Here is a 144,179-nt window from a genome sequence, read left to right as displayed (position 1 = left end):
ACTTGTCCTGCAATGTGATAGGGGCTCCTTATCCGGGGGACAAGGATGTGTCCAATATTTGGGGTGAACCACGACTATACCTGCGTCCATGGATTAGAGAAACAGCTGGTAGCGGAGGGTTATCCTTGGCCAGGGAGATGCCTTATCCGTGAAGTCTTGAATTCATGGACGAGCCTTTGGCCTTTGTGGTTGGGCCTCATCGGCAGACATTCCTAAAGCTAGTAGAAGACAGTTTCCAGTAGGTTTCCTGCTGGGCCTCGGGACAAGAAATCTAAGCCCGTTAGGTTTCTTGTTCTCCAAGAACTACGTTGGCTTGATTCCCTATAAATAGGGATACGCATGCAAACTGTAAGGGATCAGAAATGAGAGCGCAAAGGAGCCACCACTAACCCTAAGCAATCTCATCCACCAATAATCATCACCACCAAACACTATTCATAAAATCCAATGATTACTGTTCACAATTTCCGATGAAGAACCATCGTCACAGATCTTATTTCCGGCTACAAATCTCAAACTTTATTGCTACCAAATTCCTCCGTCAATAAATTGGCACTAGAAGGAGGGTCCTAATCAAGATCTGCATCTAGGAGGAAAGATGTCTCAATATCGTGATGGAAGTTTTTATGATGGAAGTTCTGAAGAGGAGTCTGATCATGGCTATGACCGCCATGAGCCTTATGTTCCGCCTACGACTGATCGCCCCACTCCAGTTGTTGGGGGTCAACCGCCTGTTCTGATCAGTAACGCTGATTTGCTGGGACAACTATACCGCATGGGAGATGCTCTGAATGGATTCGACTCAAGGCTAAGCACCGTGGAGCGGCGCAAGACCAGAAGGGGACTTCGTCACAATCTTTGTGCCCACGCACCAGGTAAAGCTCCCATGAATGAGAGAGATGCATTGTCCGGTCACGGTCGAACTGAAGGCGGGCATATACCGATAACCCCGCGATGTCTGAATTACTCTAACGATGTAACCCCGATCGTTGAACTTGTTGATGAAGATACTAATGGATGAGAGGTGCTACAGACAGATAACCGGGTAATCACTCACACACACCGGTCCGGGCGTACTCTTGAGTAACGTCGGCAAGCAGAATCCATGCCGGTAAATGTGTAACGAGGTTTCGATGCTTTGAAGGATCGCTTGGGGATCCGCTTGGGAGATGATGATCGAAGGATGTTATTGCTGGAATGGCATAGAGAGGCTGATCGCGGAGATGTGATGCCCCGTGGTACAATGCGTGTGCCCCTAAATCCCCATGAGAATCAGGAGCGGCATTGGGATCATGAGAGAGCTCCTCCTCGCGGATCGATGGAACGGTATGGTCGAGGATACAGAAGTGACCGTTGGACAAGACCCCAGTGTAGGGGAAGAGGCAGAGGCTGAGGTAGATACTTAGACGGGTACCGCCGCGACAACTATCGTGGCTACAGGGATACTCGCACATACAACCGAGCTGAAAGAGATAACGACACAGATAATGACAATCATATGGATATTCATAATTATGATCGCGAGACGCCTCAGGGCCGCGGCCGAGGTCAAGGAGAAAATCCGGAAGGAGATCAAGGGCGAAACCAAGAGGTGGTAGTGGTACCTGGAGGAAGACAAACTGATGCCCAAAACACTTATCAACAAGAGGCACCACCGGGTGGAAATCAAGTAGTGCTACCTCCACCTCAACCCTACGAGGATTATTCGGAAACCGTGTTCCATTCGTTTCAACTATAATTCACTTCCGCACGACCCCGAATGGACGCGAATGCAATTTCATAAATCCATAGGGACAAATTATGAAAAGAAATCCAAAAAATGGGCCACCTCAATTTTTGCTCCGTACCTCGTGTACAACCCCCTACGAGGATTATTCGGAAACCGAGTTCCATTCGTTTCAGCTCCGATTCACTTCCGGACGACCCCGAATGGATGCGAATACAATTTCATAAATCCCTAGGGACAAATTATGAAAAGAAATTGACAAAAAACGGCCGCCTCATTTTTTGCTCCATACCTCGTGTACTACCTCCTACGAGGATTATTCGGAAACTGAGTTCCATTCGTTTCAGCTCCGATTCACTTCCGCACGACCCCGAATGGACGCGAATGCAATTTCATAAATCCATAGGGACAAATTATGAAAAGAAATCGAAAAAACGGCCCGCCTTAATTTTTGATCCATACCTCGGGTACTACCCCTACGAGGATTATTCGGAAACCGAGTTCCATTCGTTTCATCTCCGATTCACTTCCGAACGACCCCGAATGGACGCGAATGCAATTTCATAAATCCATAGGGACAAATTATGAAAAGGAATCCAAAAAACAGGCAACCTCAATTTTTGCTCCGTACCTCGTGTACAACCCCCTACGAGGATTATTCGGAAACCGAGTTCCATTCGTTTCAGCTCCGATTCACTTCCGGACGACCCCGAATGGACGCGAATACAATTTCATAAATCCATAGGGACAAATTATGAAAAGAAATTAAAAAAAAGACCGCCTCATTTATTGCTCAATACCTCGTGTACTACTCCCTACGAGGATTACTCGGAAACCGAGTTCCATTCGTTCCAGCTCCGATTCACTTCCGCACGACCCCGAATGGACGCGAATGCAATTTAATAAATCCATAGGGACAAATTATGAAAAGAAATCGAAAAAACGGGCCGCTTCAATTTTTGCTCCATACCTCGTGTACAACCCCCTACGAGGATTATTAGGAAACCGAGTTTCATTCGTTTCAGCTCTGATTCATTTCCGGACGACCCCGAATGGACGCGGATGCAATTTCATAAATCCATTGGGACAAATTATGAAAAGAAATCCAAAAAATAGGCCGCCTCAATTTTTGCTGCATACTTCGTGTACTACCCCCTACGAGAATTATTCGGGAACCGAGTTCCATTCGTTTCAACTCCGATTCACTTCTGGACGACCCCGAATAGACGCGAATGCAATTTCATAAATCCATAGGGACAAATTATGAAAAGAAATCGAAAAAACGGCCTGCCTCATTTTTTGTTCCATACCTCGTGTACTACCCTTACGAGGTATATTTGGAAACCGAGTTCCATTCGTTTCAGCTCCGATTCACTTCCGGACGACCCCGAATGGACGCGAATGCAATTTCATAAATCCATAGGGACAAATTATGAAAAGAAATCGAAAAAATGGTCCGCCTCAATTTTTGATCCATACCTCGTGTACTACCCCCTACGAGGATTATTCGGAAATCGAGTTCCATTCGTTTCAGCACCGATTCACTTCTGGAAGACCCCAAATGGACGCAAATGCAATTTCATAAATTCATAGGGACAAATTATGAAAACAAATCTGAAAAACAGGCCACTTCAATTTTTGCTACATACCTCGTGTACAACCCCCTACGAGGATTATTCGGAAACCGAGTTCCATTCGTTTCATCTCCGATTCACTTCAGGACGACCCCGAATGGACGCGAATGCAATTTCATAAATCCATAGGGACAAATTATGAAAAGGAATCTGAAAAACTAGCCGCCTCGATTTTTGCTCCAAACCTCGTGTACAACCCCCTACGAGGATTATTCGAAAATCAAGTTCCATTCGTTTCAGCTCCGATTCACTTCCGGACAACCCCAAATGGACGCGAATACAATTTCATAAATCCATAGGGGAAAATTATGAAAAGAAATTGAAAAATAACGGCCGCCTCATTTTTTCCTCCATACCTCGTGTACTACCTTCTACGAGGATTATTCGGAAACCGAGTTCCATTCGTTTCAGCTCCAATTCACTTCCGCACGACCCCGAATGAACGCGAATGCAATTTCATAAATCCATAGGGACAAATTATGAAAAGAAATCGAAAAAATGGCCTGCCTCATTTTTTTATTCCGTACCTCGTCTACTACCCCTACGAGGTATATTTGGAAACCGAGTTCCATTCGTTTCAGCTCCGATTCACATCCGGACGACCCCGAATGGACGCGAATGCAATTTCATAAATCCTTAGGGACAAATTATGAAAAGAAATCGAAAAAATAGTCTGCCTCAATTTTTGATCCATACCTCGTGTACTACCCCCTACGAGGATTATTCGGAAACCGAGTTCCATTCGTTTCAACACCGATTCACTTCCGGAAGACCCCAAATGGACGCGAATGCAATTTCATAAATCCATAGGGATAAATTATGAAAAGAAATCCAAAAAACGGGTCGCCTCAATTTTTTCTATATACCTCGTGTACAACCCCTACGAGGATTATTCGGAAATCGAGTTACATTCGTTTCATCTCCGATTCACTTCCGGACGACCCCGAATGGATGCGAATACAATTTCATAAATCCCTAGGGACAAATTATGAAAAGAAATTGACAAAAACGGCCGCCTCATTTTTTGCTCCATACCTCGTGTACTACCTCCTACGAGGATTATTCGGAAACTGAGTTCCATTCGTTTCAGCTCCGATTCACTTCCGCACGACCCCGAATGGACGCGAATACAATTTTATAAATCCATAGGGACAAATTATGAAAAGAAATCGAAAAAACGGCCCGCCTTAATTTTTGATCCATACCTCGGGTACTACCCCCTACGAGGATTATTCGGAAACCGAGTTCCATTCGTTTCATCTCCGATTCACTTCCGAACGACCCCGAATGGACGCGAATGCAATTTCATAAATCCATAGGGACAAATTATGAAAAGGAATCCAAAAAACAGGCCACCTCAATTTTTGCTCCAAACCTCGTGTACTACCCCCTACGAGGATTATTCGAAAATCAAGTTCCATTCGTTTCAGCTCCGATTCACTTTCGGACGACCCCAAATGGACGCGAATGCAATTTCATAAATCCACAGGGACAAATTATGAAAAGAAATTGAAAAAAACGGCCGCCTCATTTTTTGCTCCATACCTCGTGTACTACCTCCTACGAGGATTATTTGGAAACCGAGTTCCATTCGTTTCAGCTCCGATTCACTTCCGCACGACCCCGAATGGACGCGAATCCAATTTCATAAATCCGTAGGGACAAATTATGAAAAGAAATCGAAAAAATGGCCTGCCTTATTTTTTGTTCCATACCTTGTGTACTACCCCTACGAGATATATTTGGAAACCGAGTTCCATTCATTTCAGCTCCGATTCAATTCTGGACGACCCCGAATGGACGCGAATGCAATTTCATAAATCCATAGGGACAAATTATGAAAAGAAATCGAAAAAATGGTCTGCCTCAATTTTTGATCCATACCTCGTGTACTACCCCCTACGAGGATTATTCGGAAACCAAGTTCCATTCGTTTCAGCACTGATTCACTTCCGGAAGACCCCAAATGGACGTGAATGCAATTTCCTAAATCCATAGGGACAAATTATGAAAAGAAATCCAAAAAATGAGCCGCCTCAATTTTTGCTACATACCTCGTGTACAACCCCTACGAGGATTATTTGGAAACCGAGTTCCATTCGTTTCATCTCCGATTAACTTCCTGACGGCCCCGAATGGACGCGAATGCAATTTCATAAATCCATAGGGATAAATTATGAAAAGAAATCCAAAAAACTGGCCGCCTCAATTTTTGCTCCAAACCTCGTGTACTACCCCCTACGAGGATTATTAGGAAATCAAGTGTCATTCGTTTCTGCTCCGATTCACTTCCGGACGACCGCAAATGGACGCGAATGAAATTTCATAAATCCAGAGGGACAAATTATGAAAAGAAATTAAAAAAAAACGGCCGCCTCATTTTTTGCTCCATACCTCGTGTACTACCTCCTACGAGGATTATTCGGAAACCAAGTTCCATTCGTTTCTGCTCCGATTCACTTTTGCACGACCACGAATGGACGCGAATGCAATTTCATAAATCCATAGGGACAAATTATGAAAAGAAATTGAAAAAACGGCCTGCCTCAATTTTTGATCCATACCTCGTGTACTACCCCCTACAAGGATTATTCGGAAACCGAGTTCCATTCGTTTCAGCTCTGATTGACTTCCGCACGACCCCGAATGGACGCGAATGCAATTTCATAAATCCATAGGGACAAATTATGAAAAGAAATCCAAAAAACGGGCCACCTCAATTTTTACTCTGTACCTCTTGTACAACCCCCTACGAGGATTATTCGGAAATCAAGTTCCATTCGTTTCAGCTCTGATTGACTTCCGCACGACCCCGAATGGACGCGAATGCAATTTCATAAATCCATAGGGACAAATTATGAAAAAAAATCCAAAAAACGGGCCGCCTCAATTTTGCTCCGTACATCCTGTACAACCCCTACGAGGATTATTCAGAAACCGAGTTCCATTCGTTTTAGCTCTGATTCACTTCCGGACGACCCCGAATGGACGCGAATGCAATTTCATAAATTTATAGGGACAAATTATGAAAAGAAATTGACAAAAAGGCCGCCTCATTTTTTGCTCAATACCACGTGTAATACTCCCTACGAGGATTATTCGGAAACCGAGTTTCATTCGTCTCAGCTCCGATTCACTTCCGCACGACCCCGAATGGACTCGAATGTAATTTCATAAATCCATAGGGACAAATTATGAAAAGAAATTGAAAAAATGGGCCGCTTCAATTTCTGCACCATACCTCGTGTACAACCCCCTACGAGGACTATTCGGAAACCGAGTTCCATTCGTTTCATCTCCGATTCACTTCCGAACGACCCCGAATGGACGCGAATGCAATTTCATAAATCCATAGGGACAAATTATGAAAATGAATCCAAAAAACGGGTCGCCTCAATTTTTGCTCCAAACCTCGTGTACTACCCCCTACGAAGATTATTCGGAAATCAAGTTCCATTCGTTCCAGCTCCGATTCACTTCCGGACAACCCCAAATGGACGCGAATACAATTTCATAAATCCGTAGGGGAAAATTATGAAAAGAAATTGAAAAAAAAACGGTCGCCTCATTTTTTGCTCCATATCTCGTGTACTACCTCCTACGAGGACTATTCGGAAACCGAGTTCCATTCGTTTCAGCTCCGATTCACTTCCGCACGACCCCGAATGGACGCGAATGCAATTTCTTAAATCCATAGGGACAAATTATGAAAAGAAATCGAAAAAATGGTCTGCCTCATTTTTTTGTTCCATACCTCGTGTATTACCCCTACGAGGTATATTTGGAAACCGAGTTCCATTCATTTCAGCTCCGATTCACATCCGGACGACCCCGAATGGACGCGAATGCAATTTCATAAATCCATAGGGACAAATTATGAAATGAAATCAAAAAAATGGTCCGCCTCAATTTTTGATCCATACCTCGTGTACTACCCCCTACGAGGATTATTCGGAAACCGAGTTCCATTCGTTTCAGCACCGATTCACTTCCGGAAGACCGCAAATGGATGCGAATGCAATTTCATAAATCCATAGGGACAAATTATAAAAAGAATTCCAAAAAATGGGTCGCCTCAATTTTTCGCTACATACCTCGTGTACAACCCCCAACGAGGATTATTCGGAAACCGAGTTACATTCGTTTCATCTCCGATTCACTTCCGGATGACCCCGAATGGATGCGAATACAATTTCATAAATCCATAGGGACAGATTATGAAAAGAAATAGAAAAAAATGGCCGCCTAATTTTTTGCTCCATACCTCGTGTACTACCCCCTACGAGGATTATTCGGAAACCGAGTTTCATTCGTTTCAGCTCTGATTCACTTCCGCACGACCCCGAATGGACGCGAATGCAATTTAATAAATCCATAGGGACAAATTATGAAAAGAAATCGAAAAAACGGGCCGCTTCAATTTTTGCTCCATACCTCGTGTACAACCCCCTACGAGGATTATTAGGAAACCGAGTTTCATTCGTTTCAGCTCTGATTCATTTCCGGACGACCCCGAATGGACGCGGATGCAATTTCATAAATCCATTGGGACAAATTATGAAAAGAAATCCAAAAAATGGGCCGCCTCAATTTTTGCTGCATACTTCGTGTACTACCCCCTACTAGAATTATTCGGGAACCGAGTTCCATTCGTTTCACCTCCGATTCACTTCTGGACGACCCCGAATAGACGCGAATGCAATTTCATAAATCCATAGGGACAAATTATGAAAAGAAATCGAAAAAACGGCCTGCCTCATTTTTTGTTCCATACCTCGTGCACTACCCCTACGAGATATATTTGGAAACCGAGTTCCATTCGTTTCAGCTCCGATTCACTTCGGGACGACCCCGAATGGACGCGAATGCAATTTCATAAATCCATAGGGACAAATTATGAAAAGAAATCAAAAAAATGGTCTGCCTCAATTTTTGATCCATACCTCGTGTACCCCTACGAGGATTATTCGGAAACCGAGTTCCATTCGTTTCAGCACCGATTCACTTCCGGAAGACCCCAAATGGACGCGGATGCAGTTTCATAAATCCATAGGGACAAATTATGAAAAGAAATCCAAAAAATGGGCTGCTTCAATTTTTGCTACATACCTCGTGTACAACCCCTACGAGGATTATTTGGAAACCGAGTTCTATTCGTTTCATCTCCGATTCACTTCGAGACGGCCCCGCTTGGACACGAATGCAATTTCATAAATCCATAGGGACAAATTATGAAAAGAAATCCAAAAAAAGGGCCGCCTCAATTTTTGCTCCAAACATCGTGTACTACCCCCTACGAGGATTATTCGGAAATCAAGTTCCATTCGTTTCAGCTTTGATTCACTTCCGGACGACCCCAAATGGATGCGAATGCAATTTCATAAATCCCGAGGGACAAATTATGAAAAGAAATTGAAAAAAACGGCTGCCTCATTTTTTGCTCCATACCTCGTGTACTACCTCCTACGAGGATTATTCGGAAACCGAGTTCCATTCGTTTCAGCTCCGATTCACTTTTGCACGACCACGAATGGACGCGAATGCAATTTCATAAATCCATAGGGACAAATTATGAAAAGAAATCGAAAAAACGGCCCGCCTCAATTTTTGATCCATACCTCGTGTACTACCCCCTACAAGGATTATTCGGAAACTGAGTTCCATTCGTTTCAGCTCTGATTCACTTCCGCACGACCCCGAATGGACGCGAATGCAATTTCATAAATCCATAGGGACAAATTATGAAAAGAAATCCAAAAAACAGGCCGCCTCAATTTTGCTCCGTACATCGTGTACTACCCACTACGAGGATTATTCGGAAACCGAGTTCCATTCGTTTCAGCTCTGATTCACTTCCGGACGACCCCGAATGAACACGAATGCAATTTCATAAATTTATAGGAACAAATAATGAAAAGAAATTGAAAAAAAGGCCGCCTCATTTTTTGCTCAATACCACGTGTAGTACTCTCTACGAGGATTATTCGGAAACCGAGTTCCATTCGTTTCAGCTCCGATTCACTTCCGCACGACCCCGAATGGACGCGAATGTAATATCAAAAATCCATAGGGACAAATTATGAAAAGAAATCGAAAAAATGGGCCGCTTCAATTTTTGCTCCATACCTCGTGTACAACCCCCTACGAGGATTATTTGGAAAGCGAGTTCCATTCGTTTCATCTCCGATTCACTTCCGGACGACCCAAATGGACGCGAATGCAATTTCATAAATCCATAGGGACAAATTATGAAAAGGAATCCAAAAAATGGGCCGTCTCAATTTTGCTCCAAATCTCGTGTACTACCCCCTACGAAGATTATTCGGAAATCAAGTTCCATTCGTTTCAGCTCCGATTCACTTCCCGACAACCCCAAATGGACGCGAATACAATTTCATATATCCATAGGGGCAAATTATGAAAAGAAATTGAAAAATACGGCCGCCTCATTTTTTGCTCCATACGTCGTGTACTACCTCCTACGAGGATTATTCGAAAACCGAGTTCCATTCGTTTCAGCTCCGATTCACTTCCGCACGACCCCGAATGGACGCGAATGCAATTTCATAAATCCATAGGGACAAATTATGAAAAGAAATCGAAAAAACGGTCTGCCTCATATTTTTGTTCCATACCTCGTGTACTACCCCTACGAGGTATATTTGGAAACCGAGTTCCATTCGTTTCAGCTCCGATTCACATCCGGACGACCCCGAATGGACGCGAATGCAATTTTATAAATCCATTGGGACAAATTATGAAAAGAAATCAAAAAAATGGCCCGCCTCAATATTTTATCCATACCTCGTGTACTACCCCCTACGAGGATTATTCGGAAATCGAGTTCCATTCGTTTCAGCTCCGGTTCACTTCCGGACGACCCCGAATGGACCCGAATGCAATTTCATAAATCCATTGGGACAAATTATGAAAAGAAATCCAAAAAATGGGCCGCCTCAATTTTTTCTACATACCTCGTGTACTACCCCCTACGAGGATTATTCGGGAACCGAGTTCCATTCGTTTCAGCTCCGATTCACTTCCGGACGACCCCGAATGGACGCGAATGCAATTTCATAAATCCATAGGGACAAATTATAAAAATAAATTGAAAAAATGGTCTGCCTCATTTTTTTGTTCCGTACCTCGTGTACTACCCCTACGAGGTATATTTGGAAACCGAGTTCCATTCGTTTCAGCTCCGATTCACATCCGGACGACCCCGAATGGACGCGAATGCAATTTCATAAATCCATAGGGACAAATTATGAAAAGAAATCGAAAAAATGGCCCGCCTCAATTTTTAATCCATACCTCGTGTACTACCCCCTACGAGGATTATTCGGAAACCGAGTTCCATTCGTTTCAACACCGATTCACTTCCGGAAGACCCCAAATGGACGCGAATGCAATTTCATAAATCCATATGGACAAATTATGAAAAGATATCCAAAAAACGGGCCGCCTCAATTTTTGCTCCAAACCTCCTGTACTACCCCCTACGAGGACTATTCGGAAATCAAGTTTCATTCGTTTCAGCTCTGATTCACTTCCGGACGACCCCAAATGGACGCGAATGTAATTTCATAAATCCATAGGGACAAATTATGAAAAGAAATTAAAAAAAACGGCCGCCTCATTTTTTGCTCTATACCTCGTGTACTACCTTCTACGAGGATTATTCGGAAACCGAATTCTTATTCGTTTTAACTCCGATTCACTTCCGCACGACCCCGAATGGACGCGAATGCAATATCATAAATCCAAAGTAATTCCTTCTAGTGTAAATTCTGATGCAAAGTCTGATATAAAGTCTAATAAAAAGTATGTTAGCATAAACTCTGAAACTAAATCCGCTGCAAATGCTAATAAACTTAAAAAGGCTAAAGGATCCAAGCAAGTCTGGGTCCTTAAATCTAACCAATAGTTGTCTTTGTGATTACAGGCAAACAGGAAAAACATCCTAGTTCTGGATAGTGGATGTTCAGAACATATGACTGGAAATAAAGCCCTGCTATCAAACTTTATGGAGAAAGCTTGCCCTGGAGTTTCTCATGGAGATGGCAACATGGGAAAGACTCTGGGATATGGTAATATCAATCTTGGGAATGTCATAATTGGATCAGTAGCTCTTGTCTCAGGACTTAAATACAACCTGCTAAGTGTGAGTCAAATCCGTGACAGAGGTTATCATGTGGATTTCATTGAAGAACACTATGAATTTGTAAGTAATTCTACAGGCAAAGTGGTTCTGAAAGGTTACAGATGTGGTAACATATATGATGCCAGACTTTCAACAAATTCTGATGGTTCTACAATCTGTCTGTTAAGCAGAGCATCAATTGAAGAAAGCTGGAATTGGCACAAGAGACTCTCTCATTTAAATTTTAACAACATAAATGAGCTAGTAAAGAAAGATCTTGTGAGAGGACTGCCAAAATCAATATTTGCTCCTGATGGCCTTTGTGACTCATGTCAAAAGGCAAAATAAAGAAAATCTTCATTCAAGAGCAAAACTGAATCCTCAATTCTTGAGCCTTATCACTTACTGCATGTTGATCTATTTTGTCCAGTCAATGTCATGTCCATTGTAAAGAAAAAATATGTTATGGTTATAGTGGATGAGTTCATAAGATACATTTAGGTGTATTTCTTGCACAAGAAGAATGAAACTGCATCTACTCTAACTGATCATGTCAGACAGCTGGATAAGTTGGTCAAAGATTCTGTTAAAATAATAAGAAGTGATAATGGCACTTAGTTCAAGAATTCAATCATGGAAGAGTTCTGCAAAGAGCATGGAATAAAGCAGGAATTTTCTGCACCTAGAACTCCACAGCAGAATGGAGTTGTAGAAAGAAAGAACATGACTTTTATTGAAGCTACACAAACTATGCTTGATAAAGCAAAGCTACCAACCTATTTTTGGGCTGAAGCTGTACAGACTGCTTATTTTACACAGAATGCTACACTCATAAACAAGCATGGAAAACGCCATATGAGATGGTGAAGAAAAAGAAGCCAAATCTGAAATACTTTCATGTATTTGGATGCAAGTATTTTGTTCTTAAGACTCATCATGAACAGCTGTCAAAATTTGATCTAAAAGCTGATGAAGGAATTTTTGTTGGATATCCACTTTCCACAAAAGTCTTCAGAGTCCACAATTTAAGAACAAGGGTTGTCATGGAATCTATCAATGTATCTTTTAATGATAAAAAGATTACCGGACTTGAAGATTTCAATGATCATGATCAGCTGAGATTTGAAAATGAAGATATAAATTCTGATTCTGTAAATTCTGATGACCTAAATCCTGATCATGTAAGTTCTGACGGGTTAAATTCTGATGTCATTGAAACTGTGGTAATTGCTCCAAAGGCAAATGCACCTATTCAGGGGGAGCAAGCTAATGATCCTACCACATCTCAAGACTCTCAAGAAGCATCAGAACCAGTCACTGGCTCTTCAAGTTCTGATTCATCAAGTTCTGATGAGCCAAATTCTGAAAATTTTGGAAACTCTGATTCTTCAATTCCTGAAGGATCCAACTCAAATTCTGGAATCTCAGAGAGCATAACTTCAGGGGGAGCATCAGAAAATGCTGATGGAGACAGCATGGATCATGGGGGAGGATCCAGTTCTAGAGATCAACTTCCATCTGCAAGGAAGTGGACTAAATCACATACACCTGACTTAATAATTGGAGATCCTGAAGTAGATGTCAGAACTAGAACAGCAACAATAAATGAATGTATCTATCATTCCTTTATATCTCAGACTGAACCAAAGAAAGTGGAAGAAGCTCTTCAAGATGCTGATTGGGTGCAAGCAATGCAGGAAGAGTTAAATGAATTTGAAAGTAATAAAGTCTGGACCCTAGTGCTAAGACCAAAGAACATATCAATTATTGGCACAAAATGGGTGTTCAGAAACAAAACTGATAGTTATGGCATAAATACAAGAAACAAAGCAAGGCTGGTTGCTAAAGGTTACTCTCAACATGAGGGTATTGACTATGATGAAACATTTGCTCCAGTTGCTAGATTGGAAGCCATAAGAATCTTTTTGGCTTATGCTGCTCACAAGAAGTTCAAAGTCTTTCAAATGGATGTGAAAAGTGTATTTCTCAATGGAGAATTGGAAGAAGAGGTATATGTTGAACAACCTCCAGGATTTGTAGATCCAAAATTTCCTAATCATGTCTACAGACTTGATAAAGCAATTTATGGCCTTAAGCAAGCTCCAAAAGCATGGTATGGGACTTTAGCTCAATTTCTTCTGGAAAGTGGACTTACCAGAGGCACAATTGATAAAACTCTGTTCTACCTCAACCATGGAAAGGACTTACTTTTGGTACAAATATATGTTGATGATATCATCTTTGGTTCTACAAATTCCAAACTCTGTGAAAGGTTTGCAAAGCTAATGCAGTCAAGATATCAAATGAGTATGATGGGAGAACTTAGCTATTTCCTGGGACTTCAAGTCAAGCAAACTGAAGAAGGTACTTTCATAAATCAATCCAAGTACACCAGAAATTTACTCAAGAAGTTTGGAATACAAGACAGTTCAACTACATCAACTCCCATGGCCACTGCCACCAAGTTAGATAAAGATACTGGAGCATCAGTAGATATTACTAACTACAGAGGTATGATTGGCTCTTTACTCTATCTAACTGCAAGTAGACCTGATATCATGTATGCTACCTGTTTTTGTGCAAGATTTCAGGCTGATCCAAGAGAACCTCATCTAATAGTTGTGAAAAGAATTTTCAAGTACCTCAAGGGTACAGCTGATCTAGGATTGTGGTATCCTAGGGAATCATATTTTAAGCTAATAGGTTACTCAGATGCAGATTTTACAGGATGCAAAATAGACAGGAAAAACACTAGTGGAAGCTGCCAATTTCTTGGAGACAAATTGGTTTCTTGGTTTAGCAAGAAACAAAAATCAATTTCAACATCAACTGCAGAAGCAGAATATATTGCTGCAGGAAGCTGTTGTGCATAGATTCTTTGGATGAAGAATCGGTTACTGGACTATGGGTTAGAATTTTCTAAAATACCCATTTACTGTGATAATCAAAATGTTATTGCTATGACAGGTAATCCAGTTCAACACTCAATGACAAAGCACATCAGTATTAGGTACCATTTCATAAGGGAACATGTGATGGAAGGTACAGTGGAATTGCATTTTGTTCCAACAGATCAACAACTAGAAAATATCTTCACAAAACCACTATGTGAAGCTACTTTTACAAGACTGGTAAATGAACTTGGAATGATTTCAGGTTCTTTCTCAAAATCTGCTTAGTTTTTGTTCTCATGCATCAGACTTTATGATCAGTATTTACAGATTGTCTTATATCAATGTAATATGTGCTTAAATTGTAATATATTAAGCACTGCTTGTTCCTGATATGATTCTATAAACTCTGAAAGTGTTTTGATTGTTATGTGATTATTCAATCCAATTAGGATTATCTTGTTAGATGTTGACTTAGTAGTACTTAACAAACTATGTATCCCATGTTTATAGTTGTTTATGTGGAAATCAATAACAAAAGCAAATTCTGATTTTAATCTTAGTCAAATTTACTTTGTGTATCTTATTACTAAGTCACAAACTAGATTATTGCTTCTTATCTGTTAAATTCTGATGTCAGTAAATCTTAAGGATGAACTACATGCTTGATAAGCCTCACTTATTTGAAGAAAACAAAAGAAAAGAAAAATTGAAATCAGGTACTCCTTTGAGATCTAGAGTAAATATGTGAAAGGGAAGATCCAAGTGCATTGCTGGTATTAAGTAATATGCATTAGAAAAGCAAATTAATTTTTCTTGGTGACTTTTCACATTCTCTGATTACTGGAAAAATACTCTGATAACAGCATAAATTTTGGATGGCAGTTGTAACTCATTTACACTGAGAAGCCACTGTCTAAAGAATTTCAAAAGATGCATAAAATGTGCACAAACAGTTGAGGTGGATACTTGCATAAATTTATTCTATAGTAGACTTCAAAATTAAAGACAGATTTTAAGCACTTTTCTTAGTTATGCCTTATTTCTAAGATATATTGAAGTTTATCAGACTTTAATCTTTATCTGATCATTTTCAAATGTATACACTCTCACTCCATATGAATGATGAAAATTACTGTGGTGATTAAGTTGTTTCTGACAAACAGTTAAGTATTATTTGCATAAATTCTGAGGACAAGTCTTGATGAAAGTTCTGATGATTAAACTCTGAAGAAACCAGTCAGTATCTGTGTGAAGAATCACAGAAATAGTCATTCACTTTTTGAGTACAGAAGCCATGTTCTGATGACCGTTAAATTCTGATAGTAGTCAAGTTCAGATGCAAATCCTGATGCAAACTCTGATGCTTACGTGTCACATTTTAATTACTTGACTTATTTTAATATTTACTGTAACGGTTATATTTTGTCAGAAAATAATTAAGTGAGATAAAAACAGTAAAAATCATTTGGTTTATGGGTTGCGTGTTTGATTTGAAAACAACATGTGAGCAATAATTACTGCACATTTCCCGTGCCCACTAACCACTGTTTTGACTATTTACTGCGTGACAGGTGTCAAATGTCTGTGTTACTTCCAAAAAGAGCCGTTGAGTGGAAAGAGTATAAATATTAGAGTTAAAAGATTTCACAATATTTTACCTACTCTTACTTTATCTATTATTTCTTTTACTCTCTCTCTCTCTCTCTCTCTCTCTCTCTCTCTCTTTTTCTCTCTATTTTCTGACGGACTCTCTTACATGCATTTTATCAAACACCTTTCGTACGCACAACTTCTCACTTAATTTCTTACAGAAAAGGCACCCAAGGACATCATCTTAAATAGATCCAAGTTCGTCCCCAATAAGTACATGGCTATTCTCAACAAGGATGATGCTCCATCAGATCTTAATTTTATTCAAGATTTTCTAGCTAATAGTGAGATTGGGTTCATGCCATTAGTAACTATCACTGCTAAGAAAATCAAAGACTTTGTCTTTAATTTTATTGTGTGCAGATTCAGGATTCCATACAAGCTTGTTTCTGAAAATGGGAAACAGTTTGATAGCAAAGAGTTGCAAAAGGTTTGTGAGGATTTGAAAATCAAGAAGGAGTTCATGGTGGTATATCATTCGCAAAGTAATGGACAAACTGAAGTTGTCAATAAGATCATAAAACATACTCTCAAGACCAAACTGGAGGAACGCAAAGGGAATTGGCATGAAGAACTCCTGAGGGTCTTATGGTCTTACAATACGACTCCAAGATCCACTATGGGAGAATGTCCCTTTATGCTTACTTATGGATATGAGGCTATGGTTCCCGTGAAAGTTGGTTCGGGATCACTTCACAAGGATTATTATGCAAAAGAAGACGCAAAGGTTAATCAGAGGCTTCACTTGGATCTCTCGGAGGAAGCAAGGGAAAACTCTCAGCTGAAGCTTGCGGCGTATTAACAACGTGCAGCAAGGTATTACAACAAGAAGGTAAAAGGGAAACAGTTGAAAGTTGGGGATTTAGTGCTCAGGATAGTGATTCCAAATACAAAGAATCCTCATCATGGAGTGTTTGGAGCCAATTGGGAAGGACCATACAAGATTAAATCAATGATGTGGAAATGAACTTATCATCTGAAGACTTTGAGGGAAAGCTTGTTCCACGAGCATGGAATGCGGAACACCTTCAAAAGTATTATCAGTAAAGTGCGTTTACGGCCCCTTACCTATTATTATTTATATTTATAGTTGATTTAAATAGGGCTATGCCTGGATAGTAGACTAGAAGCAATAAATTTCCCCTAGCCTAGGGTGGTAGTGCATGTATTGCTCTTCCAGAACTAGTTGAAGGATCATATTTCCAAATAATTTCCCTACAGAACATAGTAGCCATGGGACCGGTGTAATTTCAACACTGGAGTGCATTATTTATAAAGACTTTAAAAAAATTCTCACTTGTTGTTGATTTTTACTTTTTCACTTCTGTGCATGTGTATATAATTAAGGATTTATATCAACACGAGAACAAATGTGTCCCGCAAAGGGTTTACATAGTCAAGTGCAGAATAGTGGAAAAAAATATCCAAGTAACCTGTTAAATTTCATATAGGTTCATGACGCGTCCTAAATGGAAGACATGCCCTTGTCCTCACAATGAAACAAAGTGAGATGAATTTTAACAAATACTTGGGATTACTTTATAGTGGTATATCTTTTGCAAGGATGAAAATGCATGTTAGCTACAGGGCGCGCCCTCATGACATACTACTTGACTTGAGTATTGAAACAATCATGTTGAACATGGAGAAAATATGTAAAAATTTCAACATAATGGGATAAGGATATTTCCTATGTAGACGCGTCCTTCTATGATATAAAATCAGTAATACATGGGAAATAATATAAGTCAATTCACGTTAATATTTCTATCATAAGAGAAGGGCCCTCTAGTGTGAAGGTACGCCCAACTTTTTGATATGCACTTATGCAAGAATACAATAAAAATAGCTAAAGATATGGAAAATGAAACCATCATACACAAAATAATCTAAGGCACAAGGCCTTGAAGAAGTTATCATCCAAAACATCCATAATAGTTTACAACTTTGCAAGGCTTGAAGGGACATGCACCCATGATTGTTCATAATATAAAAGCTAGAGATGAAGACGCATCCTAAGATGGGGACACATCCTGATCTTTGCCTTGGATACCATCCTTATTGCTATCTTTGGGTGGATACTGAGGGGGTTGAGTTTGAAGTGGTGAAGGAGGTGGATACGCATCCTCTTCCACCAAACCTAGAACAATCCTCTTATCTTTAATGGAGTCTGCAGCTTTCACCCTAACGTCACCCACCCATTTCGGGGTCTCTTCATCAAACTTTAGGAATGTATACTCTAGATCATTGACAATAAAACCAGAGCACCATTCCTCAAACCCAGCTGTAAATCCAGCTTGATGAACCAGATTTTTCTATGCCTTCAAATCATGCACTGTATCATCATTGAGGACATCCAAATCCATCTGTATGGTGGAGTTTAAGGAAACAACTTGATCCATAGACTTTTCCATGGTAGCCACTTGGCCCTCTAGACGCGCCTTCTTAGAGTTCAAGCTGAGGATCTCGGTATCTTTCTCCTTAGTGAGGAGTGTGATATGTTTCTCCAAAGACTTGATCATCTCTTCAGCATTACTCTTGTCATTCTCAGTAATGCTAAGATGCACCCTCATCCTGGCAGCCATGTTTGCATTCTGATTTGTATGGAAGTGGCGCTCAGCTACAACCCTCATTATGGCTTTCTCTGTTTGCTCTTCATTCTTAAACTTCCACTCGTTCACTTCCTCTTCAGTGAAGAAACCAGATGAAGACGCGCCCAAATACCTGTAAACAAGAGAATGTTCATCAGGTATGGTCTTTTGGCGCTTTATGGGCGCACCCTCATCATCGGGGATATCTAGCACAGTTATGTCGATGGTGACTGTAGGAGGAGGAGTTGGAGTTTCTGTAGCCATAGCTTCCTTAATTTGAGCATCCTTTTTGGTAGGTGCAGACTTGCTTCTTCCAATTTTCTGCTTTCTAGAAGCATCAATGGCAAATTCCTTGGGAAGAGAAGTCATTTTTGAAAAAGAAACATTAGGAACGTTAGACTCAGACACGTGTTACATGGAAGACGTATTCACCATACAGAAAGAAAATTAATGTTGAACAGAACAAACATAAGTAAAATGACAACTTATGACGCGCCCTATGGATTTATGATATTGCATTTGCGTTCATTTGGGGTCATCGGGAAGTGAATCTGCGTTGAAACGAATGGAACTGGGTTTCCAAATAATCCTCGTAGGGGGTAGTACACGAGGTATGGAGCAAAAATTCAGGCGGCCCATTTTTTGGATATCTTTTTATAATTTGTTCCTATGGATTTATGATATTGCATTCTCGTTCATTTGGGGTCGTCGGGAAGTAAATCGGAGTTGAAATGAATGGAATTTGGTTTCCCAATATTCCTCGTAGGGGGTAGTACACGAGGTATGGAACGAAAATTGAGGCGGCCCATTTTTTGGATATCTTTTCATGATTTGTCTCTATTGATTTATGATATTTCATTTGAGGTCGTCGGGAAGTGAATCTGAGTTGAAACGAATGGAACTTGGTTTCCGAATAATCCTCGTAGGGGGTAGTACACGAGGTATGGAGCGAAAATTGAGGCGGCCCATTTTTTGGATATCTTTTCATAATTTGTCCTTATGGATTTATAATATTGCATCCGCGTTCATTTGGGGTCGTCCGGAAGTGAATCAGAGTTTAAACGAATGGAACTTGGTTTAATAATCCTCGTATGGGGTAGCACATGAGGTATGGAGCGAAAATTGAGGCAGCCCGTTTTTTGGATTACTTTTCATAATTTGTCCCTATAGATTTATGATATTGCATTCGCGTTCATTTGGGGTCGTCGGGAAGTGAATCGGAGTTGAAACGAATGGAACTTGATTTCCCAATATTCCTCGTAGGGGGTAGTACACGAGCTATGGAGCGAAAATTGAGGCTGCCCGTTTTTTGGATATATTTTCATAATTTATCCCTATGGATTTATGAAATTGTATTCGCGTTCATTTGGGGTCGTCTGGAAGTGAATCGGAGCTGAAAAGAATTGAACCCGGTTTTCGAATAATCCTCGTAAAGGGTAGTACACGAGGTATGGAGCGAAAATTGAGGCAGCCCGTTTTTTGGATATCTTTTCATAATTTGTCCCTATGGATTTATGATATTGCATTCGCGTTCATTTGTGGTCTTCCGGAAGTGAATCATAGTTGAAACGAATGGAACTCGATTTCCGAATAATCCTAGTAGGGGGTAGTACACGAGGTATGGAGCGAAAATTGAGGCACCACATTTTTTGGATATCTTTTCATAATTTGTCCCTTTGAGTTTATGATATTGGCTTCACGTTCATTTGGGGTCGTGGGGAAGTTAATCGGAGTTAAAACGAATGAAACTTGGTTTCCCAATATTCCTCGTAGGGGTAGTACACGATGTATGGAGCGAAAATTGAGGCGGCCAATTTTTTGGATATCTTTTTATAATTTGTCCCTATAGATTTATATTATTGCATTCGCGTTCATTTTGGGTTGTCTTGAAGTGAATCGGAGCTGAAAAGAATGGAACCCGGTTTCCAAATAATCCTTGTTGGTGGTAGTACACGAGGTATGCAGCGAAAATTGAGGCGGACCATAATTTGTACCTATGGGTTTATGATATTGGCTTCACGTTCATTTGGGGTCGTCGGGAAGTTAATCGGAGTTGAAACGAATGAAACTTGGTTTCCCAATATTCCTCGTAGGGGGTAGTACACGAGGTATGGAGCGAAAATTGAGGCGGCCCATTTTTTAGATATATTTTCATAATTTATCCCTATGGATTTATGATATTACATTCACGTTCATTTGGGGTCCTCTGGATGTGAATCAGAGCTGAAAAAAATGGAACCTGGTTTCCAAATAATCCTTGTAGATGGTAGTACACGAGGTATGGAGCGAAAATTGAGGCGACCCATTTTTTGGATATCTTTTCATAATTTGTCCCTATGGATTTATGAAATTACATTGGCGTTCATTTCGGGTCGTCCGGAAGTGAATCGGAGTTGAAACGAATGACATTTGGTTTCCCAATATTCATCGTAGAAGGTAGTACTCGAGGTATGGAGCGAAAATTGAGGCGGCCCCTTTTTTGGATATCTCTTTATGATTTGTCCTTATGGATTTATGATATTGCATTGACGTTCAATTGGGGTCGTCGGGAAGTGAATTGGAGTTGAAAGGAAAGAAATATGGTTTCACAATATTCCTCGTAGGGGGTAGTACATGAGGTATGGAGCGAAAATTGAGGCGGCCCATTTTTTGGATAAATTTCCATAATTTGTCCCTATGGATTTATGATATTGCATTCGAGTTCATTTGGGGTCGTCTGGAAGTGAATCGGAGCTGAAAAGAATGGAACCCGGTTTCCAAATAATCATTGTAAGTACACGAGGTATGGAGCGAAAATTGAGGTGGCCCGTTTTTTGGATATCTTTTCATAATTTGTCCCTATGGATTTATGGTATTGCATTCGCATTCATTTGGGGTCATCCGGAAATGAATTGGAGTTTAAACGAATGGAACTTGGTTTCTGAATAATCCTCGTAGGGGGTAGCACGTGAGGTATGGAGCGAAAGTTGAGGCGGCCCATTTTTTGGATTACTTTTCATAATTTGTCCCTATGGATTTATGATATTGCATTCGCGTTAATTTGGGGTCGTCGGGAAGTGAATCGGAGTTGAAACGAATGGAACTTGGTTTCCCAATAATCCTCGTAGGGGGTAGTACACGAGCTACGGAGAAAATATTGAGGCTGCCCATTTTTTGGATATATTTTCATTATTTGTCCCTATGGATTTATAAAATTGTATTCGCGTTCATTTGGGGTCGTCTGGAAGTGAATCGGATCGGAAAAGAATGGAACCCGGTTTCCGAATAATCCTCGTAAGGGGTAGTAAACGAGGTATGGAGCGAAAATTGAGGTGGCGCGTTTTTTGGATATCTTTTCATAATTTGTCCCTATGGATTTATGATATTGCATTCGCGTTCATTTGGGGTCGTCTGGATGTGAATCGGAGCTGAAAAGAATGGAACCTGGTTTCCAAATAATCCTTGTAGATGGTAGTACACGAGGTCTGGAGCGAAAATTGAGGCGGCCCATTTTTTAGATATATTTTCATAATTTGTCCCTATGGATTTATGATATTGCATTCGCGTTCATTTGGGGTCGTCTGGATGTGAATCGGAGCTGAAAAGAATGGAACCTGATTTCCAAATAATCCTTGTAGATGGTAGTACACGAGGTATGCAGCGAAAATTGAGGCGGCCCATTTTTTGGATATTTTTTCATAATTTGTCCCTATGGATTTATGATATTACATTCACGTTTATTTGGGGTCGTCTGGATGTGAATCGGAGCTAAAAAGAATGGAACCTGGTTTTCAAATAATCCTTGTAGATGGTAGTACACGAGGTATGGAGCGAAAATTGAGGTGGCCCATTTTTCGGATATCTTTTCATAATTTGTCCCTATGGATTTATGAAATTGCATTCGCGTTTATTTCGGGTCGTCCGGATGTGAATCGGAGTTGAAACGAATGAAATTTGGTTTCCCAATATTCATCATAGAAGGTAGTACTCGAGGTATGGAACGAAAATTGAGGCAGCCCCTTTTTTGGATATCTTTTTATGATTTGTCTCTATGGATTTATGATATTGCATTGGCATTCAATTGGGGTGGTCGGGAAGTGAATTGAAGTTGAAACGAAAGAAATTTGGTTTCACAATATTCCTCGTAGGGGGACACGAGGTATGGAGCAAAAATTGAGGCAACCCGTTTTTGGATATCTTTCCATAATTTGTCATTATGGATTTATGATATTGCATTCGAGTTCTTTTGGGGTCGTCTGGAAGTGAATCGGAGCTGAAAAAAATGGAACCCGGTTTCAAAATAATCATTATAAGTACACGAGGTATGGAGCGAAAATTGAGGCGGCCCGTTTTTTGGATATCTTTTCATAATTTGTCCCTATGTATTTATGGTATTGCATTCGCATTTATTTGGGGTCGTCCGGAAATGAATCGGAGTTTAAACGAATGGAACTTGGTTTCTGAATAATCCTCGTAGGGGGTAGAACGTGAGGTATGGAGCGAAAGTTGAGGCGGCCCGTTTTTTGGATTACTTTTCATAATTTGCCCCTATGGATTTATGATATTGCATTCGCGTTAATTTGGGGTCGTCGGGAAGTGAATCGGAGTTGAAACGAATGGAACTTGGTTTCCCAATAATCCTCGTAGGGGGTAGTACACGAGCTACGAAGCAAAAATTGAGGCTGCCCATTTTTTGGATAGATTTTCATAATTTGTCCCTATGGATTTATGAAATTGCATTCGCGTTCATTTAGGGTCGTCTGGAAGTGAATTGGATCGGAAAAGAATGGAACCCGGTTTTCGAATAATCCTCGTAAGGGGTAGTAAATGAGGTATGGAGCGAAAATTGAGGTGGCCCATTTTTTGGATATCTTTTCATAATTTGTCCCTATGGATTTATGATATTGCATTCGCGTTCATTTGAAGTCGTCTGGATGTGAATCGGGGCTGAAAAGAATGGAACCTGGTTTCCAAATAATCCTTGTAGATGGTAGTACACGAGGTATGGAGCGAAAATTGAGGCGGCCCATTTTTTGGATATATTTTCATAATTTGTCCCTATAGATTTATGATATAGCATTCGCGTTCATTTGGGGTCGTCTGGATGTGAATCCGAGCTGAAAAGAATGGAACCTGGTTTCCAAATAATCCTTGTAGATGGTAGTACACGAGGTATGGAGCGAAAATCGAGGAGGCCCATTTTTTGGATATTTTTTCATAATTTGTCCCTATGGATTTATGATATTACATTCACGTTCATTTGGGGTCGTCTGGATGTGAATCGGAGCTAAAAAGAATGGAACCTGGTTTTCAAATAATCCTTGTAGATGGTAGTACACGAGGTATGGAGCGAAAATTGAGGTGGCCCATTTTTTGGATATCTTTTCATAATTTTTCCCTATGGATTTATGAAATTGCATTCGCGTTCATTTGGGGTCGTCCGGATGTGAATCAGAGTTGAAACGAATGAAATTTGGTTTCCCAATATTCATCATAGAAGGTAGAACTCGAGGTATGGAGCGAAAATTGAGGCGGCCCCTTTTTTGGATATCTTTTTATGATTTGTCTCTATGGATTTATGATATTGCATTCGCATTCAATTGGGGTCGTCGGGAAGTGAATTGGAGTTGAAACAAAAGAAATTTGGTTTCACAATATTCCTCGTAGGGGGACACGAGGTATGGAGCAAAAATTGAGGCAACCCATTTTTGGATATCTTTTCATAATTTGTCCCTATGGATTTATGATATTGCATTCGAGTTCATTTGGGGTCGTCTGGAAGTGAATCGGAGCTAAAAAGAATGGAACCCGGTTTCCAAATAATCATTGTAAGTACACGAGGTATGGAGCGAAAATTGAGGCGGCCCGTTTTTTGAATATCTTTTCATAATTCATCCCAATGGATTTATGTTATTGCATTCGCATTCATTTGGGGTCGTCCGGAAATGAATCGGAGTTTAAACGAATGGAACTTGGTTTCTGAATAATCCTCGTAGGGGGTAGCACGTGAGGTATGGAGCGAAAGTTGAGGCGGCCCGTTTTTTGGATTACTTTTCATAATTTATCCCTATTGATTTATGATATTGCATTCGCGTTCATTTGGGGTCGTCGGGAAGTGAATCGGAGTTGAAACGAATGGAACTTGGTTTCCCAATAATCCTCGTAGGGGGTAGTACACGAGCTACGGAGCAAAAATTGAGGCTGCCCATTTTTTGGATATATTTTATTAATTTTTCCCTATGGATTTATGAAATTGCATTCGCGTTCATTTGGGGTCGTCTGGAAGTGAATCGGATCGGAAAAGAATGGAACCCGGTTTCCGAATAATCCTCGTAAGGGGTAGTAAACGAGGTATGGAGCGAAAATTGAGGTGGCCCGTTTTTTGGATATCTTTTCATAATTTGTCCCTATGGATTTATGATATTACATTCGCGTTCATTTGGGGTCGTCTGGATGTGAATCGGAGCTTAAAAGAATGGAACCTGGTTTCCAAATAATCCTTGTAGATGGTAGTACACGAGGTATGGAGCGAAAATTGAGGCGGCCCATTTTTTGGATATATTTTCATAATTTGTCCCTATGGATTTATGATATTGCATTCGCGTTCATTTGGGGTCGTCTGGATGTGAATCGGAGTTGAAAAGAATGGAACCTGGTTTCCAAATAATCCTTGTAGATGGTAGTACACGAGGTATGCAGCGAAAATTGAGGCGGCCCATTTTTTGGATATTTTTTCATAATTTGTCCCTATGGATTTATGATATTACATTCACGTTCATTTGGGGTCGTTTGGATGTGAATCGGAGCTAAAAAGAATGGAACCTGGTTTTCAAATAATCCTTGTAGATGTTAGTACACGAGATATGGAGCGAAAATTGAGGCGGCCCATTTTTTGGATATCTTTTCATAATTTGTCCCTATGGATTTATGAAATTGCATTCGCGTTCATTTGGGGTCGTCCGGATGTGAATCGGAGTTGAAATGAATGAAATTTGGTTTCCCAATATTCATCATTGAAGGTAGTACTCGGGGTATGGAGCGAAAATTGAGGCGTCCCCTTTTTTGGATATCTTGTTATGATTTGTCTCTATGGATTTATGATACTGCATTCGCATTCAATTGGGGTCGTCGGGAAGTGAATTGGAGTTGAAACGAAAGAAATTTGGTTTCACAATATTCCTCGTAGGGGGACACGAGGTATGGAGCAAAAATTGAGGTGGCCCGTTTTTGGATATCTTTCCATAATTTGTCCCTATAGATTTATGATATTGCATTCTAGTTCATTTGGGGTCGTCTGGAAGTGAATCGGAGCTGAAAAGAATGGAACCCGGTTTCCAAATAATCATTGTAGGTGGTAGTACACGAGGTATGGAGCGAAAATTGAGGCGGCCCATTTTTTGGATATCTTTTCATAATTTGTCCATATGGATTTATGATATTGCATTCGAGTTCATTTGGGGTCGTCTGGAAGTGAATCGGAGCTGAAAAAAATGGAACCCGGTTTCCAAATAATCATTGTAAGTACACGAGGTATGGAGCAAAAATTGAGGCGGCCCGTTTTTTGGATATCTTTTCATAATTTGTCCCTATGGATTTATGGTATTGCATTCGCGTTTATTTCGGGTCGTCCGGATGTGAATCGGAGTTGAAACGAATGAAATTTGGTTTCCCAATATTCATCATAGAAGGTAGTACTCGAGGTATGGAACGAAAATTGAGGCAGCCCCTTTTTTGGATATCTTTTTATGATTTGTCTCTATGGATTTATGATATTGCATTGGCATTCAATTGGGGTCGTCGGGAAGTGAATTGAAGTTGAAACGAAAGAAATTTGGTTTCACAATATTCCTCGTAGGGGGACACGAGGTATGGAGCAAAAATTGAGGCAACCCGTTTTTGGATATCTTTCCATAATTTGTCATTATGGATTTATGATATTGCATTCGAGTTCTTTTGGGGTCGTCTGGAAGTGAATCGGAGCTGAAAAAAATGGAACCCGGTTTCAAAATAATCATTATAAGTACACGAGGTATGGAGCGAAAATTGAGGCGGCCCGTTTTTTGGATATCTTTTCATAATTTGTCCCTATGGATTTATGGTATTGCATTCGCATTCATTTGGGGTCGTCCGGAAATGAATCGGAGTTTAAACGAATGGAACTTGGTTTCTGAATAATCCTCGTAGGGGGTAGAACGTGAGGTATGGAGCGAAAGTTGAGGCGGCCCGTTTTTTGGATTACTTTTCATAATTTGTCCCTATGGATTTATGATATTGCATTCGCGTTCATTTGGGGTCGTCGGGAAGTGAATCGGAGTTGAAACGAATGGAACTTGATTTCCCAATAATCCTCGTAGGGGGTAGTACACGAGCTACGGAGCAAAAATTGATGCTGCCCATTTTTTGGATATATTTTCATAATTTGTCCCTATGGATTTATGAAATTGCATTCGCGTTCATTTAGGGTCGTCTGTAAGTGAATTGGATCGGAAAAGAATGGAACCCGGTTTCCGAAAAATCCTCGTAAGGGGTAGTAAACGAGGTATGGAGCGAAAATTGAGGTGGCCCATTTTTTGGATATCTTTTCATAATTTGTCCCTATGGATTTATGATATTGCATTCGCGTTCATTTGAAGTCGTCTGGATGTGAATCGGGGCTGAAAAGAATGGAACCTGGTTTCCAAATAATCCTTGTAGATGGTAGTACACGAGGTATGGAGCGAAAATTGAGGCGGCCCATTTTTTGGATATATTTTCATAATTTGTCCCTATGGATTTATGATATAGCATTCGCGTTCATTTGGGGTCGTCTGGATGTGAATCCGAGCTGAAAAGAATGGAACCTGCTTTCCAAATAATCCTTGTAGATGGTAGTACACGAGGTATGGAGCGAAAATCGAGGAGGCCCATTTTTTGGATATTTTTTCATAATTTGTCCCTATGGATTTATGATATTACATTCACGTTCATTTGGGGTCGTCTGGATGTGAATCGGAGCTAAAAATAATGGAACCTGGTTTCCAAATAAACCTTGTAGATGGTAGTACACGAGGTATGGAGCGAAAATTGAGGTGGCCCATTTTTTGGATATCTTTTCATAATTTGTCCCTATGGATTTATGAAATTGCATTCGCGTTCATTTGGGGTCGTCCGAATGTGAATCAGAGTTGAAATGAATGAAATTTGGTTTCCCAATATTCATCATCGAAGGTAGAACTCGAGGTATGGAGCGAAAATTGAGGCGGCCCCTTTTTTGGATATCTTTTTATGATTTGTCTCTATGGATTTATGATATTGCATTCGCATTCAATTGGGGTCGTTGGGAAGTAAATTGGAGTTGAAACGAAAGAAATTTGGTTTCACAATATTCCTCGTAGGGGGACACGAGGTATGGAGCAAAAATTGAGATGACCCATTTTTGGATATCTTTTCATAATTTGTCCCTATGGATTTATGATATTGCATTCGAGTTCATTTGGGGTCGTCTGGAAGTGAATCGGAGCTAAAAAGAAAGGAACCCGGTTTCCAAATAATCATTGTAAGTACACGAGGTATGGAGCGAAAATTGAGGGGGCCTGTTTTTTGAATATCTTTTCATAATTTATCCCTATGGATTTATGTTATTGCATTCGCACTCATTTGGGGTCGTCCGGAAATGAATCGGAGTTTAAATGAATGGAACTTGGTTTCTGAATAATCCTCGTAGGGGGTAGCACGCGAGGTATGGAGCGAAAGTTGAGGCGGCCCGTTTTTTGGATTACTTTTCATAATTTGTCCCTATTGATTTATGATATTGCATTCGCGTTCATTTGGGGTCGGTGGGAAGTGAATCGGAGTTGAAACAAATGGAACTTGGTTTCCCAATAATTCTCGTAGGGGGTAGTACACGAGCTACGGAGCAAAAATTGAGGCTGCCCATTTTTTGGATATATTTTCATAATTTTTACCTATGGATTTATGATATTGCATTCGCGTTCATTTGGGGTCTTCTGGATGTGAATCGGAGCTTAAAAGAATGGAACCTGGTTTCCAAATAATCCTTGTAGATGGTAGTACACGAGGTATGGAGCGAAAATTGAGGCGGCCCATTTTTTGGATATATTTTCATAATTTGTCCCTATAGATTTATGATATTGCATTCGCGTTCATTTGGGGTTGTCTGGATGTGAATCGGAGTTGAAAAGAATGGAACCTGGTTTCCAAATAATCCTTGTAGATGGTAGTACACGAGGTATGCAGCGAAAATTGAGGCGGCCCATTTTTTGGATATTTTTTCATAATTTGTCCCTATGAATTTATGATATTACATTCACGTTCATTTGGGGTCGTCTGGATGTGAATCGGAGCTAAAAAGAATGGAACCTGGTTTTCAAATAATCCTTGTAGATGGTAGTACACGAGGTATGGAGCGAAAATTGAGGCGGCCCATTTTTTGGATATCTTTTCATAATTTGTCCCTATGGATTTATGAAATTGCATTCGCGTTCATTTGGGGTCGTCCGGATGTGAATCGGAGTTGAAACGAATGAAATTTGGTTTCCCAATATTCATCATAGAAGGTAGTACTCGAGGTATGGAGCGAAAATTGAGGCGTCCCCTTTTTTGGATATCTTGTTATGATTTGTCTCTATGGATTTATGATATTGCATTCGCATTCAATTGGGGTCGTCGGGAAGTGAATTGGAGTTGAAACGAATGAAATTTGGTTTCACAATATTCCTCGTAGGGGGACACGAGGTATGGAGCAAAAATTGAGGCGGCCCGTTTTTGGATATCTTTCCATAATTTGTCCCTATAGATTTATGATATTGCATTCGAGTTCATTTGGGGTCGTCTGGAAGTGAATCGGAGCTGAAAAGAATGGAACCCGGTTTCCAAATAATCATTGTAGGTGGTAGTACACGAGGTATGGAGCGAAAATTGAGGCGGCCCATTTTTTGGATATCTTTTCATAATTTGTCCATGTGGATTTATGATATTGCATTCGCGTTCATTTGGGGTCGTCCGGAAATGAATCGGAGTTTAAACGAATGGAACTTGGTTTCTGAATAATCCTCGATGGGGGTAGCACATGAGGTATGGAGCGAAAGTTGATGCGGCCCATTTTTTGGATTACTTTTCATAAATTGTCCTTATGGATTTATGATATTGCATTCGCGTTCATTTGGGGTCGTCGGGAAGTGAATCGGAGTTGAAACGAATGGAACTTGGTTTCCTAATAATCCTCGTAGGGGGTAGTACACGAGCTACGGAGCAAAAATTGAGGCTGCCCATTTTTTGGATATATTTTCATAATTTGTCCCTATGGATTTATGAAATTGCATTCGCGTTCATTTGGGGTCGTCTGGAAGTGAATCGGATCGGAAAAGAATGGAACCCGGTTTCCGAATAATCCTTGTAAGGGGTAGTAAACGAGGTATGGAGCCAAAATTGAGGTGGCCCGTTTTTTGGATATCTTTTCATAATTTGTCCCTATGGATTAATGATATTGCATTCGCGTTCATTTGGGGTCGTCCGGATGTGAATCGGAGTTGAAACGAATGGAACTCGATTTCCGAATAATCCTCGTAGGGGGTAGTACACGAGGTTTGGAGCAAAAATTGAGGCGCCCCTTTTTTGGAGATCTTTTCATAATTTGTCCCTATGGGTTTATGATATTGGCTTCACGTTCATTTGGGGTCATCGTGAAGTTAATCGGAGTTGAAACGAATCGAACTTAGTTTCCCAATATTCTTCGTAGGGGGTAGTACACGAGGTATGGAGCGAAAATTGAGGCGGCCCAGTTTTTGGATATTTTTTCATAATTTGTCCCTATGGATTTATGATATTGCATTCACGTTCATTTGGGGTCGTCTGGATGTGAATCGGAGCTGAAAAGAATGGAACCTGGTTTCCAAATAATCCTTGTGGATGGTAGTACACGATTTATGGAGCAAAAATTGAGGCGACCCATTTTTTGGATATTTTTTCATAATTTGTCCCTATGGATTTATGAAATTGCATTCGCGTTCATTTTGGGTCGTCCGGAAGTGAATCGGAGTTGAAACAAATGAAATTTGGTTTCTCAATATTCCTCGAAGGAGGTAGTACTCGAGGTATGGAGCGAAAATTGAGGCGGCCCCTTTTTGGATATCTTTTTATGATTTGTCCCTATGGATTTATGATATTGCATTTGCGTTCATTTGGGGTCATCGGGAAGTGAATTGGAATTGAAACGAATGAAATTTGGTTTCCCAATATTCCTCGTAGGGGGTAGTACACAAGGTATGGAGCGAAAATTGAGGTGTCCCGTTTTGTGGATATGTTTTCATAATTTGTCCCTATGGGTTTATGATATTGGCTTCATGTTCATTTGGGGTCCTCGGGAAGTTAATCGAAGTTGAAAGGAATGGAACTTGGTTTCCCAATATTCCTCGTAGGGGAAGTACACAAGGTATGGAGCGAAAATTGAGGCAGCCCATTTTTGGATATCTTTTCATAATTTGTCCCTATGCATTTATGATATTGCATTCGCGTTCCTTTGGGGTCGTCTGGAAGTGAATCGGAGCTGAAAAGAATGGAACCTGGTTTCCAAATAATCCTTGTAGGTGGTAGTACACGAGGTATGGATTGAAAATTGAGGCGGCCCATTTTTTGGATATCTTTTCATAATTTGTCCCTATGTATTTATGAAATTGCATTCGCTTTCATTTGGGGTCGTCCGGAAGTGAATCGGAGTTGAAACGAATGAAATTTGGTTTCCCAATATTCCCCGTAGGGGATAGTACTCGAGGTATGGAGCGAAAATTGAGGCGGCCCGTTTTTCGGATATCTTTTTATGATTTATCCCAAAGGATTTATGATATTGCTTTCGCGTTCAATTAGGGTCGTCGGGAAGTGAATTGGAGTTGAAACGAATGAAATTTGGTTTCCCAATATTCCTCGTAGGGGGTAGTACACGAGGTATGGAGCGAAAATTGAGGCGGCCCGTTTTTTGGATATCTTTCCATAATTTGTCCCTTTGGATTTATGATATTACATTCACGTTTATTTGGGGTCGTCGGGAAGTGAATCAGAGTTGAAACGTATGGAATTTGTTTTCCCAATATTCCTTGTAGGGGGTAGTACACGAAGTATGGAGCGAAAATTGAGGCGGCCCGTTTTTTGGATATCTTTTCATGATTTGTCCCTATGGATTTAGGATATTGCATTTGCGTTCAATGGGGGTCGTCGGGAAGTGAATCTGTGTTAAAACGAATGGAACTGGGTTTCCGAATAATCCTCGTAGAGGGTAGTACACGAGGTATGGAGCAAAAATTTAGGCAGCCCATTTTTGGGATATCTTTCCATAATTTTTCCCTATGGATTTATGATATTGCATTCGCGTTCATTTGGGGTCGTCGGGAAGTGAACCGGAGTTGAAACAAATGGAATATGGTTTCCCAATATTCCTCGTAGGGGGTACCACACGAGGTATGGAGCGAAAATTGAGGCGGCCTGTTTTTTGGATATCTTTTCATAATTTTTCCCTATGGATTTATGATATTGCATTCACGTTCATTTGGGGTCATCCGGTAGTGAATCGGAGTTGAAACGAATGGAACATGGTTTCTAAAAAATCCTCGTAGGGGGTAGTACACGAGTTATGGAGCGAAAATTGAGCCGACCCATTTTTTGGATATCTTTTCATAATTTGTCCCTATGGATTTATTATATAGCATTCGCGTTCATTTGGGGTCGTCCGGAAGTGAGTCGGAGTTGAAACAAATGGAACTCGGTTTCCGAATAATCCTCGTAAGGGGTAGTACACGAGGTATGGAACGAAAATTGAGGGGCCCATTTTTTGGATATCTTTTCATGATTTGTCCCTATGGATTTATGATATTGCATTTGCGTTCATTTAGGGTCGTCGGGAAGTGAATCGGAGTTGAAACGAATGGAATTTGGTTTCCCAATATTCCTCGTAGGGGGTAGTACTCGAGGTATGGAGCGAAAATTGAGGCGTCCTATTTTTTGGCTATCTTTTCATGATTTGTCTCTATGGATTTATGATATTGCATTCACGTTCATTTGGGGTCGTCCGGAAGTGAATCGGAGTTGAAATGAATGCAACTCGATTTCCGAATAATCCTCGTAAGGGGTAGTACACGAGGTATGGAACGAAAATTGAGGGGTCCCCTTTTTTGGATATCTTTTCATGATTTTTCCCTATGGATTTTTGATATTGCATTTGCTTTCATTTAGGGTCATCGGGAAGTGAATCTGAGTTGAAACGAATGGAACTTGGTTTCCGAATAATCCTCGTAGGAGGTAGTACACGAGGTATGGAGCGAAAATTGAGCCGGGCCATTTTTTGGATATCTTTTCATAATTTGTCCTTATGGATTTATGATATTACAATCGCGTTCATTTGGGGTCTTCTGGAAGTGAATCAGAGCTGAAAAGAATGGAACCCGGTTTACAAATAATCCTTGTAGGTGGGAGTACAAGATGTATGGAGCGAAAATTGAGGTGGCCCGTTTTTTGGATATCTTTTCATAATTTGTCCCTATGGATTTATGATTTTGCATTCGCGTTCATTTAGGATCGTCCGGAAGTGAATCTGAGTTGAAACGAATGGAACTCGGTTTCCGAATAATCCTCAAAGGGGGTAGTACACGAGGTATGGAGCGAAAATTGAGGCGGCCCGTTTTTTGAATATCTTTTCATAATTTGTCCCTATGGATTTAGGATATTACAATAACGTTCATTTGGGGTCGTCGGGAAGTGAATCAGAGTTGAAACGAATGGAATTTGGTTTCCGAATAATCCTCATAGGGGGTAGTACACGAGGTATGGAGCGAAAATTGAGGCGGCCCATTTTTTGGATATCTTTTCATAATTTGTCCCTATGCATTTATGATATTGCATTTGCGTTCATTTGGGGTCGTCGGGAAGTGAATCGGAGTTGAAACGAATGGAACTTGATTTCCCAATAATCCTCGTAGGGGGTAGTACACGAGCTACGGAGCAAAAATTGATGCTGCCCATTTTTTGGATATATTTTCATAATTTGTCCCTATGGATTTATGATATTGCATTCACGTTAATTTTGGGTCATCCGGGAATGAATCGGAGTTGAAATGAATGAAACTTGATTTCTGAATAATCCTCGTAGGGGGTAGTGCATGAGGTATGGAGCGAAAATTGAGGCGGCCAATTTTTTGGACTACTTGTCATAATTTTTCCCTATGGATTTATGATATTACATTCGCGTTCATTTGGGGTCGTCGAGAAGTGAATCGGAGTTGAAACGAATGGAACTTGGTTTCCCAATATTCCTCGTAGGGGTTAGTACACGAGCTACGGAGCAAAAATTTAGGTTGCCCGTTTTTTGGATATATTTTCATAATTTGTCCCTATGGATTTATGAAATTGCATTCGCGTTCATTTGGGGTCGTCTAGAAGTGTATCAGAGCTGAAAAGAATGGAACCCGATTTCCGAATAATCCTAGTAAGGGATAGTATACGAGATATGGAGCGAAAATTGAGGCGGCCCGTTTTTTGGATATCTTTTCATAATTTGTCCCTATGGATTTATGATATTGCATTCGCGTTCATTTTGAGTCGTCCGGAAGTGAATCCGAGTTGAAACGAATGGAACTCGGTTTCCGAATAATCCTCGTAGGGGGTAGTACACGAGGTGTGGAGCGAAAATTGAGGCACCATGTTTTTTGGATATATTTTCATAATTTTTCCCTACGGAGTTATGATATTGCATTTGCGTTAATTTGGGGTCGTCGGGAAGTGAATCGGAGTTGAAACGAATGGAACTTGGTTTCCCAATATTCCTCGTAGGGGGTAGTACTCGAGGTATGGAGCGAAAATTGAGATGACCTATTTTTTGGATATCTTTTCATGATTTGTCCCTATGGATTTATGATATTTCATTCACGTTCATTTGGGGTCGTTCGGAAGTGAATCGGAGTTGAAACGAATGGAATTCGGTTTCCGAATAATCCTCGTTGGGGGTAGTACACGAGGTATGGAGCAAAAATTGAGGGGCCCGGTTTTTGGATATTTTTTCATGATTTGTCCCTATGGATTTATGATATTGCATTTGCGTTCATTTAGGGTCGTCGGGAAGTGAATCGGAGTTGAAACGAATGGATTTTGGTTTCCCAATATTCGTCATAGGGGGTAGTACACGAGGTATGGAGCAAAAATTGAGGCGGCCCCTTTTTTGGATATCTTTTCAGGATTTTATTTCGTATGTAGTTGGAATTTATTTCATATGTCGTTGGATTTTATTTCGTATGTGGTTGGTTTTTATTTGGTGGATTTTTTTGGATTTTGGTGGTTATTGTTAGATTGTTGTGGATTTTGGTGGATTATTGTGAATTTGGTGGATTGTTACGAAATTGGATTTTTGTTGTGAATTTGGATATGGTTGGGTTGCATGCAGGTTGGAATCTGATTTTGGTGTTTTTTGGTTTAAATTTGCAGGCTGGATTATGCTCTATTTTTAGGCTGCAAAAATAAATTCCAGACCCCAACCGCGGAAAATTTCCGCGGTCCCTCTCCAGCCCAACCGCGGAAAATTTCTGCGGTCCATGTGTTTGGTTTTTTGCCCCAAAAATAGAGCAGAAAATAGAGTAAGGTAAGTAACCTTCTATTGAATTTTTTTAATTTTTGGAAGTTGATCCTAAACTAACTTCCAAAAATCGAAACCACTCTCAAAAGTCTTAAAATATGGTAATGTGTGATTTTCAGAAAAAAAAATTATTTTTTTTTCTATTTTTACAGTAATTTGAAAATTCCTTAAAAAGTCAACAAAAGTCAACATTTATTCCAATTGTTAAAAATAAACTTTTTAATACATTTCATAACAATTTCTAATGTATACTTCGACTTGTAAATTTTAATTTTCAATTCAAATTTATAGGTAAACTTTCAATCTCAAATTTTATACTTTAATTCATAGAAAAGCTATAATTGCCTCTCAAATTCAATGAAAATTATAAAATACATAGGTTTGAATGAAAATTACACGATCAATACAATCCACTAAATTTTACAAAATGTATTGATCCTAACCAAAAATACCTAATATATTAGAAAGACCACCGGATAACCGGTGTTGAGCAAGTCCTTGCGTAGTATCTATGAAGCATGCAATATGGTAGAGAACAAGTACACAACCATCACGGATATGCCTTTTCGTAAGTTTCCACGGGTAAGGTTTGGAGTCGTTCCAAATGGTAACGGAAATCGTATTCGACCCATCGTAGAGACGAAATCTTGCAAAACATGTCCTGTGTTCCCTCTCCATCCCTCCCGTTAGGTGTGAAACCCAACCCTTCACATATTCGATGCGCATTTTGTCCATATTACAACCCTCACGAGGCCTCAAGTTTACCATATCGGCAATCCGATCACATTTAACAAGCTTACCGCCATTCCATCCGGATTTTTTCCATTTTCCATCGGGCGTGTTGTTGCCCAAATTCAAGATCGGAAGGAAGTACGGATCTGGATGAGAGTTCACCAATCTCCAAAGTTCTGTACCCTCCATCCAATTGCATGCCTCGATCCAATTTTTGGCCCTATAAGCTTCCTCATCGGGTGGGTACAAGTCTGTTTCCTCTTCCTCCACATGGGGCGGCTCGTCATTGTCCACAAGGGGCATCAACTCAGCACATGCATCTTCCATCTCACTAAAGGTTGGTGAGATCACATTTTCCTCGTCATTGTCCTCATATTACGAGTCGCTTGGTAGGGAGTCCGAGAATATGTTGCTAACATGGGAAACCGAATCACAACTATGATCAGAGTTGTTGTCACCACTATACTCGCTAGTCATGTTACCTATCACAATAAAACACAATTATAGGATAATAATTGGCAATTATATGACAATAAAACATAACAAAAAAGAAAGCAATGTTAAACACTTAAAATTCAAATCCATTAAAAGATTACAACATTCGGTTATAAAATGCTACACTCCTAATTATATTGCGATTCTTGAATATTTTTAAGATCTTCTAGTCTACTAGCACGCTTTCTTTTATCATGGCCTTCCATTTGACAATAAGTGCACTTTCTTGGCGGCTTCACCTTTTTACCAATCGATTTTATGGGACTTTTGAAACAAACGTCCTTTTTCCTCCCTTTAGTTTGGGACATAATAGGGTCAAGAATTGGTTCTTCATGAGCACTTGCATTTGGAGCATGCGAATTCCATCAACGCTCATTCTTTCGAGAATTGGTATTTCTCGATTCATCACTCCAACGGAATAATTATACCGTTCCTTGGATGCAATGCTACTTTGACAAAAACTCATGGTTAACATTGTCATGCTATTAAATCGATCGGTTGAGGTCATCTCATGACTTTGTCCAACATCCAAATTATAAGGCAATACACCATCAACTCTATTGGCATGCATTGTCCACCTCCGGTTTATGTTAATACGGGGGAATTTCCGAAACCCGTTTCTTAGTGAAGACCGCCAATAGGTGTCTACAAGGTAGCCCCGAATGTTCAAGCATTCTACACGTACACATTCCCAAAGACCTTGCTTTCTCGAATGCCACAAAATAAACATTTCTTCTCATAGGCTCGGACATGGGCCTATAACAACTATAGTACGTATAAACATCCCCCATTCCCTCCCCTTCTTTACTAGCTCGTCGGTCTTTTTCAACAAAGTATTTTGAAGACTCAACCAATTCATCTTGAAATCTTCTAAACATTTCCTTAGTGTAGATACAAGAAGCATGATACTCCAATGTGGTATGCAATTTCATGGGACGTTTTAGATTAATGGTGACATAATCTTCTTCCTTCTCCCTCATGAATTGCCTTGCCAATGCTTTTTGGGTATTTTCAATGAATTCCTTCAAACCCGTTGCCGAACTCACATACTTATCAAAAAAGAATTCATCCCCTCACTCCTCGATGTACTATTTTGAAATGCCGAAAATGTGTTTCTAGTATATGCAGGAATCCACTTGCGCTTCAACTCATATAACCCATTTAACCATTTATGTGATACTTTTCCACAAACGACGCCCATCTAGCCTCAAAAACACATTCGGTGAGAGATTTATAAATGCAATGGTTGAAGTACGTCTTGAATTCCAAAAAAGCTGAATAATAATGAGCTAATTTCTCGGGGAATTTTTGACTAATATGCCAAGAACACAATAAATGGGTAGTATTCGGGAGTACAACCGCAATAGCGCTTACCATGGCTTGATCTTGATCCGTGATTATAGTCAATGGAGGATTATTCCCCACACCTTCAAGCCAAGTACGAAGAATCCACTCAAAAGTTGATGTGTGTTCATCCCGCATCAATGCAAACCCGAAAATTACCGATTGATAATGATGATTGACTCCGGTAAATGGGACAAATGGCATTGCATATCTATTTGTCCGATAAGTGGTATTAAAAGCCATAACATCGCCAAAATTTTGGTAAGCCATTATACATCTCGGATCAATCCATACTAGACACTTCAAGCGATTCTCTTCATCGACTTCGGTCCTAATAAAATATTTAGAACCACTTTCTTCATTCAACCTATGAAACAAGTCCAACCCCGCTTGGGCGTCACTAATCTCAAACCTTTTCTTCCTCTCGTCTCTTAACACATTCCTAACATGTTGAACATTGAAACCAACTTTTTCATTACCTCCATGAATTTTACCAATCCCATTCATCACTTGACAATTACGAACCCTTGAACCATAAAGCGTTTTAATCAAACTATGGGTCGCGGTGTTGATATGTCTTTCTCGTTGTACCAAATTCATCTTACTAGGGGAAACAAGACCGTGGTTGTGTACCAATTCAAGGCTAGTTACCTCCCAGTGATGTTTTTTCTTTTGATAATTGACATACATCCTCACCTTGCACTCACTTTTAGGAAGAACCTCTCTACGCCGTTTATTTTGACTACTCTCGGCGACAAAACTTTTTTCATAAAGCCTACAAACATATAAACGACCATATATCTCGTTGTCTTTATTACGATGGCTAGCTTGAATTTTAATAGCAAATTCATTTCGTAAAGCATAAGCCCTAAAAAAATGACCAGCCTCATCCACACTTTAAAAATTTTGATTCAAATATGGAACTCCCCCCCCATCAACATTTTCATACAAATTTGCATCCTCTACATTATCATCTTCATCTTCATCCTCACCCTCAACATTATCACTATCATTTTCAACCTCATTTTCATCTTCAATATCAACCAAATCGTCATCTAAATTAATAAATTCCTCATTAATATCTACAAAATCATCATCTTCAACATATACAGGGGTTTTAGGTTCTTCACTAGTATTTAAATCATCAAGATGTAAACTATGATCATTAGCCTCTTTTTTTTTCATTTTCACGTTTATGACGAAATATACGAGCAAATAATTTATCCGCCATGAAAATATGAAATTTAAGATAAGAAATATATCTTGAATTGACAAAACTACTTGAATTTCTTGATAAAAATGCCCAAAAATCGCCTAATATGTAAACTTGGAGAGTAGGTTTTTTTGGAAATTTTTATGTTTTGTGTGGTGAAATGAGGAGCTACTGGATGTTGGGGATAAGGGAGCAGTACCCAACCGCGGAAATTTTCTGCAAAGAATTTTTTTGATGGTTTTTAAGGGTTTGAACTTTTAAAATTTGTAGATTATTTGCTCTCAATGACATATTTCATGGCTGGTACTTATACAACAGCGACTCTTCTTCAGTTTTAATAAAAGTAATAATAAACATTTAAGCTGATAGATAGTTGAACTTTTTTCGTCCAAAACAATTTAAGATTTAAGGTACAACAGGTTGGAGGTCTCATTTTAGCAAAATTCACTTACTCTATATCTCCCATGTCATTTCGCTACTGTATTCTCTCCTATTTGATGAACTCTCTTTACTGTCCTATTCCTTAGAAAGAACATTAAAGAGCTATAAGCAGATTATGGAGGTTGAGTCTTACATATTAAAAAGAACATGTAACTCCATGTATAAACCAAAACTTAGAGAGAAATGATCCAAAAGAAAGAGGAAAACTACATAGTTAAGTGTAAAATAAGAGCTGCATGTTTGTAATACTCACTTGAATACCACAAGGACAAGAGAAATAACTCACTGCCATCTTGAATATGAATTTATGTCTGTAACCTTATGGTTGTTCTATAACCATTTTCCAACCCAAGCACCAATATGTGGGTGCTCATAATCGCAGTTCTTGAACTTGAGTTATAAAAAATGCCTTGCATAACTTTAACAGCTTATGAAGAGATATCAACACAATGAAGATGAAGTTATATATATGATGAAAGTTTTTTAACCATTTTGCTCATTTTTCTAGTACTAATTTAATAGGAAGATACAAGATGTAGTCATGTCAACTAAGTATAGCCTAAAAAAATCATCAAACAGGCTTTCAAAGTAAGTCGTACCAAAGATAAATGTAATATTAACTTTGGTATTGCTAACAACAGAGTCACAAATTAAATGTTAGCGGGATCCAAAATAGAACAAATATAATTTATACAGATACTTTGTCACATATGCTTCACGAATTGTGAAACCACTAGCAGCCATAACAATCTTTAGAGTGAGAGTATGTGAAAATAAGCACAAACCTAGCGACAAATATTTGGTCAGAGCCTTGAGCAAGCATGTGAAAATTGCAACAACCACAGAAAGTACGACACACCTCGGGATAAAAAGACTGCGAAAATAAGGGCAAAATGGACATGATAGATGATAAAAAAGGGTGAGATTAATGCAAATAATTCAAACTTGGTGTACAAGCTATAGTTAAGGACGTGAGCCAACATAGAAAAATGAAAACCTTTTAAAAATGAAGCTGCAAATAGGGCAGATTCTTAGACCGAATCCAAAAGAATGAGAGAGTGGAAGATAAGGCTGCTACTTGCAACTAGGCGCATTGGCATCTCATGAACCTTCAAAAATAGTGAATATGAAAAGCAATTGTTTTTAGAAAGTTAAGTAATTTTGGAATAGTTACCATTTGTGATAAATTAAAGCAAAGGTGCATAACTATATTCTTTATTTTTTGCGATTTTGTTAGCAAGTACATTGATGTTTTTTAATTCCACGCATCTCTTTATAAGAATGATAGTCTTGATATTTGAAGGGAATAAGTAATATAATCATGAGAAACAAAGTTATTACTTATGTTAACTGAATATAATATACAATAATGATATACTTTAAACCGCAGTGACACACCATATAGTTATAATCTAAGAATTATATCTAAAAACAGCGAACATGTGAAAAGAACTAACCTTCTTCTATTTGCCCGGATGACAAGCTATGTTTGACTGAGACCACTTCCTCTGTGCACACTATGACAATTAAAACATATTAAGCATTTACACTTTCATAAAACAATAGTTACAAGTTGCATCGTCAATATGTAAGATTAATTCTTTTTTAACCTTATAAAGTTCACGTCACAAGTACTCTCTCTAAGAAGTTTGACGGCACTTTTTATCAGATTAGAGATTAGTAACCAACACAAGTGACATCCATAGATGTCATGATCCGCACTATCAAGCTTTCCCAAGAGGATTGTGTTTAGTTGTATGAAGGTTTGAAAGCTCGTATGTCATTTTCTATGCTTTGTGTGCGAATAAGACAAAGAGTGCATCTCAACCTTGTCCCCCTCAAATGTACTTACAAATGCAAAACATGAATTGTTTGGATAGTTCGGTGGTAGACATTTTTTTTAATTTTGCAGTAATCTGTGTCAATAACCCAGGCCACTTAAGCAATATATATATATATATATACTGTAAAACAGATACAATAGAGTAAATATATTACACATTCCCTCCTGGCATGAACACAAGAAGTATTATGTGAGAAATACACGACAACTGATTTGTTTCCCTCCTTTAAAAAAGATAAAAGAAAACTGATTTGTTTACAATAATTGCTTGTACGTACCTAAAACTAAAGCTAGCGTATTAGTATTCGCAAAATTTGTTGGCTGAAGTTTTGTGCAAACGAAAAGTCATTTTAGCTTGGGTTCAACTCTTGGTTACGTATTTTTCTTTGTTTTACACTTTTTTAACAGTATTTCTTAGTGTTCCTTTTTTTAGTCTTTTAATTTTATGATTTTGAAAGTAATAAACCCTCATAACCATTATTCTAATATATTTAGAAGTTAGTAATAATGTAACATGAGCTTTATTAAGATTTTTATTTGCATTTTAATCTATTTTATAATAAGAATATTTTATTTTTAAAAGTAGAATATAAAACTGGGCCCATATTTTTGGTTATGCCATCGTCACTGCTCACAAAAAAATCTATGAATATATATGAAGATCCTGCATCTCTCTTTTAACAGTATATTTATGAAAAATAAGCTTCTGAAATCTTAACATGATAATTAGTTATAGCTAATAGGGTGCTAAATGTTTAGTTTCTTACCTACTTGTCATCATCACAAACCAAAGGAGGTTGAGGAGGCCTTAGCATCTCATGTTCATCCTTCAAGTTTAACAATGTAACATGAGCTTTATTAAGATTTTTATTTGCTTTTTAATCTATTTTATAATAAGATTTTTTTATTTTTAAAATTTGAATATAATACCGGGCCCATATTTTTGGTTATGCCATCGTCACTGCTCACAAAAAAACCTATGAAGATATATGAAGATCCTGCATCTCTCTTCTAACAATATATTTATGAAAAATAAGCTTCTGAAATCTTACCATGATAATTAGTTATAGCTATTAAGGTGCTAAATGTTTAGTTTCTTACCTGCTTGTCATCATCACAAACCAAAAGAGGTTGAGGAGGCCTTAGCATCTCATGTTCATCCTTCAAGTTTCAAAATATGCATATATAAATACACAAAAAGAAGGGCAAAAGTATACTAGAATTACTAAAAACTCCTAGAATTGTATTTTACAAATTGGGAGAAATAAAAAACGAGTTTACAGAATATAGTACTAATTCGATAATACAATTCTTTATGAGCTTCGTAAAATGCAACATGTGTGCTTCAACAAATAGCGTCGGTTATGTGACATAGTCAACATTAACTTGAATTGATGGACAAATATAACTCCTATTTAACAAAAACCTCGAGGGACTACTTCCGCATTTCATTAGACAATTCTCTCTTTCGTTCAATTTTATAACGGTTCACACCACGGAATAAAAGATTATATGAACATCCCACGAGTTATTATATATGAAGTCTCATTAACAACCTTGAAAGATTCTGGAATTTGTCATCAATCGGAACTTGGTTAAGGCCTTCATGATGACAAGACTAAAGATTCCTAACTAATTATACATAATCTTCTATTGTCAGAAGAGATAATAGGTGAGCAGTAGTCTGAGCATGGAAGAAGTCTCATTAAAACATTGCAATGAGTACACTTCTGATAAATTAAACCCTATTCAAAGATTGGTAAACTACTTTGCAATCCTTCGTGAGTGAATTGACCTAAAAATAGGAGTGACAATACAAAAATGATGTTGCTGGAGTTTGAAAAAGCTATAAAAATGGTGTCCAAGGCAAAAAGAATCCATATAATTGATCTTGACACAAAGCATATATTAATTAGTAAAATGAAACCAGGTAGTGAAGCGTGTGCTAAAAATTATGTCAAAACATGGAACTCCGGTAACTTTAATTTAAAAAGTATATAGAAAGCAAAATATATAGAGACTCTTACCAGCAGTTGATTTATCAGAACTTAGTTAAGGCCTTGAGAATGACAATGCTGAATTTAGAGTTAGAGAACACTCCCAATTATAGTTAATCATCATGGAGAATAATATCAATTACATGAGTTCTTAAAAAAAAGGCTTGTACTATAAAAAATTTCAGTGAGGCATAGACTCAAACAGATTGTGAACAATTATAAAAATGAATACAATATAAAATAGTGTGTCATGTGCTACTGGTTTAAATATAAATAAATACCTTGGAAAATAACAAAAATATGCAATGAGCAAACTCATATATATATATATATACATACTAAGGAGTTGCAAACGAAGCATACTTGGCTGCTTCCTTCGGAAGTGCTATAACACAAAAAAATCAAAGACAGGAATAGGTGTTTCACCAATTCTTCATCAAACTAACTAATAAAAAAATCATTAATACCAAAACTCAGTGGGGATAAAAGTATCACAAACTCAGAAAAGTAGCGTAATATATGCACTATATAATCGAGACCATACAATGATCACAAATGCGCCAGGAAGAAGAGAGGGTGGCAAAGAACCAAGAGGGAGCGAGAAGGGTAGAACACGGGGAGATGAAACGCGAAAAGCAGAGGAAGAGTTGCAGATACAATATACGCATATATCTGGATAGAGCTTACGTTATTTTTAAGAATTGAAGTGGCAGTAACATGGCATAGTACGTGGCGCTGACCTGGAATAAATTGGTTCCCCAAAAACTGCTTGTTGCAGTATTATAAGCTACTTATACTCAATACTATGAAACTCTATTCCAAATTATATTTCATGACTGCACTAAAAAAATTATTTGTACATTTATGAAACTCCATTCTGTACATATTAAGATTGGTAAAAAAATATATGAATAAGGTCAAACAACCATTGGACTATTTTCCATATCAATTTTGTGTTTCATTTTAACCCCACTTTGTATCTTTTCTATTCTATTTTTCGGTCAACAATCATTAAAATTGACCAAATTTCTTCGATTAACAGACTCCACAAGTATATATTCATGAAAATGAAATGCGAAATGCAGAGGAAGAGTTGCAGATACAATATACGCATATATCTGGATAGAGCTTACGTTATTTTTAAAAATTGAAGTGGCAGTGACATGGCATAGTACGTGGCGCTGACCTGGAATAAATTGGTTCCCCAAAAACTGCTTGTTGCAGTATTATAAAGATAATAGATTTCAATATAATTTAAAAGGCTAACTGTTGAGCAAATTAATTTTATAAAACCTGCTGTATGGGCCAAAATATTTGTTTTCATACTTAATTTATGAGTCAATTTATTAGCCTTCAAACCTAACTCTTGACTCTGCAGCTAATTTATTAGCTTTTAAATCTAACTTTTGAGCTAATTTATTTATTTTCGAATACATCTCCTAAATCTGGAATAAATGTATAATTAGTTTGTGAACCTATTTAGAGTTATATATAAAAATATCAATATTAAAGGGGACCGGCGATTACTAGCGATTCCGGCTTCAAAATGCCGTCACATGAAACTTAATTCACACTAAGCTATGAGGCCATTTAACCTTATGTTAAAACTCATTAACTAGGTATATAAATCTTTTTTATTATTATTATAATTTTTTCTGTACAAATGTAAAATGACAAACTTACTTGTTTATTTATTAAAATTTAAAAAATATGTTATTTGTAAAATTGAAGCTGTATCGAGGCATTTACATGCACACTCATTACCAATATGCCACTTATTCATATTAATTCTAAAAAAATGTACTTAACATGAGTGCATGTGTGTCGTGAACCTTTTACTTCTTATGAAAGGATAAATGCACTCTTGTACTTGTTAAATTTTAAAAATATATTATTATAAGAATTGAACATAGGTGTTGCTATTAACATGCACACATTATGCAATTTACCCATTGAGAATTAATATGTCTGTGTAAGTGCGTCACATGAGTGGATCAAATAATATTTTTCTTATTGGGATTTGTAAATTAACATTTTTCCTGTCATGTATAGATATTATACAAATTTATTAATAGGTCGTGTTCCAGTGAGAATTTGTTAAAATGAGAATCGTGAGAACTGGTTATTTCTGTACTTGAAAGTCGTGATTTTTTGAAAAGTTGAAATTTCGAACGATAAATTGGTGATTTTGTGCAAACAAAAAATTTTGAGTTTTGCAAAATCACCAATTTTCACTAAAAATATCACCCGTTTTCACAGTTTTCATTTTACGAAGTTCTCATTTGAGCAAAAACCTTTATTAATAAACCAAAAATAAAAAGCGATATAATTATGTGTTATACAAAAATATTCTAGAAAGTGACATGTGTGTCTCGCGGTTTATTATTTTTTTTATAATAAAATACAAAACATCTTTGTTCTACTCAAGATTCTTTGTTTCTTGAATTCCGTACATAAATTAGTTTCATCCTCCATGTCAATAAATGGCGAGCCCTCTGAGACATAGGGCTGTAGCGCTCCCCTGCCTCAGATTTGTAAACTCGTTTAGTTGGGTTTGATTCAGATCGTTTAATAAAATGAACCGAGTTCAGGTAAAAATTTCGGCCTGTTTAAGTTAATCAGGAGCTCAGTATTCCCAAAAATTGATTGCACCCGAATCAATTGCACATAAGTCAAAACTCGCGAGTTCGGCTTGACTCGACTCGAACTCAAAACTCGAGAGCTCGTTTACAAAACAATTGTAAAAAACTAAATTAGTTCATATATATACAACCAATTTTTTTTTGATTTTTGAAAATTTAAGAATATTATAGATTAAATATATTTTAACATCTATATAGTTAGATCATCGAGAAATATTTTTGAAAAATAGAAACATTAGTATGGGATAAAGAACTAGTTACAAGTATTGGAGAATATAATAGTGATCTACTATAATCTCCAACCAAATTAACCTTTGGTTCGAATTACACTCAACTTGAAACTCCGGTCGCGCGGCCCGAGTACAATATTAGTGAGACGTGTGTAACAACATATTGAATAATTTACTATATTATAATTTTAATTTGGAATAATCATTTTGATAGCAACATGCATTTATATGATATCTTCAATCTAAGTAAAACAAATGATGTAACTTATCAATAATCTAGATATGAAGTTTCACTTCCTGACGGAAAAAAATAAGTTTCACGTTTGTTCCAGAAAAAAGCACATCCCCCTTCGGTCAAGATTTTTTGCATGGGTGTTTGGCCTCCTCATTGAATTTATTGTGTTTGTAGTATCCTCAATGTGGGCGATCACTTTGTACGTAGGAACAAAGTACTTTTTGTTAGGAGCAAACACACACATATTCGAGATTCAATTCTATCAATACAAAATACACACACAACAATATATTTGACGTGGAAAACCCACGTTCCAATTTGTATTATTAATCAAAACAATTATCAATAATACATCAATACATAACACCTCAATGATGTCCCAAACTGATACTTGAGTCAACCAATCTCAAGCGTCTCCCGCATGATACTTAAGATGACTACATCTCTTAAGCATACATCAAAACAATTACATGACTATGTGTCCGTTTGGGATATTTTAAAATAAGTAACTTATAATTTAAACTGAATAAGTGACTAATAAGTGATAAATTGATAAATGTTTATAAGTTATACAAGTGATTAGATAATTTAACTTATAAGTCAGTTTTTTTATTTAAATGAACTAAAATAAATAATTTTTAAATATAAATATCTTAATTCTTATATTTTAAATTATATTAACATTTATAATTTTTTAATTCAAAACTAAAATTGATAAAAAACAAAAAACAAAAAATAAGTCGGAAAAAAAGTACGTCGTTACTAACATTCAACTTATCAGCTTATAAGTTATAAATTCAACTTATAAGTTGGGTCGACAAACACCCTCAATAAACAAACACCCTCAATAAGCTGTTGCATGCTTATAAGTCAATAAGCCGACTTATCAGATTTGCCAAATAGGCTCTATGTATATATAGCCATCACAAACTTAGCCAACAAGACATACCTAATCTGATTATAATAATAATAATTATCTACCCATACAATTATTACCCAATCTCAATATGATAATAATTTTAAACACATACAATTATTATCCAATCCAATTATGTCTTGTATCATCAAGCTCATACCATATATTGGATTTAAACCCAACACTTTTCAGTCGGCCGGCCTAATGGATACTATATAAATATAAAACTTAGCCGCATTGCTAGCCTATACTTTACTACAAAAATTTATCTCGCGTGAAACGAGCGAATATTCATAATTCATAATTAATTATGAAGTAATAGAATCAAACTGAAACAAAGTTCTCAACATTGTATAATAGTGCAATCATATTCGATCCCCCATGTTGAATAGTTTAAAGTGTACTCATGTAGTACTACAATTACAAAGCGTGCAAAAGAAACGTTACATTGTAAATTCAAATGATAATTTTCTTTTCTAAAATTGTCATCTTTTACTCACGGGTCCTGTTCTCTGACAAACGTGTTTCAGGGAACGCTTAGCCAACACATCACTACCTGACCATTGGATGAGCAATCCAATGACCAGGATTTAAAAAAATTGATTCTTTCTGCGCATAATATCCGCGGAAAGAGTTTTTTGTTCAGTCTTTTCACGCAAAATATATGCGAAACGTGTAATGACAAAAATGTCCTTAAATCTCTTCCGCATTTGTTTTTCGCAGACGTCTTAAGAATGAATTTAACCCGATTTTGAACCCTTTTTCAATAATTGTTGTAAAATTGAAAACAAACTCGATTAGGCTGCGATTAAGGCGATTTTTGGTGCGATTGCTTGGTGATTACATAGGAGAAGCAGTGTTGCATCGATTCCCCACATTTATCTGCATACATGTGCGTTGTTTAACCCGATTCAGTGTTCATTCGATTTCAATTAGGTCTAAATCAAGTTTCTAGGGTTATGGTTATGTTTCTACTTCAAATTGGTGGCAATTCGTGGTGGTTTATGCTTATATGGGTGGTTATGTGTAGCTTACACATATGTTTTTGGATTATACATATGTTATTATGACTTGCAATTTTTTTCCCTGTTTATAAACTTAGTAGGGAATTTGGTCATGATTTGTGTATGAACTGATTACGCACGAACTTGTGTACGAATTATGTTCGAATTTGTGTGAATTATACACCCCGAAAGTCAAATTTCTGATTATGCACTCGTTTGTGTCGAATTTCTGATAAGACATGTGTTTTTGTCTATTGTAATGGTTAGTGTTGATTTCCTAGTAAACGTTAAGTGATATATGTATGTTTTGGTTCGTAAGGATGTTGGTTGTTTGTGTATGGTTGTTAAAATAAGCCGAATAAAAGCATGTTGAATGTGTAGTCTCTAATATTTGTGTACATATGAATTGATGTGAACCACTTTGTTAACAATTTTTTTCATGTTTATTGTTTCAGGATGAATAACGTATTGCTGGGTCCCGTTAGTCATACCGTTATTTTTTATAATGAGTATCATGCAAGTTTGGATGTTTGGGAGGGACGTGAACAGGGTTCTTTTGAAGTGCTATTTTGGGAACATGAGCATGCGTCTATGAGTTTTGTCTGATGTTTAGAAGGAGCTACTGCATAACACTGAATTTGGTATGTTTGCCAATCAGGGTGTGGTGTTGCAAAATGATGCGAGGCTCGTCACAATACTTGTTGAAATCACCTTTAAATTCATCCTTTGTAAAATAGATTTAAAGCTTTTCGAGAAATTTGTTACTAATGTGTCAAGAACACCACAAATATGTGGTGTTCGGTAGTTGAGATTGAATTGCCCCGCCATGACTTGATCCTGATCGGTGATAATAGCCAAGAGTTCTTTCCCTTCAATGGCATCTAACCAAGTACCCAAAACCCACTTAGATGTAGTCTTCAATTTATCACGCATTAGTGAAAATTCAAAAATAACCGATTGGTACTGATGGTTGACCCCGATGAAAGGCACAGAAGGCATAACATACCTATTTGTTTAATATGTTGTATCGAACGTAACCACATCACCAAATTTTTTGTAGGGCAACAATGACCGATGATCAACCCATAGCAGACAATTCAATCTTCCTTCTTCATCAATTAGAGTCCTAATTAAAAAAATTCCACCACTTTCCTCTTCTAACCGATGTAACAAATACAATCCCGCTTGAGCATCATTCACACTCAAATTGTCCTTCCTAAAATCACGCACCACATTTCTCAAATGTGGGCATCAAAACCTACTTGCTCCACTCCTTCATGCAATTTTCCAAAGATATTCATTTGTTGTCTAGGTTGGATACTCGAAACATGAAAGCTCTTGATTAAATTCCTTTGGGCAACAGTTACATGTCTCTCCCTTCTAATCAAGCTCATCTTAGATGGTGACACAACATCGTGATTGTGTTTTAACTCCAAAGACATTATCTCCCAATGGCTTGTATTTCTTCTATTACCCACATAAATCATAAATTCGCATCCACTCCTAGGAAGTTTATCCCTGTGTATTTTCTTCTTTGTACTACTAGTACTTCCAATCAAAATTTCATCATCCTCAACGGGTTCTTTATCACGATCTTCTCCCTCCAATTATAAACATATGTACGGGCATATATTGATTTGTCCTTAACTCACCTTTGTGTGTTTTGAATCTCAATTGCAAAGCCATTTTTAAAGCGTACGCCCTAATTACATTCTTCGCGGCTACTAAATTAGGAAACTTTTATTCAAGAACGGAATTACAATATTTTTTATTCTTCAAAAACACTGTTATCCTTTTTTTCACTACTATCATGCATAAAGTCACTCTCTCGTGCAAATCTTCATTTAAAAACACATTTTCATTACCATCTTCAACAAAATTCACATACTCTACATTATCATTACACAAGCAACTACCACTACTAATATCAACATAATTATTTACTACATTATAAACTTCTTTATCACTTTTTTTCAAAACTTTTCCACCTAAAAATCTAACAAACATCTTATCCTAAATAAAACAACAAATAAGTAAAAAATGAAGCTTGTCCAATGTAACGAATAAACAAGAATGAACAAATGCAATAAAACTCTCAATTTAGCTCTTCAATTTCGTTCAAAAGGCACAAAAGGTAAAGTGTAATCGTCCAGAAAACACAACACGATTGTCACGAAACGTGCCCCGTTAGGCCATCAGCCATCTTATATCTAATGGCTTACTCCCGAGTTTTTTAATGGGAAGGAAGTAAGTGATTAGGAGGTAAAGTACTTTCATCCCATTTTTGGAGTGAAAGTTTTGGAATGAAAAATTGTCAAATTTGCATTTCTTAACACTTGATTTCGCTTCTTTTAAAAATTCGGGAGCACAATTACGGAGGAAGTGAAACTACTTTAGTTACCCTGTTTTCCTTCCTTTTTAAAATTCAGGAGCAGGTCTCGGGCTTTCTCCGATCCTGCCTGACTTTACGTCAAGTTAAGGCCCATTTAACATCACCTCCCCTCTTTTCTTTTCTCCCTTTCACTCACTCATAAACCCTAAAATCTAAAACCCTAAAAAGCAAATACATACAACATACACGCAATTGAAATGGGCAAGAAGCGAAAGCACGTTGAGACTGTACCAGAAATTCACAAAGAACAGCAAGTAGAACAACAAGTTGTCGAAGATCGAACTAAATACGATAATCAAACTCACTCCGGGCCCACTTTTAGGAACAAAGAGAAGGTCTTGGTCACGTGTTCTCGTCGCATTAATTTTAGGTAATATTTTAATTAATTGATTTTTTCTTGTACTTTTAGTGATTTTAATTTGGTTACAATTGTTTTGTTTAGGTATAGGCATTTGATGTTGAATTTAGTGTCATTGTTGCCGCATTGTAAGAAAGAGAACAAAGTCGAATCGAAAGCGGCGCTTAATGAGCTTGTCGAGCTTAGAAGCTGTTCTTCTTGTCTCTTTTTCGAGGTTTGTGTTGGAATTTGTTGATAAGTTATTTAGGAGTTGAGTTTATGGTTTACTTTTGTGGTTATGTTTTGTATGGTTAATTTCAGTCCCGTAAAGAAACAGACCTTTATCTTTGGATGGCAAAGTGTCCTACCGGTCCATCTGTCAAGTTCTTGGTTAATGCAGGTGATTTTTGTTTTAATTGTTTAATGGTGTATTGTAATTTGGTTAATTTTTCAAATGTCTCGCTTATTCCAGTTCGATGTATCATGCCGGACACCCAAATTTTTTTGGTCACATGCTAAACAGGAGATGTGTTAAACTCCATTAAGTTCTTAGAAATGGGCTTGGTGCTCCTAAGTACTCATATAATTCCCCTAAGGACGTACTTAGGGGCATTTTTCTCTTTAAAAATTCCACGCTGAAATAAAAGTTTTTTGCTAAATGATATTATGTGGACTTGCCTGGCTCTTGACGTAGACTACTGATATGGCAATGTGATATATGCTTTTAAAAGAAAAGAAAATAAAATGAAAAATATAACAAGTGAAGGGCCAATATTTATACTTACTTACCTGGACTCTTCATTTTGCTTCGAGTACCCGTGTCGGACACTCGACACTCGGACATGGGTATGGACACTTGTACACTTAGTTTAGGCCAAAAATATGTAAATTTTTCAGAATATTGCCGAGTCCGACACTTGGATACGAACCCGTGTCCGACACCCATACCCGAGTCCGGGTAACATAGTATTTATATATACAACCGGACATATATACTACATACGAACAAAATACAAGTCAATTGACACTTGTCCTCATCCGAGCCCATTCCCCTCCTCATCCGAGCTCGTTCCCCACATAAATAGTAACGGTGGGACTCCGGGAGGAATTTAACAGTTGTTGACACGCTAGTCTTAGGGAGATAAATTGAAGATGTTAGTTGAAATGAGGGTTGAAATTGATTGAAAACCCCGATATAATGAAGATATAAATAAGCAGGTCGAGTCTGAGTTGGAATTCTTCATCAACACAACTAACCATTAGAATGACACTATTTTCCATTTGTCAACTTTTAAAAACTTAACGGAGTGCACATGTATTATGTTGACTGTTGAGTGTTTCAGTAGAGACCAAAAAATTCTTGGTGACCAGCATGATACATCGGACTGAAATAAGTGAGCCATTTGATGAACTTTTTTGTGATTCTTTAAAAACTGCATTTTGTAGTATGTTTGTTTTTTGGTTTTCATACCCGTAAGTTTTATCTAATTATTGAAATCTTATGTTTTTATTTTAGTTCATACCATGGAAGAATTGAAACTTACTGGGAATCATCTCAATAATTCGCGCCCTCTTTTGACCTTTTCGTCAAGTTTTGGTAAAGATACCCACTGGAAACTATTAAAGGAGATGATCACACAGGTACACATAGTCCATTTCCCTATATATAGAGTTAATGTGTGTTCTGTCCTGTTTATATGATACTGTAATTGATGATGTATTATGGATCAGAACCCTTTTTTCCAATCTTTTTCCGTGTTCATTTAGAATTTTATTGTGTATGTGTGTCAGTGTGTGTATTTATACACATACTGAATATTGTACATGGTGTGGTATAATTTGGATCTTACTAAAATAGCAAAATACGATCTTAAAAGTGTTTGTTGGTTGCAAAACTAAATTTTCAGTCAAACAGTAATATTTCATGGTTGAGAGGCAAGTGCTTCATTTATGTTAGTACAATTTTGAGCAGGTATAGACACAGTGCTGCGAGGTTGAAATCCACATCTATTGTGGCATATTTCGCTTTAGGAATTCCTGTTTGCAGTATAAAATGCAATGCGGCAGTGTCTAACCTTGGTGTCACTATTGTATGTTGTGAATATTGTGCTTTCAAAGTATAAATGGACAAAACTTTTAGTTTTTTTGTTGTAATTGTTTATGATTTCGGAAGTAGTAATTATTTATGATTTCGGAAGTAATAATTATATAGATATTAATTCTAAGCGGATCTTCAATGATAGACTAGGTATTTAGGCTCTTTACCAAGCTATACTGATTTTATTTTTTTATAATTGTCTCCCCTTCCTTTTTTGCAGATTTTTGGAACTCCCAAGGATCAAAGAAGAACCACGCCGTACTATGACCATGTATTTGCTTTTTCAATTGTTGACGACCGCATCTGGTTCCGAAATTATCAGGTTGGTATTAGAAAAACACAGTTATCCAATTTAAAATGAACCGGAGACGTTCTTGTTTTTTTCACATGACCAGAAAATAATTGGCCTCTGGATTAATTTCCAAGTGTATCTGTATTTGTGAAGTGAAAATGCTTATTCCCAAGTATTTTAATGGTTTAGTTTTGGTTGTGGAAGCCTAATGGTATCTTTCCATTAGCAGTCTAGATTTTGAGCTCGAAACATTGCTGTAAAGGCAAATGTTATTGGGTTGCCTAGGCAAATGTTATTGGGTTGCCTAGAAAGACGGAACTAAGTTAATCTCTGGCAGACAATAGTACAATATATGTAGTAAAATGTATAAAGAAACTTTAATAAGGTTATGCGCATAATCATATTGCTACTGCATAAGTGTTTTTAACCTACTGTTGCATTCATCTTGTGCATCAACCTCTTTCAGCTTTTCTATAAGATTCTTTTTTTAGTTTACTGAATTTGGATAGGTTTGTGTAAAGGACTAAAGTTTATATATAGCTATGCATCTCTTGCACCTCGATGTATTAAAACTTATCAATAATAATGTAAGAGAAGGTTGTTCTTGTCTGTGCAAAGTTGTCCTTTTATTTGATACTTTTATTTGTCATACCTTTGACTTAATTAGCATATTTCAAGCTTTACAATGTTCTAAGCCTTCATGCAATATCTTTTTGTAACTATAGTTTGAGTAAAACTACAAAATTGAAATCTTATTAAAAAAATTATCGTTCAGTAACTAATTCACAAACCTAGAAGTACCCTAATGAGTTGCGGAGGAAGCAGAGTATTATACTATTTAAGAATTGATATTATTATCCTGCAAAAGCTGGTGCACAGTGAATTGGTATCTCGATTAAATCGTTACCCATTAATTATATATATCTTATATGGTTTCATTATATGTTTTTTTAATTGAATCAGATATCTTGCCCTCGTACTGAAGCCGAGACGATAGACCAAGAGGGTCTCAAGAAAATGACCCTTGTTGAGGTAAACAGCCACTACATATGCACACGTTTATCCTAGCCAGTATATATTCAAAATTATACTGTATTAATTTATAATTATATACAAGGACAGGTTGGTCCAAGATTTTGTCTAAATCCAATCAAGATATTTGGTGGAAGTTTTGGAGGCCAGACACTCTACGAAAATCCATTTTATGTTTCACCAAACCAGGTTAGAAAATGTTGTAGTTTTTTTAAAATTTTCATCTCTTTAGTTCTCAGTACAGGTTCACAAGGGTGGGTTCGGGAGCCAGAGTTTTAATTTCTTTGGCATCATCAGTTAATTATATCTGTCTAAGATTTAACTTATTCATTTAAGTTAAGGTAGCTTAAACCAGAATCGCTTGACTAATATACCGATGAATGCGTTTCTAAGATAATCCCCATTTCCTTGTTTATTCATTCATTTACACCAGTACATCTTCATAATTTTGACCCACTGTACATTGCATTATCTTCTGTTTCAGATTCGTTCGTCGGATAAAAAGCAAAAGGCAGGTAAGTATACAAAGAAAGTGAAAGCTAAGATAAGGAAGAAGATGCAGGAGTTGTCGAAACCATTGGAGGAAGATGAATTTGCGGATACGTGGGAGGATTAATGAATAGCTTGAGCTAAGATATCGGGGTTTATCACCCTAAACCTTTTGAAGTTAATTTCTCTTTTGATCTATCGTTGTCTAAATATTCATTAGTTCAGGTTCTCACCTTACCTTTTCCTGTATGTACTATACCTGATAATGATTTATAAATTAAAACTCTAAATTAGCCAGTCTTTGATTCACTTTACTGATGATCCACTGCTTCAATTACACTACTTTACTGAAAATCTTTCATAGAACTAAGGGTGTGTTTGGTTGATGATTAATATGTCCGGTTAACGGAAATTGAAACCTTAAACCCAAGTGATAGTGTTTGGATTACTAATTTAGTGGTGGATTACTAATTTGTGGGTAAATCAAACCCATCATACCCCTTCGATTTTCATTACATTCCCATTAACCCCCATTACCGATTCCCTTTACCGATTCCCTTTCCCATGAGACATCCAAACACCTCCTAAATCAAGTAGCTTGTAATCAACATGTAATTATTCAAATTAGTAGATATTATTTAGGTACATAACTCTTGCAGGAGTACAAGACTAAGGGTACAAATAACTCTTGCAGGAGTACAAGACTAAGGGTACAAATAGAAAAAAACAACTAAAAGATGAAAAACCACTAGAATGCTGTTAAACATTTAGGTAGTTGAGATGAAGATTAGTCTTTTAATAGGAAGTATCCCATTCAGTCCAGTTGCTTTGACTCCCCACACGAGGAATGCTGTTAACCCTGGAGTACACATCTAGCTTGAAGTTAGCACCACACATGACTCCTTCACTATCAACCCTAGGCATTGCTCTCATCTTGTTCATTGGGTGCTCGAAATTCATCAGCCCCCCCTCACTGTGAAACATACACCCTTTCGGAAATGGAGCAAATGATTTTGCACATCCTGCTTTTATCACCTCCAAATCGTCAGATATCACCACAGATCCATCCGCAGCAATTCCCCAGTATAGCTTCACTCCACCATCCGAGCCCTGCGTTTAAGACCAATAGGGCGTTTGAAAACTTGCATTTCATTTTAAATGACATGATTTGAGTTATCATTTCAAATTCTCATGTTTATACTAATATTTGATCAAATCCAGAACTTCAAATAAAATCCAATTTCCCAAACGGTCAATAATTTCTCACAAATTCACTATTGTATACATACAACATTCTATAATTCTATCAGATAATTGCTAGGTTAATGCTACCACTAACTTACCAGTGCAGTAAACACTTTACCAGCTTTGCTGTCATAGACAACAAAAGCAAAACTCCCTTCCATGTCTTTGATAACTTGATCTGCCGGATAAGGACCGCGGTCACGAAGCGTCCGGTAAGCCTCAATCACAAACATGGCCTCATTGGAACCCTTAGACAGACCATATTGCTTAATTTGGGAGCATAGGTTGTTCAAGCTCCCCAAGAAGAGACAGTAAATATCATCAAACCCACAAAACAACCTGACAAGTACACAAAACACAATCATAAACAGGGGAGGGGAGGATCTAGTAAGGGATCTAGTATGGGACATGGGGACACAGAGATCTAGTAAGGGGCATGGGGGACACGTAAGGAAGTTGGTTTGTTGATGGAAACAATTACCTCTGATGACGGAGCATGGTGACATGATCAGGCTTAACATAAGCAAGAACAGCAGATTGAGCAAAAGTCATGGAAAAAGTGTTGGTAGGATGAACAGACAGGAATTCTTGGAGAGTCTCCTCGGGGGTCTTTGGCAGATTAGAACCATGTTTATGAGAAGCTGGACTGTTAAGCTCCTCTGGTGGATGAGCAAACGCCTTGTGAAATATAGCCAACATTGTATCCCTGTAGTAGGAGTAGCTGGTTGTTGATAATTCAAGAGATTCAGAGTGAAAGCAATAATGTAGGAATATGGAGAAGGTGATTCTTACTTATATTATTAATTAAAAGTTGTGGGTCCCAACAACTGAGAAATCTGGTGCAGGATGGCAGGGCAATTTTATCTTTATTCATAATCATAGCACGTGATGATGACGGCAATGGTGAAATGGATAAGCTTTCTTTATTTCTCGTACTTCGATAAATCCTGTGAGTAGGGACGGATCCGGTAAATCAAATTTCAGAGGTTGTCGCTCTCTTTCCTAGATTTTTTACGTACTTTTTCTCATATTTGGCACGTATTATTTAAAAAATCATATTTTACGTATGTCAAATACTTGGTAATCCTAACTCAATATAAAAAATCATTGGGACGGACAAAGTAATAAATTTTGATATTTTTTAATTATGAGGAATACTTTCATATACGTCAAAAAGACTCAATAATTTTATTGATAAAAAAATATTATGAAGAATACTTTCATATATGTCAAAAAAACTCAATAATTTTACTGATAAAAAAATATTAAATTTTGTTTTAAGAAAAATACGTCTTCTTGGTGCATCTTACCGGATCCCTTGTGAGGAGCAATTTTACTAATTTATAGTGAGTGAGATAATTTAATTTAATAAATTATAATATATGGTCTTATTTAAAATCCTCAACTGCTTATTCTTTTTTTTACTAAAGTTATCAAAAATCACTAGTCTAATATTTCAGGCTTTAGAATTTATGTTTTTAAAAAAATAGATTGATTTGATCTACAATACATGATGATAAATGAAAATTTGAGAAAATGATTGATATGTTATTGATTTGCTAATAAATTTAGTTAATAAATTAATAACTCATATTTCAAGTATAATAGTTTATTAACTTCTTTTTATTTTTCAACTTTAAACTAATTAATATCAACTTTTAATTATTTCGACCGATTAATTTTATCTCACATTAATTTCAACTTATTCTTTTAAACTGATTTTTTTAGCCGAGAGAGGACCCACCGGTCCACCAATTTTTAGAATATTGATTACTACTTTACTTTTTTTGTCTAGTATTATTTGACTCCGTTTACAATTGTTTTTCTCACCAAAATAATGTTTAAAATATATGCATTTGTTTATATTATCTTTATTTATACCTTGTTTTTTACCCAAAAAAAGATTTCATACTGAATTTTCATTTTTTAAGGGAAAATAAACTCATTAGTTCTTAAAATATCCCGATTTTTTAGTTAGAGTCCTTAAACAAAAAGCCACCTATCTTAAAACATTTAACTTTTTATTTTTCTAATTTTAATCATTCTGTTAAGATCCTAACAAACGTCGGTTTACTTTAGTTATCTTTATCATCCTTTTTTTTTCTTTTTAGTAAATAAAATTTTAACATTTATTATTGTACTGTCACCCTTGTAGCAGTACAAACACAAGGTAATATCTAGAAAATGGAAATCTAGTATTTGTGTAAAAAATTGGCATCTTATTCAGATAGATAATTCACTAAAATAAGGAACAATAAAAATATAAAAATTTAGAAAATAAGGACATTGTATCAGATGCAACAAACATGTCCCTGTAAATAAAATTGATAAAAAAAATGCATAAATTTTTTAACTTACACATTAAAGTGCTACTAATTAGATGACTTATTTTACACCATCTTTCCTATAAACTTGAACTTGAAGATGGGTGACTTGCATTTTCATTTACTAGTCTTTGTTGGACTTTAATATTACATTCTCCTATTCATCAATAAAATTAGTATAGGCATAAAAACCCATTACATTCTCCCTTTTCATCAATGTAAGCAAATGTCGTATGACATTAACATTTGTAAACTGATTAGGTTATTTCATTATTCTGAATTCCTGCTAAAATTTGTGGCAATCATTGTGTGTCTTTCTGATCTGTAGTTCAATAATATTAATTTGTTTATCTTCTAAATTTCTTGATGAGTTCCCATAGAAGAAGATGATCATATATAAATGTAATATGATATCATAACCACCGAAGCCAATCAAGATTTATGTTAGGAAATGAAAACTTTGAATTTTGTTTTACACATGTTCTTGATGTGATTTCCTAAAGAGTGCATTTGGAAACTTTCATTTCATTTCAAATAAGGAATTTCAAATGACAGGATTTTAGTTGTCATTTCAAATTCTCATGTTTCTAATAATATGTGAATGTTCTGGATTTCAAATGAAATCCAAATCTAAATTCCCAAACAACTTATTTGATCAAATCCAGTTTACCAAACGGGCCAAAAAGTAATTGTTGGAGATTGATCGAGAATTTAAACTTTAATATTTGGATTTAAGTAATTTTTTTAGTGTAATTCATATAGAATAGAATTTGAGAGTGTGTATAGTTATGTGACAACGCCAAATCTCATGTAGAGTTCGCGTTGGACTATTAGATATATAGTACCAATGAGTAAGTTAAGAACCAATGAGTAAGTTAAGATAAGCGTACTAATTTGAGATCAATGTAATGTGCTGGGTAAACTCGTGGAAGCTGTTGATATCCATTGTGAAATCTTTTAAGGCTATTACGAATTGGTGACAATATAGGGTATCGATAATCTTATAACGTGGAGAAGAAGAGTTTGAAAGTGGAGGATGAGCCATTGGAAGAGTTGACAAGGGGGCAGTTTTAAAAACTTGGTAATATCTTCTCTATTTATAAATTATTTTGATATTGCTCGAAAGGAGGTATATGTTATATGATATATTTCCTTTCTTTTGAAAAAAATATTGTATTTTGACTCTTGTGTCCGATCTTGTTTATTGCCAGAGGTTGTCATGAATCCTACTTTCTGGTTTTGATAGTTCTGTCAAGTTCTGATATTTGAACATCCACTTTTCTTTTATGGCAGATTGTTTTATTGGTGATGTAGTAACACTTGCTCATTCTGTGCAGTAATTTCTTATTTGACTATTAATTGTCCCTCTGTTATAACATCTTTGGAATTTAATGCAATTTTAATACAAAGTGTGCATCAAAGAATCATTTGTTAGAAATCGTACAACATTCATCTGATTTTGTCTTTCTGTCATATTTTTCTACTCCAACTGAGACGAACAATCCTATTAATAGGGGACACCAGGACTCTCTGTCTGTGTGATAAAAGTTAAATGGGATGCCATCACTGGTGTGTTGTGTTACAATGAAGGTTGATCTCCTTTTATTGTAAACGTCGGGTTCTTTTCATCATATTGATCTCTCAGTTATTCTTGGGAAAATCAAATGATACGTCCCTCAACTATTCAAGTTTTATGCGATAGGTCCCTGAACAAAAGATTCCGCAAATCGGCTCCTTTAACTTTCAATTTTTTTTGGATCAGGTCTTTCCGTTAAAAAATTCTGACGCCGTCGGAATCTTGCTGACGTGGTAGTTAACTTTAAAACTTCGTTAGCTGACGTGTAAATTGACAGAAAAACGTAATTAAATAAAAATACTAGCTCATATATAGACGTTAACAGAATCCACTATCTATATACATACACATAACATATATCTATTTATCGGGTTAGAGTTTATCTATGAAATTGAAGGAAAATCATTGATATCTATGCAAGTATACACACGAAGTGTGTATCTATGAAATCAGTAACATGCCCTGTATGAAGTGTTTTTCCAATTTATGTTATGAACCCTAATCCAAAATATAGAGATAGTTGTGTGTGTATATATGGATTTAAACTTTGTTAGCGGCTCTTTTCTGATTTATTTTCTTTTTATTTTCGTTTTTTAACTCTTTGTGTTCGTGTGTACAAATAAGCTGATGACATGTCAAAAAGGGAATGCCACATCAGCTCAATTCTGATAGATTCTGACGTCTGTCAGAATCTACTTAACGGTAGGACTGGATTTAAACAATTGGAAATATTTAAGGACCCGGTTTGCGGAATCTTTTGTTCAGGGATCTATCGAATAAAACCGGAATAGTTCAGGGACTTATCAATTTATTTTCCCGTTATTCTTTTATTCAAACAATGTTCGGTCAAAGATTCATATTTTGGTAACCACAAATGTAGGACATTTTTTTTATATGAAATATGTTCCATTGGGGATTCCACGATTTCTACCTAAAGGAGATAGTGATGCGACACGAGATTTTCAACATCAGTTCTATCTAACCGAGATCCTCGTTTCAATTTAAAATTTTGTTTGAGATTTCAGAAAAATGGTGTATGCAGTATTGGAAGATGGCAAGAAGAACCGTGGTGTCTTCTTCGGCTGATTCCGAGGACGAAATCCTTATAAGGCATGCTTTCCTCATCGCTGTACTTACTACTCTCTTCGATACTTTCATCAATACAATCATCAATACAATCATCATCATCAATACTATAATTGTATTCCTCAGTCTCAGATGCATGATCAATACATATATTAATAGATCCACTGTGTAATGTATATGTGCACATATCTGAGACACAATTATCTGTCCATAAAATTTTACAACCCCCTCATCAAACAATGCACCACACTTATATCAATGAATTTTAAAATCTTTGTACCCTAACTCATTATTTACGTATTTCTCAAACAAAGAAAGGGAAATAATACTTAAATTATGATTATAAGTATACTCAATTTTACTTCCCTTACAATATTTTATTTCATTTTTTTCTTCAAACTTGCCACCATGATATCTGCATAAATGACCTAAACCAAAAGATTAGGAAAAATGAATTAAAGATGAAAGAACATAAATAACATTGTTTAAAACATACAAAGTGTTTAAAATTTTATCAAAATGATTGGAGCAAAATTCTAGTTATTTATTTGTTTGAAGAGTTTTTAATCATTATAAATACATGTGTAAAAAAAAATGAACAGTTGTAGTCTAAACACATAAATTACAAAATATACATTTAGCTGGATATTAACCGAATTACCTAAATTAGAAAATTAGGAAGTTAAATTACCTAAGAAAGAGGTTTTTTTTTCAAGGATTTGAACAAAAAAACCCTAATAATTTAAGGATTGATGAATTTATTTTCCCTTTTTTAAATATAAACGTAAGGTTTTTCTGGTGTTTTCATTGTTATCGACGCATATGTACAACAACATTTTTTAATCTTACATGACACGAATTAGTTAGTAGAAAAGTTAATAAATAAATAAATAATAATTAAGTATGTAAACAAATTATGAATAACGTAAAAATATTATTTCTTTCACAATTTGTTTAACTCACTTTTCTCACAATTTTAATACACATGCAATACGTAATTGTAAGTAATATTTTTATAAGTTCTTTTGTTTTATGTAAGAACGCAAATTACTTTTTAATCACAAATAATTAAAAAATATTAATAAAAATATTGAAATACGTGTTTTTGAATAAGTCAAAGTCTCAAATTATTACCCAAAATGAATTTCAAATATCATAGTGTTGTGACATAATGTTGTGACATGAGTGAGCTATAAATTAATTAATAATTGGACCCCGTGATCACATAATTCCGCTAATAAAAATATCTCAAATTATCAAATCACTATATTATGCTAAATTTTGATATCTAATTTAATAATTCTCTAGCAATGTTCTTTTTTTTTTAATTAATTATACTTGCACACGGACCAAGGTTTACACGTGTCAAATATGTATAGCTGAGGTGTCATTTTGTCACAAGGTGTCGGGGTTGCCTCTTTCCTCCTCCAAATTGTCCAAATTGTCTGCTCGAAGCCTCCCGAAACTGGTGATAATAATAATATTGTGTTCAATATCTTATCATTTTTATTCATTATTGTGTTACAAACAATACATATTCACGCCCCAAGATGTAGTTATTATCTTACAACAAGTATATCCATCCTTTGTGCATGTTTTACACTTGAAGTTCATCTGTTCTTTCTTGTTTTCTAAAACACAAAAGTTATTTTGTGACTCTAAATCTAAATGCAACAATGTATAAATGCCAAAATGTATTTCCATGGTTACTTTTAAACCCACGGAATAGTACGCCATAAAAATTTAATCCGTGAGCAGTGTTTTAAAATACGGGGAATCGATATTATATAATAAATCTTACGTGGTTATGAAATACTAATTGAATATATTTAAAAATATATAATAATATTTAATTTATGAAGCTTTATTATTTATTTTAAAAAATAGGCCCTGATTAATCGAATTCTATCAAATTAGTCGAGAACCGTACAAGAATTAATCGAATAACTAATCGATAAAATCGGTAATTTTTAGAACCACGACAGAAACAAATACACTGTGGAGTTAGAGAGCCCACAGATAACAGGAGATCTAACGGCCTCTTTCGTTGCAAGTTGGCAAATACCAATTGCTTGTAATCTTCCTGTTTTGGTCCCAAATAAATACCATCCTTATGTCCCTTTCACAAACAGGACGATTTATGATTTACTCTGCACTTTCAGTTGATCACAAGTCACAACTTTAAACAAATTTGAGAGAGTCTACATACTCGCATAGTTACAGGTCACACATCATAAACACAATTGAACAAGGTTGGAAACTTGACATTTGTGTTGCGATGCTAGTTTTAGTTTTACATTACTCCAAACTGACGTAATAATTATGTAACATAAGTGCAGAACAGCATTAAAAGATTTTAACTATCAAAGACTTGTCAAGAACTCAACCTTCGGATTGTGAACGTATGACATTTTCTAGATATTTCACTGAAAGTTTACTGGTAGAAGCCAGAAGGTATGACAGAAGCAAACATATGCATGTAGGCATCAACAGTGGTATATCTGCTAATCTAAAACAAAAGAAAATGTAGCACATATACAAGAAACACATATTCACCATAATAAAAAACTCAAAGCACGCCGTAAGGCAACTAAGAAATCAGGGCAGCACTCTCACATATTGAGATCAAAAATTGTAACACTGGATTTCTTTTTATCTCTTGTAATCAAGAAAGTTAAAGTTTATCCAAATTCAACTTTTTTTTTGCTCAGCATCTAAATTGAACTTTAACTGCTTGGTATCAAGAAACATCCCAAGCAGCAAAACAAACAGACTAAACATCTGATCTAGCAAATTTTAGGTTTTAATGACGGATGAGCTTTTTGTGTTGCCTAATCTCGGTCCTAGATTCTTTATTATTATTTTTTAATTTTTTACGAGGTAGATGTATACTTTGCATAGGGGAGGAGAGTGAGAGATCGAACCCATGACCTTTCTCATAGGTGAACCACCTTACAACTAGGTCGAACCGGTTCTGGACTTGGTTCAGACATTGAATCACGGTCTTATGCTCTTAGCTATAACAATGATAAAGAATGTAGATGGAATGGTAAAGTTAGTTAATTTTGAACAAAATTGTTATTGCGCTAAGATGCCTGGATCAAATTTCTATCCAACTTTGAAATATATAACCCAGATGTATTATCTAATTAGCAAAAAAAAAACACAAAGTATGAGACCACTTAGCAGAACATTGTAATGACTAACTGATAATTGTGAGATGACTAAATAAGAATGACAGTTAGCCCTGGAATTCCAGCAACAAGTCAGATTAGCAAAACCCATATCACTGACAGAAGCAACGTTATGAACTTACGATTCCTCCATACACAATCAAAACGGGCTAGGCCATCCCAGCTACAGTACCCACCCCATCATATCCGATATTGGATGTGGTGTATAAACCAAGCCTGCATCCTAGGCCAGATATCTCTAAATATTAACATCAATAACAAATATTTACTGTAAAACTGAACAAAGAACAATCAACAATAGACAACAGAAAGTACACATAATTATGTACAAACATATATCTTTTACACCTTCAGGGTCTTCCTTGAGGATTTAACATCTTCCAATCCCTAAGGTCTAAACAAGATATCCATAATAGACACTCATTACTAGTACTGCAAGCATAAACCCAAATAGTTCTCTCAACGCATGTTTAATGATTATAATCCAGTTCCTCTACAAGCACAAAGAAAAAATCGAAGATTACCTAACCTTCATGACCGATGAACATGTGCGATAGACCTGTAACTGGATTCATCAATTAACATGTCCTCACAAGTGCTCACTCCACCCAACTCCTACCATACAGAAAGGACACATCTGATTCAATAGATTAAATGAGGCTTGAAAGGAGGTTAAATCAAAATAGACATCATTGACAACAAATATGAATGACTCTGCTGGAAAGAACTGCAATTTGCAATAGCTGTGATACCACAGTTCAGTCATTTTTGCACAATCAAGCTAAAAGAAGTCTCTTAAGTTTCCATTCATACTTACACAGATAATAGGGTAGTTCCTATCACTTTAATCATCTATTGAGAGACAAATATTGGATAGTCAGATCCAATTTTTAGAATTGTATGATGGTCTAGGGCAATCCAATGACAAGACACATCTAGCATTAACAAGCTCGAATTGACTACTCTTCTTACCATTTTGGCAAACCTGGTTTAGGATTAAGCCAGTAACGTAGTTCTGATTCAAAAAGGTTACAATTTGCAAGTTTGTGACCGCGTAAAAAACATTCTCCTCGTCATTGAAGGCAATTATTAGAGAAAACACACACACACACACATACACACACACACACACACTAAGAAAATTTTCCAATTTCAGAAATGAAAACTTTATTAATAGAGACGACAGTGAGAATTGTAGATGCATGGTAACGCATGCAAAGAGACGATGGTGAGAATGGTAGATGCATTGTAAAGCATGCATTTAAAATAAAAAGATGGTAAAGGAAATTGTCCACTCCATAATCTATATGTTAAAGTTTATTATTAATTAACTTAACCAGTTAGTAGTAAGAATTTAAATTTAAGAAGATTAAGATTATGATCTAATCATTACTCCGACAAAAGGGCTAGCTGTCAGAGTAACAACGATCTGGATTTGTATTTTGCAACTTATTCTGAAAGTATCTACGCGTTTAAACTCTAAATAATTCAATTAACAAGAGAGGCATCTATTTCTCTCTTCTGTCTCTTTATTTTAAAATATGCAGAGCGAAGAAAAATGGGATTAAAGTTTAAAATATGCGAGGCTTAAAAAATAGTCAACAAAACGATTTTAAACTAAAATTAACTCTATAACGAGAATGATTACACACTATCATAATGTTCAACATTCAAGTTTTATAAGAGAGAGACTTGTTGTGTACCCCCTTCAAAAGAGACAGCTGTATTAATTATAGAAAGATTAGATGTGTGAAACTACTTCCAAATCAAGCACAGAGATGTTGTATATGCGCTTACTTGGGTAAGATTGCAACTTCTCGACTCCTGAAGCACCTTATGGAAAGAGCATTTATCAATTTGGACCCAAAAGGGGATTTTTGGAAATCCAAGTAGGATATGCAGTCAAAGAAGATTCATGATGCAACAAAATTCACCTTAACTGGTCAAGTAACTGGTAACAGTAGAATTAACCACTTCAGTTGCCCAAGATGACCACGTCTTAAAGGGCCAAAATCAAGAAAAAATAGTGGTTGGAATCATTAAGTAATCTCCTTTCTCAAGCCAAGTATTTTCTCTGTTTCTTCATCTCTGTCAACGTTATCATACTTCATGCTTTCTATAATTTCATCCACTCCTTTACCACCTCTTACATTTGCTTTAAGCAGCGTATGGTACATTTCTTGGTTAACAGCAATAACAGACCTTAATGAATTTACAAAAGCTTCTACCTCTGCAATCTCGCCCTTTTCACCGAGCCAATGCAGTATGCTTGAAATCAGTTTAGGTTTCGGTCTCCAACCTGGACTTCCTTCTGCAACTGCCAGGGCTTCCTTCATGCACTCAAATGCCTTTTCCATATTCTCTACCTCCATGTATCCAAATGAAATAATAGCCCAAGAGTTTGGTATTGGTGTCTTACCCGTTTTAATAATGTTCTTCAATGTAGTTTCAGCTTTTTCTATCAATCCCTTTGAACATAACCCAATAAGGAGAACATTTGGGACACGGAAATCAAAAGTCTGGCATGACGATTCCCATTCCTTGAGCACCATTTCGCTTTCCTCGAGTTCCCCAAGTTTCCCCAACATACCTAGCATTGTTATATAATCTCTGTTAACTTGCTTCCTACAAACAATTTTCTGAAGGCCCCACAATCTCATTACCTCATTTTTGTTACCAAGATTCCCATAATGCGAAATCAAGTGATTGTAACCAAGAGCATCTTTATTTAGCTTTGCTTCCAGTTTCTTCAGAACAACAAGTGCTTTCTCCTTTAGATCCGCTCTAATAAAATGATTAACTGCTGTAGAATATGTGGTCCAGTCCATATTGATATGAGTCTGGCATTCCATTTCTTCTAGAAGCTTTTCCATACTGTCATAATCACCTCTTTCACCATAGGAGTTGATGCAGATTCTGTAGCTAAAGTTATTAGGAGAGATACCATTTTTCTTCATCTCTGTCAACACATCCGGGATCTTTTCGGGTTGACCAGTGCGGGAATAGAGACACATAATGTTATTGTAAACAAGAGGCGAAGATGCACATCCCGTCTCCTTCATTTTCTGCATATGCAATAGCGATTTATCAACGAGTCCTTCTCGAACATAACAGTTCAGTAGAGCACCATATGTCTTCTCATCTTTTTCTTTTTCACTCAATTTATTGAAGTAGCTCTCTGCAGCATCAAGTCCCCGGACAACACCAATGAGATCCAATTGCACAGCAAGATTTCCAGATGAAACTCGGCATAAATTGCTGGTACTGACCCACTCACAAAGCTGTTCCAAAAAAGTCCATACAGGCAGATATTAATTAAAGAACGAGCAGCCAATTTCATTCAAAATATAGGCAGAGCTTCACAAATTGTGAAACAGAAGAAAACTACAAACATTATGTCCTTAAGAGAGAAGAACTTTTTTGTTCAATCAGAGCAATATAGCTGCACTGTATTACATAAGCCTCAATCATACAGCTTATCAGCTTGTGTATATCATCCTGCACGATGCGCAGCCCTTTTACCTAACTTTCTTGACACACAATTTCGATATTCATATTGAAAGTCATTAAAAACTTGCTCAAAGTGTAGTACTTTGGTCATTTTTACGAATTCGAAAAAACTTTTATGTACTTCTTACTCTTTAGATTTTAGCAAGAATGATGTATTTTACACTGACAGTAATTTTATTTGTATAATTTATTAAGTCCTAAGAAACCACTATGAATTCGTAAACTCATGACCCGATAAATTAATTACTTACCGGAAATTACTAAACCAACAAAATGTACTAATTTAATCGAACTTACTAATCAATCGAGTAATAACTCATGAATTCCTAGAAAACCACTAATATTAATTAATCGAATTTATTAACGAATCAAGTACTAATTCATCAAGATGCACTATATCATGAGCTAAAACACATTAAGATACACAAATAAGACCTCAATACATAGAAATGGAGCTGAAACTTGCCCTGACAATCATGTTGTGCATTTTAGGGTATAACCGTACATTTGTTAAGTCCTAGGAAACTTGACCCGAGAAATTAACTACTTATCGGAAATTACTAACTAATCAAATTTAAATTGACCAACAAAATGTTTAACTTATTTAATCGAACTCATTAATGAATCGAGCAATAACCTAATCAACTCCTAGAAAATCACAATTAATTCTACCCTCATGACCTGAGAAATTAGTTAATTACTATTAATTAATTAATCGAATTAATTAACGAATCGAGTACTAATTCATCAAGATTCACTATATCATGAACTAAAACACATCAAGATACACAAATAAAACCTCAATAAATATAACTGGAGCTTGGAAACAAAACCTGGAGGGCGTGAGAGTATCGTTTACGAGCTCGAAGTTCGCGAACAAATCGTTGAAAATCAGGCTCTTTAAGCGTGTTCCCCTCAGTAATCCACTGATCAAGAACTGGAATAATGGTAGCTTTCGGGTCTCTGAGAGTACTGATTCTCTCAAACAGCCTGCTGTTGTTATTATTCACTTTTGATTGAGTTAGACTGCTATAGCTTCTTCTCAACAAATTGCAAGTTAGCCTGCTAGTGCCCATTTCAGTTTTGATTGATTGAATTGCTGTTGAAATGGTGGCTCTGTTTTGTAGGGGTTTAGGGTTTTAGAGTATACGCCTGAGCCAATATTCCAACATTGTCTCGTATTCTGAGTTCGACCGGAGAATTATTTAGAATAGATATACTAGTGTCCGTTTTTTTCAATGTTATTTCAACTTCCATAATTTATTTTTAAATTTTTCTATTAAAATTCAAATATCAAATATTTATTTAGAAAAAAAAAATTTAAAAACTATTTACGAAACTATTCTTTAGAGAAAATTTTGAAGTTATAAGCTTTGTGAAAATAAAATCAAAAAGCAAATAATTTTCTCTTAAATTTATTTTAAATAAAATATGAAATTCATATAATAATTAAAAGGAAATTAAAATTTATCGGTCCATGCCAAGACATGACAATACAGTACATGAGAGAAATTAAACAGAAGTAACAAAGCAATATCAGGGAACATATCAGCTCTCTGATTATACAAAATCCGGCATTTCAACGAGATTAATCAGTTGTCGAGGTTCCGGTTATTGCAGGTGGGACAAACTGCTCGCAGCCCTCGACTCCTATTTCAGTGAATGCATCGACAAGCCTTTTAATGAAGGGATGCAAAGTTTTCCTAAAATAAGCTGAGCAGCTCTTGTCACCTACATCAACATCTTGAACACCTCCTCGGACACACCCGATCTGAGCTCCTTCTGTGTATGCTTTACAAGCCACTAGAATATCTGTAGCGCGTTTGAAGAAGTGCCCTACCACGAAATCCTCAAAATGCTACAACAAGAATGAATTAAGTTGTGTTAAAATGAAATTATTTGCAACTATATGATGTATTTTCCAAGGGATAAAGATGAGATTCTCGTTTCATACCATCGGTTGGTTCTGCAAAATAAACAACATTGTTTGCAAAGATTTTATGAAAGTCTCCCCGTTGTATCCATGCGAGAACCATTCCCATACTGGTTTACCGCTCAAAGACTGTAATCCACCTTCGTTAAAGTAGGGTTTTGCATTCAGGATTAGTCCTTGTATGGAAACAAGAACTTGAAGCATAGTTGACTTATTCGGTATCCACATCTCCTCAGGCCTTCCCTGCCAAGTGTTAAGAAGAGTGAAGCGTAATTCTCCAGTAGGGGACAGATTCGGGTTGACCTTATGACCTCCTGAGTGATAGTAAACTTGCTGGAAAAAAGTAGTTTCTTGGTGATCAGGCCAATGCAAGCAGAATCTACTTATAAATTTACGTGTAGGTGATACAAGTAACAAATGCATACCGGTGGCACATAAGGATAATGATCAGGGAAGTACACATCAAAGAAGAACAGGCCATCGTGATAAGGAGTCCCCTCTAGTCCAACAATCACAGCTCTCAGAAGATCCATTCTAGGCTCGTATGCCCTCACGAGTATGGTATCTAAAAGGCAAGCACGGAGCCAAATATATTTGTAAATCAAAATGGTCCATTCCATATCAAATGTACATGCTTCTATTAGAAAGGTATAAGAAAGACATTTGAAATTCATAAAAACTAACCAGGTAAGTCCTTCTCCAGGATCTTCCATTCCTCTTGAATTCTTTTTGACCAGTTCTTTGATGGCTGTGATTAGAATAGATATATTGAAATGAAACTTTTTTATATAAAATGATAATTAAGTAACTCTCAACACCTTTACCTTGTTTGCTGAAGTTCCATTACTCACGTAATGATGATCCGAAGGGTCTTGAACAATATCAAATTTCTTAAATAGTTCCAGTTTCTTGAGAATCTCACTGCTGTCAGCATTGGACTCATCGACAGATAACGCTTTAGAAGCATTATGCACACCAGAACCTGACGGGAAATCATTACAAGGGATATGTGAGAATTGACTAGTGCCCCCAGAAGAAGTAGCTTTATCATAGAAGACCCCCATGCTCATACTTGGAGCATTAGCAAATGAATGTGGTATGCCACTACCATGGCTGGATTCAAGTGGTGGATTTTCAGACTGATCATCATCCGAATCAATGACAATTATTTCCTGATTTGCAACCTGCAGTAAATTCGGTTCTTAGTAATTCCATCTGCATAGTAAAAATACGCATAGATTCATTTAACTTCATGAATTTTTACGAGTCACATATTGTGAGAATGCGTGTTTATTTAAAAACATTCCAATTATAAGTACAATTTATGTTTAATAAATTTCGGGCCATGCATATATTTGCACCGCTTTAAATCAATTTTGCATACTTCCCCCCTCCTCCGAATACTCACCCCAGTCGAGTGAAGGTTGAGGTCCCTGGACCCGTGTTCATCGACAGATAAGGCTTTAGAAGCATCATGCACACGAGAACCTGATGGGAAATAATTACAAGGAAGATGTGAGAATAGACTAGTGCCCCCAGAAGAAGTAGCTCCATTATAGAAGACCCCCATGCTCATACTTTGAGCATCAGCAGCAGACCAAAATGGATATGGCATGCCACTACCATGGCTGGGTTCTAGTGGTGGAATTGATGTCTTTGTGGTCGCAAGACTACTTATATTTTGCACAGTTTGATTATCAGCTTCATCATCCGGATCAATGACAACTATTTCCTGATTTGCGACCTGCAGTAAATTCGGTTCTTAGTAATTCCATTTACAGAGTAAAAATAAGGGCAGATTCGTTTAAGTTCATGAATTGTTACGAGACACATATTGTGATAATGCGTGTTTATTTAAAAACATTCTAGTTATAAGTATAATTTATGTCTAATAAATTTCGCGCCATGCACAAATATGCACCGTTTTTAATCAGTTTTGTATACTCCCCCTCCTCGAACACTCATCGTTTTTAATCAGTTTTGCATACTCCTCTCTCCGAAGGTTGAGGTCCCCGGTCCTCCTAATTTGATCGACAATTTTAAACTTTACTAGCAATAAAATTCGTGATTTTTCAAGCGTCAAAATCATGTTAATTACATGAGTTTTCAAAAAAGAAAACCAGGTGATTAGATAATAGATATTTTAATGGTCACAAGTTAACTATTTATTCTATTAAGTCTAAAAAAATGTAACCAATAAAAATTCTTAATCTTAATTCTTTGTTGTAAAATTTTAAACAATTTTATATTACGAATGTAGGTAATTGTATATCGGGGCTATACAAATATAAACAACCTTAAATAAATATTTGAAACAAGCCGAAACCCACATGAATTTTAAATACATAACTTCACACATAACTTAAAGAATAATGCTAAAAACACAAAAAATGGTATAAAACATTGTTATAAAATGATGTGTTATGATGTGTCACTTTAAAATAATTTAATTGATATTTTTGATGTAGATGCAAGGGGTCCATTTTAATCTAGCCAATAAAAATTTGACATTTGGTATTTTGTAACTTTTTTGGCAATCAATTTGGTACTCCTAACATTTTCCTAACTTAAATGCACATTCTCACACACAACCACACCTAATTTGCTCCATTTTTAAATTAATTTTTCTGTCATTCAACGAGTTTTTTTATAAAATATGACTTCACTATATTTTTGTACATCCTTAAACAATCAACATGCATACCATATGTGCTATATTCCTGCGATAAATCACTAATTATACTTACGAGAATCAGTAAAATTTAGGGAGTTGATTCCAATTTAGTGATTTTGTTAAGTGTAAATAGTGATTTATCGCCTAAATATAGCAAATATTCAATGACATTAGATCTACCTAATCTAATAGGCCCCCCTTAATCACCCCACCCAACTACTCTACACCCTTCCACACCCAATTTCAGCTTTTCCCCTCTGTTTTTAATTTGATTTTTCCCGTGAAACAGTAAGTTTTTTTAAAAATCTGATTTCACTAAATTTTTTTACATCTCTCAACGATCGATTTGCATACCATATGTGTTATATTTCGAATTAGTTTTTTTTTAAAAAAATTATTTGGTTTCTAGTTTCTATTCTAAATTGGTTTCTATTGGAGTAACCCTATATATATATATATATATGGGGTCGCGCTCTAATAATAACGTCTTAAAATGAGAATCGTGAGAACTTGTGAGTTATGTAGTTGAAATTGGTGATTTTTTGAAAAGTTGAAATTTTGAATTGGGTAAATTGGTGTCTTTCTGCAAACCAAAAATTTTAAATTTCATAAAATCACCAAATTTGTCTACGAAAATCACCGGTTCTCACTGTTCTCATTTTAAGAAATTCTCATTTAAGCAAAGTTATATATATATATATATATGCGCATATATGTTCATGAAAGTGAATAACATTCTAATTGAAAATATATACACAATATAATAATTAATTTCATGATTAACAAAAAGTATCAAAGAATTTACCTCCTTCTTTTTAAGAATTTTGGACTTCAAATTCTTATAAGCACTAGAAGAAATTTCTATGACATCATCTGAACTTTCCTCAGATAAAACTCTTTTCCTACAAAAAAAATTAATCGAACAAAATCAAACACACTATAACACACATGTTAATATATTTCATAGATATCCCTCATAAAAAAGATATCCTTTACACAATCAAAATATGCATAGAATTCGAGATAAAACGTACTTGGAATTATTTGATGGATCATTTGGGATCGAAGATGAAGAGTTCATCTTTCGGCGATAAATTTGGTATTATATCTGATTAGAGCTAATAGAATTATTTAGAGCATATTGCTTTAAATTTATTATTATTGATATGAGAATTGATCAATATTATAAAAGAAATGAAGATGCATGTATTTAATTGTGCATTTATGATGGATATTATAAAATACTATCATAGACTTTTTGGTATCTATCTGGATTTTATAAAATATTGTTGTAGTTTTTTCTCTTAACCTACATATTTCGTCTAGATTTAAGACGTTACAAAAATTAGCGTACTTACATTTACGTATTATATGTCTGGCCATCATATTTCATTTAATTACAAAAATATCATTTTCAATGGTTCCATCCTTCGATATTGAAGACTTGGACATTATCAGGATTTAAAAAAAATATTATCACAAATTATAATTTATCTGGTAAGTTAAAAAGGAATTGAAGATGCAGTATCTAATGTGGATTACAGAAGAAATGAAGATGCAGGTCTAATACGCATTTGTGATGGATTTTATAAAATATTATCGTATTATTTTTCTTAATCTAAATATCTCACCTAGATGTAACTACATAGATTATATAAGTAGGGACGTTATAAAAAATTAGCATTCTTATTTTAATGTAACATATAACCATCATGTTTTAATTAATTATGAAAATACAATGTTGTTTGTTTCAAAACATCGAATTTGATGTCTTAAAAATAGGATAATCAAATAATTGAACCTTGGATGAGGGAGGATGTGAAATATTTTAGACAACTTATGATTATATTTGTTAGTGTGATAAGTCCCATGCTAATGTTGGGAACTTTAGTGTCTTGCTTCTTCTTTTTTTGCGTACAATTCTGAATTTATTCTCTATGAATGTTTATCTTTTACTCAATACTTAAACATTTAAGTTTAAAATTTTAGACCAATGGTTATGAAAAAGTACTGCATTATAGTGAGTTATTAAACATCACCTTTTTTAGATCAAAAAATATATTTATTAACTAAATCATATTTCACAAAATCGACATAGATACATTCATAACTCATCAATAGCGGACATCTAATCATTGAGTGAGCAACTGGATTACCTCTTCTCTTTACATGTGTGAAAAAACACTAAATTTGGAGCTAAAAACTTGCAAATCTTCAACTAATAAATATGTTGGAGCATGCCCACACCTACCATTATTGAAAAGTTTCACAACCTCAAGCGCATCACATTCCATCTGTATGTGATGTTACCCTAATCTCTCCGCAACAATCAGACCAAATCTTGTAGCTGCCATTTCTGCCAGTTTTGCTCCCCAATTTTATTTTTGTAATTTGGTACAACCGCTAACACCACTTGATCAATACTCTCTCTTCAAATAACACCAAGGTCTACCAATCCACCCTCTAATATAATAGCATCAGTGTTAAACTTTTTTTAATATTCTGAGAGGGTGGTTGCCACAAAAAACAAGAGTTACAAGGATATGTTTTACGATCATAATTAATAATTACGAAATATCACTTAAAAACAAGAGTTATAAGGAAAGTTGATAAAAAATAATTAATGAAATGATAAGTTTCAGAGTATTGTTAATTTTTATTAGGATTACTTTAAAATAAAGAATACTTTAACCGTAATATCAACAACATCATTTTCTCATAAATTTTATAGTTATTATAATGTTATTGGGTTAGCAGTTTTGATTATCAAATTAATAAGAAAAACAAAATTAATTTTTTGCTTATATATTGTGATATTAAAAATATTATATATTGAAAAAGAAATGAAGATGCATGTAACAATATGTATTTGATGTATCTTATAAACTATTATTATGGATTCAGAGGTAATCAATGTGTATTTATGATGAAATTCACGATGAATTTATCATTATTTTTTTCCCTAATATGAATCTGCATACAAGTTGTTAAATTTTTTACTATAATAATCTTTTTATTATTTGTTCAATGCCCATTATAATTCAATATTAATCTTAATACGAAATAAAATAGTTTCTAGTGAAAACAAGTATCAAGAATTTACCTCCATCATTTTAAAGGTTTTGGACTTCGAACTTCGATTAACATTCGAAGAAATTTACAGAGTTCTCGATTAACAACAATGAATTTAACACAGCAGTGTGTAGGGGTTGTATACAAACTATACAAATTTTCAAACTTTAAACTAAAAATAAAATTAAGTACCCCTATTTAAAATTTTAGGTACTTGTCTGATTACTACATGTGAAATTTTATAAATGTTTTTTTAAAGAATCTGTGTTTAAAAGACAAATACTAACTTTAATAGTGTTTATGCTTTTTAACTTAACCTAATATTGATAACTGAACTAGGGAGGAAAACCACAATTGTTTAGTTAGGAATCATGCCTAATTCATGATGATAAGAAAAAGATATATCATCAATATATTAAGTTATTTTGTAGCCTTCAACGACTAACCATCCTAAGATATAGTCGTTGAAAGGGTATCCCATCAACTGATGAGGTTTTTTTTAACATTTTCTACGAGATTTTCATAATAGGTAGAGTTGTTATTATTCATTCAGAAGTCATGTTGACTTAATGGATAATTTAGAATAGATTGGCTAATTTTAAATATGTAATGCCATGTAATTCTGATTAAGTGAAATAAGTTATCAACTGCTAAGTGAAGCTACAACATCAACGGCTAACTGCACATCAATATATTAAGTTATTTTGTAGCCTTCAACGACTAACCATCCTAAAATATAGCCGTTGAAAGGGTATCTGTTGTAGATAAAAAACTAAGGTTATTACTTGCTGTATTTAATACTAAGATTCGGGAGCTCAAGGCCTTTAATGGCTGCTTTCGTGTTTCGTAGCTTAATTCTGCCTTTACGAGATGCCTACGTATCTCTGTGAATTAGAGAATCAAGCCAAAAAACGTAGTTCTGATTGGTGGGGGTGAGACCCCTTATATAGATGTTGGGAGTCCTTGAATTGGACTTGGTATAGGAGACTTGGTGGGCAAGTCTCATAATTAGAATGGACTTTGAAGTCCTAGATAGTAGGAAACTGATTCCTTATCCTTTTAGGTCCCTTTGAGGCTAATCTCCAAGGATTTATATCCTTATCGGGACTCTTTTCAACATCTGATTTGTCCCTTATTAATCAATTACGAAATTAATTAATAATCAGGGCTTTTGGGCCTTTTTTATTCCATCAGGCCTGATCTGGTCCATCAGGCTTAACCTTTCTGGTCTGAGTATCATATATCTTTTTATTGGGCCTAGCAGCCCACAGCTTGTACAATTAATGCAGTATTTAATTATACAATCATAATTTATTTATCCCTATCATTTGCCCCCCAACTTTTGGGAAACATCGATTAGGTTTCGCAGAAGTTAAGTCTGTTCGTTCCCTTACAGGGTTTCATTTTTCCGTAAAGTGTGGAGCGACCTACACATTTACAATGAATTTTTCCTTTTATTCAGGAATTATCTTAATTTCCAGGAATTTTTCCCTTATTTTCAGGATTCTTTCCTTATCTTCTGGATTTTTCCCTAATTTTCTGGGATTTTCCCTAATTTTCTGGGATTTTTCCCTATTCTCTGAAAATATTTAAGGAATTTCTGGATTTTTTCCCTAATTTCTGGGATTTATCCTTTAATTTTTCTGGATTTATTCCTAATTTCTGGGATCCTTTTCTGGATTTATTCCTTATTTCTGAAAATATTAACATTTTTCAGAAAATATTTAAGGAATTTTCTTATTTTTCTAATTAAATGATCAGAAAAACAGAACTTTTGCTGCTCAATACATCCTAGGCTTTGTTGATCCACGCCTAGGAGACAGTTTCCTAACAACGTCTAGGAAACTTGCGTCCTGGGCGTTGTTGGAGGCTGATGCTTCCTGGGCGTTGTTGATCCACGCCTAGGAGACGGTTTCCTAACAACGTCTAGGAAACTTGCGTCCTGGGCGTTGTTGGAGGCTGATGCTTCCTGGGCGTTGTTGATCCACGCCTAGGAGACGGTTTCTTAACAACATCTAGGAAACTTGCGTCCTGGGCGTTGTTGGAGGCTGATGCTTCCTGGGCGTTGTGCACCCACGCCTAGGAGACAGTTTTCTAACAACGTCTAGGAAACTTGCGTCCTGTGCGTTGTTGGGGACAAATGCTTCCTGGGCGTTGTTGTACCACGCCTAGGAGCCACACTTCTAACAACGTCTAGGGACGATGCATCCTGAGCGTTGTTGGGGACAAATGCTTCTTGGGCGTTGTTGTACCACGCCTAGGAGCCACACTTCTAACAACGTCTAGGGACGATGCATCCTGAGCGTTGTTGGGGACAAATGCTTCCTGGGCGTTGTTGTACCACGCCTAGGAGCCACACTTCTAACAACGTCTAGGGATGATGCATCCTGAGCGTTGTTGGGGCTGTTCGAGCCTTGATTCATTCAATGAACTTTGATTTTAAATCTTTTCAAAATTCAAATCTTATGGGCTTCCCGCCTTTTTCTTAGGCCCAGGCCCGTTTGTGCATCTTTGAGCTCCTCTATATAAGAGGTGGAGTGTGAGTTCATTTCTCACACTTCACTTTCACAAAAATTTCTAAATTTCAACTCTGCAATTAGTCTCTCAAGAATCGCCACCTCCAAGCGATTTCCGGCTTTCTACTCCGCCGCTTTCTGGGCTTATTTTGAAGATTTTGTTTGAATCTTTATCTTCTTTACTTACTTTCAAGAGCTTCCTGGGTTTTTGTCTTCATTCATGGCGGATTCCGATTCATCTCACTCCCATGTCCCCCAAGCTGTTGCCCGTCCCTCTAGGGTACATTCCTCAGTTATTTCTCTTAGGGATCTTTTAACCGAATTTGGGCAAGCCTTTCCTAATATGTTACACTTAGATGCATATAATTATCCTTCTAGATTTGGTCCAGATCAAGTAGGTACCATAGCCCGCCTTTTTGGCATTTCTCACCCTTATAGGGCCGAGGCTCCAGGTCCAAATGATAGGGCCTGCTACCCAAAACCTGGGGCCATTCGGGTCTATAAGGAAACCTTCTATGCTGGTTTTCGCCTACCTCCTCATCCTTTTGTTTTTCGCCTTTTGGCTGAGGCCCGAGTCTGTCCGACCCAACTCACACCCAACTCTTGGCGTTTTATTCACTGTTATATGGCCCAATCTCGTAAACACGGTTTTGAGCCAAATGTTTGTGTCTTTCGTTATTTATTTAAATTTGTAAATGCTTCTGAGGACCAAGGATGGGTCAAAATAGTTCATAGATTCTTGGCTCGTTCCTGCTTTATTTCTGGCACCAATCCCGACTCGTATCCAACATGGAAGAGTGAGTGGTTTTATATATTTCTGGATTCCGAGGAGGGTTGGGACCATTTTTTCAGGCCCAACTTCTCAAAAAGTATAGACGGGTCTTTAAGAGACCTAAAATTGGGGATAGATGAGGATGCGGCCATCAAGGCCATTACTGCTGATAACTTGCACCATTGCGCTCTCATCCTTTCAGAGGGTAATTTGCAAGGTTTAGGTCTAAGTGACCTTGGTCCCGAGGGTATTTCTTTCCCCTTTTTGTTCCATTTCCTCCATTCTCTATTTGTCCTTTTTCTTACGTGCTTGTATTTGTCTGCAGCTAGGGCCGCTTTGGACACGATCTTCAAGAAGCGGGAGGCCCGTGCCGCCAAGGGCTCTGCTGTTGAGAGCCACCGCGACAAGCGGGTTAGGATTGGTGACGGCCCTTCAGTCACGGTTCAGGAGGCCGTCCCTACTTTTTTATCCCAGAGGCCTCCTAGCCTTGATGAAGATAACTCTCCCTTCACCGTCACTTGGGGCCTTCAGAGGAGGGACACGGTGGTAGGGAGTTCCGAGGCTGCCGCCATTTGGTCTCAGAGTGTGATCACGCCTCGTGACAGGGCTGAGATCGTCGAGTCTTCTGATGACCTACAGATTGAACGTCTGGGTGCTCAGGCCGTGGCTTCTGTAAGCCTCTTCCTTTTTTAACTGTTTTTTTTTATTATTACTTACTGTACTTTGATATGTTCATGCAGATGAATACCTATCTCCGGGCTGCCCTTCACAACTTGAAGGATGTGAGGACCAGCCTAACTATTGCTGAGAGGGACAGGGATAGGTACCTCAAGGCTTCCGAGGCCAACTTCACTCGTTTCCGTGAGGTAGAGAAGGAGCTGGCGGACGAGAAGGAGAAAGTTCGTAAGCTGGAGCTGGATGCTCAAAGGGCCCGAGCTGAGGTGATAGCTGAGTATAAGGCATCTCAGGACTTTCAGGATGTCCTAAATGCTGAGTACGATGCTAACTTCTCGGAGACCTTTTCTAGCTGTTGGGAGCAGATAGTAGAGGAGATTGGGAAGAAGATTCCGGAGGTGACTCTCAATGCCTATCCAGTCCCTGATATTCCTGGGAAAGAACCTCTTCTTGATGATATCCCTCTTTCTCCTATTCTTGCTTCTTCTGCTAAGGCCGAAGCTGTTTCTCCTCGAGGTGCTGATCCTGTTCCAGTTCCTTCTTCTGCTGCCAATGAAGGAAATATCGATGATGACTTCTTCAAGGATCTTTGAGTATTTTGTTTTTCTTGTTTGGCCCATTGTGGCTTTCTATGTATTGACTTAATCGTATTCAGAACTTATTACCCTTCGGGGCTTGTATTCTATATGTTGCTTTTCTTGCCTCTTTCTATCTTTGAGTTTACAATCTTAATATGCATTTGAATCTCAAACATCCTTAGATTGAAATAATTTCAAACTCTTTAATATGAAGTCTGGTTTTTCAAAACCTTACATAGCATGGGTTCGACCCTAATTAATAATAACTAGACAAAGTAAATTCTACTAGAATATAAAATCCTACGCAAGCAAAGCTTCAAGGTGCTTTTAAACCTACTTGTCATAATGACAAGTGAGAATCGTACTTCGCCTATCTTACACGTAGTAAACCTTCAGGTTTTGTGCGTGCCAGGTCCTCGGGACTTCAAAACCATCCATAGTTTCCAGCTTGTAGGTTCCTCTACCCTGAACGCTCTTGACTCTGTACGGCCCTTCCCAATTTGGGGCTAGCTTTCCTTTCTGTCCGACACCAGAAGCCTCTATTTTTCTCAAGACTAGATCGCATTATTTAAAAAAACCTTTCTTTAACCCTTAGGTTGTAGTAGAATGAAGCCTTTTTCTGATATTCTACTACCTTTGCATGTGCCGTATCTCGCACTTCATCGATCAGATCCAGGGCTAACCTCTGCCCTTCCTCATTTTCTTCTGCATTGAAAGCCTGAATCCTTGGAGAGGAATGTGATATCTCTACTGGAACTACTGCTTCTGCCCCATACGCCAACATGAAGGGAGTTGCTCCTGTCGTAACTCTACAGGTAGTCCTATAGGCCCATAATATGGGAAGTATCTCATCCACCCAATTATTTCTTGACTTCTCGATCCTTTTCTTTAATCCATCCAGGATTATTCGATTTGCTACTTCTGCTTGCCCATTAGCTTGTGGGTGAGCCACAGAGGTGAACCGTAACTCAATTTCATTTTCTTCACAATACTTCTTGAATTCCTCGTTGTTGAATTGTGTTCCATTGTCAGTGACGAGGATACGGGGAATTCCATATCAGCACATAATGTTTTCCCACAGGAATTGTGCAACCTGTTTAGTTGTGACTTTGGCCAAGGGCTTGGCTTCAATCCACTTAGTGAAATAATCAATGGCTACAATCAGAAACTTCCTTTGTGCTGTGGCCATAGGGAAAGGCCCTAGAATATCCATCCCCCACATAGCAAAGGGGATTGGGGAGTTGATAGAGGTCAGCATCTCGGGGGGTAGTCTAACAACTGGTGCATGCTTCTGACAGCGATCACACTTCTTCACATATTCTTTGGCATCAGCCATCATTTCTGGCCAATAGAAGCCTAAACGAGTTATCTTATGAGCCAAGGCCCTGCCCCCCAAGTGTTGTCCACAAATACCTTCATGCACTTCTTCAAGAGCCAAGTGTGCCTCATCGGGCCTGAGACACCTCAAGTAGGGAACCACGAAAGATCTTTTGTAAAGAATCCCATCTATCAAAGAGTACCTTAGTGCCCGAACAGTTAACTTCCGTGCTTCAGTTGCATCACTTGGCAACCAACCGGTCTGAATGTGAGCCTTGATGGGATCAATCCATGACGTCCCCAAGCCTATGGGAGCCACCAGCTTAACATCTATGCTTCGTGTCTTCAAAACACGGAAGTACACACTTCCTGAACTTTCTTCAATCTCAGACGAAGCGAACTTTGATAGCGCATCTGCCTTAACATTTTCTTCCCTTGGAATGTGTTCAACATGGCACTCATTAAATTGGGTCATCACAGCCCTTACTAGGCGGACATACTTAGCCATCGTATCATCCCTTGCCTCGAATTCTCCCTTTACCTGGGATATGATCAGCTTCGAGTCTCCACGGACCTTTAAGTTTTTGACTCTAAGTGTCCCAGCTAGACCAAGGCCAGCTATTAGGGCTTCATACTCTGCCTCATTGTTTGTGGTTGGAAAATCTAGCTTCATAGCATACTCAATTAAGAACCCATCAGGGCTTTGCAAAACCAACCCTGCTCCACTGGAATTTGTTTTTGATGCTCCATCAAAATAGAGAACCCAATATTCTTTCTCCTTATCATTCTTCTCCCTGTCCCCATTGTCGACTCCCTTGTCTTGAGGTATGGTATCTTCCTGCCCCCCGACTTCTTGGTTGGGTATGGTACATTCCACCACGAAGTCAGCTAGTGCCTGGGCTTTTATGGCCATACGTGGCTTATACTTGAGATCGAACTCTCCCAACTCTATTGCCCTCAAAGAGGCCACATAACAACTTCTAGCCATTTTTTGATCTCCTCTCTCTTCTCCAATCCCGTTTCGGGTGGGAAACTTCATGACTGAATGGTAGGAAGAGGGGACTGCCTTGAAGGCATGTATCCTTGTTCTCCCCATGATAGCATTATAAGTTGAACTAGCCTTTACCACCACGAAATCCAGCATCTGCGTTGCTTGCCTTGGCTCCGTACCTATGGTGGTTGGCAATTTGATTATCCCTTCCACAGGACATTCTACTCCAGCAAATCCATATATCGGCATGTCGGTTGGTGTCAACTGGGAGTCGTTATACCCCATCCTTAGAAAGGTGTCGTGGAGCAAGATATCCACAGAAGCACCATTATCCACAAGGACCCTCTTAACCGGGCTATTTCCTATTATTGGTGTTATGACCAACGGGTCGTCATGGGGAAACTTTACACCCTCTAGGTCGGAATCATCAAAAGCCAATGTTACTTCTGTCCTGGCCCTCTTCGGGGCTTCTCCAACAATATGCATAACCTCTCTAGTATATGCCTTTCTGGAATTTTTGGACAATCCAGCAGCAGTTGGACCTCCAAAGATCGTGTTTATCACAGGCCCTCGAGGTCTCGGCCCTCCATAAATGGTGTTTATAACTGGTCCTCTAGGCTGGGGGTTTCGCCCCTGATCGTCTTGGTCCCTCCTACGATCTTCAAAGTTCTTCCTTCCATTATTATTCCTATCCCCTCCTTCTCCAGTGTATTTGTTCAATCTTCCTTTTCGAATGAGGAACTCAATTTCATCTTTCAATTGCCTACACTCGTCGGTGTCATGGCCAACATCTTTGTGAAACCTGTAATACTTGCTCTTATCTAGCTTGGCGGGATCGGCCTTCAAGGGCTTAGGCCAGCGAACATCTCTGTCTTTCTCAATCTCCATCAAAATCTGACTTCTAGGAGCATTAAGCTTAGCGTATTCAGTGAACTTTTGCCCAGGTCCTCCCTTCTTGGGGGTTGAATCAGGGTTTTGTTCGGTTCTAGGATATTTGTCCTTTGCAATATATTCTAAATCAGTTTTTCGCTTCTTGCCTCCAGTGGGCTCATTACTTACTACGGTCTTCCTCATGCTTTCTTCCACCTTGATATACTTCCCTGCCCTCTCTTGGAGTTGTAACATGTTTTCAGGGGGACGTTTGGCCAAGGACATCTTGAAAAACTCATCCCTGGTTCCTTGTTGTAGTGCTATCATGGCTACCTTATCATTAAGGTCCGGGACTTTTAAAGCCTCCTTTGTAAAACGATTCAGGTAATCTCTCAAGGATTCCTTAGCTCCCTGCACAAGACTCATAAGGGATGCTGAACTTTTCTCATGGACTCTTCCACTGATGAATTGTTTAATAAAAGCCTGACTTAATTCTCTGAACGATCCAATAGAATTTGGGGGCAGGCGACTGTACCATCTTTGAGCCATACCCGACAGGGTTTGAGGGAAGGCCCGACACTTTATAGAATCATTCACGGGTTGCAGCAGCAGTGCATTAGAGAATGTCCTAACATGATTTGCGGGGTCTCCCGTGCCATCATAGGCTTTGATAGTGGGCATCTTGAATTTCCTTGAGATATGGGCATTCATTATCTCTTCTGTGAAGGGTGGAGTTGGATCATCAGGATCTCCAAGGGGAAGGAGATTGCTTGGATCGGTTCTTGGGACAACAGCCCTTCTTCTTACCGGACCATCCAGGTCTATGACAGGAGGAGGATTTCTCCCCCTAGGAGGTATCTGGGGTCTGGTGGCCTGGTGAGCCTCCAAATCACGCCTCAGCCTTTGGATTTCAGCCTCATGAGCCCTGATCCTTTCCTGCACTTCTTGGGGATTCGCCCCTGGGGTGCTTTGGGGGCGTTGCCTTTCATCGGCCATTGGCTCTTTTCCAGGACGCCTCCTTCTCGGGGCCACGTCATCATCCGAAGATTCGGAGTCTCTTTCAGTATAAGGACCAGAAAATTCCCGATCCTCAGGAATAGGACCCAAACCTCGTATATAGGGGGGTGACTGCCCTCGTGCTTCGCCTCGCCCAGCATATCCGCTTCCTCCAACCTCAGGGCGAAAGGGCATCCCATAAGGGGGGTTAGTAGTAACAACAGTTGAATATTCATACCCGACGGGTCGAGAATTCACAGGTATATGTACTTGTTGAACTTGAGGATTCGTACCTTGAATAGTCGGGGGAGTTGTCCCTTGTGGCTGAGGTTGAGTTGCCCCTATCTGGGCTTCCCCCTGAGTAGATGCATAAGTTGAATGGGGAGGAACCTCCACGGTTGATGAAATCACCTGGGTTGTCTCTGAAGGTGTTCCTTCCTCTAGAGCTCCAATTGTTCTCCGTGTTCTCGCCATGGTTGTTGTTGAAGTTTCCCACAGACGGCGCCAAATGTTGTAGATAAAAAACTAAGGTTATTACTTGCTGTATTTAATACTAAGATTCGGGAGCTCAAGGCCTTTAATGGCTGCTCTCGTGTTTCGTAGCTTAATTCTGCCTTTACGAGATGCCTACGTATCTCTGTGAATTAGAGAATCAAGCCAAAAAACGTAGTTCTGATTGGTGGGGGTGAGACCCCTTATATAGATGTTGGGAGTCCTTGAATTGGACTTGGTATAGGAGACTTGGTGGGCAAGTCTCATAATTAGAATGGACTTTGAAGTCCTAGATAGTAGGAAACTGATTCCTTATCCTTTTAGGTCCCTTTGAGGCTAATCTCCAAGGATTTATATCCTTATCGGGACTCTTTTCAACATCTGATTTGTCCCTTATTAATCAATTACGAAATTAATTAATAATCAGGGCTTTTGGGCCTTTTTTATTCCATCAGGCCTGATCTGGTCCATCAGGCTTAACCTTTCTGGTCTGAGTATCATATATCTTTTTATTGGGCCTAGCAGCCCACAGCTTGTACAATTAATGCAGTATTTAATTATACAATCATAATTTATTTATCCCTATCAGTATCCCATCAACTGATGAGTTTTTTTTTAACATTTTCAACGAGATTTTCATAATAGGTAGAGTTGTTATTATTCATTCAGAAGTCATGTTGACTTAATGGATAATTTAGAATAGATTGGCTAATTTTAAATATGTAATGCCATGTAATTCTGATTAAGTGAAATAAGTTATCAACTGCTAAGTGAAGCTACAGCATCAACGACTAACTCCATCAATCCATCAACAAAAAAGTGAGTTGATAGTGAGCTGACAGTGGTCAAATCCTTATTCTTACACATCATATGGGTTGATTGGAATCTCAACAAAAAAAGTGGAAGCCAAGATAAAGTTTGCATGTGAACTTGGATTTTGAAGAAGAAGAAGAAGAAGAAGAAGAAGAAACATTACATTTTCATGCATGGAAAATTGGAGGGATATTCAAAGCAACATGTCAAGATAAAGTCAATCCTCATTTGTCAAGGCTCACAAAAAATAATGCAGAAGCAATCTTACTGGACCTAGAAGATTGTGTTATGCTTTGTCTAGAAAAAATAATAACTTGGTGATATATAAACAAAGTAGTAGCAGTAGTATCTCTCAAGAAATAGTTTTTAGAATGTTCATTTTTAAATAGAAATATCTTGAGAGAAATACTGAAAACGTGGCTGTGAAATTGCTCATGTAATTTACACAAATTATTTTTTCAGTATATATCTCAAACGGTAAACTCAAAAACAAACCACCTGAAATTTTTAATTATTGTGTTTTTCTTCTTTTTGTTTATAAGCTTTAATTTTAAATAAAAAATATCAAAAAAAATTGATTTGTATTCTACCCCCCACTCTATCAATCACCATAGTTGATTTTTTGAGAATAACATATTGCACACATTCTACCTTACTAATACACTTGGTTATGTACAACAATTTTATTAGAAATTGAAACTATATTTAGTTGAAATAAAAATAACAAAAATAGATTATTTTGCTTCACATGCTCTAATTTGTTTATTTGTCAAAACTGTAATTCTCCCAGATTTTGTTCATATCCAATTCAGACTTTTTCCATTTTGTCTTTTGACTGAGCATTACTAGGTCAAATTTGTTAGACTTAGTTTTTAAACTGTATGTGACTTCTACCGCCTTCTCAATGATAGTTGTTGTCAATTGATAATTATTGTTTAGCTAAATAGACTTCTGTAGTATATGTTGATTATTTAGAATTAACAGTTGATCATTTACTTCATTCGGGTAGAATTACTCAAAATGATAGATATTAAAATGAATCAATATTGAAAAAGAAATGAAGATGAACGTAGCTAATGTATATTTGTAATGGATTTTATAGAACATAATTATACATTATTAGGCATCAATTGTGTATTTATGATAGATATCACAATGAATTTTATAAGATATTATCATAATTTTTTAAATCTAAACATTTTACGTAGATGCAACTAATTATATCATATTAAAAAGTACGTTATAAGATTTAGCCTATTTATTTTTGGCAATATACGATCATCATACAAAATGATGGATGATTCAAAAAAACAAGGACGAGCGAAATGTTTCTAGTAATTTATAATTATACATGTCATTGAGATGTATCTTATCATATGCATGATTGTGATTGTCAGTATTTATCTTATTTCTTTTTCTTTTGTGTTTGGTTTTTTTGCGAGTGTTTATTTTTAGTGAACACCGAGGCTCCTATTTTAATCTGTTATCCACCTTTTTTCCGGATAATATAATAGTAAGGGGTCATTTATAAATCTGAATTATCTTTATGTACCATGTAAGATGAATGGTTTAAAATGTTTAAAATTAAAAATATTAATTATTATTATGTATCTTACACGATTTAATTTTATAAAAAATTCTCAATTCTTTATAATAATTTAAATATTAGATTAAGATTTCAATATATATACTAAAATTTAAAATTATAACATTTTTCAGCATTATTGAAGAATTATGATATAATTTTTGTAAGTTAGTAGCTCACAAGCATACAACTAAAGAATAAATGATAATCTAATATTAATACAGAATTAAATTTATAAAAAAGTCTTATATTTGACATGTTAAAATAATTCTAATGTATCTTGAGAGTCAAATATACCTTATTCAATATAAAGTTTACAACAAGGGTAAGCTAAACAAATTATATACCTTATCCCTTCAGTTTTCCATGCATGGAAATAGAATGATTCTTGTTCTTCAGAATTCAAGATCACATGCAAAGTTTATCTTGACTCCCATTTTCTTTGCTGAGATTCCAATCAATCCACGTGTTGTGTCAGAATCAGGATTTGACCACTACAAAGTCACTATCAAATGCTATTCAAATTCCCTTAATTGGACGTGAAAAGTGATTGTTTAGCCGTTGATGGATTGATGTGGTTAGTCTTTGATGTTGTAGCTTCATTTAGCAGTTGATAACTCACTTTACTTAATTATAATTACATGTCATCACATAATTACAATTAGCCACCCTATTCAATATTATCTATTGAGTCAACATAATTTTTGAATGAATAACACCATTCCTAACTAATATGGAAATCTCATAGAAAATGTTACAAAAATCTCATCAGTTGATGAGTTACCCTTTCAATGGTTATCCCTTAAGATGGTTAGCCGTTAAATGCTACAAAATGACTTTACATAATTATGCTATGTGTTTTGCTTATCATCATGAATTAGGTCTGATCCCTAACGTAGATGATAAACATTTTTGAATGAAAAGAACTCCTTACCCCGTCTGTTGTATTATGATACAATTCAACTATGTATAATGGATCTCATGATAAAAAAATGTAGACTTAGGTATTGTTTATAAGGTATTTAAGTTTTGTTTCACTTAAGAATCAGTTGGAACTATATTGTGGTGTTATGATTGATGTATTATTGATAGTTGTTTAGATTATTAATGTAAGTTGAGGATTGATTTTCCGCGTCATATATTTTGTATGTGTGGTCTACATAGGTTATTTTTGAATCTTGTATTGTGTGAAGTTTTATTGAAATTTAATTAGTGGAGTTGAATTTAATTATTTTTCTGAGGCACCTTTATTAGTTGGGTTTTTAAACTGATGATTTCTCCTGTACTTTGAATTATCGAATATTAGTCTGCTTATCCAAAAAATAAATTTATAAGCACACGATTAAAATGCCATTCGAAAATATTTGTAATGCTTCCCTAAATTATATTAAAGAATTTTTTTAATCCACATTTCGCATTTGCCGCTATTAATTTTCATTCTCAATTAATATAAAGTAACAATAATCATTTCTTATTATTTTAAATTCAAATTAATAATAATAATAATAATAATAATTATTATTATTATTAGTATTTTTAAAAAGTTTTAAAAAATATAATCATTTACAATATGAAATGTCATCTCTAAAATTAAAAATTAAAAATATAATGTATAACATGATACTCTATAAGTTTTGATGATAACACTTTCTATTAGGAATATATTGTAGACTTGATGATATACTACCAAAACACCTTAGTAGATTAAGTGTAATTGTAGCTTTCAACGGATAATGTACTCTGTCATCCGTTGAAAGAGTAGCTTATGTTTAAATAAGTTTTGGTAGCACATTCCTGCATATTGTAATGCCTTAAAGAACCAGAAGTTGTAGGATATTCTAAGTCATGTTGACTACTAGATTGATATGCAAAATTGGTTGGCTAATTGTAAATATTAGATTCCTTGTAATCTTGCATAAGTGAAATAGAATTAACTGCTATTAAGATATTCTCACCGGATGTTCCACAAGGTTTTAACGGATGATCAATTAGATGATCAACTAGAGTTTCAACGGATGATCCAACAGAGTTTCAACGGATGATCCAACAGAGTTTCAACGGATGATCAAATTCAAAAAGCAGTTGATAGTCACTTGACAGTCACATGGGTTGATTGTATGCAAATGGAATGTGGTAGCCTATTAACAGGTTTTAGAGAACAAAGAAGCATTTCCACTTCCATCAAACTCAAACATCTCTTCAAGCCACTATATATGCCAACACCAAAATTCTTTTCCAAGCCCATCTTGAATCTCTACAACTACATAAGATTCAATCTCTCAAACAGAGTCAAGATGTGGATGACATCAAGACAAAGATTGCACAAGTCAAGAAGGACATCAATGAAATAATGGAGTCTAAACTTCCTGAAGCTACAATGAGAGACATTCACCAGAAAATCAGGAAGGATTATGACTTAAGTAACAAAATTGATTCTTTGGACACTAGGCTGACAACAATGGAACATTCAATCACCAAGATCCATGTCAACCAAGTTCATCAGATACTCCTTCTTCAGAAATTGGTGGCTTCTCAAACTTCAACCCCTGCCTTACTTGATGATAACAAAAAGGGGGAGAAAGATACTATTGTCCAAGCTAGTGAGGGGGAGAAGGATGTGCACATTCAAGTCAGCAAAGTGATTGTTACAACAATTACTTTCTCTAAGCCACCAGTTCTAGATAGCATTGACTTGATCAATATTGCAGCAGCTGAGTTGAGGCTGAATGAACAAATGAAGAAAATTGATGAAAGGATTGAAAAGGTTTTTGGTCCAATTGCAAAGCAAGATAAATCTGTGAAACACTTCACACAATTGAGACAAATCCCTATCAGTGAAATGAGCTTGAGGAATATGAAGAAAGGTCAAACCTCTGCTTGAAGACATTCAAAGGCCAATGTGATCTTGAAGCCCAAGAATCATTCATCAAAACATTCTACCAAGAATCCTTTGGACCTAGTCTATGCAACTCCACAGCCTGATGAAAAGAAATTGCTTGGTCACTCTATTGCAAACATCAAGGATCCCAAAGACTCAGTTTTAAAGAAAAGGATAGAAAAAGTCTACAGACATGGAAAAGAAATTTGTGTGATGGATGGACATCCACAATTTGTAGAAGCAAAGAAAGAAGAGAAACTGAGACTCAAGCATCAGAAAAGGCAGGTTGCCTTAGAAGCTAAGAATCAAGCTGAAAAAGTTGCTACCAAAATAGGAATTCAGAAGCCTGCCACAATAACTGAAACTGAGAAGAGTGAAAAACCAAAGCACAAACTAGGAAAGGGGTATAAAAAGCAAATAGCCAAAAGGAAGCTGGAATTTGAAGAAGAAGAAGAAGAAGAGAAAGAAGCTAAACCTGAGCCTACCCAGTCTACTACTACAAATTAATCAACTTTGCCCACAATGAAGCAAGCTGAATTCAAGGTCAATCCTGAAGTAAATTTTCATGGTGAACCAATTATTCTAAAGGATGAACCAATAGAATGGGAAGCCTACCCATTCCTGACCTTAATCTCCCAATTCCAACCTCCTCTAAAAGAAGAAAGAACATGCCAAGCAAGCCAGTCAAATCTATTCCATCCAAATCCAAAACTTTACCCAAGCCCAAACCTACAGTCAACAAAGGAGATTAACTATTCATTTGTGACATTAAGGAGTTCTCAGATATCAATCTATCTGGATGAGCTGGATGAAGTGAGAGCTATTGATGCCCACAACAGACTTCCAGAAAGACTTGTATTCAGATATAAGGGTGGAAAGGAGTCTACTTGGTCTCTTCATAGAATTCTCAATGAAGGCTTCTCTGTCTTAGTGAAGATTTTCTCCTCAATCAAGAAAAACTTTGGTTTAATATTGATGCCAAGAAGCAGATACTCAACCAGATTGAAAGAATAAGACAAAGCTAGAGACCTAGATACACTCCCAAGAGTCTTAACTATTCCTTACAATGGGGATAGAGTGCACTTGAGGCCATATTGGCTAATGGAGTTCAATGATAAAAAGAACATAAGAATATTCTTCAGATTAGATGATCAACTAAAGATATCAAGCAATAAAACTGTCAAGGAAATGCAGGAGATGCTGGATCAATCAAATGAAGATGAATTTGAATTCTATGACAACTCCAACACCAGATTGAAGAGAACAATGAAAGGTTGGGAAAGAAGATTAGACATTCAAGGAGAAAAGATTAATTTGCTCAGACTAGAGGAGCACCTTGAAAAATGGCTTGTGAGATTTCTATGAACTTTCTTTTGTACAATTTTCAATAAATTACAGCACTTATCAGTTTTATCTACTGTTGAATAATCTCTATGTAAAAAGGTATTTTGTTATCATCAAGTCCCTCTAAATTTATGCCTACAATTCTAGTAGACATAAATTGGGAGAGATTGTTAGGAATATGTTGTAGACTTGATGATATGCTACAAAACACCTTAGTAGATTTGATTAAGTGTAATTGTAGTTTTTAACGAATAATGTACTCTGTCATCCGTTGAAAGAGTAGCTTATGTTTAAATAAGTTTTGGTAGCACATTCCTGCATATTGTAATGCCTTGGAGAACTAGAAGTTGTAGGATATTCTAAGTCATGTTGACTACTAGATTGATATGTAAAATAGGTTGGATAATTGTAAATATTAGATGCCTTGTAATCTTGCATAAGTGAAATAGAGTTAACTGCTATGAAGATACTCTCAACGGATGTTCCACAAGATTTCAACGGATGATCAACTAGAGTTTCAACGGATAATCAACCAGACTCTCAACGGATGATCAAATTCAAAAAGCAGTTGATAGTGATTGACAGTCACATGGGTTGATTGTATGCAAATGAAATGTAGCAGCCTATTAACAGGTTTTAGAGAACAAAGAAGCATTTCCACTTCCATGCTAACTTAAAGAAATACAAAGATGCTGGATAGAGAAATGGAGCAGCATGTAATTAGACTAAGACACTTTTGTATTATTAGTTTGTCTTTTTATCATGTAACTTGGTAATATATAAACCAAGAGTAGCAAGTTGAAAACCATGCAAACAAGAACTAAGAAATAGAAAAATCTGTATCTGTTAAGAATTTCTCTGTTCTAAGTGTATCATACTTGTAAGCAGCTGTGTGCATTTTTGCATCACAGAGTTCTCATCAATATATATATATATATATATATCTGGTGGGTAAGTTCAATCCACCAAAAAGTTTTTAATCCTTGTATTTAATTACTTTGTGCTTGAATACATCTATATTTTCATCCCGCACATTTGCATATTCAAACACTGATATATTTTATTTGTGAGAAGTTCTTAAAATTGAAAAAAAAATCAAGAATTACATTCAACTCCCCCTTCTGTAATTCTAGTTGTTAGATTGTTTGGGAATGACAATTGGTATCAGAGCAAGTTCTTGACACATTAAGAGTTTAAAGATCAAAGCAACTAACAATATGAGCCGGAAGGATGTTGGAGTAAAGATCCCGTTCTTGGATAAAGATAATTATCACCATTGGAAGGTGAAAATGCACCTGCATCTTTTCTCTCAAGATGAAAGATATGTTGATTGCATTGAGAAAGGCCCTCATGTTTCTCGAAGAGCTGCTACAGATGCTGATGGTGCTGTAGGAAATGAGCAAACTGTTCCAAAGCCACAAGTAAAATGGACAGATGAAGACATTGAGCAAGTACATAAAGATAAAAAGGCTATGAATATTATGTTAAATGGTCTAGATGGAGATATGTTTGACAATGTCATCAATTGCAAAACTGCTAAGGAAATTTGGGATACAATTCAAATTATATGTGACGGAACTGAATAAGTGAGGGAAAACAAGATGCAACTTTTAATCCATCAGTATGAGCACTTTCATTGTGAAGACAGTGAATATTTATGTGACATCTTTAGTAGATTTCAAAAATTACTGAATGTACTGAAGCTGCATGGAAGGGTCTATCAGACAAAAGATTCAAACCTGAAGTTCCTTAGATCTCTACCAAAGGAATGGAAGCTTATGACTGTCTCTCTCAGAAATTCACAAGATTACATGGAATTCACCTTGGAGAGACTGTATGGGATTCTAAAAACTTATGAACTTGAGTTAGAACAAGATGAGCAAATAGAGAAAGGAAGGAAGAAGGGAGGATCTAAGCACTGGTAGCTGAGTAAGAGAGAGGGAAATAAATGAAGGTTGAAGCTGTGGAATCTGCACCAAGCTCTAGGGTTTGTGAAGGAAAAGGAAAGGGGCTAGTAGCTGAGCATGAAGATCATCTTAGTCAAGATGAATTGGAAGATATAGATGAACATCTAGCTTTCTTGTCAAGAAGGTTTGCCGAGCTCAAATTCAAAAAGAATTTTGGAGCAACCAAGCCAAATAGAAACATGGTGGATAAATCCAAATTCAAGTGTTTCAGATGTGGCTTGAGGTGTCATTTTGCAAGTGAATGCAGAAAGCCTGATTCGAACCACGTAAACCAAGGTAAACCGCATTTAAGCGACAGGCTCCGACTCAGGTGGTATAATCATAAATTCTCCTCCCATGGAATTCGAACCTATGACCAAGAGGATAATTATTTCCTCTTTAACCAACTGAGCCAACCCTTGCGGGCTAATATCTTTTATTTTAAATTGTATTGTTCAAGGTGTAATTGTTGTTATTGAGTAGTTGAGTTTAGATAATAAGAGATCGGAGTTAGATTGATGAAGAAAGTTATACAAGCTTGGTTTAGGGTTTAGAGAGCATGTCACTCAAGGAAACATGTATTATCAACAAACTGCTATCATAAATATGGGATAAATTGAGATATATTATTTAATCTTTTAATCACATCATTTCAGTGATTGATTATATTTTCTATTACCAAATTGGAGAGGGAGGGACCAGGACGTAAAATATTAGGAACATGGGCCGAACCTGCCTAAAACTCACTGTGTTATTTGCTGTTATTTATTTTCCACGCTGCATATTGATTGTTAGCTCGCTTACAGTATATTTGAATCTAACAGGAGGCTGTATCGATAATTTGATAAATACTTGGTAAGATTTAAAATCGATTCTAGTTAAATACAACAATTATTCACCCATCTAAGTATAGAATTTCATAACAAAATTTTGTTATTAAAAGCTAAATTCTTTTTACAACTTACACGCTTAGTAAAACTGTAAAAGCATCACCAATAAGCTCCCACCTACACTACAAGGCATGAAGATTTGTTCAAATATCACTCCAACAATCTCCTAACTCCTCTCGAAATTTTTAGGAGCTCCAAAATCCTGTTCAAACTTAAGATTCTCTCTCATCTCCTCACGTTTAGTAACATATAACTAATTTCGTCACTTTTGCAATAACATTACATTTCTTTGTTCAAGAATTAAAAGTTCATTTAGTAAGAAACAATAATTTAAGAGGTATAGATGAGATGATTGTGGGAGAAGAACAAATATATTTTAAATAATTAGGATTTAATAATTTATAATATTTTTTTGAGAGGATATCGAGTGATTGTTGGAAATACTCTAAAAACCTACATAAATCTATTTAAATTTGATAATTATGTATCCGATATGATATAATGGAAGTGCCACTGCATAATTTATATAATACAAAATTTAAAGTCAATAAATTAAACATACGTGTTTTGATAAATATTTTGTTGACATGTTTTTATAGTTCAAGATTTTTGTCCCAACTAAAACACATATAAATATTTATTTAAGTTATTCATCAAGCAAAAGCAAATACAAATGAAAAAATTAAAATACAATCAGATTAAAGATATCAATAGATAATGTAATCTTAAATTTCACATACTATTCAATTATGTGATATTTTTATAAGAAAAAAAGCCTAACTAATATCCTTATTTCTGTTATTATTTTAAATTGAGACAGTTTTGTAATTAAAAACCTAATGTTTTTTAAATCATCTCACCTTTTTAGAACTAACAAATTTAGAGCATCTTTGGGTAAAGTCAACTAACAAATTCAGGTCATTTTGTTGTGTTTTTTTCCTCTTTTCAAAGAACAAAAACACATTCGAGACATTTTTTATACAAATTAAATTAAAAATCGTGTAATATTAAAAAAAATCTATGTACTGCATGAATAAGCCAGACATACTGAAAATAAGAAAATATTAATTTTTGCTTAAAATCAATTGATTACACTTTAAGTGATATGCAACTAATTTCAAGTTAAGCCAAACGGCCTTACTCATTCAAAAAATTGGAACTTCAATTTTCATTTAAAATGTTCAAATGTATCAACGGTAAGTCGAAAAATCTTAAAGGTGTCTGACTAAAATACAGTGTCTGACTTGCAGATATCTCATAAACTCATAATAACTTTCCTTGTTTACCTGGTTTATGTTTGCCTCTTTCCTGTCTTTGCATGTGGAATAATATCTGTGCAGTCCACACCAATTTCAGTAAATGCATTTACAACCTGTTTGATGTACCCACTCAAACTTGACCTGAAATTCTTTGAGCAGCTCTTGTCACCTTCGTCAACATCCTGAACACCGCCACTAACAATACACCCAACTTGAGCTCCATCCATGTATGCTTGACAAGCCACCAATATCTCATGAGCATGCTTGTAAAAGTGTCCCGAAACGACATCCTCAAAATGCTAAAGCAAGAAACAATTTGAGTCATTTAAAAGCCAAACTAACAAAAGACTGGCAATAAAATTCATTCTAGCAAAAGACTAGTAATAGTACAACTAACAAGATCTCTGATAACTACATGGGTGCCTGCTGTCAAAAATGATTGAAACTATTCACCGCTGTATTAGTTGGATTCAAAGAATGAGACTAATCATTACCTTTGGTTGCTTCCGCAAAGTAAACACCATAGTTTTCAGAGATGAGTTAAAAGTTGACTCATTATACTTTAGCGAGCTCTTTTCCCCCGAGACGTTCCGCTTAGACCTGCATGTCCAGGTTCATTGAAGTAGGGTTTTGCATTCAATATTAGCCCTTGTATAGAAACCAAAACTTGGAGCATAGTTGATGACTTAGGGATCCACATCTCTTTCTGGCTACCATTCCAAGTGTTAAGAAGACTCAGGTATACATATCCATTATTGTATAAATTTGGATTGATTCCAAGACCATGTGAGTGGTAGTAAACTTGCTGGAGAAAGTAAATTTCATGGTGATTAGGATAGTGCCAGAATCATCAACTTAATAAATTTATGTTACATTTAAGTAACAGAAGCATACCGGTGGGGAATTAGGATAATTGTCAGGGAAGAACACATCAAAGAAGAATAGGCCTTCATGATAGGGAGTCCCCGCTGCTCCAACAATTACAGCTCTCAAAAGATCCATTCTGGATTCATAGGCCCTAACAAATATGGTATCTAAAAAGCAAGCAAAAAGCAAGCATACAACAAATGATAATTGTAAATCAAATGGTCCAAATTAAAGGAACATGCTTTTACTATAAAGATTTAAGAAAGCATGTGAAAATCCAGAAAAAATAACCTGGTAAATGCTTCTCTAGAATCTTCCATTCCTCCTGAATTTTCTTTGACCAACTCTTTGATGGCTGACATAAATATTATTTTTTTGCTAAATTTGAACTAAATATTTATATATTTTGCAACGGGAGAGGTTTTAAGATAAAATTTATATATTTTCAATATCCTTACCAGCTTGGCTGAGTTTCCATTTTTCACATAATGATGATCAGAAGGGTCTTTGACAATGTCGAATTTTTTAAATTGTTCCAAATTCTTGAGAATCTCATCTTCATGCAAGTGTTTTAGTGAATCACTCTTTTCCCTTTTGGAAGATGATGCAGCTGGAGTCCCTAAATCTGTAGCATTTCTTTGCCTTTTGGAAGATGACGCAGCTGGAGTGCCTAAGTCTGCGGTCATTGTACATCTGACTGTCATCGAATGCTTGCATAAAGTCTGTCGGAAGTAATCTATTGCAAAAGCCCCTTTTACTTGAAGTGAAATCTATTATGAAACCTTTAATTACCTATATTCTGTGATCCTGGAGCAGAGCTCTTCTTTGAAGACAGATCGCCATACACTCATGCAAGGCTTAATTTATGAGATACCATAGTATCAACTCTTGCAGCTCTCTAAAAATGACAAGCAAAAGAATGAGTTAACTAATTGGATTACACCGACCCTCTGACGAGGAAGAACAGGTTATAAATTGACCATTTAACAACTAATAAGTAACATGTGCTTCAGAGTAGAGTCAGGTAAAACACAACTACCTTCCCGTTATATTTGTTAACAGCCTTCCCTTTAATATTCATATTTCCATGCTTTCCATCCATATCAACGTCAATTATTTCCTGATTTGTAACCTGCATCAGTCGGATTCAAGGGACATGTTATGCATAGTAATCAGTAATTTTTTATTCTTAAGAGAAAATTAGTACTTCATATTCAAAATTGCATTACTTATTTAGTCAAGAAATTATGCAACTGTGATTGAAGAGGTGAAGAATTAGTAGAAAATTCGAAAATTATTTAACTTGGTAGAAGCATTTATTAACATACTTCATTAGTAAGAGAAGAAAGATATACCATCATCAACTGCATAATACCCATGTTTTGGAATAAACTTATGAAGAACACGCTTTTGTATATGTATAGTACTACCATTATTTCATCGGCTTACGGCTATGCCATTATTTATTCAAGAAAAAATATAAAAAAAATAGCTAGCTCTAATTAATGTATACAAGTGAAACTTGTCCATTTATAACAAATCATGACCACCACATCAATGTAGTTTTCAACAATCAATGCTAGTTGTGCCAAGTAGACATTGTTACTTAACTTTGACAATAAAATTATAGAATTATATACATTACAGGAGAGCTGTATCTATTATTTATTACTATAAACTTGACTAATAATATGATTAAGACATATGGCGTAAAAAGGATAAATGATTACAGTTATTAGCTTTGGTATTAAGGCAGAAAAATGTAAATATAATAAAATTTGGGGATAAACAAAGGAATACTAACTGGACAGCTTTTCCTTTCTTATTACTACTATGCATTAATTTCGTCGACAAGGCCAATTCAAAACATATTCAGGTTTCTTTGTCATGAGAAGAAATTGTTTCAATTTAGTCGTGAACTACAGAACTTTTAGGTTTCTAAAGTGGTGCTTAGCGTCTCTCAGCCTTCTTATTTATGAGAACACAATCATATCAAATTCATACCTTGTAAATCTGAGATATATTTATAGGATGAGATAGTCAAGAATGCTCTACTAAGATGTTAGCCGACTACTTATTAGTTATTTTCAGGCTTTGATTCTAAATGATGGCGTGCCAAATGCAACTTGGGTTTTTCTCAGTTTTATATATATCTTGTTTATTATTACATAATTGCCGTATTTTCTTTGGTAATCTTGAGTAATACTTGAGCATTATCCGCTCACCCTTTAAATTGTTATTCCCTCACCATTTAAGCTAAGCTACTTAAGCAATAGGACCAATTAAGAAACAAAAGGAGGGTGAGACCGAAAGACGTTGCAAAGATATTTCAACTTTCCTAATCAACATAAGATTTATTTGTGGCCTATCAAGTCTCCTAATGGATTTAATAAAGCGGAACAAGGAATTAAAATAATTTGTATTTAATTTATGTAATTAATCAAGAATATATTTGATTGTAATCTATCGGGTATTAGTTATATTAGATAATTATCAAGAGAATATTCTAAACTATAAGAGTAGAATGATAAATGGATTTGTTTTCTTTAATTAGAAATTTTTTACTTTGTGGCTAAGGGACTTACTCCTATATATGTAATCTCTTATAATTAAGACTACTTGAATTAACTAGTGAATTTAGTTTGTTCTAGCTTGTTTTGGCTTACGATCCTAACAAACTTCTTTTCTACAGTCGAGAAATCCCATGAATAATGACTAATCAATATATCACTGATCAACTATCATTACATGCAAGTCGTAAACTAATTATAATGCAATGTACTATAAATTTCTGCTCAATGTATTAGATGACTAAATTAATTTATCAGCGTTTGACAAGATACATAACAAAGAAGTTCAATAATTTCACCTCAGTAATTTTAAGAGCTTTCGACTTTGAACTCCGAGTAACACGCTGCGGCGGAGATATTTCAACTACATCCAAGTCCATTGAAGTTCCTTCAGAATTAACCTTATTACTGCAAAAACAAAAAAAAAACTCAATCAAAATATATCAAAAGCCAATCACATAATTAGCGCACACACGCATTCATCACTCATACACATGAATTATCGGAGCTTTGGACTTTGAACTCCGAGTAACACGCTGCTGCGGCGGAGATATTTCAACTACATCCGAGTCCATTGAAGTTGCTTCAGAATAAACCTTTTTGCTGCAAAAATAAAAAATATATTGAAAACAAATCACATAATTAACACACACACATTCATCACTCATACACGAAATTTGCAATAGATGGCGACTCCATGTTATGAACAAATAGTCGAGGGCTGCGTTGCGCTACCTTTGATCGTGATTTTGGAAGATGACTTTTGGTTTCATATATAGGCTATACTCTATTAATGCAAATATATGCTACTCACTCTCCCTCCCATTTGTTTACACTTTCCTTTTTGGGATGTACCTTCCAATTGTTTACAATTCAAAATTTTTCAAAAATAGTAAATTTTTTATAATTTTTATATTAACTACATCCCCTACTTTCCTCCACTATACCCACTTGATAGGGATAAATAAATTATGTTTGTATAATTAAATACTGCATTAATTGTACAAACTGTGGGCTGCTAGGCCCAATAAAAAGATATATGATACTCAGACCAGAAAGGTTAAGCCTGATGGACCAGATCCGGCCTGATGGAATAAAAAAGGCCCAAAAGCCCTGATTATTAATTAAATTCGTAATTAATTAATAAGGGACAAATCAGATGTTGAAAAGAGTCCCGATAAGGATATAAATCCTTGGAGATTAGCCTCAAGGGGACCTAAAAGGATAAGGAATCAGTTTCCTACTACCTAGGACTCCAAAGTCCATTCTAATTATGAGACTTGCCCACCAAGTCTCCTATACCAAGTCCAATTCAAGGACTCCCAACATCTATATAAGGGGTCTCACCCCCACCAATCAGAACTACATTTTTTGGCTTGATTCTCTAATTCACCGAGATACGTAGGCATCTCGTAAAGGCAGATTGAGTCACGAAACACGAGAGCAGCCATTAAAGGCCTTGAGCTCCCGAATCTTAGTATTAAATACAGCAAGTAATAACCTTGGTTTTTTATCCATAACATTTGGCGCCGTCTGTGGGAATCACAACAACAACCATGGCGAGAACACGGAGAACAATTGGAGCTCTAGAGGAAGGAACACCATTAGAGACAACCCAGGTGATTTTATCAACCGTGGAGGTTCCTCCCCATTCAACTTATGCATCTACTCAGGAGGAAGCCCAGACAGGGGCAACTCAACCCCAGCTACAAGGGACAACTCCCCCGATTCAAGGTACGAATCCTCAAGTTCAACAAATACATATACCTGTGAATTCTCGACCCGTCGGGTATGAATATTCAACTATTGTTACTACTAACCCCCCTTATGGGATGCCCCTTCACCCTGAGGTTGGAGGAAGCGGATATGCTGGGCGAAGCGAAGCACGAGGGCGGTCGCCCCCCTATATACGAGGTTTGGATCCTATCCCTGAGGATCGGGAATTTTCTGGTCCATACACTGAGAGAGACTCCGAATCTTCGGATGATGAAGTGGCCCCGAGAAGGAGGCGTCCTGGAAAAGAGCCAATGGCCGATGGAAGGCAACGCCCCCAAAGCACCCCAGGGGCGAATCCCCAAGAAGTGCAGGAAAAGATCAGGGCTCATGAGGCTGAAATCCAAAGGCTGAGGCGTGATTTGGAGGCTCACCAAGCCACCAGACCCCACATGCCTCCTAGGGGGAGAAATCCTCCTCCTATCATAGACCTGGATGGTCCGGTAAGAAGAAGGGCTGCTGTCCCAAGAACTGATCCAAGCAATCTCCTTCCCCTTGGAGATCCTGATGATCCAACTCCACCCTTCACAGAAGAGATAATGAATGCCCATATCTCAAGAAAATTCAAGATGCCCACTATCAAAGCCTATGATGGCACGGGAGACCCCGCTAATCATGTTAGGACATTCCCTAATGCACTGCTGCTGCAACCCGTGAATGATGCTATAAAATGTCGGGCCTTCCCTCAAACCCTGTCGGGTATGGCTCAAAGATGGTACAGTCGCCTACCCCCAAATTCTATTGGATCATTCAGAGAATTAAGTCATGCTTTTATTAAGCAATTCATCAGTGGAAGAGTCTATGAGAAAAGTTCAGCATCTCTTATGAGTCTTGTGCAGGGAGCTAAGGAATCCTTAAGAGATTACCTGAATCGTTTTACAAAGGAGGCTTTAAAAGTCCCAGACCTTGATGATAAGGTAGCCATGATAGCACTGCAACAAGGAACTAGGGATGAGTTTTTCAAGATGTCTTTGGCCAAACGACCCCCTGAGAGCATGTTGCAGCTTCAAGAGAGGGCAATAAAGTATATCAAGGTTGAAGAAAGTATGAGGAAGACCGTAGTAAGTAATGAGCCCACTGGAGGCAAGAAACGAAAAACTGATTTGGAGTATATCGCTAAGGACAAATATCCTAGAACCGAACAAAACCCTGATTCAACCCCCAAGAAGGGAGGACCTGGGCAAAAGTTCACTGAATACGCTAAGCTGAATGCTCCCAGAAGTCAGATTTTGATGGAGATTGAGAAAGACAGAGATATTCGCTGGCCTAAGCCCTTGAAAGCTGATCCCGCCAAGCTAGATAAGGGCAAGTATTGCAGGTTTCACAAAGATGTTGACCATGACAACGATGAGTGTAGGCAATTGAAAGATGAAATTGAGTTTTTGATTCGAAAAGGAAGATTGAACAAGTATACTGGAGATGGAGGGGACAGAAGTAATAATGGAAGGAAGAACTTTGAAGATCGTAGGAGGGACCAAGACGATCAGGGGCGAAACCCCCAGCCTAGAGGACCAGTTATAAACACCATTTATGGAGGGCCGAGACCTCGAGGGCCTGTGATAAACACGATCTTTGGAGGTCCAACTGCTGTTGGATTGTCCAAAAATTCCAGAAAGGCATATACTAGAGAGGTTATGCATATTGTTGGAGAAGCCCCGAAGAGGGCCAGGACAGAAGTAACATTGGCTTTTGATGATTCCGACCTAGAGGGTGTGAAGTTTCCCCATGACGACCCGCTGGTCATAACACCAATAATAGGAAATAGCCCGGTTAAGAGGGTCCTTGTGGATAATGGTGCTTCTGTGGATATCTTGCTCCACGACACCTTTCTAAGGATGGGGTATAACGACTCCCAGTTAACACCAACCGACATGCCGATATATGGATTTGCTGGAGTAGAATGTCCTGTGGAAGGGATAATCAAATTGCCAACCACCATAGGTACGGAGCCAAGGCAAGCAACGCAGATGCTGGATTTCGTGGTGGTAAAGGCTAGTTCAACTTATAATGCTATCATGGGGAGAACAGGGATACATGCCTTCAAGGCAGTCCCCTCTTCCTACCATTCAGTCATGAAGTTTCCCACCCGAAACGGGATTGGAGAAGAGAGAGGAGATCAAAAAAAGGCTAGAAGCTGTTATGTGGCCTCTTTGAGGGCAGATGGAGTCGGGGGGCAGGTTCTTCCTATTGAAGATATGGATGTTCGAGAAAATGATGAGAATAGAGGAAGGCCAGCAGAAGAATTGGTTTCGGTTCCTTTAGACCCCGAGAATCCTGAGAGGACGACTTTCGTTGGAGCCACATTAGAGGAGCCCCTTAGAGGGAAGTTAATGAAATTTTTGCAAGAAAATAGTGATGTGTTTGCATGGTCAGCAGCTGATATGCCAGGCATAGACCCGGAGTTAATTACTCACAAGCTAAACGTAGATCCAAGCCGGAAGACAGTGAAACAAAAGAAAAGAAATTTTGCCCCGGAAAGACAAGAGGCTATAAAGCAGGAAGTGGAAAAGCTCTTAGAGGCTGGTTTCATTGAGGAGATTCAATTTTCGGAGTGGTTAGCAAACCCTGTAATTATAAAGAAGGCTAATGGAAAGTGGAGGATGTGTATAGACTTCACCAATCTGAATGATGCATGCCCCAAAGACTGTTTTCCGCTGCCTAGAATTGATACTTTGATTGATGCCACCGCTGGACATGAGATGCTGAGTTTCATGGATGGGTTTAGCGGATACAACCAGATCAAAATGCATAAGGATGACATTCCAAAGGTATCATTTATCACTGACTTTGGTGTTTATTGTTATCTTGTTATGGCGTTTGGTCTCAAGAATGCAGGAGCCACCTATCAAAGGTTGGTAAATAGAATTTTTAAGGATCTTATTGGTAAGACTATGGAAGTCTATGTTGATGACATGTTAGTCAAGAGTCTAGTAAAGACTGATCATATAGCCCATTTAAGGGAAGCTTTTGAGGTCCTGAGGTACCACAAGATGATGTTGAATCCGACGAAGTGTGCTTTCGGAGTAGGATCTGGAAAATTCTTGGGATTGATGGTCTCGAAGAGGGGAATTGAGGCAAACCCCGATAAAATAAAGGCAATCCTGGACATGGAACCCCCCAAAACTGTCAAGGATGTTCAGAAGCTCACAGGAAGGGTTGCTGCGTTAGGACGATTCATCTCCAAGTCAGGAGACAAATGCTTGTCATTTTTCAAGTCACTAAAGAACATCAAAGACTTTGTATGGAGTGAGGAAAATCAGAAGGCATTTGAAGAGTTAAAGAAGTATATGGGCCAGGCCTCGTTGTTGGCCAAGCCAGTTCTGAATGAAGTTTTATTCTTGTACTTGGCTGTTTCAGAGAGCGCCTTGAGCGCCGTGTTGGTTAAAGAGGAACTGAAAGTCCAGAAACCCGTATACTATGTCAGTAAAATTTTGCATGGTGCTGAGTTGAATTATTCAGCCATTGAGAAATTCGCTTTAGCCTTGGTAATGGCTTCAAGAAAGCTGCGTCCTTATTTTCAAGCTCACCAAATTGAAGTGCTAACAAATCAGCCACTGAGAAATATCATTCACAGTCCCAAGGCAAGTGGGAGACTGATTAAGTGGGCAATAGAGTTGGGAGAGTTCGATCTCAAGTATAAGCCACGTACGGCCATAAAAGCCCAGACATTAGCTGACTTCGTGGTGGAATGTACCATACCCAACCAAGAAGTCGGGGGGGCAGGAAGATACCATACCTCAAGACAAGGGAGTCGACAATGGGGACAAGGATAAAGAATATTGGGTTCTCTATTTTGATGGAGCATCAAAAACAAATTCCAGTGGAGCAGGGTTGGTTTTGCAAAGCCCTGATGGATTCTTAATTGAGTATGCTATGAAGCTAGACTTCCCAACCACAAACAATGAGGCAGAGTATGAAGCCCTGATTGCTGGCCTTGGTCTAGCTGGGACACTTAGAGTCAAAAACTTAAAGGTCCGTGGAGACTCGAAGCTGATCATATCCCAGGTAAAGGGAGAATTTGAGGCAAGGGATGATACGATGGCTAAGTATGTTCGCCTAGTAAGGGCTGTGATGACCCAATTTGATGAATGCCATGTTGAACACATTCCAAGGGAAGAAAATGCTAAAGCAGATGCGCTATCAAAGTTTGCTTCATCTGAGATTGAAGAAAGTTCAGGAAGTGTGTACTTCCGTGTTTTGAAGACACGAAGCATAGATGTTAAGCTTGTGGCTCCCATAGGCTTGGGGACGTCATGGATTGATCCTATCAAGGCTCACATTCAGACCGGTTGGTTGCCAAGCGATGCAATTGAGGCACGGAAGTTAACTGTTCGAGCACTAAGGTACTCTTTGATAGATGGGATTCTATATAAAAGATCTTTCGTGGTTCCTTACTTGAGGTGTCTCAGGCCCGATGAGGCACGCTTAGCTCTTGAGGAAGTGCATGATGGTATTTGTGGGCAATACTTGGGGGGCAGGGCCTTGGCTCATAAGATAACCCATTTGGGCTTCTATTGGCCAGAAATGATGGCTGATGCCAAAGAATATGTAAAGAAGTGTGATCGCTGTCAGAAGCATGCACCAGTCGCCAGACAACCCCCCGAGATGCTGACCTCTATCAACTCACCTATTCCCTTTGCTATGTGGGGGATGGATATTCTAGGGCCTTTTCCTATGGCCACAGCACAAAGGAAGTTTCTGATTGTAGCCATTGATTATTTCACCAAGTGGATCGAAGCCAAACCTTTGGCCAAAATCACAACTAAGCAGGTTGCACAATTCCTGTGGGAAAACATTATGTGCCGATATGGAATTCCCCGTATCCTCGTCACTGACAATGGAACACAATTCAACAACGAGGAATTCAAGAAGTATTGCGAAGAAAATGAAATTGAGTTACGGTTCACCTCTGTGGCTCACCCGCAAGCCAATGGGCAAGCGGAGGTAGCAAATCGGATAATCCTGGATGGACTAAAGAAGAGGATCGAAAAGTCAAGAAATAATTGGGTGGATGAGATACTTCCCATATTATGGGCCTATAGGACTACCTGTAGAGTCACGACAGATGCAACTCCTTTCATGTTGGCATATGGGGCAGAAGCAGTAGTTCCCGTGGAGATATCACATTCCTCTCCAAGGATTCAGGCTTTTGATGAAAAAGAAAATGAAGAAGGGCAGAAGTTAGCCCTGGATTTAATCGATAAAGTGCGAGATAAAGCACATGCGAAGATAGTAGAATATCAGAAAAAAGCTTCATTCTACTACAACTTAAGGGTTAAAGAGAGGTTTTTTAAACAAGGTGATCTAGTTTTGAGAAAAATAGAGGCTTCTGGTGTTGGACAGAAAGGAAAGCTTGCCCCAAATTGGGAAGGGCCGTACAGAGTCAAGAGCGTTCAGGGTAGAGGAACTACAAGCTGGAAACAATGGATGGTTTTGAAGTCCCGAGGACCTGGCATGCACAAAACCTGAAGGTTTACTACGTGTAAGATAGGCTAAGTACGATTCTCACTTGTCATTGTGACAAATAGGTTTAAAAGCACCTGGAAGCTTTGCTTGCGTAGAATTTTATATTCCAGTAGAATTTACAATGTCTAGTTATTATTGATTAGGGTCGAACCCATGCTGTGTAAGGTTTTGAAAAACCAGACTTCATATTAAAGAGCTTGAAATTATTTCAATCCAAGGATGTTTAAGGTTCAAATGCATATTGTAAAGTTAAAACGGAAAAAGGCTAAGAAAAGCAACGTATAAAACATAACCCCGAAGGGTAACAAGTGCTGATATAAATAAAGTTCAAAAAGAAGATATACAAAAAGCTAGGCCTTGGAAGGCTGAGATTCCTCAGAACCACTATCCGAAGTCTCTTCGGAAGTTTCAGTCGTTTCTTCGGACGTCTCGGTCGTCCCCTCCGAAGTCCCTGTAGAAGTTCCCTCAGCAGGAGATGATGGCTGTTGAGGCGCTGCTTTGGGAGATTCTTCCACCCTGGCCTTCTTAGCGACAGGCTCGAATTCCTCCTCGGAGGAATCTTCCTCCTCTCCATCCTTGATCATGCCAGCAAGCTTTTCAGTAACACCTCCAAGCTCTGGAACCCGCACTGGGCAAGGAAAGGGCGACTGCTCAAGGACCTCGGGAAACTCATCCTGGATGGCCTCCACAGCAGCGTCCCAGCCTTCCTTATAGCTAACAGGATGAAGAAGGGCGTCATGCTCCACCATCAAGTCTTTGAATTCTTGAGTGTCCATCCAGCCATCAAAGGCTTTTTCCTTCTGCGCCTTCAAGATGACATTTTCAGCCCGGGCCGTCTCCAGGTCAGAAGTGGAAGAGGCCAATTGAGCTTCAAGGGCCTCAATTTTTTGATTGGCCTCCTCCAACTTCTTGTTGGCATCTTCCAGGCCAACCTTCCAAGCCTTGGCTTGGTGAATTGCCCCTTGAAAATGGGCGTTAGCCTGCAAGAGAAAACATCAAAGGTTTAGAAAAGAAAGAAAAGAGAATTGTAAAAAGCATAAGTAAAGTACGTACCGTCGCCAGAGCTTGGGCTCCAAACAGCTCATTCCCCTCCAAGTCCTGTTGAAGGACAAAATCTTGATAATCCATCGGGGAAATGGAATGCTTAGACCATTCCTTGGACAGGGCCGTGCTGCCCACAATTGAGTCCTTGCCCCGGATCCCCCAAGCAGGTTGAAAATAGGCACCTGGCCTCTGCTTGGTGCACAGAACTTGGCTGGGGCCTTCCTCATCTGGCTCCGTCACCTGAAGAAGGAACTCCGGGAAGCGGTCACCCAGTCGAGGGTCCTTAAAGATCTTCCCGGCCCTCTTCATCCTGGTTGTCTCCAGGTCCTTCGGCTTGGTAGCCTCCTCAATCTTCTCAGCCACTGCAACAAACAAAGTCAGTTGAAAATCAATGAAATAAAAGTGCAGGAAATAAAGGAGATAAGAAAGGGAACTTACTTTTCTTATTAACGGGCGAAAGGCCGCGTTCTACCAGGACAGTCTCCCGGATAAGGTCCCAACAATGGGAAGTGCCGTTGTCTTGCGTAAGGAGGTTGAAACCTCTAGCCTCCTCCTCAGACAAAGTTATGTCATTCGGGCTCCCGTCTACGGCCAGCCCAAAGGATGATCGAAACAGGGAGCCCCAATCTCCACCTTCCCAAATAACAAACAAAAAATCTTTCTTCCACCCCAAGTTGTTATCAGGGATGGACTTCCCATTCACGATATGGGGGATAGTGGGGCGCTGGTTGATAGAAACCCAACCCGGACTTTTATCAGGGCTGTTTTTGAACTGAAAAATCTTCCTGAAGACAGCAACAGATGTGGGGACGTTGTGCTTGGCGCATTGCGACAGATAGCACAGAATCAACCTCCAGGAATTAGGGGGAAGTTGGCAAGGGCTGATGCCCACATCAGCCAGTAGCAAAGGAATGAATGGATGAAAAGGGAGTCTAATACCTGCCCTCAAAGTATCCCTATAGACGAATAGCGCGTCCTTCTTCCACTGACAGGCCCTGTCGGCCGGACCCGCAAGAACCAGCTTAAAAGGCTCTTTTATTTTGAAGCAGCTGCTCAACTTTTCCAGCTCCTTGGGATCCCGTAAAGCACTGATATGATCGTGCGCGTCCAGATGCGCATCAGACGGATACTCGTCCCCTCGAGTGTTGATCATGTCGATTAAGGAAGTATACCTCGATCGAATAGGAAAATCATTGGACTTTCTAGCCACGTTCATCTTGGCCAAACGAGTCATTCTTTTGTCAGCCATCTGAAAAAAAGTATGAGGCACGTAAATAGGCTATCTTAAAATGGCACACAATGGAAAAATAGAAACGAAAAGCAAAGGGAAGAATCTTACCTAAAGAAGCACTCCTGAAAAAGGCTTTGAGCTCCGACTTGCTGTTATTGCTCTGAGAATCTTAGCAGGAGGATAAAGAAGAAAACTAAGAAATGAGAAAGTGAGGAGTAATAGCCTTTCCTCATTCCTTTATATAGGAGGAAAAAGAAGTTGAAGGGACGAAAAGCCCATTAAGAACAAAGGCCCATAAGAAGAGGCCCAGAAAAAAGAACATTCCAGAATATACCTAGGAATTCTAGGGCATTCTAAACAGGGTGTGTTAAGCCCAACAATATTTGATAAAGCCCAATGAGAAGGCCCAATAATATTTGACAAAGCCCAATAAAGAGGCCCAACAATATTTGATAAAGCCCAATAAAGGAGGCCCAATAAGATTTGAAAAGGCCCAATAAAAGAGGCCCAATGAGATTTGAAAAGCCCGATAATAGAAGCTCAGTAAAATTTTATAGGGCCCAACAAAAAGGCCAGGCCCAAATCCAATTAGGATTTGGAAAATACAATACCCTAAATTAAAGCTAAATAAAGAAGGCTGGTGAAAGACCAGGAACCAGGTCGAATTCCAGGTCGTGAATCCTGCCCGAAATCTTTCGAGCAGACACCCGAAAATAACGGGCAAAAAAGACCAGAATCCAGGTCGAATTCCAGGTCGTGAATCCTGCCCGAAATCTTTCGAGCAGACACCCGAAAATAACGGGTAAAAAAGACCAGAATCCAGGTCGAATTCCAGGTCGTGAATCCTGCCCGAAATCTTTCGAGCAGACACCCGAAAATAGCTGGAATAACGGGACTGAATTGAGGTCGAAGCTTCGACCAGGAATGAGGTCGAATAAACCAAGCATCTTTCAAAAAAATGGGGATTAAAAACCCAGGTCGAAGTTCGACTAGGATCCTGGTCGAATTCCAGGTCGTGGATCCTAGTCGAAATCCTTCGACCAGGAAACAAGAAAATCAAGGAATTTTCGAACAGGATTCAGGTCGAAAAATTGACTAGAATCCTAGTCGAAATCCTAGTCGATAGGCATGACAAGAAGCCAAAAAAAAAAAAAGGGTGGAATTTTCGACCTCGATCCAGGTCGAATTTTCGACTAGGATCCTGGTCGAATTCCAGGTCCTAGATCCAGGTCGAAAATTCGACTAGGATCCTGGTCGAATTCCAGGTCGTGGATCCTAGTCGAATTCCTTCGACCAGGATGACAAGGCTGGCCCCTATTTTCGACTAGGATCCAGGTCAAAATTTCGACTAGGATCCTCGTCGAAAAAAGGGCTGGAAATTTGAAGAATCCAGAAAATAGGGAAAATTCCAGAAAATAAGGAAAAAATCCCAGAAAATTAGGGAAAATCCCAGAAAATTAGGGAAAATCCCAGAAAATTAGGGAAAAATCCCAGAAAATTAGGGAAAATTCCAGAAAATAAGGAAAAAATCCCAGAAAATCCCAGAAAATTAGGGAAAAATCCCAGAAAATTAGGGAAAAATCCAGAAAATAAGGGAAAAATCCAGGAAATAAGGGAAAAATTCCTGGAAATTAAGATAATTCCTGAATAAAAGGAAAAATTCATTGTAAATGTGTAGGTCGCTCCACACTTTATAAAAAAACGAAACCCTGTAAGGGAACAAATAGACTTAACTTCTGCGAAACCTAATCAATGTTTCCCAAAAGTTGGGGGGCAAATGATAGGGATAAATAAATTATGTTTGTATAATTAAATACTGCATTAATTGTACAAACTGTGGGCTGCTAGGCCCAATAAAAAGATATATGATACTCAGACCAGAAAGGTTAAGCCTGATGGACCAGATCCGGCCTGATGGAATAAAAAAGGCCCAAAAGCCCTGATTATTAATTAAATTCATAATTAATTAATAAGGGACAAATCAGATGTTGAAAAGAGTCCCGATAAGGATATAAATCCTTGGAGATTAGCCTCAAGGGGACCTAAAAGGATAAGGAATCAGTTTCCTACTACCTAGGACTCCAAAGTCCATTCTAATTATGAGACTTGCCCACCAAGTCTCCTATACCAAGTCCAATTCAAGGACTCATAACATCTATATAAGGGGTCTCACCCCCACCAATCAGAACTACGTTTTTTGGCTTGATTCTCTAATTCACAGAGATACGTAGGCATCTCGTAAAGGCAGATTGAGTCACGAAACACGAGAGCAGCCATTAAAGGCCTTGAGCTCCCGAATCTTAGTATTAAATACAGCAAGTAATAACCTTGGTTTTTTATCCATAACACCACTTTATTACCCACTTTATACATATAATATTAATCGGTCCCACTACTTTACTCATTTTTTCAACTTTTCTCTACTACTTTATCATTTTTCTTAAACTCCGCGCCCCACTCAAATGTAAACATTTGGGAGGTACGGAGGGAGTACGTTTTAAAAAAAAGACATCATATAATTTATTTATTTTCTAATTTTGATCATGGCGTTTGATTCGAACTCAAAGTCCTCCTCCTACGTGGATATCCCATTTAACACCGACGTTACTCGGGCATAGCGTCCGTGTATCATGGGTTTTTTAGGTCAGGGCCGTCAGGCTTCTTTAGCACACGTTGTTTTGCTATCTACTATACAATTCTGGTCTCTGTCCCAATTATAATTTACGGGAAATTAGGGTAGTGATATGATATTATTTGACACTAGCGCATGATAATATATTTTATTTTAAAATTATTAATATATTAATCTAGATTTTCAATAGTTGAAAAATAAAGTGAAAAATATAATAAGTTATAATAATATATATTTTATGATAATTTGAGACTTAACTGAAAATAGATAATATAATATATAATATGTTCACGGAACTCGAATCTTGAACCTATAAAATTGTTAAAAATAAAGAATATAAAAGTTTAAATATAATACGCTATTGACGAGATTCGAACCCTGAATCTATGAGAGCAGTTTAAATATTAATATAATATTATTTTATTATTACATCCAACGGTTCCCATATATCCGTCTTTAGATCTAACGGTTGTTATTTACCGTACCAAAATGTTGTACCGAATAACCGACCAACTACCAAATAGAGATGTTATTTACTCGAAAATACTTTCGAGTGGCGCGCCTTGTTCAAGATTTCAAGGAAGGCAAACTGATGGCAGATTCTTCAAACAGTTCCTCCATTGACAACGTCCCTTTATCTCAAAGAAGTGGAAAACAAAAACTAGTTCAAAAAGAGAGGTATCCTGCTCCTGCCAATACATAATTCGATGACGATGAGTGGTTGGAGTCTTTAAATGCAGACAGATAGAGGAACACAGAGATTGGAGTTAACGTTGGTGCAGACCCATCCAAAGTCTCTTATAGGGTGATCTCTTATAGTCTATCTCAGGGCACGCCTACTTCCCCTAACTCTGAGAGCACGCCCGAAGAGAACTCATCGCCTCTCCGTCATGAGATGCATTTTTACGATGAAGACACCCTTCATTTCTCTACCTCTCTAGCACCTTCACCCATTCCATTCGTTCACTGGGAAGTTTATGACAACGAGTTGGATTTTGACCGGAGTAAGTATGAAGTTTATACGGAGGCCGTGAAGAAACGTTTCAGAAAGGAACAAGGAAAGTTATTCTGTGTGGAGCTTTCATCAAATTGTTCAGATGAACAATTAAAATGGCTAATGGAATTCTATGATATGGAAGGGATATGGGCGCGCCCTCTGAGCATGATGCGCCCCCATATCTTCAATTATGGCAGGAACTTTAGAATTCCAAGGATGGTTACCAGTCCAAAGCTAGTATCTTTAGGTGTGGGCGCGCCTCTCCATACCTACTTTGGAGATGTGATTGAGTTATATGACTTGGACCCTCTCCAATTATCTCCCAACAGCTACAAACTTGTTCTAGCACTGTACATTATGTACATGGACCTAGGATTCCCTGCACCTTCTATGGAAGAAGTTAGCCATTTCTTCAGCCTCAGAAAGTCTGACCATGACTACTACTATCTGGTTGTGGGCAAGTTGTTAGTGTTTGTACCCTAGAGACAACACTATGATATTTTAGTTTAAGACATTTGAATTATTAATGTTTATGTTCTATCGATTATTCCCTTTATAATTTATTAATTCTTAATTTATTGCGATATAAATGTTTGATTAATAAATGTCCTTGGAATATGATATGCAATTCTATATTTCTAAGTACGTGACTTAGAAATGAGATTATGAGAATAGTATCAATATTTCTAAAGGTCCCTAGTCGAGTATTATTATTAAGGGACAATAATAATGCATTAAGGCTGGTGTGTTTGTTGACTGATGATCACATCTCATTGATCATAGGTATAGTGATATTAAAGTCAAAAAACATAGGCATATGTAAATATACATGGTGCTGGACAGGCCCGATGTGAGATTCTACATGTATGTTGTGTCATAAGTAATTCTCACAGTGATAATGATGTAATGGTCCTTAGACCTGAGGTCATTATATGCCTGTGTAAGTATGAAGTTTATGACAACGAGTTGGATTTTGACCGGAGTAAGTATGAAGTTTATACGGAGGCCGTGAAGAAATGTTTCAGAAAGGAACAAGGAAAGTTATTCTGTGTGGGGCTTTCATCAAATTGTTCAGATGAACAATTAAAATGGCTAATGGAATTTTATGATATGGAAGGATATGGGCGCACCCTCTGAGCATGATGCACCCCCATATCTTCAATTATGGCAGGAACTTTAGAATTCCAAGGATGGTTACCAGTCCAAAGCTGGTATCTTTAGATGTGGGCGCGCCTCTCCATCCCTACTTTGGGGATGTGATTGAGTTATATGACTTGGCCCTCTCCAATTATCTCCCAACAGCTACAAACTTGTTCTAGCACTGTACATTATGTACATGGACCTAGGATTCCCTGCACCTTCTATGGAAGAAGTTAGCCATTTCTTCAGCCTCAGAAAGTCTGACCATGACTACTACTATCTGGTTGTGGGCAAGTTGTTAGTGTTTGTACCCTAGAGACAACACTATGATATTTTAGTTTAAGACATTTGAATTATTAATGTTTATGTTCTATCGATTATTCCCTTTATAATTTATTAATTCTTAATTTATTGCGATATAAATATTTGATTAATAAATGTCCTTGGAATATGATATGTAATTCTATATTTCTAAGTACGTGACTTAGAAATGAGATTATGAGAATAGTATCAATATTTCTAAAGGTCCCTAGTCGAGTATTATTATTAAGGGACAATAATAATACATTAAGGCTGGTGTGTTTGTTGACTGATGATCACATCTCATTGATCATAGGTATAGTGATATTGAAGTCAAAAAACACAGGCATATGTAAATATACATGGTGCTGGACAGGCCCGATGTGAGATTCTACATGTATGTTGTGTCATAAGTAATTCTCACAGTGATAATGATGTAATGGTCCTTAGACCCGAGGTCATTATATTTTGATACGAGAATTAATATACATTGATTCTATTAAAAGTTATCCTTGAATGAGTAATGATAAAAGTTGACATTGGGTATATTATGAATCGTATGAGAAATATGAATGATTTAAATGAGATTTAACCCTCCTATTTTAGGAGTGATATTATTGGCCTCTTGTGTGAGCTAAACTATGAAATGCGGGGCCACGCTCAAATATCGATTTGATATGATAGTCTACTCATTGATCAAGGAAACTTGGATTAAACTATGATGAGGATGACACATTACATGCCTCTAGTTTAATCTATAATATTTGGTTAAAGAGATTATATTATATTGTACATTATTCACGAAAGGTTTAATCGATCACCGATTCAATTATTATTACTTGGGTAGAAATGATGTATTACTAGATGCCGCTCATTGTTTATGATTTTATATTAGATTTAAAATTCATTGTCAACGTAGTAATAGCCTATAGGGTCACACACAAAGAATACTTGAAGGATTATTTAATTTAAATTGGATTTAAATTAAATTAAAGTAGTTCGAATTATTTATAATATTAATTAAGTATGACTTAATTAATTAGATAAATAATGATATTCGAATTTACTAATATCAATTATGAAATTCAGTTGTTAAATAATTAAGTGTGACTTAATTATTATACAAATAGGAATTTTAAATTATTAATAACTCCTAATTAGTTAAGAGTTACTCCCTCCGTCCCCCTCAATTATTTACATTGGGGGACGGGGGCTCGACACACACTTTAATGCTCTTATTAAATGTAGTTGCATAATTTTTTTAAAATATTTTTTCTTTTACATAAAAATATAATGTTCAAACTTTTATACAAAAAAAGAAAATTTTAAAAATAAATTACGGAAATATACTTTATAGTTGCATTAAAATGCGTATCAGGCATGTGAAAAAAACTGTAAAGAAATGAGAGGGACGGAGGGAGTATAATTCTTTTTCAACTCTCTATATAATATCTCTTGTGTGACTGATTTTGTGCGCAAGACTTTACTAAAACCCTAGCCACCAAGAGAGAAAATGGAGAGAGTAAGAAAAACGAGTGTGTGCTAGTACACATCCAATCCTTGAGTACAAGCATTCGTGTGGATACCGATAGAGCGTAGATCGCGAGAGTGGGATACGTGGTGATTGAACAATCTTTGGATCTCCATTATTCAACCAATTTCTGTTTTTTGCATGGATCATGCGGTAGGTTTCGAAATTTCTGGTTTTTCACTTTTTTAATTATTATTTCCGTTTCGTTTATGTGCTCGAAACCCTTCACAAGCAGCATAACAAGAAGGGCTTCTCATAAGGGAAAGTCAGCCACGACATGAGAAGAGATGGAAAGAGAACTTCTTCTAATTATATGATGTTTCTAGAATTAGATACCAGTTCAACATAGATCCAAGCAAGGGCGCACCCTACTTAATTCTTTTTATTTATTTTTTTATTTCTCATGTTATCCTTCTCTTCTGCACCAGACAAATACTCTGTGCGGGAACTTGAGGGCGCGCCCAAAGAAAAGGCGGAAGCCATACTCAAGATTGATGCAGAGAGATGAAATTTAAAGACACTCGTCACAGAGTCCAACCTAATGCGAGTTGGTATATTATCTGATCGTGTTGGGATGAAATGTAGGTATACAGAGTTTAGGAAAGGCGTTCCCCTTACTCGTGTTGTAGAAGTTGATAACGATAATGAAGAAGATGAAGAAGAACATGAAGATAGTACCACACAAAGTGAACCCCCATTAGGTTTGAACAATGATAGTACTTGTGAGGGCGCGCCTTCCCTTTAGGGCGCGTCCTATCTATGTTTTACTTTACTGTCGCCTTAGTTTCTTTATTCGTATATTGCATATTGTACTTTATTCGCCTCATACTTGCTTTTATCTTTATTTGCTACTTCTACTTCTGCATATCATAAACACATGTACTACCTCTTTAATAGCAACTTTAATCTTGTTTAGGCGCGCCCTAAGTATTTACCTTTCTGCTATGTTTTACTAATATATTTCATATGTTTTATGCAGAAATGGCTCCTCCTAGGATTCCCAAGTCATTTGGGGCAAGTCCTAGCTACAGATCCAAGTCCAAACCGCTAAGGAAGGACACCCCTAAGGCTCAAACACCAATCCTACTCCTTCTGTTCCCCAGCCTACCCCCGTCCCAAAAAGGACTGTGGTGGGTTTAACTGAGCAACAAGGCGCGTCTAAGAGGCCTCGAACAGATGGCGCGCCTTCCAGATCCTTTTCAGATCTGAACCATCTCGGCCCTCTAGGGTCCCTCTATGTTACAGATGAAGAAATCCAACAGTGGCAAGCAATGAGCCTGGAAGAATCAACTAAGGCCTCAGTCAAGGCCTCCTGCCAGCTTATGTTCCATTCTTTACAAGCTGTAGATAGGATTTTAGAGGAGAGGGCCCGCCTAGAAAGGCTTCAAGGAGATAACAACATCTTGCAGAACACTCTCAAAGACAAAGATTTCCTCCACTCCAAGGACATTAAGGCAAAAGACTCTGATATTTCTTTTCTCAAGGATGAAGTGGCAAACTTGTCCTCTCAACTTGACATTGCCAATAAGAAAGCCACATCCCTTCACACTGAACTGGAAGAAGCAAAACTTAGGATTGAATATCTTGAAGGTCAATAAAGGGATGGCTGGCCGGAGGAGAGGAGAGTGATAACAGATGAAGGCTTTGCCAATAGTTTCCATTTCTACAGGATTGGATTCATAGCGAATGATCTTGAGTATAACTTTGAAAAATTTAGCGAGGAAATGGTTGCTGAAATGGCGGAGTTCAAGACAGAGTTTGCTAAGGAGATTCAGGAGAAAAGGGTTGAACTTGGCCTGGAAGAAGAAGAAGGCGCACCTACAGATAAACCTGCCAAGGACGCGCCTGAGGTTGATCTCGCAGTTCCTCTCCAAGAAATTCCTCCCACCAGATCCTCTTCAGCTCTAAACCATCTCGGCCCTCTAGGGTCCCTCTATATTACAATTGAAGAAATCCAACAGTGGCAGGAAATGAGCCTGGAAGAATCAACTAAGGCCTTAGTCAAGGCCTCCTGCCAGCTTATGTTCCATTCTTCACAAGCTGTAGACAGGATCTTAGAGGAGAGGGTGTTGGGAACCACGGACTTAGGGTGTTACTACGTTTTACGATAAAGATTACGAAAAGAGGATTACCTTGTTAATGGTTGATTCCACGCTCTTCTATTGTATTCCCAAATTCCCTTGAGCGAAGTGTGGCCTCCGTCTTCTCAAGTTATCCTCTCTTCTTGCTCCTTGGTGGCTACCATATGTTTTCACACAATTCCAAGCAAGAAGAGAATAAGAATATATATATATAGGCTACAATAGGGACCATGGATAATTAGGTTGGGCCTTCTAATTACATCTTGAGCCTAGCCCAATGTAATTAAATATTAATTCAATCCACTAAAGAATTAATATTTGCACTACCTTTCCTAATACCGTAATTTAATTAATTCGGTTCCAATATTATTTGCTTATTAAATTCCCCATGTTTAAAATATCATATGTCCATTAATTAAATAAATTACTGATAATTTATTTAATTAATATCTTTTATCCTTGATCATCCACTCAACCTTTATTTAATTATGCCAGAAGAATAAATTCCACCTGCAGGGTTTCACATAATTAAATCTTTTTGAGCTTTCAAGGGGACATCATTAACCCGAATATTATCAGGACATGGATTCCTTCAATAAATAATATCCACCATATATATAATTCCATCACCCAAAATATAATGATATAATTCAAAAGAATTATTTCATATATAAATCAAAGCATGTAAATAATATACACGTGTCAATTACTATTTCCGGATTAAGAACCTAAGCATTAATAATAACATAGAATCTTAGTTCTCCTTCTTAATCAGTATTAAGGGAACAATTTTAAATTTGATCATGTTCAATATACACAAGGTATACTAGTATTATTTATTAGTCAATATAAACTAATCTAAATAATATTACAGCCATACCAGTGGATTGTCCAACACCACCTGTGCTGTGAACCTTATTATATTATATAACCGTATTTAACAATCTAATATTCTGTATCCCATTTGATACTAGATTGTTCACAATATATAATATTAGACAACATGTAAACATTCAAATGATTCTCAAATAAACTGGCCAGAAATAAATGTACATACTTCAAATAAATATTTTCAGTATACACTAACAATCTCCCACTTATACTCAAAATATTCTATGTGTACATCAGTGTTTATTTAATCCACTATTACATAAAAATCTATGTGTCCATCCATCTGACTCCTATCACTTCCACATGCTTGTCAAAAACCTTGGTTGGCAAGCTCTTTGTGAAAGGATCTGCTCGGTTGTCTTCTGATGATATGTGAGCCACAACTATATCCCCTCGCTTTACGATTCCTCGTATGAGATGATACTTACGTTCAATATGTTTAGCTGCTTTGTGGTCTCGCGGTTCCTTTGAATTTGCCACAACACCAGTGTTATCACAATACACCGTCAAGCTCCTAGGAAAATTAGGTACCACATCTAAGTCCAAAAGGAAGTTCCTGAACCATACAGCCTCCTTGGCAGCCTCAGAGGCCGCCACGTACTCGGCCTCCATGGTGGAGTCTGCAATGCATTTCTGCTTTACACTCCTCCATATAACGGCTCCACCTCCCAAAGTAAAAACATATCCCGAGGTTGATTTCCTCTTATCCCTATCTGATTGGAAATCTGAATCAGTATATCCCAAAGGAAATAGATCTGAGGCCTTGTAAATTAAGATATACTCCTTAGTCGTTCTCAGGTACTTGAGTATAGTTTTTACTGCACTCCAATGTTCCTGACCTGGGTTTGACTGATATCTACTAACCATGCCTACAACAAAGCTAATGTCAGGCCTCGTACATAACATAGCATACATTAAGCTTCCACATGCTGAAGCATAAGGAACTGCTTTCATGCTCTCTATATCCTTAGGTGTCGAAGGACACTGCTTCTTAGATAGAGTAACTCCATGCTTAAAAGGTAGAAAACCTTTCTTGGAGTTCTGCATGTTAAAACGAGCTAATACTTCATCGATGTAGGGCTCTTGAGATAAAGCCGACATCCTTTTCTTGCGATCCCTTATAACTTTGATCCCAAGGATGTATGCCGCTTCACCTAAGTCCTTCATATCAAATTGTTTGAACAACCATGCCTTTACTGATGACAACATCTCAACATTGTTTCCAATGAGTAAAATGTCATCTACATATAGTACTAGAATAACCACTGCATTACCTTCACTTCTCTTATACACGCACGATTCGCTTGGACTTTGATCAAATCCATATGACTGGACTGCCTGATCAAAACGAATATTCCAGTCTCTAGAAGCTTGTTTAAGTCCATAAATAGACCTCTTAAGCTTACATACCAGATGCTCTTGGCCTTCCTTAATGAATCCTTTTGGTTGCTGCATATAGATGGTTTCTTCAAGACTTCCATTAAGAAAAGCTGTCTTGACATCCATTTGCCAAATCTCATAATCGAGATGAGCTGCTATAGATAAAAGAATACGGATTGACTTAAGCATGACTACCGGTAAAAAGGTTTCCTCATAATCGATACCTTCTTTCTGAGTATACCCTTTCGCAACAAGTCTTGCTTTCCAGGCTTTCACCTTTTTATCTAATCCCCTCTTTTTCTTGTAGATCCACTTACATCCAATAGGTTTTATACCTTTGGGTGGTTCCACGAGCTCCCAGACCTGATTAGAATACATTGATTCTATGAATCTATCAGGCTGTTGAACAACCCTCCCACTACGACGAGGCACTGGTGCGGTATTAGTGACAGGTTGTACATTATGTTGTGGTTGTTGTAACACCCCCAGATCTGGGGTCGGGGATCCGGGTTGTCACGGTCTTTCTTTCCATAATATCACTTCACTTAATTAATAATAAATAACCTCATGCTGTGACCCCACACTAACATACACCACAACCCGTTATAGTCTCAGAGATGAAATTGAAATAAGTACAAGTCTTTGAATCCACAATTTAAAATTATTACAACCCAAAATGATTACTTGATAATTTACAGTTAATTGCCATTATCTGCCACAAGTTATAATTATACATAATTTGATTCTCAAAAGTAGATGGTCTGAACTACAATGGATCTACCTCTGCAGCTATAGCAGCTACAACATCATCGGGAAGACGCGGAACGCTTCCCACGCGCTTGCGCTGGGTCTGCTGGAGTCTGGCCATCTCTCCTAACTGTTGTTGTGTGATGAAGAAATAAAGCAAGAGTGAGCCTTACAGCTCGCAAGATAATATGTAGTGATAACAATAATACAAGTATCTAAATGGATACTTACTAGAATCTTTATCGTGTGTAAGATAATTACTTACTAGATATAAGTAAAAACAAGGAATGAAGTTACCAATACTTCCCCACACTTATATCATTTATAAAGCTACTTGAACTATCACCGTTCAAAGTATTATAAGATTCACGAGGTCATCCCATAGATGAGACCACAAATAAAACTTGAAAATATTTGATCTTTGAAATATTTTGAAAAGAGATAAGTTACGAGATACTTCATTCAATGGATACACTAATAAAAATGTTTGACCCTGTCAATGCTTCGGCAACCACCCATTAGTAGCCTTTCGATCGAAATGCTACGGGTAGTGTTGCAGAATTATCCAAATGGATGATGAACTCATTACGGGAGTTTACCGCGCCAGGAAGACCACTTACGATGATCAGTCGTAGTAGTACAACCCCACCATTTTCTACATGTAGAGGAGAACCTGTCGGATTTACTTGTCAACCGAACACTGAACTCCTAAGGAATGGACCGCCTTAGCGGAACTTCCAGGCCATTTGGGCCAATATAATAAGGCTGGGCCGGCGCTACTCGACCACTTACGCCACTCCTAGTTCAGATGAAATCCATGACTCTGAAACGTAAAGCTCGTTTCCCCCTTTCCCCAAGTAGAAACTTGTTGATACGGCTCCAACAAGAAGTCGTATCTAGTTGGAAAGGAAACCTCACCGATATTTCCCAGGCGATGCCTGTTAATGGATTAACTTGTTCCAAGAATTTTACTTCCCGAATATTGGGTAAGTAATCAAAAACTCTTTTACCAAGACAGCAACCTTGTTGCGAATATAAAACACACCACCGAGCTAGATCCCCCATGTTTTGAGCGAGTATTTAAATCCCCTTTTTAAAAGGAAGATCTTAAATATAAAAATAGTTTTGGGATCCGCTCTAACTTTTGAAAATCATTTTAAAGACTCGAAAACACTTTAAAGAGTGCTTGGAGTAAAACTGATTTAATGAAGTAAATCAGTCCCCAGAATATTTAGAAAATGACTGAATGTTAATATTTAAATAATATTCCCATAAAGAATAATCTTTATAAAAATAATTGAAGTAGAAGTATTAAAACTTATACTTGAGATGAATAGCAAATAATCAAAGATATACTTATACGAAAGTAATATCTTTATTTGAATAATCAAAAAATAAGTTTGATTATCGACACCTTATTCTTTAATAAAATAAAGAATATATCTCAGCAAATAATCGGAGTCATAGATCCTCAAATGAATATTCAAATAATATTCAATAAATGAAATAAGCTGAGTCATAATACCTCGAATGAATATTATAAATAATATTCAATAAATAATATAAAAGAGTCATAAGCCCTCCGATGAATATTCAAGTAATATTCAGATAAATTAACAAAAGGAGTCATACGCCTTCGAATAATATTCGAAATAATATTCAATAATAAAATAAAGTTTAAAGTTATCGAATGAACCTTATTCGATTAATAGTTTGGAAAAACTATAACCATATATATATATAAATATATATATATATATATATCCATATCCATATATACAAAATCTACTCGGGATCCTCGACTCCCGGTTTTAGAAAATATTTTCACCTTTGGGTCCCTATACTAAGGGTATATGCAAGTTACCGCTATCCTCTAGCATAGGTATTATCAACTGAACCAACAGATATATATTTCAAGAATATGAAACAGGCATGCATATATACCATATCACATGCTACAATATATCGCAAGAATTTGCTAAATAACCAATATGCATTTATCGCAAGATCATGCATATACAAATGTATACATCACAACAACAGTATAACAGATAGAATACTTGCCTGAGCGACTTGGGGGTGAGAAAGGCTCGGGACGAGTCTGGTAACCTATAAGCAACAAGTAAGTTGGAATTAAACCAAAATCACTTGTAAATCTATACTTTAACTAACTTAGACTCTAACGCTTGTTTTGCGCTCACCGATTCGCTTAAGTCACTCGGGTACCCTCGGCTCCACCATTTTTAATAATTTAACCTTTACGAGTTTTAAAGCGATTCCTTCGCGAGCGTCTTAGAAACTGCCTAACACACTTACCATAAATGTTTCATACATTAATTAACCCTTTTTGGTCTTTAACCTATGTTTCAAAGTAAGGCGAGGGAAAAAGTTTCGTTCGCGAAACGCCGTTACTTGAAACGGTCGTTTCTCCTAAACCGTGCATCGGAATCGAACGAACTACATATCAAAACGAAGCTCGTAACATGAGCTATCTAAACATGGCAGTGGTCATAATCTAGAAGGGGGTTCTCGGGTCCTAATACTATGCACAAAAACAGTCCAAAGAAAATCGGACGTTACGACGGCTATGTTTACGCGTTTTCCCAATTTTAAACCATTTAATACCAACCACAAATCAACCCCAAATCAATCATACAACCAATATCCCTCCAAACCACATCATAACAGCCCCAACAAATCCACATTAACCATTTATACTTATTCCTCACATGAACTAAAAGCTTTACTTAGGTTCTTTAACTAATTACCAAGATTTACAACTCCAACAATGCAACAAAACCAACTAATCTCTACAAACTCAACCAAACTTCAACCATTCAAGCATCATGCTTCACATATGCTATATCAAACACATTCAATCCTAATTACTCAAAACTAAAGCTAGGGTTTGTAGTTTATACCTTCCTTGGAGAGTGGAGAATCAAGAGAATGGCTTGGAATCACCTTTAAATCCCTTATCCAAGCTTAATCTAAACAAAACTTCAAGAACACAAATTTTAGTTCTTGAAAACACTATTCACCATCTTCTTTCATGATTTATAGAAAAAGATTGGCTTGGAATTAGAAGCTTAAACTTATAGGAAGTATGTAACTATCCATGGGGAAGCTTAGATAATTACCTTGCTAAATAGTAAGTGGAGGAGCTTGGACTTTCATTTTTTAAGAAATGCACCCGAGAGCTTTGAAGAAGAAGAAGAGAGATTTTTGTGTTTTGTTTGGTGAAATGAAATGATTTGCTTGGTTGGTTGATTTTTGTTGTTTGCTTTAGTGAATTACCTAGTTGCCCTTGGTTTTGTGTGGTTAAAAAGTCACCACACCTCCTTCCTTCCCATGTCATGCTTGTGTCACCTTGCACATGTCATAATGCTCCCACTTGTCCACACCTTATGGTTTGATGATGTCACAATCCCTGGCTTCTTGTACAAGCTTGTCTCTTGGTCACTTATTTGTTTTACGGTTCGCTTATCTTTCGTTCTCGTTTATCGTTTGAGGGATCATACCCGGGATCTTATTACTTAGGTTCCCTTAACCTTTCTCAATATATTATATTCCTTTTTATGATCCTCTCCTATAATCCTTTAATTTAAATCCTTTTTATCCTGTTACCTTATACTCAATTCTCTCCGTATCTTGTGGATTTCCGGGAAAAATCAAAGTGTTCGGAATTGGATTCTGACGATCTTTACATACACTTATATACTTCATAGAGTACTAATAATATCCCATAAGATCAATAACAGAACCCCTACATAGCGTGGCATGAAAAGTTTTCTCGTTCAGCAAAAACACTATTCATAAGGGTTTCAAAATTTCTCAAAAATTGGGGTTATTACAGTCTCCCCTCCTTAAAAGGATTCCGTCCCGGAATCAGATAGAAAACAAATGGGGATACTTTCTTAGCATTACACTTTCTAACTCTCGAGTCAATTTTCCACATGGTGGTTCTACCACCAAACTCTGCCTAGTTTGATAATCCTTCTCCTAAGCACTTGTTCCTTTTCACTCTATAACCCTTCCTGGTTGCTCCATATAGGTTACGTCGGGTTCCATATCTATGCGATCATATGCCCCTATTTGTCTGGCATCTGAATTACACTTCCTTAACATTAATACGTGGAACACGTTACGACCTGCTACATGTTCGGGGTTAGGGCTAGCTCATATGCTAACTTCCCAAACGTCTTAATATATCCAAGGGTCCAACAAATTGTAGACTTAGCTTTCCTTTCTTTCCGAACCTCATCAATCCTTTCCAAGGGATACCTATAACATTACTAGGTCCCCTATTTCATACTCTTTATCCTTTCGTGTCAAATCAACATACTTATCATGTCCATCTTGGGCTACTACCAGCCATCCTCTGATTAGATCTATTATATCCTTGGTCCTTTGGACCACTACTGGTCTGAGCATCTTGCGCTCTACAACTTCATCCTAACATAAGGGAGATTGACATTGTCTTCCCTCAAGGATCTCATAAGGCGACATCTCGATAATGACATATGATCTATTGTCGTAAGATAACTCAATTCGAATTAAGTGATCATTCCAAATTCTTTCAAGTCTATTGCACAGACTCTCGTTATTGCTTTTAGCATTAGAGCTTCTGCTTCTCAATACCCATTCTTTTCCAGTTCGTAATCGCTACTACCTTCCGTTCCTAATATTATACTGGTTATACTTTTGCTCGTTAACGTTCTATAACCTTTTAATAACCACGTCAACCTTAGTATCACGAATGTGTTCCCATTCCGCATACTACCACCACTTTATTACTCCTTTTTCAGTTGTTTCTATTTTCCAAAATTTGATCAATCAAATAGAAGTAAAGGAATTTGTTGAGAGATCACTATGATCATGAACACTTGTTATATTGCATAGTTAGTACAGAAGGTGGCCAGCCTTTAGTACTTGACAAGCAATTAAACAATAGCTGGTATCCTACTCGGCTTCTATCACACAGATAGATAGTCATTCGGCAATACCTCCCCTTTTGGAAGGGTTGTTCTTCTCAGCTTACATGAAATGAAAAGAAGAGAAAAGAACAAACTGAAGAGAATTGTATATATGAAAAAAATATACTGCCACAAAATATCTGGCTTGGAACCTACCTCTGAACTATAGAGGTTTGTCATAGGAGAACAAAACATATACGTATTTATATCAACATCAAGTATTATAGCATCGCATTTCACGTGCCTAAATATTTTCGCTATCACGTCCATCATTCTATGGACCCATGCCCTTCCTCGAGCTTATACACAATTACCTTTGAAACTCCCTCGACATCGAAAATCGAATCTGGGATCTCATTCTAGACATCATCGTTACTTAAATTCTATGCTTGCACCGCAACCTTCCTCGTATATAATACGACTCTCTATTGATAAGAAAGAATAAATATTCACTAGGTAGATACTCTACTTAATTAGTCTATCAATGATAACTTATACACTACCACGACCCGATTAGTGGTACTCAATCTCAACACCCATTCCAATACAACTCTCATGGCTGTAATCAGCTCACTACTCGCAGAATCATTGCTGCCTTACAATGGTCCACCACTGACCTACTGTCGTCATTCACTTTTCCATAAAATCTTAATATCTAACCATACGGAGTCCATACATGTCGTATCAAATCATTCTAAGGAGGTAACCTAATCACCATTCCTGATTCATGAAGAACACTCCTGATCCTGACATACATACATGACATGAAGCAGATAAAATTGCAGAAGAGTTTCAATCAAAGCAACGATAGCAGGTTAATACCATTCTAAATCATATGCCTTAAATAGAAGACTTACTCAAAGGTTCGTCTAGTCCTTTTTGAAACATGGTCCTGGCTTATCTCAAGATAGGACCTTCTAAGATAGATAGCCCGTTCATGGCGATTACACGAATTAAACCTTTACCAACTACTATTACGGTTGGGTATTGCACAGTCATCAGAAGGAATGTCAATCTTCCAAACCATAATACAACCTTCACAGTTTTAACCATCATCACTGTATTCTTTTGGCACAAGCGCCTATAATTATCCTCTTACCTTTAAAGTGTCGGCCACCTCTTTAGCCTTTCCTGATAGTAAAATTTCCTTACAGTCAATGTCTTTTAACCACCTCCAAATATATTTTCTACCTTATTTCAATCACAGCTTATGTGAAGATGTTTTCCTTAAAATCTGATGAGTAAAAAAAAAAAATCACCATTTTTCCATAAGTTATTGCCTCAGTCTTTAGAGGCTAATCACTTGTCATGACTGACTCTCAATCATACTTAGAACATCTTTTATCTTAGGTCCTAATTGCCCTGAACAATTTCGACCTTTACTGGTTCGATCCATACTTTCTCGTGGTTTAACACGTGCCCCACTTGGCAACATTATTATTACGTCATATTTCCTTTATCAACATTTCTATTCTTGAGAATTTTGAGTATTACCTTTCTCCTTGTAAAACCTCTAAGGTTATCCTTGATTCGTTCCTCCTGTATTCCCTAGATACAGGGCATATCAACATACCCTTTACTAATACTAGAACCATTATCTATATGTTTCTGAAAAATTTTCTCCACTGATACTTAAAGGTCATCATTACCTTAATATTTTCCAATTCATACTGTCAAAACTCATACTATCCCTATTAAGGGTGAAATGCCAACCTGTATGCATTCCCCTAGGATTCATTTTAAGTTACCAATGTTCTATCCTTAATTCCACCTTTAAAAGGTACCTGCATCCTTCCATGGATAAATCAAGTCATATATCCTTGATAGATTATCTTATTCATCATTCCCACCTCGATAGTCTATACCTAACTTCATAATAACATCCTTATTCAAATTGAGGTCAATCCATATGGCCTCCAAAAGATAACAATGGTCATCCGCTTTTCTTTCCTGATTTGGTAATGATAACATGGATGTTCTGGAAGATATTGGTCATGTTCAACATGAACTTCTTCTTAATAATTCCTTATGTACTTTTGTTGTTTATCTTAACAGTCACCTCAATGTTGGGATATCTTTCATACCTGGCGTCTCCCTTTCTGGGTATCGAGCCACCGGTCTTACATTTCACATTATTGAAGGTCACTTCCTTCATCCAATTTTTCCTGATTCTTACTTTCTTGTCTCCTCAGTCTATCCGTGTCTCAATATTTATCCTTCGAACTATCTCAAGGTTTCCTCGAATCCTCCCAACTTAAAGGAGGTACAATATATGTATCTCTTATGCCTTCAACCATCAATTTTAACTCATGGTGGATCATCATCCTGACGATTACATACTTTTCTATTTCTATTGCTATGAGTCTTTAGGGTTTCCTCATACCCAACTCCCTTATCATTCCTCAAACTCTATTGCCTTTATATTCCTTTCCACTTCAGTTTCTTTTTATTTTCCTTTCTCTTATCATTATTTCACAAATCAATCACAATATAAGCATTGATTTCAAACATCCCGTCATTCTGGATTCGTGTCCTCAGAACGAATCTTGACAACTTTTACAACTTAGATTCATAATTTATCATACTTGTCTACCTTTGTTCTGGCTCTAAAGCTTTTACACTATCTCCTTATCTTTGGGAATTACTTTCCCAAAAACAATTGACTGGACTTAAATCAGTTTATTCTAACCTCTGGCTCCGTGCCTTTCTTGGTCTTCCACCAGCAGGTGGCCTCTCTCTTAGGAGGGTAAGTGACAAAATAGTCTTTTGAGATTCGTCAATCATTTAGAATCTCAAATGATTCCTATATTTCCTTTAGCCAGGCTCTTGCCTCGACTGGTCAACCTGTTCCTTGGAACTCTGAGAGCTTAGAGACTTACAGGTCCTGAAAGAATTTCCTATCGCATTGTTTCCTCAAGGTGGTGGTTGGGGATAATAGTCTAAGTTCTTTCTAGATAGGTCCATGAATTGCCGTATAGGAGTACCGTCTCGGGTCTCCTTTCCTTACTTGCCTTTCTGTTTCCTTAGTATGAAATGTTTCATCCTACTCCCCATAATTGGGGTCATCTTTTAATTTAAAATCCTCATTTTCCACTCCATTATGTCATGGGTTCCTTCTATCTTGATGGCGACCTCCCTGACTATCACGTTCAGGGTTTGCTCTAAATCTTATTCCTCAAACTATGGCTCTCATATAAGTTCTCATCCTTAAGCTCTTGAACTTTCGGAACCCAAATTCTATAGGAATACCTCATTATTCCCTTATCATCTTTCCCGGTATTAATCTTTTATCTAATTGTTGGCTTTCTGCCTTCATTCATCACCTTTTTCTGGCACAATATGCTCTTTTCCAATAATTCGGTCTCTATTGCAATCTCAAACAGCTTTTCGGTACCGGCTCCGGTCACCTTCACTACTATTTCCAAAATCTCTTATAAACTTTCCCCAAAGACATTATCATCTTGAGTCTCTCCTTTTTACTAAGTGCATCAGCCACCACATTGGCTTTCCCCGAATGATACAGAATCTCCCAATCATTATTCTTGATTAGCTCTAGCTGCCTCCTCTGGCATATGTTGAGCTCTTTCTACGTGAAAATGTACTAGTGCACTTATGGCTTAGGTAATTCTCGTACTTCTCTCCATACAAGTAGTGCCTCCAATCTTTAGGGTAAAACTATTGCCACGAGCCTAAGCTCATGGGCGGGGATATCAAATTTCATATTACCTTAATTGTCTTGACGCAGACGCGATTACCTTGCTGTGCTAAGAAGCACCCTAATTCCTTATGCGAAGCGTCATTTACAAATCACAAAATCTCCTTTTTCCATCCGGCAACGCCAACATAGGGGCCGTCACCAACCTTTGCTTCAGTTCTTAAAAGCTGTTCTCGCATTTCTCTGCCTATTCGAACTTCTCAGTCTTATGAGTAAGCCGCGTTAAAGGGGCTACTGTCTTTACAAACTTGAACGAACCTCTGGTAGTGACCGACCAATCCTACCTCTGGTAGTCGACCTAACCATGGTCATCAATTCATCAGTGGTCCTTTATTCATTCTTGTCAGGATCCTCCATGGGATCCTTCTCAGCAACTATCCCTTCTAGGACAACATCCTCAACCGCTACATCCTCAATATCAACATCATCCGGTCCTGCATTAGGACACTCTATCGGACCCACAATCCGATCTCCAATTAGTAATAAAACATCATCGCGCTGTTGCTCCTCAACCTCAGGGTTCGGAGTCCCGCTACTCTATACGATAACGAACTACGCTTCTATCGCTACATTTATAAGGGTTCCCATAAGGGTTTTAACTGTCAGTACCACGTTAGGTAGTCCGACTATGAACTTGGCAAGAGTTCTTATTATCTTAGTGAACTTATTATCTCAACGTCCCATCATCTCTGAGGTTTATAACGCTTAGCTCTGATACCATTTCTGTAACACCCCCAGATCCGGGGTCGGGGATCCGGGTTGTCACGGTCTTTCTTTCCACAATATCACTTCACTTAATTAATAATAAATAACCTCATGCTGTGACCCCACACTAACACACACCACAACCCGTTATAGTCTCAGAGATGAAATTGAAATAAGTACAAGTCTTTGAATCCACAATTTAAAATTATTACAACCCAAAATGATTACTTGATAATTTACAGTTAATTGCCATTATCTGCCACAAGTTATAATTATACATAATTTGATTCTCAAAAGTAGATGGTCTGAACTACAATGGATCTACCTCTGCAGCTATAGCAGCTACAACATCATCAGGAAGACGCGGGACGCTTCCCACGCGCTTGCGCTGGGTCTGCTGGAGTCTGGCCATCTCTCTTAACTGTTGTTGTGTGATGAAGAAATAAAGCAAGAGTGAGCCTTACAGCTCGCAAGATAATATGTAGTGATAACAATAATACAAGTATCTAAATGGATACTTACTAGAATCTTTATCGTGTGTAAGATAATTACTTACTAGATATAAGTAAAAACAAGGAATGAAGTTACCAATACTTCCCCACACTTATATCATTTATAAAGCTACTTGAACTATCACCGTTCAAAGTATTATAAGATTCACGAGGTCATCCCATAGATGAGACCACAAATAAAACTTGAAAATATTTGATCTTTGAAATATTTTGAAAAGAGATGAAGTTACGAGATACTTCATTCAATGGATACACCAATAAAAATGTTTGACCCTGTCAATGCTTCGGCAACCACCCATTAGTAGCCTTTCGATCGAAATGCTACGGGTAGTGTTGCAGAATTATCCAAATGGATGATGAACTCATTACGGGAGTTTACCGCGCCAGGAAGACCACTTACGATGATCAGTCGTAGTAGTACAACCCCACAATTTTCTACATGTAGAGGAGAACCTGTCGGATTTACTTGTCAACCGAACACTGAACTCCTAAGGAATGGACCGCCTTAGCGGAACTTCCAGGCCATTTGGGCCAATATAATAAGGCTGGGCCGGCGCTACTCGACCACTTACGCCACTCCTAGTTCAGATGAAATCCATGACTCTGAAACGTAAAGCTCGTTTCCCCCTTTCCCCAAGTAGAAACTTGTTGATACGGCTCCAACAAGAAGTCGTATCTAGTTGGAAAGGAAAACTCACCGATATTTCCCAGGCGATGCCTGTTAATGGATTAACTTGTTCCAAGAATTTTACTTCCCGAATATTGGGTAAGTAATCAAAAACTCTTTTACCAAGACAGCAACCTTGTTGCGAATATAAAACACACCACCGAGCTAGATCCCCCATGTTTTGAGCGAGTATTTAAATCCCCTTTTTAAAAGGAAGATCTTAAATATAAAAATAGTTTTGGGATCCGCTCTAACTTTTGAAAATCATTTTAAAGACTCGAAAACACTTTAAAGAGTGCTTGGAGTAAAACTGATTTAATGAAGTAAATCAGTCCCCAGAATATTTAGAAAATGACTGAATGTTAATATTTAAATAATATTCCCATAAAGAATAATCTTTATAAAAATAATTGAAGTAGAAGTATTAAAACTTATACTTGAGATGAATAGCAAATAATCAAAGATATACTTATACGAAAGTAATATCTTTATTTGAATAATCAAAAAATAAGTTTGATTATCGACACCTTATTCTTTAATAAAATAAAGAATATATCTCAGCAAATAATCGGAGTCATAGATCCTCAAATGAATATTCAAATAATATTCAATAAATGAAATAAGCTGAGTCATAATACCTCGAATGAATATTATAAATAATATTCAATAAATAATATAAAAGAGTCATAAGCCCTCCGATGAATATTCAAGTAATATTCAGATAAATTAACAAAAGGAGTCATACGCCTTCGAATAATATTCGAAATAATATTCAATAATAAAATAAAGTTTAAAGTTATCGAATGAACCTTATTCGATTAATAGTTTGGAAAAAATATAACCATATATATATAAATATATATATATATATATCCATATCCATATATACAAAATCTACTCGGGATCCTCGACTCCCGGTTTTAGAAAATATTTTCACCTTTGGGTCCCTATACTAAGGGTATATGCAAGTTACCGCTATCCTCTAGCATAGGTATTATCAACTGAACCAACAGATATATATTTCAAGAATATGAAACAGGCATGCATATATACCATATCACATGCTACAATATATCGCAAGAATTTGCTAAATAATCAATATGCATTTATCGCAAGATCATGCATATACAAATGTATACATCACAACAACAGTATAACGGATAGAATACTTGCCTGAGCGACTTGGGGGTGAGAAAGGCTCGGGACGAGTCTGGTAACCTATAAGCAACAAGTAAGTTGGAATTAAACCAAAATCACTTGTAAATCTATACTTTAACTAACTTAGACTCTAACGCTTGTTTTGCGCTCACCGATTCGCTTAAGTCACTCGGGTACCCTCGGCTCCACCATTTTTAATAATTTAACCTTTACGAATTTTAAAGCGATTCCTTCGCGAGCGTCTTACCAACTGCCTAACACACTTACCATAAATGTTTCATACATTAATTAACCCTTTTTGGTCTTTAACCTATGTTTCAAAGTAAGGCGAGGGAAAAAGTTTCGTTCGCGAAACGCCGTTACTTGAAACGGTCGTTTCTCCTAAACCGTGCATCGGAATCGAACGAACTACATATCAAAACGAAGCTCGTAACATGAGCTATCTAAACATGGCAGTGGTCATAATCTAGCAGGGGGTTCTCGGGTCCTAATGCTATGCACAAAAACAGTCCAAAGAAAATCGGACGTTACGACGGCTATGTTTACGCGTTTTCCCAATTTTAAACCATTCAATACCAACCACAAATCAACCCCAAATCAATCATACAACCAATATCCCTCCAAACCACATCATAACAGCCCCAACAAATCCACATTAACCATTTATACTTATTCCTCACATGAACTAAAAGCTTTACTTAGGTTCTTTAACTAATTACCAAGATTTACAACTCCAACAATGCAACAAAACCAACTAATCTCTACAAACTCAATCAAACTTCAACCATTCAAGCATCATGCTTCACATATGCTATATCAAACACATTCAATCCTAATTACTCAAAACTAAAGCTAGGGTTTGTAGTTTATACCTTCCTTGGAGAGTGGAGAATCAAGAGAATGGCTTGGAATCACCTTTAAAGCCCTTATCCAAGCTTAATCTAAACAAAACTTCAAGAACACAAATTTTAGTTCTTGAAAACACTATTCACCATCTTCTTTCATGATTTATAGAAAAAGATTGGCTTGGAATTAGAAGCTTAAACTTATAGGAAGTATGTAACTATCCATGGGGAAGCTTAGATAATTACCTTGCTAAATAGTAAGTGGAGGAGCTTGGACTTTCATTTTTTAAGAAATGCACCCGAGAGCTTTGAAGAAGAAGAAGAGAGATTTTTGTGTTTTGTTTGGTGAAATGAAATGATTTGCTTGGTTGGTTGATTTTTGTTGTTTGCTTTAGTGAATTACCTAGTTGCCCTTGGTTTTGTGTGGTTAAAAAGTCACCACACCTCCTTCCTTCCCATGTCATGCTTGTGTCACCTTGCACATGTCATAATGCTCCCACTTGTCCACACCTTGTGGTTTGATGATGTCACAATCCCTGGCTTCTTGTACAAGCTTGTCTCTTGGTCACTTATTTGTTTTACGGTTCGCTTATCTTTCGTTCTCGTTTATCGTTTGAGGGATCATACCCGGGATCTTATTACTTAGGTTCCCTTAACCTTTCTCAATATATTATATTCCTTTTTATGATCCTCTCCTATAATCCTTTAATTTAAATCCTTTTTATCCTGTTACCTTATACTCAATTCTCTCCGTATCTTGTGGATTTCCGGGAAAAATCAAAGTGTTCGGAATTGGATTCTGACGATCTTTACATACACTTATATACTTCATATAGTACTAATAATATCCCATAAGATCAATAACAGAACCCCTACATAGCGTGGCATGAAAAGTTTTCTCGTTCAGCAAAAACACTATTCATAAGGGTTTCAAAATTTCTCAAAAATTGGGGTTATTACAGTTGTTCTACTTGTACTACAGCTTCATGGGTATTATTTGTCCCTCCCACTAGTTCCTCTAAAACGACACTACTCATGGGTTTGTGATTCATTATATATTCCTCCTCTAAGAATCTTGCATTGGTGCTAACAGTGACATCCCGATTCTTCGGACTATAAAATAAATATTCTTTCATTCCCATGGGGTAGCCTACAAACAACCTTACTTCTGTACGAGATTCTAACTTAGTCACGTTCTTGTTCAGCACATGTGCTGGACAACCCCATATTCGAATATGTCTTAGACTCGGTTTATCCCCGGTCCACAATTTCTAAGGGGGTTTTAGGAACCGACTTAGAAGGTACTAAGTTCAGAAGATAAGCTGCTGTCTCTAAGGCATGTCCCCAAAATGACTTGGGTAAATCCGAATAACTCATCATCGATCTAACACTCTCTAAAAGAGTCCAGTTCCTTCTCTCTGCTACATCGTTCTGTTGGGGTGTGCCTGGTGCAGTTAACTGGGATTCTATCCCATTTTCTGATAAATATTCCCTAAATTCTCCAAGCAAGTATTCGCCACCATGATCTGATCGTAGTGACTTGATACTTTTATTAAGTCGCTTCTCCATTTTAGCTTTGTACTCTTTGAACTTATCAAAGCACTCAGACTTACGGTGCAACAAATAAACGTACCCATATCTAGAATAATCATCAATGAAAGTGATGAAATATTCATAACCACCTCTTGCTTGGATATTCATGGGTCCACATAAATCAGAGTGAACCAATTCTAACAGTTGTTTGGCTCTATTCCCTTTTGCCTTGAAAGGCCTATTAGTCATTTTACCTTCCAAGCAGGATTCACAAACTGGAAATGGCTCCACTGCCAATGAGCTTAAAGGCCCGTCTACTACCAGTCTTTGAATCCTCCTCAAGTTAATATGACCTAATCTCAAGTGCCAAAGATATGTTTGGTTCAAACTAGAAGGTTCCTTTCTTTTAGTAGAGTTAGAAGATGTGTTGTTCAATTCCCTAAATTGCAGTTGCAGTGCAGGTTGACTAGGATTAATTATATACAAATTGTCTTGCAATGTACCAGAACATATAATTCATTTATTCATCATAATAGAAACATTATGATCCAAACAAACATTATAACCATCCAAAGCAAGTTTAGAAACCGAAATTAAATTCCTTCTAAAAGAAGGTACATAAAGACAATTGTTCAAAACCAAAATCCTATCAGAACCAAAAGATAAATGAATAACTCCTACTGCAACTACTGCTACTTTCGTAGCATCTCCCATGAACACGTATATCTCACCATCTCTAAGCATTCTGGATAGTTGGAACCCCTGCATAGAATTACAAACATGATCAGTGGCTCCCGTATCTACACACCAAGTGCTCGTAGATATAGCCGCTATAAATGTTTCTGTAACTAGAGAAAGAGACATACCGGTATTGTTTGTCTTCTTAGGAAGAGGACAATCCTGTTTCCAGTGACCTGACTGTTTGCATCTGAAGCACTTTCCCTTAGGCTTTTTCACATCACCCTGAACTCCCACTGCCTTCACAGCTTTCTGTGTCTGAGCCTTTTTCTTCTTCTTAATACCTTTCGGCTTAGAGGAAGAACCTTTCTCAGCCACATTCACTTGAACACTCTGCCGAAATAATCCTTCAGCTGCCTGAAGTTCTGTCAGCAGTTCCGCGAGACTATACTGCCTCTTGTTCATGTTGTAATTCAAGCGGAACTGCTCAAAACTCTTGGACAAGCTCATAAGGATAATGTCAATCTGGGTTTCCCCGTCAAGTTCAGCACCAAGGATCTTTATCTCATTCAGATGCGACATCATCTTGAGAACATGATCCCTTACAGGTGTGCCTTCAGCCATCTGAGTGTTCATTAAAGCCTTCATGGCTACTTGCTTAGCAGCCCTATTCTGATCTCCAAAAAGTTCCTTGAGATTAAAGAGCATATCCGAAGCAGTGGCCATAGACTGATGCTGATGCTGCAAAACACCCGACATTGCTGCCAGAATGTAACATCGCGACATCTCATCAGCCTTAATCCACCGTTTATAATACTCTTTCTCATCTTCAGGAGCATCAGCAGCAGGCTGTTCAGGCTTGGGTTCATAAGTGCAAAACTTGTACTCCTCAGCAGTCAACACATTGTCCAAATTTCGTTTCCATTCAATATAGTTAGGTCCGGTAAGTTTGTTATCCTTAAGTATGGTGAATAGTGGGTTAAAGCCCATTTTATCCTGAGAATCATGCATAAAAACATCACATAAATAAGGATGCATTAATTATTAAGATCTAAATTATTAAAATTTAATGCACTAACATCTAAACACCATAAGCTTCTGGTATGCCACGATGTGTGACATGTATACCACCTAATTTTGTTTAAATGTTACTTCGGTCCTATTACTAAACAATATGCCACGTTGGGGTGGACTATATTATTTTTCATAGCTAAGTGTATACCATCATCAAATCTTAAATTATTCGAAATCTATGGAACTTGGTACGCCACGATGGGTGGCGTGTATACCTTCCAATATTCGTAATTTTGCCTTGAATAGAATACTTCAATTCAATATTCATCAATGGTTTGATTTCCAGGTAGTGGAGGAGTCACATCGGTCTCGCTTAAAACCCACAGCCTTACAAGTTCGATGAACCCATTTTTGACAAAATCGCCCCAAATCAGAAATAAAGAAAATCCGTATTTATTCCTTTCAAAATTTATTAATTGAAGAAGTTTGTTCTAGTAATTTCTATAACATTCTAGACACCACAAATTACATGCCACGATGGGTGACGTATATATAATTTATATTCGTCTTTATGTTAAATTACCTACAACCAATAATGGAGACCATGTGTAATAACCCCAATTTTTGGAAAATTTTTGAAACCCTTATGAATAGTGTTTTTGCTGAATGAGAAAACTTTTCATGCCACACTAGGTAGGGGTTCTTTTATGGATATTCTGAGATATTATTAGTACTCTATATGATAAATAAGTGTATATAAAGATCGTCAGAATCCAAATTCGAACACTTTGATTTTTCCCGAAAATCTACCGAGTACAGAAAGAATTGAGTATAAGGTAACAGAATAAAAAGGATTTAAATTCAAGGATTAAAAGAGAGGATCATGAAAGGAACATAATGTATTGAGAAAGGTTAAAGAAACCTAAGTAATAAGATCCCGGGTATGATCCCTCAAACGATAAACGAAAACGAAAGTTAAGCGAACCGTATAACAGATCAGCGGTCATTAGGCAAATAATTAAGAGTTAATCAAGGAGGTTAGGGATGATGATGTCATCAAACCAACAAGAAGAGGACAAGTGTGGAGGGTGACATCACATGATGACCAAAGCATGACATAAGGGAAAGAAGTGTGGTTGATTTATAACCACACAATTTTTCATGGTTAAAAATGATTAAAACAAAACAAAGTCAACCAACCAAGGCAAATCAAAACAAATCTCAAAAAACACAAAAGCTCTTCCCTTTTCTTCATCAAGCTCTCGGCCAAAATAAACACAGCAACTTCAAACTGCCATATCTCCTTCAATACTCACTAAAATATTGTGTTCTATAGCTCGTTGGAAAGGTATTGAGATGGCCTACAACTCTTGTTCACAAGTCTCGTCCAAATAAGCATGGTAAGACCCTCATTTTTACAGTTCTTTCAATCGGATTTTTAGAAACTTTAAAGCCTAACTTTGTATTCTTGATTTCTTTGGAAAGATCAAGCTTGTAGGAGGCTCCATAAGGCTTCCTAGTAACTTTCCACCCTCCAAGAAAGGTATAAATCTTCACACCCTTTAGTAATAAGTTTGAATGTTGAAGTTTGGAGATGGTTTGGATGGATGAGTAGTAATTTGAATGATAAGCATGATTCGAGCTTAATTGTTAAGTAGTTTAGTTGAATTTGGAGATGTTATAATATATGATTGGATTGAGATCCTTGAGCTTATTATGACTGAAATCAGTAGCATTGATGTGTATCTTGAGTTGTTGTTGATTGGTAGTTGGATTGATATGATTTGGAATGGTATAAAATTGGGAAATCGCGTAAACATAGCCGTCGTAATGTTCGATTTACTTTAGACTGCTTTTGTTCATAACATTAGGACCCGAGAACTCCCTGCTAGGTTTTGACCATTGCCATGTTTAGATAGTTCATGTTACGAGCTTCGTTTTGATATGTGGTTCGTTTGATTCCGATGAACGGCGGCCGTTTTAAGTAACGACGTTTCGCGAACGAAACATTACCCCTCGCCTTACTTTGAAACATAGGTTAAAGACCTTAAAGGACTAATTGAAGTATGAAACATTTATGTAAGGTGTAATAGGAAGTTGGTAAGACACCCGAGAAGGAATCGCCTTAAAACTCGTAATGGTTAAATTATTAAAAATGGTGGAGCCGAGGGTACTCGAGTGACTTAAGAGAATTAGTAAGCGCAAAGCGAGCGTTAGAGTCTAAGTTGGTTAATGTATAGATGTACAAGTGACTTTGGTTTAATTCCAACTTACTTGTTGTTTATAGGTTATCAGACTCGTCCCGAGCCATTTGTAACCCCCAGTCACTCAGGAAAGTTTTCTACCCGTTATACTGTTATTGTGATGTACATGTGTATATGCATGATCTTGTGATAAATGCATATTTGTTATTAGCAAATTCTTGCGATATATTGTAGCATGTGATATGGTATATATGCATGCCTGTTTCATATTCTTGGATTATATATCTGTTGGTTAAAATGCTTACAGTTGCATAATACCTATGCTAGAGATAAGCGGTATTGAGTTTACCCTTAGTATAGGGGATCAAAAGGCGAACATATTTCTAAACCGGGAGTCGATGTTCCCGAGTATAATATATATATTTTTATATATATATGGTTATAGTTTTCAAAACTATTAATCGAATAAGGTTTATTCGATAACTTTATATTATTTAATGAATATTATTTCGAATATTCATTCGAGGGCTTATGACTCAGTTATATTATTAATGATTATTAATTGAATATTCATTTGAGGATGTATGACTCCGTTATTTTATTTAATGAATATTATTTATAATATTCATTCGAGGTATTATGACTCCGCTTATTATTTAATAATATTCTTTATTTTATTAAAGAATAATGTTTCGATAATCAAACTTATTTTCGATTATTCAAATAAAGATAGTACTTTCGTATAAGTATATCTTTGGTTATTCAATACTCATTTCAAGTATAAGTCTTACAACTTCTACTTCAATTATTTGTATAAAGATTATTCTTTATGGGAATATTATTTAAATAATAATATTCAGACATTTTCTAAATATATTGGGACTGATTTACTTCATTAAATCAGCATTACTCCAAACACTCTTTAAAGTGTTTTCGAGTCTTCAAAATGATTTTTAAAAGTTAGAGCGGATCCCAAAACTCATTTTTATATTTAAGATCTTCCTTTTAAAAAGGGGATTTAAATACTCGCTCAAAACCTGAGGGATCCGGCTCTATGGTGTATTTTATATTCGCAACAAGGTTGCAGTTTTGGTAAATGAATTGATTACTTACCCAACGTTCGGGAAGTAAGTTCATCTATCGAGTCGGCATAAGCAACATGGGCTCAGTGGGCATCCATGATAGTGTAAGTAGCTCAGTGAGAGTCCATCAAATGCATAAGTGGCTGAGTGGCAGTCCAACATAAGGTCCTATTGCGACCAGGGTGATGACCAGTGGGGAATTCGTCCATCTACTAGTAGAAAATGTTACTTATTGGTATCTTTGCCTGATCAGCAAGATATCAGGTTTATGCCAAAATTCTTTCTTTTCCAAATTTATTGGATATTGCAATTCTGTTCATACTTTACATGACAGAGGTTTTCAGGAAACGTATGTATATATATAGGTGTATATATATATCGGGACTTAATGAAGTATATCATAACTTCATTTACTTCAAAATATTTCAAAGATTGAATCTATTCAAGTCTTATCTTGTAGTCTCACAGTGTGATGAACTTTTGAAACTAATTATAACTTGAACGGTGGTAGTTCAAGTAGTATTTGGAAAAGATATAAGTATATTGGAGTATCTTGTAACTTCATCTTTTAAACTTATATCTAGTAAATGATTATCTTATGCATGACAAAGATTTTCAGAAAAACGTTGAGACAAGGTTAGATATATGAGATCACCTTGCAACGGTATTTTTATACAGTTATACACTGGAACTTTGTGTATATTATGCATGGAAGAGGACTTCCCATATTTTGAAAAGTATATATGTATATATACTGAATATTTTGCGACTTCATCGCATTAAGATATCAAACTTGGTTCATTTCTTTTGACCAAGACTTTCGTGAGTACTATGAGAAGGCTCATATATTGTTAATCATTATACATATTATTTTGGTGGGCTTGCTGCTCACCCTTGTTTTCTTCTTTCATCACACAACAACAGATAGAAAAGATGAACAGGACCAAGCTCCCGATTCGCGAGCGGATAGGAAACGTTCCGCAGTTTCCTATAGGCGTTGATGTCGCTGTAGCTGAGGTAGGAACTACCAATAGGCTAGGCTTTCAACTTTTGATGTATCAGATTATGTATATTTATGAATTGTAATAATGGAAAAGAAAATGTAAATTTATTCAGAAAACCTTTTAAGGTGTATTGGCAGATAATTGTGGAATAAAATGACTTGTGATTATTTGTGGATGTTCATCTCTGAGACTATAACGTGTGGTGTGTGTGTTTATTATGGGGTCACAGTACAAAGTAGTTGATTAATTATTAAGATTGGGTGTTATTAAGGGAAATGGAACTCGTGACAACCCGGATCCCCGACCCCGGATTTGGGGGTGTTACAGAAGTGGGATCAGAGCTCAGCGTTATAAACCTCAGAGATGATGTGACGTTAAGATAATAAGTTCACTAAGATAATAAGAACTCTTGCCAAGTTCATAGTCGGGCTACCTAACGTAGCACCGACAGTTAAAACCCTTATGGGAACCCTTATAAATGTAGCGATATAAGCGTAGTTCGTTATCGTATATGGTAGCGGGACTCCGAACCCTGAGGTTGAGGAGCAACAACGCGATGATGTTTTATTACTTATTGGAGATCAGATTGTGGATCCGATAGAGCGTCCTAACGCAGGACCAGATGATGTTCATATTGAGGATGTAGCGGTTGAGGATGCTGTCCTAGAAGGGATTGTGGTTGAGGAGGATCCTGTGGAGGATCCTGACAAGAATGAATAAAGGACCACTGAGGAATTGATGACTATGGTTAGGGCGACTACCAGAGGTAGGATTGTCCGGTTACTACCAGAGGTTTGTTCAAGTTCCTAAAGATAGTAGCCCCTTTAACGCGGCTTACTCGTAAGACTGAGAAGTTCGAATGGACAGAAAAATACGAGAACAACTTTCAAGAACTGAAGCAAAGATTGGTGATGGCCCCTATATTGGCATTGGCGGATGGAAAAAGGAGATTTTGTGGTTTGTAATGATGCTTCGCATAAGGAATTAGGGTGCTCTTATACAGCACAACAAGGTACTCGCGTACGCGTCAAGAAAATTAAGGGAATATAAAATTCGATATCCCTACCTATGAGCTTGGGCTCATGGCAATAGTTTTGCCCTAAAGATTGGAGGCACTACTTGTATGGAGAGAAGTGCGAGAATTACCTAAGCCATAAGTGCTCTAGTACATTTTCACGCAGAAAAGAGCTCAACATGCGCCAAATGAGGTGGTTAGAGCTAATCAAGGATTACGATTATGAGATTCTTTATCATTCGGGGAAAGCCAATGTGGTGGATGATGCCCTTAGTAAAAAGGAGAGACTCAAGATGATAATGTCTTTGAGAAAGTTTACAAGAGATTTTGAGAAAATGGAAATAGGAGTGAAGGTAACCGGAGCCGGTACCGAAAAGATGTTTGAGATTGCAATACAGTCCGAATTATCGGAAGAGAACATATTGTGCCAGAAAAAGTGATGAATGAAGGCAGAGAGCTAACAATTAGATAAAAGATTAATACCGAGAAAGATGATAAGGGAATAATGAGGTATTCCTACAGAATTTGGGTTCCAAATGTTCAAGAGCTTAAAGATGAGATCTTAGATGAAAGCTAGTTTGAGGAATAAGATTTAGGGCAAACCCTGAATGTGATAGTCAGGGAGGACGCCATCAAGATAGAAGGAACCCATAACATAATGAAGTGGAAAATGAGGATTTTAACGTATAAGATAACCCCAAGTATGGGAGAAAGATGAAACATTTCATACTAAGGAAACAGAAAGACGAGTAAGGAAAGGAGACCCGAGACGGTACTCCTATACGGCAATTCATGGACCTGTCTAAAAAGAACTTAGACTACTATCCCCAACCACCACCTTGAGGAAATAATGCGGTGAGAAATTCTTTCAGGGCCTTTAAGTCGCTAAGCCCTTAGAGTTCCAAGGAACAAGCTGAACCAGTCGAGGCAAGAACCTTGCTAAAGGAAATATAGGAATCATTTGAGATTCTAAGTGATGGACGAATCACAAAAGACTATTTTTGTCACTTACCCTCCTAAGAGAAGGGCCACCACTGGTGAAAGACCAAGAAAGGCATGGAGCCAGAGGTTAGAATAAACTGATTAAAGTTCAGTCAATTGTTTTCGGGAAAGTAATTCCCAAGGTTATGGAGATAGTGTAAAAGCTTTAGAGTCAGAACAAAGGCAGACGAGTATGATGAAATATGAAGCTAAGTTGTAAAAGTTGTCAAGATTCGTTCTGATGACAAGAATCCCAGAACGATGTGATGCTTGAAGTCAATGATTAGTGGGTTCATGAAATAATGATAAGAGAAAGGAAAATAAAAAGAAACTGAAGTGGAAAGGAATATAAAGGCAATAGGGTTTGAGGAATGATAAGGGAGTTGGGTATGAGGAAACCCTAAAGACTCGTAGCAATAGAAATAGAAAAGTATGTAATTGTCAGGATGAGGGTGATTCACCATGAGTTAAAGTTGATGATTGAAGGAATAAGAGATACATATATTTTATCCCCTGTAAGTTGGGAGGATTTGAGGAAACCTTGAGATAGTTCGAAGGATAAATATTGAGACGCGGATAGACTGAGGAGACAAGGAAGTAAGAAATTAGGAAAATTGGATGAAGGAAGTGACCTTCAAGAATGTGAAGTATATGTAAGACCGGTGGCATGATACCCAGGAAGGGAGACACCAGGAATGAGAGATATCCCAACATTGAGATGACTGTTGAATTAAACAATAAAAGTAAATAAGGAATTATTAAGAAGAGGTTCACGTTGAACACGACCAATATCTTCCAGAACATCCTTGTTATCGTTACCAAATTAGGCAAGAAAAGCGGATAACCGTTGTTATCTTTTGGAGGCCATATTGATTGACCTCATTTTGAATACAAATGTTATTGTGAAAATTAGGCATATACTATCGAGGTGGGAATGATTGAATAAGACACCCCTATCAGGGATGTATGACTTGATTTATCCATGGAAGGATGCATGTACCCTTTTTAAAGGTGGAATTAAGGATGGAACATCGGTAACTTAAAACGAATCCTAGGGGAATGCATAAAGGTTGGCATTTCATCCTTAATAGGGACAATATGAGTTTTGACAGTATGAATCGGAAAGGATTAAGGTAATAACAACCTTCAAGAATCAGTGGAGAAATTTTTCAGAAGTATATAGACAATGATTCTGGTATTAATAAATGGTATCTTGATATGCCCTATATCTAGGGAATACAGGAGGAATGATTCGAGGATAACCTTAGAGGTTTTACAAGGAGAAAGGTAATATTCAAAATTCTCAAGAATAAAAATGTTGATAAAGGAAATATGATGTAATTATAATGATGCCAAGTGGGGCACGTGTTAAACCATGAGAAAGTATGGATCGGACCAGTAAAGGTCGAATTTGTTCCAGGCAATTAGGACCTAAGATTAAAGATGTTCTAAGTATGATTGAGAGTCAGTCGTGACAGTGATTAACCTCTAAAGACTGAGGTAATAACTTATGGAAAAAAATGGTGATATTTTTTTTTACTCATCAGATTTTAATGAAAACATCTTCACATAAGCTGTGATTGAAATGAGGTAGAAAATTTATTTGGAGGTGGTTAAAATGACATTGACTGTAAGGAAATTTTACTATCAGGAAAGGCCAAAGAGGTGGCCGACACTTTAAAGGTATGAGGATAATTATAGGCCAAAGGAATACAGTGATGATGGTTAAAGCTGTGAAGGTTGTATTATGGTTTGGAAGATTGACATTCCTTCTGATGACTGTGCAATACCCAACCGTAATAGTAGTTTGGTAAAGGTTTAATTTGTGTAATCGCCATGAGCGGGCTATCTATCTTAGAAGGTACTATCTTGAGAATAAGCCAGGACCATATTCCAAAAAGGACCAAACAAACCTTTGAGTTAAGTCTTCTATTGAAGGCATATGA

General features: G+C 37.2%; 7 protein-coding genes across 12 annotated transcripts; 1 reads left to right on the top strand and 6 right to left on the bottom strand.

Moving 5' to 3' along the window:
• Nucleotides 1-37,614: 37,614 nt before the first annotated feature.
• Nucleotides 37,615-49,251, bottom strand: LOC141697588 (protein FAR1-RELATED SEQUENCE 5-like). Its single transcript, XM_074502048.1, has 5 exons — nt 49,030-49,251; nt 42,396-42,455; nt 42,225-42,305; nt 42,066-42,121; nt 37,615-38,665 (listed from the first exon to the last, which is right to left on the bottom strand). Exons 1-5 carry the CDS (start codon nt 49,249-49,251, stop codon nt 37,615-37,617), a joined length of 1,470 nt encoding a protein of 489 aa, XP_074358149.1.
• A 1,515-nt stretch (nt 49,252-50,766) lies between these two features.
• Nucleotides 50,767-55,267, top strand: LOC141695175 (ribosome biogenesis protein BRX1 homolog 1-like). The gene is made up of 8 exons (XM_074499439.1): nt 50,767-51,080; nt 51,153-51,282; nt 51,369-51,447; nt 52,564-52,688; nt 53,366-53,467; nt 54,401-54,469; nt 54,560-54,658; nt 54,954-55,267. The coding sequence occupies exons 1-8, from the start codon at nt 50,908-50,910 to the stop codon at nt 55,083-55,085; spliced, it is 909 nt and encodes a 302-aa protein (XP_074355540.1). The 5' UTR covers nt 50,767-50,907; the 3' UTR covers nt 55,086-55,267.
• Nucleotides 55,268-55,543: 276 nt separating this feature from the next.
• On the bottom strand, nt 55,544-56,979 carry LOC141698126 (stem-specific protein TSJT1-like). Its single transcript, XM_074502748.1, has 3 exons — nt 56,685-56,979; nt 56,302-56,542; nt 55,544-56,068 (listed from the first exon to the last, which is right to left on the bottom strand). The coding sequence occupies exons 1-3, from the start codon at nt 56,900-56,902 to the stop codon at nt 55,754-55,756; spliced, it is 774 nt and encodes a 257-aa protein (XP_074358849.1). The 5' UTR covers nt 56,903-56,979; the 3' UTR covers nt 55,544-55,753.
• Nucleotides 56,980-64,306: 7,327 nt separating this feature from the next.
• LOC141695094 (pentatricopeptide repeat-containing protein At4g21705, mitochondrial-like) lies at nt 64,307-69,072 on the bottom strand. Of its 6 annotated transcripts, none has more exons than XM_074499349.1 (4): nt 68,727-69,072; nt 66,181-67,664; nt 64,908-64,998; nt 64,307-64,606 (listed from the first exon to the last, which is right to left on the bottom strand). In XM_074499349.1, exons 1-2 carry the CDS (start codon nt 68,967-68,969, stop codon nt 66,423-66,425), a joined length of 1,485 nt encoding a protein of 494 aa, XP_074355450.1. In that variant the 5' UTR covers nt 68,970-69,072; the 3' UTR covers nt 64,307-64,606; nt 64,908-64,998; nt 66,181-66,422. The 6 variants fall into 6 exon arrangements, with proteins under 6 accessions (XP_074355450.1, XP_074355449.1, XP_074355452.1 ...); XM_074499348.1 differs by having other exon boundaries at nt 64,307-64,599; XM_074499351.1 differs by having other exon boundaries at nt 64,913-64,998.
• Nucleotides 69,073-69,467: 395 nt separating this feature from the next.
• On the bottom strand, nt 69,468-71,503 carry LOC141696702 (putative ubiquitin-conjugating enzyme E2 38). Its single transcript, XM_074500818.1, has 6 exons — nt 71,235-71,503; nt 70,651-71,010; nt 70,511-70,574; nt 70,252-70,391; nt 69,848-70,159; nt 69,468-69,751 (listed from the first exon to the last, which is right to left on the bottom strand). Exons 1-6 carry the CDS (start codon nt 71,439-71,441, stop codon nt 69,482-69,484), a joined length of 1,353 nt encoding a protein of 450 aa, XP_074356919.1. The 5' UTR covers nt 71,442-71,503; the 3' UTR covers nt 69,468-69,481.
• A 23,889-nt stretch (nt 71,504-95,392) lies between these two features.
• LOC141697586 (putative ubiquitin-conjugating enzyme E2 38) lies at nt 95,393-97,047 on the bottom strand. Its single transcript, XM_074502046.1, is given in 6 exon segments — nt 95,393-95,793; nt 95,989-96,083; nt 96,086-96,299; nt 96,389-96,528; nt 96,653-96,716; nt 96,820-97,047. Coding segments are annotated over 6 exon segments (1,008 nt in total). The 3' UTR covers nt 95,393-95,526.
• Nucleotides 96,907-99,655, bottom strand: LOC141698153 (uncharacterized). The gene is made up of 5 exons (XM_074502781.1): nt 99,424-99,655; nt 99,231-99,339; nt 97,401-97,493; nt 97,154-97,259; nt 96,907-97,037 (listed from the first exon to the last, which is right to left on the bottom strand). The coding sequence occupies exons 1-4, from the start codon at nt 99,597-99,599 to the stop codon at nt 97,209-97,211; spliced, it is 429 nt and encodes a 142-aa protein (XP_074358882.1). The 5' UTR covers nt 99,600-99,655; the 3' UTR covers nt 96,907-97,037; nt 97,154-97,208.
• Between the last annotated feature and the right edge of the window lie 44,524 nt (nt 99,656-144,179).

Source organism: Apium graveolens, chromosome 11 (genome assembly GCF_009905375.1).
Source record: "Apium graveolens cultivar Ventura chromosome 11, ASM990537v1, whole genome shotgun sequence".
NCBI classification, from domain to species: domain Eukaryota; kingdom Viridiplantae; phylum Streptophyta; class Magnoliopsida; order Apiales; family Apiaceae; genus Apium; species Apium graveolens.
This window is presented reverse-complemented; position numbering and strand designations above follow the sequence as displayed.

Bases quoted from the DNA above. Each gene is read 5' to 3' on its own strand.
- LOC141698153 (XM_074502781.1), bottom strand. From the start codon at position 99,599: ATGAGTGATGAATGTGTGTGTGTTAATTATGTGATTTGTTTTCAATAT. The intron at 97,494-99,230 runs GTGAAATTATTG...CGACTGATGCAG, and splicing joins AAGCTCTTAAAATTACTGAG to GTTACAAATCAGGAAATAAT. The intron at 97,260-97,400 runs GTAGTTGTGTTT...TGTCATTTTTAG, and splicing joins TTAACAAATATAACGGGAAG to AGAGCTGCAAGAGTTGATAC.
- LOC141698126 (XM_074502748.1), bottom strand. From the start codon at position 56,902: ATGTTGGCTATATTTCACAAGGCGTTTGCTCATCCACCAGAGGAGCTT. The intron at 56,543-56,684 runs GTAATTGTTTCC...TGTACTTGTCAG, and splicing joins ACCATGCTCCGTCATCAGAG to GTTGTTTTGTGGGTTTGATG. The intron at 56,069-56,301 runs GTAAGTTAGTGG...TCTTAAACGCAG, and splicing joins GTAAAGTGTTTACTGCACTG to GGCTCGGATGGTGGAGTGAA.
- LOC141696702 (XM_074500818.1), bottom strand. From the start codon at position 71,441: ATGCCATATCCATTTTGGTCTGCTGCTGATGCTCAAAGTATGAGCATG. The intron at 70,575-70,650 runs GTAAAGGTGTTG...TTCTAATCACAG, and splicing joins ATGGAACTTCAGCAAACAAG to CCATCAAAGAACTGGTCAAA. The intron at 70,392-70,510 runs GTTAGTTTTTAT...CTTGCCTTTTAG, and splicing joins CCTGGAGAAGGACTTACCTG to ATACCATACTCGTGAGGGCA.
- LOC141695175 (XM_074499439.1), top strand. From the start codon at position 50,908: ATGGGCAAGAAGCGAAAGCACGTTGAGACTGTACCAGAAATTCACAAA. The intron at 51,283-51,368 runs GTTTGTGTTGGA...GGTTAATTTCAG, and splicing joins CTTCTTGTCTCTTTTTCGAG to TCCCGTAAAGAAACAGACCT. The intron at 54,659-54,953 runs GTTAGAAAATGT...CTTCTGTTTCAG, and splicing joins TTTATGTTTCACCAAACCAG to ATTCGTTCGTCGGATAAAAA.
- LOC141697588 (XM_074502048.1), bottom strand. From the start codon at position 49,251: ATGCGTGATAAATTGAAGACTACATCTAAGTGGGTTTTGGGTACTTGG. The intron at 42,456-49,029 runs GTGATTTCAACA...TGAAACTTGAAG, and splicing joins TACAAAGGATGAATTTAAAG to GATGAACATGAGATGCTAAG. The intron at 42,122-42,224 runs GTATTATATTCA...TTAAACTTGAAG, and splicing joins TAACCAAAAATATGGGCCCG to GATGAACATGAGATGCTAAG.
- LOC141695094 (XM_074499349.1), bottom strand. From the start codon at position 68,969: ATGGGCACTAGCAGGCTAACTTGCAATTTGTTGAGAAGAAGCTATAGC. The intron at 67,665-68,726 runs GTTTTGTTTCCA...TTTTTGGAACAG, and splicing joins GATACTCTCACGCCCTCCAG to CTTTGTGAGTGGGTCAGTAC.